Source organism: Hydra vulgaris, chromosome 13 (genome assembly GCF_038396675.1).
Source record: "Hydra vulgaris chromosome 13, alternate assembly HydraT2T_AEP".
Classification (NCBI taxonomy): domain Eukaryota; kingdom Metazoa; phylum Cnidaria; class Hydrozoa; order Anthoathecata; family Hydridae; genus Hydra; species Hydra vulgaris.
In genome coordinates, this window is record NC_088932.1 from 9,464,994 (window position 1) to 9,609,172 (window position 144,179).

The window sequence follows — 144,179 nt, forward strand, 5'->3', positions numbered from 1 at the left end:
CAGAACTCAATTGCATAGCTTAACTTTTGAGGATCTGTTTTAGGAATTATATTTTTTAACACAATAGTTTTTACTTTTTTTTTGTTTTGCATTAAGTTCTCTAGATTTAGTTCATTTCGATTGCATAAACCTATGACATCATCTAGAAAAGGGTGCTTAGCGGTTTGGTTTTTAAACTGCGAATTAATAATACCAAAGGTTGTTTTATTGCTCAATATGCAAATAAATAAGTTTAACTTGTTTTGCTGTACAATTGTTGATACATCTTGGATGTAAAACATAGAATGAATATAATTTTTGCTGTGTTTGGAAACATTGAAGAGTGACTTAAGTGCATTCCTTCCTACTATATCAAGCTTTTGCATTAATACGTCTTTATAATCGCGGGACCATACGTAAGTACCAGAACCGCCAATGTTTTATATAGCTGGTCAATAGACCTTGGATGAGCAAAGCGGATTCCAGACTGAATAAGAGTTTATATTATTGCCCTGAATTTTGATATTTTATTATCAATATTTGAACGTTTAAGTGAGGCAAAAGAAGAGCTTTTGGTATCCCATATAAAACCTAGATGATTAAGTTTATCTTCCAGTTTTATTTGGTGGTGGTCAACTGTTATCATGCAGTTTGCAATTTGTTAACAAGAACTCGGTCTTATTAGCATTCAACTATATACAATCTGCGTTAGTGTATATATTACAAGCTGCTATAAGCTTTTTAACTCCAGACAGAGTAGAACTAAGAAGTATGATGCCATCAGCGTATGCTACAACACCTGTGTAGTTTTCATAAATTGATGTCCCTACAATACTTTTATTTTGTATAGCTTCAAGTAGGCTTTGAGTATATATATTATACAAGTGAGGAGACAGAATCAATCCTTCTCTCACTCCTTGTGTTACATAAAATGAATATGATTTGCACCCTAGATAATTAACAGAAGCACTGCTTTTATGATACAATGACAATATAGTGTTAATAATATAAAGCGGTTATTTTTTATTATCGTATAGTTTCTCAAATAGAATGTCCCAGCTACAGCTGTCAAATGCTTTTTCAGCATCTAGGGAACAGAGATAGACAGGTGAGTTGTTGTTGTTGTAAATGTTTTATTGTTTCAATTGTAACAAATTTGGCATATAAGGTTGAGCTGTTTTTGTAAAACCGAATTAAAGAGGATGCGTTTTTTTTTTTTTTTTTTGACCGATTATTAAAATAGGATATTCTATTAGTTTTGTAAAGATTGGAATAATGCTAATACCACGGTAGTTATTTGGATTAGTTGATGATTTTTTATAAGATTTGGCAAGAGGTATAATAAATGATGTAGACATCGATTTTGAGGCCTGACCGTGGTTAATAATAAAAAAAAGAATTTTCTTAGCCACTCTGTTAGGGCTTTGCAGCGTGCATGTTTTAAATGTTTTGCAGAGATTTCAAACGCATCTTTAGTCTTGTTAAATTTTAGGCGAGAGACCCATTTTAATATTTTTATCTGATGTTATTACCATATCAAATTTGGTACAAGGTGGAAAATACGACCACTTGAAAATACGAAGCGGTATGCATCATTGCTTTGGTATTTAAACGTTTTTCGAAACTATTGACAAATCCTTTAGTCATTGATCCCTTGTCCTTTTTATTATTTATAGTAAATAGTTTTGAGTTTGTATCAGACTTAATTTAACTGAAGGTATTCCAGAAGCTTTTTGGGTTGGTACTTTTTAGCTTTTTGATTTTTGTGTACTGCTTAAAAAGGTTGTCCTACAGGACAATGAAGAACTATGGGTAAACCTAAGTAAAAAATAAAAAAATCAACTTAATTTTAGGTAAAGGTACAAGGTTTGGGTACAAAATACAATTTAATTTTAAGTAAAGCTACAGTTTAGCGCTCTAAAGCAAACTTTTTTTTCGCTTGTTGCGCTCTCATTAGTGAAGAGTTTTTAAACATTAGAAATTTTAATTGAAATAATAAAAGAAAAAAGATTGCTGTCTATGCCAAATCCTCAGTCAATGTAGCAGCACTTCTTCGTAGAATCAGGCTATAAGGCTCATTTTAAACACTAACAACTTTATGAATTTTTATTATCCCCAAAACATTTAAAACTATGTATAAAACTAACTTTGTTCCGAAACCAATGTAAACTCTAATAACTCTAAAAACTCTAAATAACTCAAAAACAACAGCAATAACAAAAATACAAAAACAGATAATAGACTTATTTATCAACACTTAAACGAATATATATTACCTTTTATACACGATTTAACAAATCGTGTACCTACTTATATTTATGTGTATTGAAATAAAATTAAAAAAGTTAAAAACTTTTTTTTGTCTGCATTCTTTGTTTTTTGGATTTTGGATTTTTATTTTCATTCTGCCGAAAACTGATAACATTTTTTTTTAAATACAAACTTATTTTAAATTGAAGTATGCAAAAATATTAGTAACGCATTACGGTTTTCATTTACGGTTATATACAAATATATAAATATATATATTATATATATATAAATATATATATATATATATATATATATATATATATATATATATATATATATATATATATATATATATATATATATATATATATATATATATATATATATATATATATAATGTAGCCACGATGCTGAGGTGCAGGCTTTCACTTTCAATCTTGAAGGTAAAAAGCTTCATAAATATAAATCTCGTTTCGGCCGGAATTTTTTCAACAATTTTAGCAAACCTGGTTCCGGCCGGAATTCAAAATTTCCAATCCGGTACACCCCTAATTAAAAGTGAGCGAGCTTAAATCTTTTTCAAAACCCATCTCACGCCATTTCTTAAAATGAAATGTAAGAACTTTTTCGCTCCTGCTTAACTCTGGAGTCTACTAAGATTTTGAATATAAAGATTGTTTTTTCAAGAGTAAGTGTTAGCAAAGAGCCTCAGATGCGACTATTTGTGTCACACTCGTAAAAAAGAGGCAAAACCATGGTTAAACTATGTGTCCGGAGATACCCTCCAATTTTGAAACATGCCTTTTTTCTAACATTTTTTCTTTTATGTTTTGTTTATTATTAAGGTACATTTTTATTAAGGTGTAATTATTTTTTGTTTCTAATTCGATAGATAAATGTTTATACTTTTAAAATAGACTTTTAACACTTTGTTTTCTGTTAGTACGTGTATACTATCTATTTTTTCCTCAAGTAACCAGGGCTACCCGACTTTTCCCTATATAACTTATCAAAAAAACCTGGGGACGAGTTAATATTACATTTGTACATTAAAATAAAGTATATTAAAATGTCGAGCTGATTTATATTAAGATTTTTTAAATAAAAAAAAGATATTTGATTAAAATAACAAACCAAAGTATTTTCAAATTTTGATCTGTTGGAAAATGAAGTAATTTATATTTTATATCATAGATGTTTAAAACAAAATAGATGTTTAAAACAAAATAGATGTTTAAAACAAAATGTTTTAAACTTGCTTATTTTACTGATCAAAGATATACATTTTATATCATAGATTATTTATAACAAAATAAAAATAATAAATTTACGAAGTTTTGATTTTTTGATGCATTTTCAAAAATTAATCTTAATCAATTTTCCATATCATTTCGTGGAGCGTATCTTTAAAATAAAATTGTTTCAAATAATTTTGATTTAAAATTATATTTAAAATTATTTACAAAGAAAAGGACTCAATTAATTTAGTTTTTCTTGTATATTGGGGATGTGATAGAGCCTGTGGTTTTTCCTAATTCGATCAAAAGTTTGATGATTTATCTGAAAGTTGTTCTTACAACTTGATTTTCTTTAGTACAATTGTACAAACCCAACTCCTAATTCAAAAATTTTGAGGACCTTAAAATATGCTAAAGAAAACAAGTTCTCGAATCTGCTTATTCTCGAACAAAATTTATTGTTAAACGGCAAATAAATAAACTTTCTGTTATTGTACCACAACTATTATATAGAAAAGTTCTTAATATCAAAAGCTTTTGATTTCTAACAGCCATCGATGGAATGCTTTTAGCTGAGATCACTAAAATGCTGTCTTATCAATCATGTCCGCTTTGTTATGCAACACCTGCTGAAATGAATCACATTCAAAATTACGCAAACAAATTTTGTAACACTGAGAAAATATTTTTTCTCTTTCGGTCAAAAGAAGAAGGGTCAAAGTTAAGCGATAAGTCACATAAACGTATGCTATTATTTTTTAATCGAAAAAGTTATTTTTATCCAAATTTTTACGGTGAGAAATGCAGCTTTATATAATATTCTACATTAAACTCTGAAAGCCTGAATAATATTCTTCCGATTGATATATAATATATGGAAGTTCACTGGTGTGTTGAGAGAAATAGAGTAAAAGTTTAAAATGATTGCTTTTTCACTAAAATATTTTTCTTCATAAACTAGAGCGCCAGGTGGTTTTTTAAAAGAAAATCCTTCCAGATTATAAAAATAAAACCGATTGCAGCAGTTTTGCACAACCAGGACATTTTATTTCTAACTTTAGCAAGTCCGGAATGAATGATGTAGATATGCAAAAAATATTTATCGATCGGATGTTTAATTAGCAACAATATATTTCACTTATTACACAAGTTCTCTTTTACTCATTTTTATTTTGTTTATTTCCAATTTGTATGGAAAATATTTTTTTATAATATAAATAATTGTTTCTTTTTATTAGATTAAAAATTATTAATCATGAAAAATATATAAGTAGATGGGAGAAAGCAAAATTTAAGAAAGAAGAAGAGAAGCATTAAAAGTTATGGCGGTAACTAAAAGGTTTACTTAATTCTGTCAACCCCACAATACTACCGAGCCTGAATAGAACATTGGGCTAGGTACAAGTAGAGCAACTACTACGGCAACTTGTCAAACTGATGATCATGATCAAGCAATTGGTATGGAGATATTAAATGAATCAACAACAAATAGAAATCATAAACTAGAACTTTACGAAGATCTCGCAGAAGGTCTCGCAGAAGGTCTAGTGGAAGAAGTTAAAATAAAAATGTAATGCGATAAAATTGCAGATATAGAATAGAATTTCCTGATGATGAAGGAATATGAAAAGTTACTGATGTTTTGCGCAATTACTTCTGTTTCAAAGAAATTGCTAGTTAACACATTGAGAACCATTTTAGCACGTCAGAAAATATATTTCCAGGTGATACATTTATGTGACGTGGTTCAAAATTTTTTTTTTCCGAGGGCAACAGTGAGAAAGTTCAGCGTGATTGGCTGAGTTATTCTCCAAAAATTGGTAAGATATTCTGTGCTAATTTTAAGTAGTTCACAAAAGCCGAAGAAACGTTACGGTTAGCAAAAAGTGGTTATTACCAGAGATCCCACAAATATTCAGTGACTATTCGGTATTCGGTGGATTGGCTACTTTTTTTACTATTCAGTACTCTGCCGGATATTGCAAACTGTTTAGCAAAATACTAAATACCAGAAAAACGTCAAGAAAAACGCATAAAAAAGAATTACATATAACTATTTTATTTTTTATTTTAACAAATAATTAGCATATTTGATACTTAAATTTTATAGGTGGAAAGTTATGATGAAAACCTTTTCATAGTTTGATAATGGCAAATGTTTTCACTTTTCCTCATAAACTATACATACATCCAAAAATAGCCTTGCACTATGTACACTGCCGCCAACAATTAATACAAAAATTTTACAAAGTTCACCACCTCTAAGGGTTTGCTGTTCAATTTAAGCAAGCAGTTTCGTATAAAAAAAATTATTAGCTTCAAATGGACTTTTCTTTTCCTATATTTATATATGTTTGCATACTTTCTGTAGAGACTGGTATAACTGTTTTCATTTACTTTTCTTTTCTTAAAAAGCCTATACGAATTATCACAGGTGTTTCTTGTGATGGTTCATCGGTGTCAAGCAGCCTTTTACTGTGAAGGATTAACCTTTCACTGACCTAAATTTTCACTAAAGAAGATGTGATGTGTATCACATATTACAATTTTTTTCAAAGCATTAAAAAATTTTTCGTTCGTTGCGTTTTAACTAAATCTAAGAAATTAGTTTTTAAACATCAAAAAAGACATAAAGTTGTCATTCTCGTTAAAGTTAAACCATGTTTTAAGTTTAGGATGTAGTAAAAATTACATCTTTAACAAGTTTGAAGTTATTTGTGATATATCAATATATAACTTTTTGCTATATCTATCCACCGCAACTATAGAAATTACCTCAAAATTGCAAAACATACCTGAGCTGGTTATTCTTGTAATCTTTTTGAATGGTTTGAAGAGTATGATATTATAGGCTTTTATGCATAGCTATCGTTAAAACAGTTTGATGTAACATTCAACAAATAATGCGTGCTGTAATACGACGTAGTCACAAATTTAACAAAAACGCCCATAACGTATTTAACATATGCATTTTAATGAAGCAGGTCGGAGCCCTCAGAGTAATTAAGTGTCCCATAATATTCGGTAGTTTAATATTTTTCTAAATCTTGTTGGTCTAAAGCTATCAACGGCTGTCCAGTTGCAGTTTATTTTTTTGAATTCGGTCATAAACGGTTTGTGTCTTTTTCTGCTTCAACACACCAATGAAATCTACTTTTTATTGGCTTTATTCTTTAAGGAATAATGATATTAAAACAAATTTCGGATACACGTTGGTGTGCTCACAACGTTGCAGTTGATGCACTGTAGATATAAAACAACTCAACAGATTCTTGTCAGTATGCTCGAATCAACAACTGAAAAAGCTGAGACGCGATTGGAAGCATAAAGAATTATTGCAAGTATGAACAAGTTAGAGCTGGACTAATGGTAAATGTACGGTCAATAGTTTTAGAAAGGTTTGATAAAAAAAATAAATGTCTTCAAGATTCGAAACTAGATTTGAATATGGCAAAAAAGTATTGCAACCCCTAAAAATGTTTGTTCCAGACCTTTGTTTTCAATTCAGTGAAAAAACATAAATGCCAAATTCTGTATTAAAACAGTGCGTATCAGCAAGAGCATAAAGACAAATTTGGCGTGACAGATTTTGAGACTATCATGATGCAGAGGCAGATCATGTTGACGCGGGATTGACGACTTCGGACAAGTTTAAAAAACATGTGTTTTTTGCAATTGTTAACAAGCTATTATCAGTCTTGTATAAGAGAATCTCTGCTTATAGTGTTATTCATAATAAATTTGGTTTTTTGTCTTATGTAAACACTTTAACATCTAATGATTTGCGAGCCGCTCATATTGTAGAAATTTGCCATAAAGGCCTTAAGCCTTAGCTATCAGATAAAATTGTTCAAATTTTTGCTTTATTCAAACAGCTTAACAACGAAACCATGTCAAATGAAAACAAAATTTCTATGCGCGAAAATAGAAAACTACAGATGTTCATATTTATTGGTAAGCATGAGATTGTGGCTGCTTTCCCTAATGTTTCAATTGCACTACGCATGTATCTTTGTTTAATAGTTAGCAATTGCAGTGGAGAACGTTTATTCTCTTAACTTAAGTTCATTAAAAACGATATAAGTTAAACCGTACGTCAAGAACGTTCAAATGCCCTTTCGTTGTTACGCATAGAAAACAAACTACTTCAGCCCAGCTGAAATTCTTCAATTACAGAATCTAAATCAAGTGGTTGAATCAGCAGCTTGATTTAGACTTTTTAATTGAAGAATTTGCTAGTAAAAAATCTCTAAAAGCTAACCTCTAATAAAAAAGATTTTATTATATAAACGAGCGCTTGAACTCACAAAAACTACAGTATCATTAAATAGTTATTTGCAATTTATTGAATAAATTTTTTAGTTTATTTAATTTTTACTATCATTTATTACATTAAATACTCATTACAATAAATATTTTGTAATTTACAAACTTAGTGATTTTGTTGTAATAGACCATAGGCATACTCTGCAGCCTGTTGAGAAGGATAACTACGTAATTATGTGATCTGAATAACGTAAGTCCGTTCATGTGGAACGCATTATAAACAACGTGCATAAAAATAGGAAATAGAGACAAACAGATTCGCGTTGCTTTAAAAGATGTATAAAACTATTTTTATTAACTGATCTTAAAATAATATATACAATCAAACATATAAAAGTGCTATATGCTTAGGTGGATCACAACAATTGGCGGCGAAGATAAAAACATGGCAAAAGCAATTAGTAATTTACCAGGTATAGAACAATTTATTGTAAACAAAAATGATACAAAAAGTTTAGATAAACGGTGGGAAATATGGAGTGTAGATTTTGAGCTATATCTAATGGCGACAGGAGTTACGCAAGAGGCGCAAAAAAAGGCATTATTGTTGCACTTAGCTGGAAAAGATATAAAAGAAATATACAAAACTCTAAAATGAAACGATATTGATCAATACAATGTAATGTGTGAAAAACTCGATCAATATTTTAAACCGAAAAAAAACATCACGTATGAACGATATATTTTTAAGAACATAAAACAAAATAAAGAGGAGAGTACTGTGAGCTTTGTTACTCGATTACGAAAACAAGCTGAATATTGTGCGTTTTCAGACATCGCTGAGGCAGTTGTCTGAAATTATCACAAAAAATCTCAAGGATAGAGAAATAAACATTGATAAATGTGTTGAAATTGGTCGCAACATGATATTAGCAAAACAACAAGCAAAAGAAATGTCAAATAAGAAAACAAATCAATGCACAGAGGAAATTGATGTGGTAGATCATTTAAAAAAACTAACTATTTCCAGAAGGCAAAAATAAGCAACAGATTTTAAATCAGGAAGTAACCAAAGTGAAAATATATGTAAAAGAGAAAATTACTTGTTATGTTTTCGATGTGGGGAAAAATATTTTGGACAATGCAGCAAGTTAAAGAGATAAGTAATAAAAACAAATGGGAAAGCAGCTCAGAAAATGAATTAGAGGAAGCGTTTGCTCTAACATTTAGTTCAAAACAAAGAGGACAATCCTATAAAACAAAATTAATAAATGTACTAGTGGAAAATGTTGTAATAAATATGATTGTTGACTCAGATTCAAGTGTGAATTTAATTGACAAAAACACTTTTGAAAGGATTAAAAACCACAGTCCTAACTTATTACTAAAAAAGTCATCAACAGTAATATTTCCTTATGCTTCAACGTCTCTAAAGTTGATAGGTTGTTTAAAGGCTGAAATTGAAACAAAAAACAAAATAACTACCAACAAAATCTATGTTGTAAATAAAAATAATGTCGGAAATATCATGGGAATTGAAACTGCAAAGGAGCTGAATATTTTAAAAATTGATGCAAATGAAAACTTTGTGCTCAACAAAGATAACGGTGTAAGTTCATTGGCTAAATCCAATAAAACCATGCAGCATTTTAACGTGTGTAAAAATATTGATGATGAAATTAAATCTCCACTAAATCAAAAAGTTAATAACTTGCAGTATTTTGATGCAAATTGTAAAGTGACTTTGAAATTCAAAAATGGTTTATTAAAATTGATTGCAGATTATGAAGATATATTCTAAGGACATGTTAAGCTAAAAAAATTTCAATGTAAACTGCATGTAGATAAAAGCATACAACCAATTGCACAAAATTTACGTCGCTACCCTTATCTCCTTCGAAAAGATATTCGAGCAAAACTAAGGCGTCTTGAAGAAGTTGACATTATTGAAAAGGTTGAAGGACCGCGAGAATAGGTTCGTAATTTTGTAATTGTACTAAAAGCAAATAAAACGGTACGATTATGTCTAGATGCTAGAACCATTAACAAAGCAATTAAACGCGAAAGATACCCAATACCTACATTGGATTCCGTAATTGATGAAATGTATGGTTCACAAATATTTGCAATGTTAAATATGAAAGAAGCTTATACTCAGTTAGAGTTAGATGTCAAGTCCAGAAAGATCACAAATTTTCAAACAGATGAGGGAGTTTATTGACACAAAAGATTAGTATATGGTATTAACAATTCATTCGAAATTTTAAAAAAAAGTATGGAACAAAGTTATGGTAAAATAGATGGAGTAAAGTTTATCAGTGATGATAATATAGGATACGCATCAAATGAACAAGATTTATTAAGGAAGTTAGAATTATTGTTTATGAAAACACGTACATTAGGTTTAAAACTAAATTTAAAAAAGTGTATTTTTGCTCAAGAGAAGATAACATTTCTTGGTATTGAAGTATCCAAATATGGTATTAATCCTGATCCAAACAAATTAGAGGCTATCAAGAATACAAGACTACCAACAACTTTAAGTGAGCTTCGTAGTTTCCTTGGTTTATGCACATAGATGTCAAGGTTTATTAAAGACTTCAGTGAAAAGAAAACAACATTACGTGAACTATTAAAAAAAAAATACAAAATTTAAGTGGGTCAAAAAACATAATAATGCTTTCAATATGCTTAAACATGAATTATCAAGTAAATCGGTTTAGGCTTTTTATGATTCGCACAAAGAAGAACAGTTAATTACTCATGCAAGTAATCATGCTAAAGGAGGAATACTTTTACAAAAAGAAGGTATTGGAATGAAACCAATCTGCTACATAAGTAGGTCACTGACAGCAGCTGAGTTAAAATATAGCATTACAGAAACGGAAGCTCTTGCTTCGGTATGGGCAATTGATAAATTACATTTGTACCTGTATGGAAAAAACTTTAAGGTTGTAGTGGACCACAAACCACTCAAGTTTTTTTTTTCATCCAGTTAAATGCACGCATTGCAAGATGGCAAATAAAATTGCAGGCATATGGTTTTGACATAATATATAAAGAGAGGGGAGAAGAGAACATTGCAGACTTTATATCCAGAAACTGTATCCCAAATGAGAAAACCAATGAGTCAGATGAAAATGAAGTGGCGGCTTACGTTAACATTTTAGTGACAAAAATGGTACCCAAATCAATATCACTTGAAGATATAAAAATCGAGACAGCAAGAGACATCAGTTTAGTTGCAGTAAAGAATGTATTATTGTCTGGTAAATAGTATGACAACCCAATACTGGAACCATATCGTAGATTTCAAAATAAGTTAACTGATTATGAGGGGATTATATTAAAACAAACAAGAATTGTTTTATTAAAGTCTCTTCAACAAAGAACTTTACATATTGCACATGAAGGACATTTAAGTGTTGAAAAATGCAAAGGATTATTGCGTCAAAAAGTGTATTGGGTCACTATGAATACTGATATTAAATCACATATTGGAAAATGTCTTGAATGCCAGGCTAATTCACACATGCCAGATCCTGAACCAAATCAAATATCTATTTTACCAGAACACGTTTGGGATGAATTAGCGATGGATTTTTTTGCATTACCATCAGGGGAGTATTTATTTGTTATAGAAGATATATATTCCAGATTTGTTGACATAATGAAAATCACAACAGCACCAAGTATCATGAATAAACTAGAAAGACTATTTGCTATACTTGGTTACCATAACAAAATAAGAAGTGACAACGTTCCACCATTCCAAAGTGAGGCTATAAAATTGAATTTTGAAAATGCTAATATAAAACATATTAAAATAACACCGCAATACCCGCAAGCAAACGGTATAGTAGAAAGATTCATGCAAGTAATAGCGAAAACAATAAAAGCAACTCATTTTATGGGCAGAAATTGGAGAGAGGAACTATAAATGTGCTCCTAATGCTATAACCGGAAAATCACTAGCCACATTGTTATAAACAGAAACATCAAAAATAAATTTCTTTCAATAATAGTTGAGAAACCACCATACGATGAGGAAGTGAGAGAAAGTCAAAATAAAAGGTATGCAAAAGTAAAAAAATACTTTGATGAGAAACATAACGCAAAGGAGAGACATGATATTAAGGTAGGAGACCAGATTCTCGTAAAACGTCATGAACGTGGAGGAAAATTAGATTCAAAAATCTAAACAAGAAATACATAGTTAAAGAAAGAAGGCAAAGTTTAGTCATTGCAGTAGATAAAGAAGAAAACGAGTTGGCACATAATATACAATTTGTAAAAAAGTTTTTAAAAACTGCTGAGTTTATACAAAAGTAAATATAAGTTAATGATAAGGAAAGAACAAAAGCTGATAAAAAATCATATCCCAAGCGAAGTTATAGACCTGTGAAATTTTATTATTAAGTATCAAGATCATTTAATCTGATAAGAAAAGTCTTTTTCAAACAGGGGGAACTGTTGAGAATGATAACTACGTAATTATGTAATTTTTTACATAATTATGTCGTTATCTACGTAAATTAATTATATATTTTTTTCAAAAAATCTCAATTTAGTTAACTTTCCTGTATTTTTAAGGTTTCCTAAGTAGAAAATCTGAATAAATTTCTAAATTTAAATTTTATTCAAACATTTTTAGTAATAAAGCAAGTTCACGAACAAAATTTTAAATAATTCTGGCACTCTTTGATTTTAACTAATACAGTGGTTCGAAGCGGGATGGCACAAAATTTTTTCAAAATATTCAAACCTCAAATAATTAAATATTTAAAAAACAAAATGTATAACAACATAGGAAAATAAGGTGGCAAATTTGTGGTTTTTTAAAATCCTAAAAACGGACTTAATTAACAGCCATGGCTGTTAGCCACAAAAATTTGCGTTCACTTTATATAGTGAAGACAAATTTTTGTAATGTTGTCATGGTTTTATTGGTTGAATTAAAATGTAATGCTTTGTTAAAATGTTTACCGCCGTTTTTTCACTTTGTATAATTGTTGTGTTGTCTAGAGGTTTTTTTAAAGCTGCTTTAGTTTTTGTGACTAATCAACTCTACTGATCTTATCTTTAAATTGTAAAAAGCAATTAGGGACCTTCCATAAAGGACGTCACCATTTAATAGGCATTTTATGACCCCTCCCCCAACCTTTGTCCCCGATTATCCTTTTTTCTTATACCCCCTCCCTTTAAAAAGGACGTCATAACATGAGCTCCCCCCCCCCCTCCCTATAAATATCATTCAGAATCTGATTAGGTGTTTCCACGTATGTTTTAGTTCTTTTGCCTGAAAAAAAAATTATTCAATATTACTTTAGTCTTATCCGACATATTAAATTTAATCAAAGTGTATCATAGGAACTTGCCTCATTCATCATCTATCCAAGGATTTTTTACGTGTTTGCCAATTGATATGATTGGAAAAGAGCTGCCCGGTTCGTCTAAAATAGTTGAATCATTCGGAATATGAAGACGCTCCGTTTCGATTTTGTCCTTATCGAACCATTCAGCAAAGGCCGCGTTCTCTTCTACTGCAACTACGGCCATTAACTCTCTTTTGCGCTTGGCGGCAATGCGAACAGGCCTGACTTGCAACAGAATAATAACCATTTGGTTAATAACATTAGAATGAGTAAAGTTGACATGATTTTTGAGCATAACTTGGGAGGCAAAGTATAAGTTGCAGTGCTTGCAGATTTTCAGAGACAAATTTGATTGCACAGAGGGACAAAACTGATGTAAGGAGGAGATTTGAATGACTTCAATGATCGAGGAATGGTGCTCTGAATATTGGAAGCGATAAGAAAAATATAGAAGGAATACGATTCTTGCTGGCGACGTCTGAAATAGACACAGCTTTCAAGCCATCTTCTGACTGGCTGATTGGAATAGGCGGAGGCAGAAATCGATTAGTAATAAAATGGAAGTAAGAGCTCCTTTTCAAAGCGCAACATCCGGGATCTTCACATTTCACAATTTGCGTGAAATATTGATTAGTGAGCACATAAGAGGCAAACCAGTCCTGATCCTTTGATAAGAGATGATGGACCTCGAGCTCCGTCTTTTTGTTTGGATCGATATAATCGGCCACCGTCGGAAACTGGTAAATCATCAGGCCTAAAAAGACCGAGGGAAAGCTCTTTCCAGCAAATTGAAATTTCTGTTTCTCTAAAAGAACATCCGCTGTCCTGCCTTAAATATAAGTCGCAATGCAGATAATTAACTCCTTAAGCCTTGTATATATATTATATTTTGATAAACAGTTGATATTAAAAATGAATTTGAATACCTTTATAGTCTAGATGAGGTCCATAATGATCATGAGGTTGGATCAATTCCGCCAACTCTTTACTTAGTGGAGCCATCCTTCTCTCGGCTCGATTGAAAGAACTCCGTCCTGGCGAATTTGTCATGATGAATAAGGTATCCAAATCATTTGTAAGGAAATGATAAACTGCTGTAAACAAAATAGATATTTAAATTAAAAGAAACATAACTGTATTGATGGATCGCCATCAATACAGTTATGTTTCGATGTTACCATACCAGTTTCGATGACTTTAGCGTATCGTGGATTTTCATCTGATCCACCATCAACACTGAAGACAACCACTGGCTTAACCAACTTGGATCTTTTGTGATAGAACCAAACTCTGGCAGAGTCAAAAGTCGTTCAAAGTCCAATCCGTGAGCATACGCTGCCGATGATGAATGCTTTCCAGATCGAATAGCAACATAAGTGGGATCGGAATAGGAAACTGCGTCAGATTTTTCAAGCCCATCTGGCTTGATTGCAATACCTGCGTAGACGGACGGGATGAGTTTGTACTTTGCAGCGATAACCCAATCATGATCAAGAAGAGAAACTCGATATTCCATATGCATCAATTTAGGAGCTTGTTTATTGGCACCGGTGATCCCAATAGGGATCCGAGCTTTATCGTCTTGACTTATAAAGCACACATCCTTGGGGCCCAAAAAAGAGCAAACTTCTCTCGCATTCTTTATAGTTGCTGTACAAAATGGACCATCCACGTGACTTGAATGGAGGTCATTTTGAGCCCGCATTAACTTGACTGGAATCGTGTGGACGTGTCTCTTTCCTTCAAGCGAATCGCTCCGTTTTGGCAGCAAACGAATATAAAGCACTTCTGCTAAGATTGTAACCTCTCTTTTCAAGCTCTGCACCAAGCTCATCCAACAATTTGAGGCTCTTTAAAAGTAATTAAAAAATGATCAGGGAATAAGTTCGGAGGCTAAAAAATTATATTGAGGCCTAATGTAGTTAGAACTATTTATTATCTAAAGTTGTACTCTCACCTTATACACTTCAGATTGTCTTTTCTCGTGGGCAGCAGATCTATGTTCAGCTAGTTGAATGATGACACGCAATATCTCAGATTGTTCTACCTCAATAGTAGGGCGACCGATTCCGTCACATACTTTAAGAGCTTTTTTCACTTCCAGGTGGTTAGCCAACACCTACAGTACCGAAAGAACTATACAAATAAGTTATTATTATTGTAACTTATTATCATATGATGCGATAAATATTACATGATTCATGGCAGTTTTCTTTTCAGCACTTAATTTTTGTTTTGACTTCATATTGCCAATCAACTTGTTTAGATTACTCGTAAGCTCCTGGACATTGGCCTTCTTCTTTTTAATGATTTCTTCTTCAGCATCGGTCCATAAGTCACTTCTTATTCTGCTCTTCATAGCAACTATTTCTTGATTCAAAACAACGATCTCTGCTTTGATTGTGTCTTGAGCATGTGTCTTGGCCTTCTTCGTCTCAATTTGAACTGTGCTCAGGATGTCGTGTCGAGAGGCATCAGACGTGGTATCAACGACATCTATTGGTTCAATAAATTAATCTGAAAAAAGTTGGAACTCTAAAGAGGAAGAACTGGAATGGGAAGGAACAGATTTCTTGGTTGTTTGATGGGCCCAAAATGACATTAAAAAACCTTTTTGTTTCAAGACCATTAAGGTATACTTTTGGATCAAAGTCTTTACTTGAACCTCCAAATCTTGCTTTTCCTTGATCTCATTCCATACTTTATGGACTTTTTTTTGACTATTGGCTTTTTTCTCGAACGGATGAGCATTATTGTAAGATTTTAGAAGTGAATTTAGAAGACTATTTACTCCCCCTTGTCCTTTTTTGTCTATTTAATCTGGACCCCCTCTCCCTCTCCCCTTTTTGCATGACGTCCTTTATGGATGGTCCCTTACTTAAAAAATGTGACCAGCACTTACAGCACTTATTTGTATTGCATACTTACTGCAAAATCCACTTTGTTTTAAAAAAACTTTGAATCTGTAATCCTTGTGAAATTGAATAAAAATGTAATCCTTGTAAAAAACTTTACCTTGTTACCTTATGGTAAGTTTTTGTCAAGGTAAGTCTTAATTGTTGTTGTTAATGACTCAGCATTTTTTATTTCATTTGGGATGGTCATAAATTACGCAACGAAAAACTTATTTAATAAATATAAGTAAGAGATCATTTTGCTCTTTTGCGCAGTGGTTTTTGCTAGGCTTGATAGGTTGTTTATGTACTTAGTTTAATTGAAGACTCTGCGAAGAAAAACTTTCAACCCTGTGTCTTTTTCTATAAGTTTATTTTGCATTACGTAATTTATGGACGATCCCTTGTTCCTAGTCGCCAAAATTCTAATCATTGTTATCTAAGTACAATTGCTTTAGTTAAATTTAATTCATATTAGCACAAATGCTTTGTTCAAAACAATTTTGTTTATTACCTAAATCGTAAACAAAAAAAAGCAAATTATCATCAAAATAAAAAGTTTTAATGCTTAATTTTTTTTTTTATAAACAAGATAAGATTGGTAGAAGATGTGAAAATAAACAAAAAACAGTATGGAAGGAGGCATGAACTTCCTAGTTAAATGCATTTCCACAGTGCTCTGTGACAAAACCGTCAGGTCTTCTAAGGGCACTTAAATATCAAAACAAAAAAAATTGAAAAAATTTAAAAAAAAAGTAAAAACAGGAGTTTTGAGTTAAAAAATGCAGTCATCACCCCAGCCGATATTTGCTTAAGAAAAGTTAAAGTTATGTGCACGTGTTTGTATGAAATGTTTATCAAAACTTAAAACAAAATTACTTAATCTGTTTATAATGCTAATATTAGAGTTGAATTAAAAAAATCTTTTTTTTAATCTTTTTTTTTTTCAAATTAGGGATTTTTTTTAAATTAAAAAAACTTTTTACATATTGTTTACGAACTTATTATACTGTTTACAATTAATACAAAGTTTTAAATAGTTGTCTAAAAAGTAATTTTAAATTATTTTTTAGACAGCAAGTTCTGCATGATTAGTAAGGTTGGTTCTGTAACTCCGGTAATCTATGTTTAGTAAGGTCGGTTCAGTAACTCCGTGCAGTAACATTGCCCAGATTAAATTCTTGGCTTAGACTTTGAGTCATGGATTATTCTGCATCGCTATTTTGATTTGTGAGTTCTATATTATGGAAATTAAAATTTTTTTTATACTTTGTTATTACTTAATCCGGGTCGGATTTACCCTGGTGGGATCTCTGTGTCATGTTAATATGGAAGTCCCTTTCCCCACCGAGCGTACGGGGCTGTAACTCCTAGAAAATTGTTTTTGGAAATCAAAATTGCTGTACGTGAGTTTTAGCGTCATTTTGGTGAAGGAAAAATGGTTTATAGAAAAAGAAAGTTTTTTTCCCCCGTTTAAAATTGTAGTTGAATTTTCTTTAAGAATAATTATTGATGTTTTTATTAAAAAAAATTTTTTTTTGAAATAACCTAATGAAGTTTATCTTTCAAAAAAAATTTGTTTAAGGTGGTACTAGCCCATAAAAATTAAAACAGTCAATTTATTTAATTTTGATGCAATTTTTTTTTTAAACTATGTGCATTAAAAAATTATTTAGAGTAAATATAATAAAAAGTATTAGTATACTCGAAAACATGCTGAGTCAGCAAAAAATATACAATTTTAACTACATTTTTAAACAAGGATTTCTCATGAAATAGTCAGTGTGTAAAGCTAAAATTTTGCAAAAAGGTTAACAACATGTTGATTGAGGGATTTGACCAGAATCACCATCAGAACTTTTACAGAATCAAAATGGCTGCACTTTAAAAAATAATTTTTTATTTTTATGTAAAATTTGTGCTGCTAATGTTAATATCTCGACAACAGCTAACTATAAAAGTCTCTTTTTGGTCAAATCCCTTCACAGTAACCTGATGAACAATCTGTGAAAATTTTAGCCATAATCTCCAAGTAGTTCAAAAGATATTCTTGTTCAAAGTTTAAAAATCTGTTAACAGAGAAAACGCAAGAAAACAAAACAAAACAACTTTAACAATATATATCTTTAAAAATTTCCAGACACATAGGAGTCATCCTTGCTAAATCCTTTTTTTATACCTCTCAATTTTTTCCTTCTTGATTTTGTCACTTCTTTTTCCTTCCTTTCCATATGAATGACGCGATTTTTGTCTTTTTTAATTGCACCGAGAAGGAAATATTTTCCACAATGAAATCCAAGTTGCTTAAATGTTTCTTTATGAGAAAAGGTAACCTCCATTAAAAGATATAACTGCAGAGAAAACAGCTAACTCTAAAACATTTTTTGAAACAAAATGTGTTTGGGGCATTTTTCCCAGATTATTTGATTAAAAGACTCATTAGGATTTTGGGTATAGCTGTGTAAACATTTTGACAAAAGATTGTCCGAACTAAGTTCCATAAATATTGGGTGTAATAGGTCTTTTATAGCAACTGGTAGGTTTAACTTGTTTTTATAAGTGCATTGTCCTGTAATCTTATCCCTTTGCCATTTGCACCAGCTAGTATTGGTTCTGGGACAAAATTGATGACGCGTAGCTGCATCACCTTCGCAGCAGTGCCATAAAACTGCAAGTACAGCTTTTTTCATAGGGTAGAGTTTATCATTCTGACGAATAGCCATACCAAAGTAATTCTGCATTAAGTTAATACTTGCATCAGTTAGTCTTCCTTTACCTGAGAGAGTTTTACTGTCATTCAACTTTTCTTTTTTTTTTATTGCACGTAAATTCCGAAGTCTTGTTCCAAGTCTCTTTTGAACATGACCGAGACACTCTAGTTTTTCTGGTATCAACATTTCTCCATAAGGTCTTGCTTCCCTTACTTTGCTGTATGCTTTAGTGTCCTCATCTCCTATGTAATGACTGTACCTTAAGTTAAACTTACTTAATGAAGAACAAAAAATTGAAATAGCACCAGCGGACTCCATAGCACCAGATGATTCGTGATGATTAATTGCACACTTATGCCTTGTTTTCCATAGTTCATAACCAGCTGATCCTTTTTTTTTGGACAAAATCTCACAAGATTTACAAAATTTTGACATAGTGTAATAGTCTAAGACCTTTTTATTATCCTTTGAAATTGCAGATACCACGCCATTCAGGGCGCCCTTTTTTGCCATGTTCCATCAATAGAAATATGACAGTCAACAATATCATTGCTACACGCATTGATGTTAATCATTTGACACACTTCATGAGCAGCTTTTTAGGTACTTTTTTCAGCAGATTTTTCATATGCACAATAAAGAGTCTTATTAATTTTTTTATAAGTAGTAAATGCAATAGAAAATGGCATATTCATCATTGTTGTAAATGTTTCAATTCCAGCATGACCTTTGCCTATCTTGCGAAAAGCCATAACTGTGCGATATTTAATTTCATGTGCTTTTTTTACAGTTTTACTTTTTTGTAAAGGTATATATTGAGGAGAAGTATAAGAAAATCTGCATGCTGAACAAACACTTCATTTTATACATAATTTAAGTGAAAACCCTTTGTTTTCATTTTTAAGCGTGTAAGCTTAACAGGTGAGCTACACTCAGAACAGCGTGAGAACTCCTCAAATAAATCTTTCATAATGCCAAAATGTATAAATATAAAAAAATTAAGGTCGTTAGATGTCTGTTTGTTTATAGCTGAACTGCCAATACAATTAACTGCTTTGTTCAACTTTTTAGCACTTGTACTATTAGTACTACTAAACATATTTGAATAAGAAGCACTTTCAGGTGAAATGTTTTGTTGATCAGACATTTTATGTTGATTTCCATGAAAATAATTTCTTTTTATTCTTTTGCTATTTTTTTTATTTCCCATCTAAGAATAAAGCAGTAAAATGTGAAAAATAAATGCAATAAATTCAATAAAATAATCATAAAAAGCTGTTTTTGATATACTGTTATAAATTCACTTCCTTCTCACTATACATTTCCATTTAATATTATTAATGGAATTAACGTATATGCAAAGTTGATATAAAGCAAAAGAGATATATATGAAATGTAGAATAATAATAGAAATTAATTGTTTGATGAAATTTAAGTTAGCCCAAAAGTAAGCATTGTTTATTGTTGCTATGCGGTTGCTAAGGGCTTCTTTTTGAGATCATATTACCAAATTAACATTTTCTGTCACTAAATTACTTAAAAACATAGTAAAACTATACATTTTTGAAATCTACAATGATTCTATTTTTCAAATTTAGAAAAAAAAAAAATCTGAAAATTTTGAAATTTGTCGGGCTAGTACCACCTTAAATAAGATTTTGATCTTGTTTATAGTGTCTGCTATAATCAAGTGGTCAATATAAAAAACAATTCATTTTTTTTATCTTTAGTAAGTAAGGCCCTCTTATTTCGCGGAAACCCCTCTGCTGTGGCACACCCTGCTCGTGTCTAATAGAAGACCTGCATTCAAAATCGAAATCTTTTCTGTTTTGATTGTGAATGAAAGATTGTCTACAAAATGTTTTTTTGACTGCCGTATTTGTTGGTGAAAGCAATAATAATTTGCTAGCATTATTTGACAGTATTAAAGCACATGAACAGCATAGCAATATGAATAACATTATAACAAGATCAAAAATAACTATAACAGATTAACAAAATTGAATCTTTAAAATTAACCTAGGGGCTGTCCATTAATTATGAAAACAATTTTTTGGCAATTTTACCTCATTCTCCTTCCCTCCCCTCCCCCCCCCCCTTCCCCCCATCGCCATTGTCAGTAATTTGTCAAACTTTCAGAGGTACCTTTCCGATAAATTACGTCAACACTAAGTGTTGACGTAATTTATAGGAAAGGTACCTCTGAAAGTTTGACTACCCTCTCACCAAAAAAAAATCCGAATAGTAACATTTCTTTTTTTTTTCTTCCTTTTTTAAGTAATTAAATTTATTTTAAAAAGTAACATTGTTGACGTTAACTTTTTTTAATCTTTCCTTGTCAATAGTTGTCAAAAATATTCAGACTCCATCCATTTCCCCTATTTTGTTGGCATAATTTATGAATAGTCTCTTAACTTTGTTCATAATTCAATTCATTATTATTATAAAATAGTAAATATACTTGAACAATTACTTTAATAAACATAGTTTTGCTTATATTTCGCAAAGTTTTTTTTAACATTGATATCTAAATATATTAGCTAATATACATTATTATATAAAGTAAAATACATTATACTAGATAAAAAACATGTATAATTGAAGTTTAATGGAACTGTTACTGTTTCAAGGTTCATTGATATCTAAAATTTAAAAAACACAAAAAAAGCCCTAAAAAAAACATTTTTAGGAAAGCTTTTTAAGCTACTACTTTGTTTTTAATACTCTTGTTGTTATTAAAGATTTTTTTTTGAGGCTGGCTAGTAAAATTTTTTATATTAATCTTTTAAATAAGCCGATTCGGCAAAAAAGCAGATAAAGGAACATTATTGTTTTTTTTTTAATTTCTAAATAGATCAATTCTTTTTTAATAATACCATACAAGTTTTTACAAAATTTAAAAATTTCAAAACTTTTGTATTTGTTTTTAAAGTCCTGCAAAAAATTTAAATTATAGATCGTTATACGAATTCTACGTTGCATATAGTCAACTAACTAGCTCAAACAATGAAGAACTTTAATATCTACTACGACCATTAATATCTACTACGACCATTAAGGACGATTCTTTACAAGCAATTATTCGGAGCAGGCATCGTTTTTTGTTAACTCTAGTATTTCATCTGTCCAAGTAATGCTTTCTTTATTTTTTTATTATATTTTTTTAATTCTGATTTTTGTAAAAAAATAAGTAATCAAATAGAAAATTAAATTATAGTATTTAAAAAAAAAAAAGTTATAGTATTTGTGTGGAATGCATTAAAATGCATTATACGCAAAATTTTTTATTTTATTTTATAACAAATTTTCAATTTGCCGCTCAATGCAAATAAAAAAATAAATAAAATCGAGGTAAGTGATTCGAATTTTGTTTTTGTTATTTTTTTTACAAATAAATAACAAAAACAAAATCTCTTTTTTAAATTTTTAAATCAATGTTTGTAAATTTTTTAAAATAGAATACTATGAATTTTCATAACAGGAATATTGGCATTGTTGTAACAAGTTAGCATATTAACTTAAAACAGAACAGGAGTGTTGGCATTGATGTAACAAAATAGCATATTAACTTAAAACAGAACAGGAATGCCGGCATTGATGTAACAAGTTAGTTATTTTTATTTCAATTAACTTAAGTTAGAAACTAGCTTGTTATTTTCAATAATCCTAAAAGATGATTAAGTTTTACTTACAGATATTTTAACAACTGTAAGTAAAGCGTTTTTAATTTTTAATTTATCTGATAATTATGGTGCTCCAAGAAGTCTATCCCAAGCAGCACAACACGTTTGTCCAGCGATTCTGACGTTGTTTTAATATGACATAACTTAGTTTGCTGCTCGGGTATGGCCTTGTCACAGAGCGCCGTGGAAAAGCATTTAACTAGAAAGTTCACGTCTCTTTTCACACTGATGTCACAAATATGGCCAGAGCTAGCATTGAGCCTCGCAACTCTCCATTCTAAATCAAGCGCTTCAACATCTACACCGCAGCTAATCAAATTTCATTAACATTATTTTTTTGGTTAACAAAACTTCTCAATTTCATTAACATTAATTTCCTGCTTTTATTTTTTTACTGAGTTTATTCTCATATAAACAGCAAATGCTGATAATGAAACTTTTTAAGTTGGGTTACAATTGCTACACGATGGAACCTTTCAAGATTGAGAACAATTTGAGTTCATTAAGAAAATGAAAGTTTTAATTAAGATATTGTAATATATAATTGAGAAAAACAACCTGTAATTAAGAAATATGTAATACTTAAGAAATAAAATATGTCAATAAAAAATCATAATATGTAATTTTGTTTTTAATATGTGGTAGAGAATTTTTTGATCTTGAAATACTAAAGATGATACCACCAACTTTAGTTGAGAGTATCAAATTTAGTATTTTGTGAGTACCTGCAATAGTTATGGAATAGTGTAGAATTGCGTAAATATATATATATATATATATATATATATATATATATATATATATATATTTATTTATTTATTATTTTATGTAGCGCAAGTAATTGTGCGATCTATATGCGAACAGTCACTTGTGTAAATTCCTTATGTTAAGTAAGGATGCTTTGCAAACCTCTGTGGTTGGCAGGGCCGCCGTGAGGGGGGGGGTCTACTGGGTTGTTTTGTCCCGGGCGCCAGGTCGACAGGGGCGCACGAAGCCGAATATAAATAATTTTTTTTTTCATGTTTATTTAAAAAAAAGATGAAGTATTGGGAAGCAGCGTGGAAAATAAGAAATCAAAAGCAGCCGGTCAATTTGACCAGCTAAAACATATAGACGGTCAATTGCTTTTTTTGGCCGGTCAATTTTTTTTAGTTTAAATTTTCAACTTTGTAATGAAGTGCTTCATAATTGGACTTTTTAAATAAAAAAAGTAATTAATGCTTTAAAACTAAGAAATTAGCATTACTTTCAATTTGAAAGTAATGCTAATTTCTTAGTTTTAAAGCATTAATTACTTTTTTTATTGTATTTAAAACTATTGTTTTGAAAGTTTCAAAACATTAGTTTTAAATAAAGCGATTCTTTTTATATAGCGGAAACTCGCAAATGAAGTGAATACTAATGATTAATTTAACAACCCGCTGAAGTAAATGTTTAAAATAACTTTAGTGCACGGAGATTTTCATTCAATTAAAAATGGAGATTTTTTACTTTATGAAAAAAAGAGATTAGATTAAATCCAAGTAGTTTGATATTGATATAAAATATTAAAACAATTTTATTAAATTTATTTCTCTAATTTTTAAAATCTCTCAAATTTGAAACAATTTTGAAACACGTGATATCGATGTGATAGTCTGATAGACCCAATCAAGAAGAAATTCAAACAGTTCTTTGCTTATGAGCGGATGCTGTTTCAAAAAGAATTAAAACATGTCTGGTTTTAAAAAGAAAGATTCTGGTTGTCAAGTAAGAAAGAATGCTGCTCAAAGAACTGCGAATGAGGAAAAGAACAAACGCACTCTTCAAGACTGTGGTATTACAGTTACAAAAAAAGGAGAAGATGAAAGTCCTACTGCTTCAAACTCTTTCCTGCCAAGTCAATCGATTCAAGTAGTAAATAGTTTTCCCCGTGAAAGGATATTTTCCCATTTGATTAATTCAATGTTATATAAATTTTTAACTTATTTTTATAGGTTGGAACTGAAAACGATGTCACTGACATTTCTGAAAGCTCGGGAGAGCCCCTATCAAAAATCGGAATGGTAGCTGTGAATGAAGAGAATATTTTGGTAAGTTCTACCTCTTTAAAAGAAATGATGTTAATAAACTTTTAAGCTAATAAAATAAGATTTTTTAAAATTTATTCTCAGGTGTTGCCAACAGAAGAACCCATCGCTACCATTCCTTCCAATGATCCTGCTTTGTGGGCAGCACATCTTTCCAAAGTGGAAAGTGATTCTGGGCTTCTACAGGGGCTTCCTCGAAATCCTTCAGCTTTCCCGAAAGATTCTAATAAGAAAAAGGTTCCTGAATCAATTTTCTACGAAACTTCTCTCAACGGGGAGAAGACATGCCGAGATTGGCTGGTCTGGAGTGTATCTAAGAAATCATTTATTTGCTTTCCGTGTTCTCTGTTTGGAAGCAAACAATCTTTTGGGATCGGACACCAGTCGCACCTTCTAAGATGGAATGATGGAATAAGCTGCAACTGGCACAAGCTACCTGAGAAAGTCAAAAGTCACCAGAATAACGCCCAGCATCGAAACTTTTACATAGAATGGAAAACGGCGCTAGAAAGCTTAGAAAATCAAAGCGGAATAGATACAGCTCTTGAAAACTCGATAAGAAATGAAGCAGCCAGGTGGCGTGAAATTCTACGATGCATCTTAGATGTTACTCTTTTTTTAGCGTCACGAAACCTTAGTTTCAGAGGTAAATCTATTTACAATTATTCTATTGTGATACCGACTATCTTTAAATCTATTTAGCTTATATTTATAAGATTAACTAGATATTTTGGAAATCATTAAATAAAACAAATCTTTCTTTATTCTTTTAAATAAATATGTTATAATATTCATAAATCATAATATAAAATCATCATAGAATCATCATAAAATAAAACAATGGCAACTTTCTAGCTACCCTAGAGCTCTTGGCCAAGCACAACAAGACTCTCCAACTACACTTAGAAGAAGTTTCCCGCTGCCAACAAGAAGGTAACAAAATGAATGCCCATTACTTGGGCTGGAGCACTCAAAATGAATTCATCAAAGAGTGCGGAGGAATCGTTCACGGTGCCACCATCAACGAAGCTTATATGACCATCTACTATTCCATTCTTGTGGACGGGACTCCGGACGTCTCTCACACCGAGCAAATCACCTTTGTTCTCCGCTTTGTATACTTTGGTACTAACAAAAGATGGACCGTGAAGGAGCGCTTTCTGAGGGTCGAGAATCTTGAAAAAAAGATAGGTGCTGACATTGCCAAGCTTATTATGGACGTCTTAGAACAAAATGGAATCGATCTCAAAAACTGCAGAGGTCAAGGATATGACAATGGAGCGAACATGTCCGGTATATACAAAGGAGTACAGGCGATTATACTGCAAAAAAATCCTCAAGCTCTCTATATGCCATGCAGTGCTCATAGTCTCAACCTTGCTGGTGTTCATTCTGCTGAATCTTAGGTTGAAGTCAAGAACTACTTTGGCCGAGTCCAGTCACTTTACAATCTTTTCAGTGGAAGCCCTAGTCGGTGGAAAGTCTTGATTGAAACCACTGGTTTGTCCCTTCATCAAACGTTGCAAACCAGATGGAGTGCGTGAATCGAAGCCGTGAAGCCGTTAGTCAAGCGATCCAGGGAAATCCTCGAATCTTTGAAAAAGCTCCGCGATTTTGATCTAACAGCTGATCAATTAAATGAAGTAAAATCTCTGGAGAAGTGGGTTCATTCATTCGAGTTTATCGTAATGACAACCTTTTGGTATAAAACTCTTCAATCAATCAACTACGTGAGCCTTGCACTCCAATCAGAAAATATCTTCTTGGACGACGAGATGAAACTCATTAAGACTCTTATTGAAGATCTAAATCGACTGAGATCATCTTGGACCAGCATCCTTAATGAGGCACGTTTGATAGCATCTGGTCTTGCTTCTTTTGGTTTTCAATCAGAATTTGTGAAAAAGAGGACAAAAAAAAGGAAGACCTTTCACGAAGAGGTGAGGAACACCGCTCATTTCCATGAAGACGAAGCAAAAGAGTTTGAGGTGAGCGTATTCAATACCGCTCTTGATACTCTTATTCAGCAGGTCAGCGATAGATTCCAAGCTGCTAAGAAGACGACGAATATGTTTTCGTTCTTGTGGTCATTAAAATCTCTTGTTATGTCAAATGAAGAAGAATCAGAAGAAAGTGTTGAAGCACCTATCCAATTGGAGGAGAAATGCAAGGTCTTGGCACAAATCTACGCGACCGATGTTGAGGAAGAGAAACTTATTGAAGAGGTCCGCCACCTCGATGCTCTGAAGGGATCCAATCTTTTTGGTCCAAAAGAATCTCTCACTTCCATGACGTTATTGAATGGAATATACCAGAAAGGTCTTCAGCCGCTCTTCGAATCAGTCTGCATTTTGCTGCGCATCTTCAACACCATCCCTGTTTATGTTGCGGAAGGCGAGAGATCTTTTAGTAAGCTTGCTCTAGTTAAGACAGCTTTAAGGTCTACAATGAGCCAAGAACGACTCACGAATCTTCTGGTTATTTCCATTGAGCATAATCTTGCCAAAAAGTTATGCTACGGTGAAGTGATTTCCAAATTCGCCATGAGTAAAGCTCAAAAGATCAATTTCCTCTGAAGTTGAAACAACAATAGCTGTTGTATTCTAGACAAATTTTTGCTCTTAACATCCAATAGTGTTTAATAATTGTTTTTGGTCTGTTTCTACCATGTTCTAGTGTCGACTTTATCATTTTATGTATGAGTGTATAACCAAGTCAAAAGACCATTGCAATTATCTAGAAATAAACTGTTCAAATGTTCATTAATTAAAATTAAAAAATTCTACATTCTTTTATCCTCTTTGATTTGTTATCAAATGGCTTATTATATGTATTGAATTATGGATCATTAGATCAGCTTTCACTTTCAGTAGGGCGCTTGGGAAATTTTGACCCTGGGCGCCGCAAAGGCTCACGGCGGGCCTGGTGGTTGGGGCCTGACAACAAAAATACTTTAAAAGCATCGAGAAAAAAAAACTCATTAACCAATTTTTTAGCACAATGAGTCTGTTTATTGATAACTTTATAATCATTGATCATTTTATAATTCATTGATAATTTCATCATTTTTATATCAATTTTATTATAAATACAAATCATTTTATAATTCATTGATAGTGTAACAATCTTGTAATGTTTGAAAGTGTTGAAGTAACAGTATTGTACTGTTTACGTTTTTTCAGTTTTTCATTAAGGTGTTTACTTAAAATTAGTATTTGTACTATATGTAAATATTCCATGAAATGTAAAATCTATTTCAAAATACATTTAATTTGATTCGATTTGAATGTATTAAATTACAGGCATCATCATGGTTGGTTCAGAAATATTACATGAATGACATCCCAGTAAAAACACCAGCTTTCAAATCGGCATCACTGTTGCATTAAGACTTTACGTAATTTCCATTGTTTTAAATGTTATCCTAGAAAATTACAGTATTTTTTTCATCATCATAGGTTGTTTAAAAACATTACATGAATGACATCCCAGTAAAAATACTAGTTAGCAAATCAGCATCACTGTTACATAAGAATATACATAATTTCTATTGTTTTAAATGTTATTTTAGAAACTTAAAGTATTCACAAGCATAAATTAAGTATTGTATCATTTAGAACATCAAATACAATAAGCTATATTTGATGATGTCATATTTGATTGACCCACGATGTTATGTAATGATTCGCAATTTTGATTTACAGAAGAATTTAAATATTGGTTTCATGATAAGCAACTTTTAACTTACTGGTTAGTTGCCATAATAAATTAAAATCACTAAGATGAACTGATTTCGCTAGTTTCCACCGATCTTAAAATATATATTTCAAAATATTTGAGATCAGTGCTTGTTTCATTCTTGATCCAAGTCGAGTTGAGTCGATAGAGATCGAAGTCGAGTCGATTATTTGTTGTTGTTATTCTTTCTTGATCGAATTCGCGTGACGTCGCGATATTGCGATAGAACATCAAATACAATAAGTTATCTTTACAGACGTTATTACTTGCGCATTATCATTGCTTTAATTACTTGCTTTATTTTGTCCGACCCGATTACTTGCTTTATTTCGTCCTTGTTATCCTGATTAGTGACTTAAAAATATAAATAGTTTAGATTTTCATTTACTTGTTTTGATATAACGTCGTTTTAATTTTAAATATAATGGCTTATATACCGCAAATAGTAGTAGAGCCTAAAAATTCACTTGTTATTAATCCAGTAAGAATATTTGGAAATAACTTCAAACCCGAATCAACAGTTACAATAGTTGCATCAGTATTCAGCAAGCCAGAGAATATTTCCTTTAATTCTTTTGCTCATATAATTATCTCATGTGATGGTTCTTTTGACTTAAGCAAGACAGAATCATTAGGAGGAACATATACAGGTGTTCATCAAATGGGATTGTTTTGGTCAATGATAAACGAACCAAATAGTTTTAATAGACTGCAATGTGCTGATCCAAGTATTCCTTTAGAATATGAGTTTAAGGTTTACAATTCTCATGTTAATACATTTGTTGACAAAAACTTGGTTTGTACGACTAATGCAACTCGACATATGTTAACTAAAGATGTTTCTAGGAAATTCATTAAATACGGTAGAATTCGTGGCATTTTATTCTGTCCTCCCGGAAATGGTCCATTTCCAGCTGTCATTACATTATATGGTGGAACTAAAAAGCAGCTGCCAATTCAAGATGTGTCTGCAATTCTTGTAAATAATGGTTATGTATCATTGGCATTAGCTTATTTTAACGTAGATGATCTTCCAAAAGTTTATGGCAACCTAGATATAGAATATTTTGAAGAGGCTGTTGTATTTCTTCAAAATCTTCCAGTTGTGAATAAAAGTTCAATTGGAGTGTATGGGATATCTAAAGGGGGAAGTGTGGCTTTAGCAATGGCTTCATTTTTACCACAAATTAAATCTGTTGTTAGTATGAATGGAAGTCTTCATAGTATTGGCGGATATACAAAATATAATGGAGTCACTATTCCTAAACTTGTGTACAAAGATGAAACTTATTTTAAAGTTAGTAAATATGACACAATTGTAGGCAGTTTTTTACATGCCAATATACCATTAAATGATCCATCCCTAATTCCTTTTGAAAGATCAAAAAGTCATATATTATTTGTTGTGAGTCTTGATGATAGTTCTGTAAATGTTGAACATTATCTAAAAATTCTAAATATCAAAATTAGTTCAGCTAAAACAAATAACTTAAAAGTTATTACTTGTGACGGTATGGGTCATTTAGTTGATGCTCCATATATGCCAGTTTGTGTTTGTGCACCTTCTGTTGAGTATCCAGAAATTTTCGTTGAATATGGTGGGAGAAATATTCAAGCACATGCTTTGGCACAAATAAATGTTTGGAAATATGTTATAGATTTTTTTGATAGTAGTTTAAAGATTCCTTTAAGTTCTTTGTAGTTGCAATATTATTATTTAAAGTTTATAATCTAATAAATAAAAGTTTATAATTATTTTTTAAATATAATTTTTTTTTTTTTAATTGGTATTTTTTGTTCATTAATGTTTTCAATTTTATTGGTTATAAAAATTTTTATAAATAAATATTTTTGCAGCAAATGTTTTTATAATATAAGGTTTTTTACAAGTTTATTTTTTATTTGAAAAAATTTTTTATTTTCAATTTTAAATTTGTTATTCTTATTGTCATGTCAAATCCTTAGTAGATGTGTGTGTCAATATATATATATATATATATATATATATATATATATATATATATATATATATATATATATATATATATATATATATATGTACATAAATATATATATATATATATTTATATATATATATATATATATATATATAATATATATATATATATATATATATATATATATATATATATATATATATATACAGTGGCGGCGTTAGGGTAGGGCCTGCTTGGGCGATGGCCCGAATATAAAGGGGCGAAACTAATTGGTTATTTTACCCTTTGCCTTTTTTTTGAATGGGGTTGAATTAAGCTAGGAGCGCCGTAAAAATCTCGCCCAGGGCGCTGGTAGTGCTAACACTGGCACTGTATATAAATATATATATATATGTGTGTGTGTGTGTGTGTATATATGTATATATATATATATATATATATGTATGTATATATATATGTATATGTGTGTGTGTGTCTGTGTATATATGTGTGTGTGTGTGTATATATATATATATATATATATATATACATATATATACATATATATACATATATATATATATATATATATATATATATATATATATATATATATATATATATATATATATATATATATATATATATATATATATATATACAACTCTCGGAATTAGGAAAAATGAGGTCGGCAATTATTTGCTGACCTCAATCTTTTTGTGGTCGGCATCATGTCGGCAAAAATTATTTGATACGAAGGTCTGACCATAAAACATAGAAAGAGGTTGGCAATTTTTTGCCAACCACAAACACTTTTAGATCGGCAGTTAGGGTCAGCATTCGGCAATTAGGTCATTCATTGCCGAATGCTGACCCTAATTCTGAGGGTTGTATATATATATACTTAAAACTTAATTAGTTTCCACAATTAAATGTAATGGTTTTTACATTAAGTGTACTTCATTTTTTTTCATTTTTAAGGACAAAGAGTCGTTAAGAGCCTTTTTTTAACACAATCTGTAAATTTAAAGGTCAAGCTATAGGAATATATATTTACAACATTTAACTGTTAAAAAAAATTGTTCTAATATACATATGTATATTCATGTTTCATATATACGAATACATATATTATTTATATACTACTCCCTCCATCTGGAAATATGGTATACATTTCAACAAAAATTGTAGATTATCATGATTATAAAAGTAAATTGGCAACTGTCATTACATTGTTATAGTAAATACTCATGACAATATAACCTGAAATATTTGACGTAAGCAATATCATTCTTAATTATAAACTTAACGCTCAAACATCAGTGTTTCTTGAGACAAATAAAATTAATACCGCTGCAAGAGGAGTATGGAAAATTCTGAAGGAAATTTGTTAAACTGTTAAAGAAGGGATTCCAAATATAAACAATTAACTAAAGAACAACGTCAAGGTATATTAGAAAAATTATTACAGCAGATGAAGGAGAATAAGCTAAAACACAGTGCAATCAATGAAATTGCTATTGCGTAGCACTTTCCTTGCCAAATCAAATTTAGAGTGAAAAAAATCATTCTCATTTAATTAAAATGTTTCAAATAAAGTTAATACAATATACTTGTCATGTACATTTTTTGATTTATTTTATTTTTTCGCAAATGTATACCATATTTCCGGAAAACAAAAATCGCTAAAATGTATACTATATTTCCGGACAGAGGGAGTGTATAAATATATAAACATACATGTATATATATATTCTTATAAGTATATGTATATACCTATATGTATCCATATGTATATGCATATGCATTAAATTATATAGTATATAAATTATTATTTATATACTATATAAATAAATATATATGTATATATATACACACATATGGATATATATTTATATAATATATAAATGATATATATATATATGTATATATATATATATATACGTATATGTGTATGTATATACATGTATATATACACATATGTATATATATGTACATATATAATATATGTATATATGTTATATATACATATACATTTATATATATATATATATATATATACACATAAATATATATATATATATATATATATGTATATATATAACTATATATATATATATATATATATATATATATATATATATATATATATATATATATATATATATATATATGTATATCCATATGTATAAGCATATGCATTATACATTATATATGTTATATAGTATAATATATTATATTATAAGCATGTATTATATATATTATATAGTATATAAATTATTTATATACTATATAAATGTATATACATATACATATATATATATATGTATATATATATATATATATTTATATATATATATATATATATATATATATATATATATATATATATATATATATATATATACTATATAAATGTATGTACATATATATGTATATGTGTGTATATATATATATATATATATATATATATATATATATATATATATATATATATATATATATATATATATATATATATATATATATATATATATATATACTATATATATATACTATATAAATGTATATACATATATATATATATATATATATATATATATATATAACACCTGTTCCATAAAATTTGAGACTAACTTGAATTAGCGATATTTAATTAGTAAGCTTGAAAGCTCCATCTTTCCCAACCCCCCCAGTCCCTGGCGCCGCACTGGGGCACTCCCTGCTGTAGCTAATGCAGGGGGTCCCGCGCCGCACCAACCCAATGAAAGCTCTATCTTTCCTCTTTCAATTAGCATATAAATTCTCTGATTATTTTTTGTTTAGATAACAATTTAAGATGCCAAATCAACAAGCCCTAAAAAGTTGTGTGTATAATTTTTATTAAAAAAAACATGAAGATGGAAAACACGTTGTTTGGAACCATTTCAAGATGGAGGGCTACTTAAAAGCTACAATTTATAGATATATGAACAGTTACGATCAAAATAAATCATTGGGTTGCAAAGCTGGAAGTGGAAGAAGGCCTACTCTTAATACACAAAACAACCGCATCAAATTAAGGAAAATGTTTAACAATCGAAGAGGTGTGTCACTTTCAAAGACTTCAAGAAGACTTGGTTGTAGCAAAAGCACCATCGGACGAATCTTAAAATGCTTTAAAAAGCCTATTCTTTGTTATAAAAGAAAAAAAAGACCTAGCAGAACTCCTGAACAGAGGCTTTGGGGTTGCCGAAAATGTGGTCGACTATTCAAAATATCGCAACCATGAATTTATTATTGATAATGAGTCATACTTTACTTTGTCGAATAGCACACTGGCTGGTAATAATACATACTATTCAAATGATCAAAAATTGACACCAGACATTGTTAAGTATTATGATATTGCAAAATTTAAAAAAATTACTTGTATGGATGGCAATCTCCCCTCGAGGGGTCGCATTTATTTACATTGTTTTTTCTGGCCATGTGGTAAACCAAGAGATCTATTTAAAAGAGTGTTTACAAAAACGCATGCATCCATTTATTAATAAATATTATTGAGACACCAAGTATATCTTTTGGCCCGAATTAGCAACATCTCACTATGCTAATTCGGTAACAAAATGGTTAAAAACCCAGAAGATACCACTTGTTCAAAAAAAAGACAATCCAGCAAACTTACCAGAAGCTCGTGCTATAGAGGATTTTTGGGCAATGCTTAAGCAGGATGTGTACAAGAATGGATGGTCTACAAATAATATATCAAACTTTGAGCGTTGGATTCGTTATTGTGCCAGTAGACTTGACCTAAATGCTGTACAAAAGCTGGTACAAGGTACTAATACCAGACTTGATCAAAATCGAAGATATGGAGTCTTGTGATAAATTTATTTTTATTTTCCTATTCTACATATTTAATTCTAAGAACATACCAAAAAAAAATTTTTATCGTGTTTTTTTAAGTTTGTATTCAAGTTTAAAGCCAGTCTCAAATTTTATGGAACAAGTGTTATGTATATATATATATACATATAAATATATATTTATATATATATATATATATATATATATATATATATATATATATATATATATATATATATATATATATATATATATATATATATATATGTATGTATGTATAATGAGAGCAACAAGTTGATAAAATATTTTTTTATTATTCTTAACTAAATTAATTTTCATCTAGAAACTTTAAGTGTCATGCAATATTTCTTCTAATGTTTAAAAATTATGACCATTTAAAGTTTAAATCCCGCTCCCCCTCCTTTCTCTCTCAAATTTAGGGACTTAAAATTTTTTTGTGGTCGTGATTTTTAATGCTAAAAGAAATGTTTTGTCAACTTTTTGCACATCAGCTTTGCTTAACATTCATTCATGTTTAAAAGTTCAGGGTTGAGACAAGGGCGTGTTTGAGGAGGGAGGGGGGGGGGAGGCAAAGTAGGCATTTTTCTTCTCCCCCCTCCACCCTGATAGGTCGTATTTTTTTCTAAATTAATTTATTTAAAAAATTGTCCGTTTGATAAAGATCGTAAATCGTAATGATATCATACATAATAAGTATTTTATGCCTGCACTGTGGTTACACTGATTTTGTCGTGGTGATAATTATTACTACAGAACCGTATTACTGTGGTTTTTGTTTACATCCCGAGTGAACAGAGCTAGTATCATATAATCTGTGGTATTACCAAATTAACTTATTCTAAGTATTTTGCCATGATATAAAGTAGGTAGTGATAATGACTAAATGTAAATTGTACTATTATTTATTACAAAACTTTATTGTTTTTGCATTTTGTTTTGAGTTTATATGTATTTAATATTAAGAAAAGCTTAACTATTAATGTTAAAATGAGTAAACGCAATGCTACACAAAGTTTATTATCAAAATGGCTGGACAAACGCCCGAAAAATGGAATTACTAATGATGTTTCTCCGAATTCGAGTAAATCAAATGTCGATACTAAAAAATTCTCCAGATCTACCTGAGTGTCTACAAGCAATTAAAGATCAGAATTGTCAACCACCAATTGTAAGTACATCAATGAATGTGTGTAATGAATTTACTGCCGACGTCGATTACTTTGTACTAAAATAAGAAACTATTAAAATCAAATAAAATTACTGATACTATGAAATTTAAATTGGTCTAAAACATATATTTGTAGATAGAAAACATGGTTAAGATCGAGATTAGGCCAAAATCGATTAATGGGTTTGGCTTTGCTGCATGTTCACAGGCATATTTTTATATCCATTGATGATATTATGGGCAAATTTTCTAAAATGAAATAGAGAAAAATAGACTTTGTTATTTAAGTATTTGACTATCAACCTTATGTTAGTATATATTTGTATATATATATAATGTTAAATAAATATTTAATTCAATTCAATTTGATACTTTTATTTTTATTTATTTACGCGAAACGCGAATGAGTAACAGGAACAAAGCTATAGGTAATCGACTGTAAATTTTTTTTAGTTAGTATATATGCTAACTAATTTTTCTTCTATAGAAGAAAAATTAGTTTTGTCCCCCTCCTCCCTCCCCCCCCCCCTCCCCACACACACACATGGTCTTAACTCAAATACGCCCTTGGGTTGAGAGAGTTGTAAATAAAATTAAAAAAAAACAAACGAGCAGCTTCATTGACTTTGTGACCCCTCTAGAGTCCTAATGTATGTATATATACAAGAGCGGATGCAGCTTTATTTTATGTTTGAGATAGCTTACTTCCAAACATGGAGTTAACTTCAACATTTATGGGTTTATACTTAAGTCAAATAAGGATGATTTGCGAAAAATTGAGATTATTGTGCCCCAAACGTTAGAGCAACAAGTTGACTTTTTTTTTTACTTTAATTATCAAAATTTATATTCATTGATAAATTTTAAATTTCTTTAAGGGTTCAAAAATTTTGATTTTGATTTGTAACCCCTTTAAAATTAAAGATCTCTTAAAAGAGTTTTTAAAAATAAAGGTCAGAATTTATGCCGTTGGATAAAAAAAAGAACTAAAAAGACCCAGTGAAGTTAAATAAACAAACAAAATTTAAAATAAAATAAAATTTCTTTACCAAGGATTTATATATCTTCTAAACTTTTGTAATTTGTTGTTTAACACAAAGTATACAATATATACAGTTTAATTTTTTTAACCCAATAATGAAACCTATACGCACCTAAACTGACTGGCGGTGTCCTGTAAACGTTTACAGGACACTGCCAAACAGTGTAGCTGCGTCCATTAATTTGACAAGAATTTTCCAGTGAATATTTTGTACAACTAATGGACGCACGGGTTCCAAAAATCTAAAACGTTACTAATTAATTAAATGACAATTAAATATAGCATTGTTTAAATATAGATATATATATATACATACATATAGATATATATATGTATATATATATATATATATATATATATATATATATATATATATATATATATATATATATATATATATTGATATATATATATATATATATATATATATATCTATATATATATATATATATACATATATATATATATATATATATATATATATATAACGCTATTTGATCGCAAAGCAGACAGTATTAAAAAGTTGACCTAAAGCAGACACTTGAAATCTTGGTCCTAAAAACAAAATATTAATAAAGTTTCTAGTAAAAACATATTATTTTTGCTTTAGAAAACAAATTCCGTTATTAAACTTACTTAAAATACAAAAAAAGTAAATAAAAAATTTAATGTCTGCTTTACGTAATATGAACGATAATTTTCATACTACAGGTCTGCTTTACGTAAAATTTTACGCTATCTTAACGTAAAACGTACTTTTATTCAGTGTAGCGTTTTCTTATATTTTAGATCTCATTAATGGTATCTCGCTTGTGATTTTAATGCATTTGTAAAATTGTTTAATCAAATCACGAAGTTTTAAAGCTGCATATAAATAAAATAGTTAAAAATAAGTCACTAATTTTTCCTTTACAGTTCGTGCAAAAATTTATTTAAAAGTTTTGTAACTATTATGTAAATGCTACAAATTAAAAAGGTTTTATTTCTATATTTTAATAATATTCGAATTTACAAAAGCCATTTAAAACAAAGATTCTTTTAAATAGTTTGATATTTAATAACATAAAATACAGCTACTAACTAATTAAAAATAATCACCGTCCTAGGGAGTTTTAAATTTAATCATGTAATATTTCAATATAATTAGGTCAGACCGTCATCAGACATAATACAAGTATTAAAAAGAAGATTTTGTAATTAAGAAATGTACCCGTAAGAACTCGTTCCTATTTTAATGAGAAATCGTTCCTGTTTCTAGAAAATAGTTCCTGATGAAATAGTTCCAGTTTTTGAGAAAACGGTCCAATTTTTCAAGTGGATAATTAGTAGAGCCCTAATAGGAACGACTTTATTTTGGTACCAATATATATTTCGGTACTATTGTGTATATTTTGGTATATTGTGGTATATTTCAAATTTTACGCAAACAGCTAAGCCGGTTTAGCTATTTGTTTACAACTTACGTTAATAAATAGCAAAGCTTGAAAATATGATATTTAATTTCAAAACATCATAAGTGTAGTTTTTATGTACTGGAACTATTTTAAAACGAATGTCTATTAATAACTTTATTTTATATTGATCAATATTTATTTGGAAAAGTTAAATTTTAATTTATTCAAAATGAAAATGTAGGTTTATTTAATAGAGAATTTCCAACATGCAAAACTGTCGAGAATGATGTTGTTAGTTCTTTGAAATAATTATAACGTTTTTATGATCATAAAAGTTTCATATGATACTTGTAAAGGAAAAACACTAGTTTGCATATCAATAAAATACAGGGGCGGACTGGGGCCTTGACGAGGCAAGGGAAAAATTTGAATAAGAAGGGCATAATTTAGAAGATAGGGCTCGTCGGGAGAAGCAGTTGTTGTCAACTATCTTGCAGGACAAGGCAAGGGCTAAGAATTTCCCGTTTCTCTCAAGTGTTCAGCCGGCTTATGATTAAAAAAATGATGTTTTAATGAACATTTGGAAACTCAAACCAATCGCTTAGTATCATAAACTTAATATATTTATAAAACAATAAAAAAAATTGTTACAAATGATTTAACTTTTTATTTGAACTCTTAATGTTTAACCTGATTTTATGAGCTTATAAAAATGATGTTAATCAAAGTAAAGTAAATTCAGGAATTCAGTTCAAATAAAGGAAATACTGTTTACTGAATGCTATTTTTGTAAATATTACTTTTTTAATAGTACAATTGCCATAAATTACTGATGTACAATACTTTTCAAATGTTTATTCCATATATAACTAATGTATTCCATATATCACTATATATCACTAATGTATAATAACATATTATTTTGATGTAAATACAATTACACTGTAAGCATAAAATGATAACATCGTGTAGAGATAAAATGCTGGAGGATGGTTTTAAAAAAACTTATAAACAGCATATAAATATTAATTTAACTTTTGTCTATCTATCAATTAATTGTAATTGTATCAAAGTAATTGTAGTTAATGTAACAATTTTAAAACAATTTGTTTGAACACTAAATCTCAATTAAGTTTCAGTCTAGTAAATAATAAATTGCTAAGGTATTAATTTTTTGGTTCATCAGTTTCTCAACTAAGAAAATAAGCTCCATATGATGTAAATAAACAAGAATTCAGTATAATAGAAATAGTTCTATTTTTCTCAGAGCAGGCTGTGTGCTGTCATATCATTACTTTTACCTCGTATTTTTTTTACCTCAAATTAAAACTTAATTTTTGGGATTTCGGAAAGTTGACAATACACAGCCACAATATTTTTAAATAAATTTTTACATTAAAAGATCCTTTGTTTATCGTTGTCATTAGTTGGGCAGAATTTGTGACGACTTTTCGATTTAAGAAAAAATCTCCTTCATTGCTAATAAAATAAAAAAGGCTCTGGAGAAAAAAGTGAGGGCATGAGCCTTTATAGTGACCTTCTTCAAAATTTCAGTTTTTTAACATGTTGTTATTATTCATACTAGAATCAATATTCCAAACTTTTTTCAAAACTTTCTCTTTGGTTCTCAAGATACTGAGGTTTGACTAAATTTAAAAAAAAATTAAATAAATAATCGAGTCTCAAAATCTAACTCAAAAACGGAGTTTCAGACAATTAGCGCCATCTGTGTGACGTCATAAAACTGTCCCTGCCCTGGGTTTACGGTAAAAATTTATTTTTTCAAATGGGTATCGATCTTTCATTTACTATATTTATAAAAAATACCAGAGGGAATTTTAATACCATAAAAAAAAACCACATATATTTAAAATATATGATTTCAAAATTGTTTAAGAGCTGCCTTTTAAGAAGAGCTCTCCTGTAAGAATCAAGCAGAGCTCGATAATAACTAATTTTAGGTTTAAAAATTAGAGAAACCATTTTTGCATAGTTATTTCATTTTATTATTTTATATTAGCTATTTGAGACTTAATAAACAAAAAAACGTATATGGTAGACATAAGGCTTGTCTAAATGGCATATTTCAAAGTACTCAAAAACTGATTTTTCTTTTCTTTTAATATTCAATTTTATCGAAAAACTTTAGTAGTTTATACTTTTTTTAAATTATAAATCTTAATTTGGTAAAATACCTCAAAATATAAAATTAATTACATTATTTACGCAAAATAGATACATCTTCAACCTCACTCGACAACACAATCTAATTTATAAATAGCCTTTTCTTTCCATTGGGTATTTTTATATTTTAAGATAGTTGAACAAATGAAGATTATATATTAAAAAGTAATAGACTAACAAAGTCTTTTTTTTGATGAAAATTAAGTTTAAAAATCATTTTTTTGCGTACGTTTGAATCATGACGTTTAGACAAGCTATATGTCTACCATATATGTTTTATCGCCTATTAAGTCTTAACTAGCTAATATAAAGAAATAAAAAGAAATAACTATGCAAAGTTGGTTCTGCTGTTCTAATTTCTAATTTAACATTACTGAGTAAGTTTTCTTAAGTCACTATTTCAAACTTTTAAAGTCCAATATTTAGAGAATGTATAATTTTTTTTTTTGATAATTATTTCTGAATCGACTTTCTAAAATAAATAGCAAAACCATAATAAGTAAATAACAGTTGTAAAGAGTTACTATCGAAATCTGAAACATAAGTTGTTTTTTTTATAATATTTAAATAGTATATAAACTTTACAATATATCAAAAAAACCCATAGTTATTTTTTATAAATATGCCGATTTTCAAGAATAAAATTTTACTGTAAACCCAGGTCTTTAGCCATATTTTTATAAGATTAAAAATTAGTCATCAACAAAAAGATTAAAACGTTTCATTTCCAGAAAATTTAAAAAAAGTAAAAAAACTACCCCATGGTCATGCCATGAGGAACTCTGAAAGTTTATGTTGATATTGTTATTTCTGCTGTTTGATTTTATATGCACTGCTTTCTGCTCGATAAATTATCTCTAAACTACTTCAAGTTAATGTTTTTTACTACATACAGAAGGAGTTTTCTTTGTATTATTTAAATGTAATAATTTATGATTTTAAAAGCCTTAAAAAACTAATCATAACTCCTTCAAAGGTTTTATGGATAAAATACGTTTCCAAACAAGATTTCTTCAACATTTCAGTTTCTTATATATTAAAACTGTGTCCTTATGCCTTCTACTCTAAAGAAATTGTTTATTTATTTTCATAAAAGCAATGATTTGCTTTACTTCTAACCTAGTAAGGTAGCGATATCACTACAGCACCACAATGCTTTGATAAGTGATGGAGAAGGCGGGGGGGGAGGGAAGGGGAGAGGATAACGTTGGGTTGCCTTATCCACTTTTGAAATCGCTCCGACCCCGCTGAAATATGCTATCTTTTAATTTTTCATTAAATACAAAAATAGAGGTAGCTTTTAAATAAAAAAAACTTCTTATTTTTCAAACAAAAAATCCAATCGCGGAAAATGTGTCATTTTTCACTGTTAAAATACTATTTTCGAAACAATATTCCGTAATAAAACAAAAACAAAAAATTGTAATAGTATATTATACTCCGGGTTTGAGAGATAGAATTTGCATAAATCATTTAACTCTAATAGCTAATACAGTTTTTCCACTATCATTGTATTTTACAATAAATTTTGATTTAATTAGCACTTTAACTGGATTTCTGCAGATATTAAAATTTCTCATGTAAAATCTATCGGTCGTCCAAAGTAAGAAACACCACAAGTCAGTGACTTAAGGTGTTTTAATACAACGCACGCTGTAAGGCCAGTTTTTTTTTTTTTTTCTGGCTGCAAGCAACCACTAATAAGTTGGGAGTTACTAGAAAAAAGAAAGGAGTTTTAGACCAAGAAAACGGTTGACAGAAGACTTAAAATGTTGAAGGTTGTATAGGAAAACATAAAGGTGGGAGTTAGTTCCAAAGGGGTAAGGTGCGCGGTAAAAAACTAGACGAATAAAAGTTTTTAGACCAGTCAAACAACAATGAATTTTAGCTAATAGAATTAGGGATAATAGCTCCTTTGAGTATCAACCATGATAGTATTTGTTGAAAAGAGATACAACTTTAAAACAATGGAAAAAAAGTTCAAGCTTAGTGGATAGGGCTGTTCCAACTACGTTTACAATGCGTTTTTGGACCTTGCCTAGAATAATATAGGAATGTTAACAGTACTACGATAGTTGTTTGCAGTAAAAAACTGAGTTTTTTTGGAGTTAAAATTTACAAGTCACTATAAGCTTAAATCTGTTACAGAAGTGAAATTAGATTCAAGATCGGGTGCCTGTTCTATACGATTGAAAAGAAAAGACTTTTTGTCAGTATAGGAGTATAAAGTTGAGTCATTAGCAAAAATTTGTTTGATTTATTAAAAGAACTTTTATCTAACCAAAAAAAATAATCGGTGCTTGACTTATTTTAGTAACAAAGTGGCTTAAGGTTTTTCTAAAATGACCTGTTTATTTGTTTTATCGCTACGCCGCTTAAGCCGAACGTGCTTCTTGATTGTAACTAAATTAGCTCAATATTGTTTCTAGTTTTGATTTAAATATGATTCTATTTAAATAATTGCCTAATGAAACAAGATAATTTTTTGTAGCGCTCTTTATTCAGTTATAAACTTATGTTTACTTCAAGGTGGTGGTAGTGTAATAATTTTCAAAGCAGTTGCCCCTCATGTTTAAATTGGGTGAGTCGTTCGTAAAGTTAACGAGGCATTACATAAGAAGTACAGAGTAAGTCCGGTAAATTATTTTTACGGATTATATATTATTATGTAAATTATACGTACGGATTAAATTATCTTAACAAAGTTTGCCACCAGACCAGTCCGGTATAATATTAAAAAAAAATACTTTTCAAGATGCTTTGTCAAATTTGTATTTTTAATGCTTTTAATAATTTTTTTTAAATTAAAGGCTAATTTTCAAAAATAATAATATACAAAAATAACAAAAGAAAAAGGTCAGGTTTATTTTCACAAATTAAATTTTACTTAATAGAAATAATATAACCAGACTAAATTATATATAATAAAATAATACGGGTTGCAATATTAAGTTGATTTCTAGATTTACAATAACACAATCGAAAAAAAGAAAGTTTAAAAAAAAGGTAAAAATCAGAGCAACAACTTGCTATTTAAAACGAAACTAATTAAGTATAAGCATTATAATTGTCTGTTTCTTAAGTACCTTCAACCATAGCATGAAGAAGACAAACAGATGCTGATTGCGACTGTCGAGGTGGTAAATGAACTGCAAAAATTTAAAAATAAAATCACATTTTTCAAAATAATTTGTAAAATTTAAATATATTAGTTGAAACACTTAAAGGCTTTAAATAAACGTTACATACCCTCTTCAATTGATGACCCAGACCAATAAGGACTTCTAAGCAGCAATTTTACCAAGAAAACATTACAACTAATATTACCTTGTATAAAAACTATGAGAACGGTTTCAAGAAATTTTCTGCAGCATTAATCAAAAATTTTTTTTAAACTAACGTTCAGTAGTAGTTAAATAAGAGTTCATGGCATGTAATAACTTTAAAATCCATCGCATTGCTCTAAAAATATGAGCTAGCTAAAATAAACATAAACTAGTTATGCACTACTACATTTGAAACAAAAACGATTTTATTATTTTCAAAAAAACACAAAAAAGCAAGACACTTTTTGTGTTTTTTTTTTTGGTGCCCATATCAGGCCAAGGTTATCAAAACAGCTCATGTATGTTTAAAATTTATAATCTAATTCATAATTATACAAATAAAAGTATTAGTAATACAAATAAAATTTCGTGTTGAAATAGGAATATAAAAAACACCCTAAAATCCTTACTAAATGGTCTTTAGTCATGAAAAGTGGACAATTTAAAAGTTAAAAGTCATCAACAGCACAAAGAATCGTAGTAGTTCAATAAATACTTAGTTAAAATTGTAGCAAAAATCAACAAATTTTATACAATGTTGTAAGAGTCTGTGAATGCAGAAGACAGGTTCTTGCATTGTAAGTCTAAGCGCAAGGCAAAACAAGATGTATACAAAAGGGTTAGATGTATACAAAGTTCAATCAAACAAACAAGATGGTATAAAATGAATGGAGAATTCAGAGTTGTGAAGCAAATAGTTACAAAATATATAGATTTTGTTAAAGGGTGACAAGATGTATACAAAGTTCTGACAAGATGTATACAAAGATGATAAGATGTATACTAGGGTGTTTCATATTTTATCAATTTTTGAAATTAAACTCGCGAATCGATTTATAAATTGACCATTTATATGAAAATAAGTTTGAACAAAAAAAAGTATGTTTGCACAATTTTTAGGGTCCCCGCCAGTTCGATTTTATAAACTGTTTTCGATGATATAAACTGTTTAATTTAAAAACTTTTTCTTACTAAACTTCAACTGCTAAATATAAGCAAAAAATAATATTTATAATGTGTTTATGATATTATTAGAAACACATTATAAATATTATTTTTTATTTATTATTATTATTGCTTAACATTAATAAGCAATACTAACAATAAACATTAATAATGTTGTAGAATGGAAACAGTTAGATTTTCTCCAGATTTATTATTGAAGATTGTTTGGGTTATTTAAATTAAAGGCAGTTGCATGAAAAAAAAATTATTTATAATAGGGACAATCGAACAAAAATATATATAATATAGCAATAAACATCATAAAACAGTCAAAATATTATTAAAAATTAACGCAAAACTTTTAAGAATATCTTGATCCAAATTCATCTGAATCTATAACAATTAAATAAATATACAAACACATGTATCTTGCTGAAATTCCAAGAAAATAACTTTTATTTTAAGCGATTAAACTTATTCAAATAAATAAAAAAATAAAAAACGTGTAACAAATAAAAAAAAGGTTTTTGATTTTCTTTTAAGAATTCTTCAAAATAATTAAATAATAATTACCTTTAGCCGGTAGCGAAAACGGTAAATATTAGGTAGAGAAAGCACTAAATTGTAGTAAAAGCACAAAGCGGTAGAAATAGCACAAACGTTAAATGTAGTGAAAGCACAATACGGTAGAAAAAAAACATTGCGTAGAAAAAGCACAAAAAAAAAGCGTAGAGAAAGCACAAATCTGTAGCGAAAGCACATATCGCGTAGAAAAAGCACAAACTACGCGTAGAGAAAGCACAATTGAGATTATTATTGCTATTATCACTATTATTATTGTTATTATTATTATTTTTATTATTATTAATAGTATATTGTAAAAATGATTTACGGAAAATAAATATTTTGTTGTTATTGTTATTGCAATTGTTGTTAAAAAAGGTTCGAAAAAGTTTTTTTGGAGTTGTTCCCAATGCTTTTATTAACTCTTCGTCTCTGTCTTTTAATTTTTCTGTTAACATCAAATCTTGCAATCATTTTTTGAGTCACTTGATAGATTTAATTTAAATTTTCATGGAAAATAAATTTAACCGCAATGGCTTAATAAAATAAAATAGTAATATCAGAAAAAATTAATTGCAAAACTTGTGTTTTAATAACATATAAAAGCATTAGGTTTTAAAAATTCGTTTTTAATTTTACTTGTTTTTTTATACGTCGCATTTGTAGTAAACTTTTTTGTAATCTGTGGTTCCGTCCAATGTTTCGTATACTTGAATGACAGAGTAAATTTATCTCTTTTGCTTTAATATGTATTCATCTCTTTTATTTATAATAACTTATCTCTTTTGCTTTAATTTCTGATGTAAGAATTTTTAAATACTGTTTTCATTTCAAGAGAATGGTGCTTAGAATTGGTTTTTACCTATTATTAATTACTTTTTTGATTATTGACTTGACTATATCATAATTGTTTTACTATATTTTATGTTATAATTCAATGCATTTTAAAAGTTTGGCTATAAATTGTGTATAATAATCTTAAAAATGGGTATTATTGCCTATAAAGTCAATCAAAAAATCTAGAAATGAGGACAAACTTTTGATAAAATTAAATTCTCATCTGCATTGTATGTGGTTTCTTCATTTGAGTGAAAAACACCTCCATGTTTGTGAACCCATCGAGTTTGACATGAAATGAATAATTTTGCTTGATTGGAAAAAATAAACTAATCTTGATATCTCCACATTTTTAACAATTTAAACATGATTTGCCAACAACTAAATCAAGTTTATGGCACGCACAGTGAAAAAATATCAAATGAAGTGCGAATTCCTACGACTTACCTTCTCGTTAATGTATTTCATTAAGTGAGTTAGACGAGTATTAAATGTCTAATTTACGAACAGAAAAGACGAGTACATAATTCAATTATGAACAGAAAAATATTCTTTTTAATAAGTTTATTTTAGATTTGTAACTCAAGCCAATAAGTATTGGGGGGTTAATGCAATTTCCCCAATTAGCGAGATTGCATTAACCCCCACACCCACCCCTCAATTTCCTTTCCCCTATCCGCCTTTTTACTTCCCTCTACTGGCTAGAGGAGGTTGCATTAAAAAATCAAATCACCCATAAAAAGTTTTGTATCCCCCCTTGGAGGGCAAACTTGCGATAGTGTTACTAAAAATTTTGTTTATTTGTTGCCAGGTGCGTTTTAAGTTTAATTTGTATTTTTCAAGTAAATCAGTGCAGTGTTTTTTTTTTTCATGAATTTTTCCGACGTTCAAATAATCTTACGTGATTTTTTAAAAATTACTTGACTCTCAGTTGTTTGCGATTTTAAATGGTTATCCAAAGTTTTGTTTTATTTTCAGAAGATTTTATAACACCCTTAGTAATCCAAGGTGATTTAATTTTTTATGCTTGTAATTTACTTCTACTTTGGAGAAACCGATATCGATATTTCATACCAATTTTTCATAAAAAATAACGAAAAAGGATTTGTATATTAAATAATGTCTTTAGAAAAGTCATTATTGTCCAAATTAATTAGAGAGTTTTTGTTATGGAAAATTCGTTCTTAAAAAGGTTTTTTTCGCTAAACAATATTTTCGCATAAATATCTATTGATAAGAAAAATGATCAGATATCTGATCATTATAACATATCTAGATATGTCACTTTTAACAATGTCTTTTTAAAGCGAATTATTAAAAATATCATTGGCTATAATGTTATCAATTAAGGAAGTTGTGGTTCTAATTCTAGTTCGTTTGTTTATAAAAAGAACGGCTCCATTTCAAAATAGCGCATTATAAAACCGATTAATATCTTTTTTGATGTGATACTCAAAGTAATTTAAATTTAGATCAATTTATATGTTAAGTATTTATTTTCATGGTCGCTGTTATTTATAACGTCATCATGTAAAAATATACGACAATTTTTAATTTTGCCAGTAAGTGGGCGATAACAACAGCTAATCAACTTTAAATAGATTAGAGAGCTACCAAGTAACTCCAGCCGAAGGCAGTGCAAAGCTGATGTCGAGTGTAAAAAGCAAAGTCCGCAACTTCACAAACATATTTAAATGAAATTTAAGAATATCATATGAACTTTCAAAATATCTTTAAAAGTTCATATGATATTCTTAAACTTCATTTAAATATTTTTCAACGGCTAATTGAGATTAAAAAGCATGGATTGTTTATCACAATTAGTGAACGGAAACTTTCGGCTTCGGCCGAATCCGAAAACGAAATTTCTGCTTCAATAATTTTTTTACTTTTCCTGTTTCGGCCGAAATTTCGGTTCAAACCGCAACCGAAATGAGCCGAAACTTTTATAAGATTTTTTTTTAAGTTTTAATTTAGAGTGGGATTATGATGGTTGATGGTTAGATGGGACTATGATGGTTAGATGGGACTATGATGGTCCTAATTGTAATCGTTTGTTAGTAAATCAATTTTTAATTATAACAATTGTAGAAATTTTAATTGAAATCACGTTACATAATAGTTTTAAATTACTATTCTCAAAATCATTCTTAAAATGAATTAAGATTTAAGTAAAGCAACCCAAACCAATAGTTTCATCAAAAGTTTCTCAGTACTAAATTTTACAATGGAAAATAATCGATAAAAAACTGGTTTATGGAATCATTTTACCGTGACAGGTAGTGATTTCAAACAATTTCTGCAATTTGAAAGTATCTCGTGAATCGCACAATCCAAAACTTCAATCACTTAGCGGACTTTTATCACATTTAAGAAGTGGTTTACTCTAAAAAATCTCTTAACTGAAAAAGCAATACAACTACCGGCAGTCCTATAAATCTCAAAAATTGATTCAAACTTCAAAAAAGGTCTGAAGTTTCTTGTGCGACCGTGGCGCAGTGGTTAGAGCGCTTGCCTTTTAAGCAGGAGATCGAGGCTCAAAACGAGCTTCGCATATATTTTTGCGTCACGGTAATGAAGGAGGCGTGAACTTCCTGGTTAAATGCACTTCCGCGGTGCTCTGTGACAAGACCTATAGGTCTTCTTGGGGCACCTAAATAACAACAAAAAAAAAAGTTTTATAGATTTATATTAGAAAACAACATTAAAAGCAAAGTTTGGTTTGGCAAAAGTAGCAAAGAGATTCCTTAGACCTCCACCAACATCTACCGAAGTTAAAAGATTGTTTTTAACTGCTGGAGAAATTCTTTCAAATGAAAGAAACAGACTTTTGCCAGAAAACATGAAAAAATATGTATTTCGCAGAGAAAATACTTCAATTATTACCTTTAATTATGGAAATGTCTTGACATATTAGAGTTTTTATCAAACTATGTTACATGGTGATTGGCTAGATATATGTAAAATAGTTTTTTTTTTGCTTTAATTCGGTGATCATAAAAGGTTCAGGGATTTTAAACATTCATTTTCAAATTTCGGCCGAAATTTCGGTTTCGGTTTCGGCCGAAATTTCGGTTTCGGTTTCGGCTACGGCTTCACTGAACCGAAATTTCGGTACTTTCGGTTTTGGCTCAAATTTCGGTTTCGGTCGATCACTAATCACAATTGTTTTTTGTTGTTGTTGTTGTTGTTTTTTACAAAAGATCTTCTTGCAAGATCTTTCGTAAAAAAACAACAACAACAAAAAAAAGAGTTGTGGTAAACAATCCATGCTTTTTAACCTCAATTAGCCGTTGCTGTGAGCATTGCGCGTTATACTTTTACAAATTCCTTTAGTAGTCTACCATTTAATAAAATTACATCATTATTTAACATTCTAATAAAAGCAGCATTTTTGCATTCTTTGATAGTTGTAGTTTTAACTTAATGTTGATCTGTTTTAGTACTATATGGGCAGTTCTGCGAGAAAGAGGAAAAAAAAAAAAGTTATAAAAACACATGCTAAACTCCATAACTCTCTTATTAACTATTTAAAAGTACTTTTAAGCAAAGAGTTATCAAAAAAAATTATTTTATCGTACCAAAACATGGTTTTAAAGTTGTTTAGGTTGTATAAACGTGTTTTGACGCTTATTTACAGTCCTGTTATGTAGTGTAAAAATCGTATCCAAAATTGAAAACTTTGATAACGTTATAGTGCATTTTTTTTTACATAATATACATGGTTGTTAATAATTGTTTATACTTTTTTTATTATATCTTTGATTGCGTCGTTTTATTTGTTGTTTTTAAGCATTGAATTTTTCGTTACGATCTTCGACTCGTTACGATCGATTACGACTTAAAAATACATAAAAAATGCTTGTAAAACTTAAGTGAAAACTATGAAACTCAGCATCTAATAACAACAATATGTGCTAAACACACACCAAATGATTTTTTTAACCATGCCGTTCTCTCCATTAAGTCTGACAAAGTTGTTTTGTTCAGAAGTGGTAAAAAGTAGGCGTTACGACCGTCGCGCTACCTAGAGCTTATTGTTTAGTTGAATACTTTAATGCTGTAACTTTTACATACTAAATTAAGAGTATTTAAAAAATAAGAGTATTTCACATTTCTGGAAAGTTTCAAGTCATTTACATTTTCGGTTCATTTTTAATAGCTTAAAAAATGCCAAATGCTACGAATTGCGGAATTGCCCATATATAGTTCAAATTATTTCTTGGTGTAACAGCTAAGTTCAAGTGTAGTAACTACTTTTTAAAATTGTCTTTCAATACATTTTACTAGTTAAGTAAATCCTGATTTGATTTTGGCTAAACCGGACCAGACATGATGCTTGTCTTGCCGTGGAGCATTGGAAACAACATTTAGAAAGCGTAACATTGGAAAAATTGACATAAAGATTAGCAAGAAGAATTAAATGATATCAAAAAGATAAGATGATATAAAAGAAATAAAAGTAAGGAAAGGAAAGACAGAAAAGCAAATATTTAATTTTTTAAACAGGTAACTTTGCAAACATTTTTCGAAAATAATTTAGATATTTTCTATGATATTCTGCAAGATTTTATTTTAAGGGCATTTTTAAAGTTTTGTTGTTGATGATGAGAACATGCTACGAATCAAATATATTGGCACCAAAGTTTCTAAAAGTACTGTAATCTTTTAAAAGGACAAAACTAATTTAAATTAAAAAAGGTTTACAAAAGCACTGATAAAATAAATAAATATATCTTTTGTACGCTGCCAGTACCATACTATCTATTTCATTAATTTTGTAGATCGGCTTTTACATTCAATATTCCATAGAAATAAGACCACTCAAATTTATACAAAGCTTTTAATATTTTATGTTTTATTTGATACTATGGTATTAAAAATAGATTGAGTTTGCAAAGATTTGAAAAAAATAACTTCACTGCGTAAATAATAATAAAAACTTAAATTCAGAACCTCCATTAAACTTTATCGATACAAAAAAGTTCAGATTTAAAAGATAAATTACAAATCAAATAAAAAATGTACAAAACATAAATATTAAAATATCAGTTTTCAAATCTTAATAAAAATTTATAAAACCTTAATGTAAATTTATAAACATCAAATTCTTAGATAATTATAAAAATACAAAAAATTAAATAAAAAGTTCATATATTTCTAATTTTGTGTCAAAAATTTTCATACTTCAAATTTCATTAAAGTACTGCAATAACAGCATAGTTGATCAAAGTATATATGCAATAACAGTATCATACACTATTTCATCGTAGCAAAGTACCGTAATATTACCTTGCAATGCGCTGTCATTAAAATCTTTCACATTTAACATAAACAAACGGCTCAACGCAAGTTTCAAATTTGATAAATGTTTTTATCGCTTATTTTTTAAATTTAGAATTGTAGTCTTCTGGCTTTTTATCTGAAAATTATGAAATCATATGAATACACATTATATGAATCACTTTCTGCTTATTGTAATAACACAAAAACATTTTAAAAAGACTCACCATTGCAATCGTAATGAAGATCCGAAAAGACTATTTCCTTCTGAGAAAATACCAAAGCGCCTAAACGACCACCTTTAAAAGAATGATCAACAATGTAACCAGAATCATTGACAACTGTCATGCCATTTTTAATAATGATTCTAAAAAAAAAGTAATTAACGTTTGTCATAAAACTATATAAAATATAAATTTAACTGTGTTGAAGTTAAAAAAGGAAAGCAAAAGATAAAATATCATAATTTGGCTAAAATACTGTTTTTTATAAAATTAAGAAAAAGGGGCGTTTACCTTTTGCAAGCGCGGTATACAGTGGCAACCTTAGTAGATACTAATTTTTTAATAGATTGGGTCTAAAATCTACACTAATTTTCAGAAAGTTATTATACTCAAGATGAGATAGTTTGCTTAAAAACTTGCTAACAATAGTAAGAAGATTAATGGACGATTAGATTTAATAGATGACACAGAGGAGCAAATATTTCTTCTTGGGAAAGGTGTAAGATCAAACCCATGCATATGAAAATTTGACGTCGTTAATGACTATATTAAAGATTTTCTAAAAGTCTATAAAAACTACAAAGATAAAACACAAGATTTTGTTATCTGAAAAAAAATGGACTTTTTTGCATTACTTGCAATGATAGAAATACATTACTTGCAATGATAGAAATGCATTACTTGCAATGATAGAAATCCATTAGCTCTTAAGAGACTTTTCTAATAAGAAAAGATCAAAGAAATGAATTCCATTAGAAATAACAACTGCACAGGAAGTAAACCATAAGGTAGAAAGAGGCTCGACCTGAAACCAACAAAAAGAAATAAAAGCTTCTATGATTAACTATGCCTAAATCTAGAAACTGTAGGAGACAGTTTTTATAGAAAGTACAATTTTCAGCAGAGAGAAGAAAAACATAAGCCCAAAAAACATTACAAAAAAAATCTATTCAGCCTTAAGCACCCAAGAACTTTTATTGGATGCCTAATGAAAAGCTTACAGTTCTTTTTTTGAAAAGTCTCAGTTCTTTCTGTCACTGGTTATAACTCTGTTTTACATTTTCAAATTTTTTAACAATGGGATACATTCCGATTTCTAAATTACCTGAATCTTTATTTCACAATGGTTTGGATATGTAAGTATATTGGAAAGAGGAGTTTTTGTAATTGACGGTATTTCTGATGCCAACTGCAATGACCCATATTATTATTTTTATTTGTATTATCAATTGCAAAGATTAAAAACAAAATACATCAGTTATTCCACCATAATGATGAAATAACTGATGATTTACGTTTGTATTACATGATGTATTACAATGATTCGTTGTAACTTTTTTTCAAACCCATAAAAATTTCTTATTTTCTATAGAAGAAAGATAGCTAAATTTTGCATAACTATGTTTGCAAAAATAATACAATCACCCAAGTTTTTTGATGCGTATATACAAACTGCTTCTGTGACTAATGAGTAGTCAATCATACCTAATGAAAATTTCTAAAAGATAATTTATTGTTGACTTCATTAAAGACAAGTACAAAAACATCCCTGAGTAAAAGCAACTTTGTGTGATAAAAATCAACTACTGGGAGTTCTTTCTAAAAATATTTTTTAATTTTGATTTATTTCTTTACTAGTTTATTATTTATCTATTAACTAGTTTTTTACTTTTTGTTGCAATATTTTTAATTTTATTCTTTATCTAAATTTAGTTTACAAAATTAATAGCAATTAGTATATAGCAAATAGTATTTTCAAGCGAAGTAAATCAAAAGCAATTTTTAACACTAGAGATAAGATTTTACACTCGAGATAAGATTTTACACTCGAGATAAGACTTTACACTTGAGATAAGATTTTTCCTTTATTCGCTTTAATTCAAAGTTATACAATCAAAATTTAAATTGCATAAGTTTTGACATAAAGTTGCGTAACTTTACACGTAAAGAATACATAGCAAAGATTTCTAATTTTTTAACATCTTCAAAATGTTAGAAATAGAAGTAGAAGACCAACTACAAAAAAATAGTAAAAACTGAATTGTTTTTTGAACTTTAAAAAAAAAAGGAATTAAGAATATGCCTTTCCTACAAAAAAAAATCCAACATTGTCTTTAAGAGCTCTAGGGGCCACAAGCATTGCATGTGCCATAATTTTTAACAAACACAATGTTGAAACGTTTTTCAATAATCTCCAGGTGTGTCTTGAACATCACCTATTCACACCAGCAGATATTTGGAATATGGATGAAACAGGGGAAACTACAGTTCAAAAGCCTGATAAAGTGATCTCAAGAAAGAGCCAAAAGCAAGTTGGGGCAATAACCTCAGCAGAAAGAGGTGCTTTAGTTACCTTGGCATGTGCTGCCTCTGCTATTGGTAACAGTATACCTGCTATATATCTGCTATTGGTAACAGTATACTTCATATTTCTGAGAGTCAATTTTAGGGACCATTATTTAACTTCTGCACCACCTGGCAGTAATGGGAACGTGAATCCATCTGGTTGGATGAAGGAAGATTTCGTAAATTTCTTACTCATTTTGCAAAGAATGCACGGCCTTCTAAGGAGCATCCAGTTTTTGTACTGGTTGACAATCACTTTTCACACTTATCATTGAATGCACTAGACTATACAACAACAAATGGAATTATCATGTTAAGTTTTCTACCCCATTGCACCCACAAGTTGCAGCCACTAGATAGAACTGTCTTTGATCCTTTTAAAAAGACTGTAAATACAGCCATCAACAGTTAAATGGTCAGTAACCCTGGAAAAGGTATGACAATTTATAATATACCAGAAATAGTGAAGGTTGCCTTTTCATTGAGCATGACACCAAATAACATACTGAGCGGCTTTTCTTTATGTGGCATCCACCCATTTAACTCTCAAATATTTAAAGATTTGGACTTTTTCTCTGAGTTCAGTAACAGAAATACCTATGCCACTCAAAACCAGTTTTTAATTAACAATGCCTTAAACTTCAAAGGTTGCAACCTTTGAAGTTTAAGGCTCCCCAGTCTCCCCAGAACAACCCACTTTTATTTCGAGTTCGACTTTGTCATCACAGGAACCTTCAACATCTCAAGTGAAATCAATTTCTGAATGCTCTGTGCTTGCAACTCCAGATAAAGTAAGGCCATTACCAAAGGCACTAGAAAGAAAGCCTTCAAAAAACACACGCAAGTAGAGAACTTCATCTATATTGACAGATTTCCCTTTCAAAAATTCTGCGAGATCATTACAGCCACTGCCGAAAAAATCCAAAAGTTCTGCTAAGGGAAAGAGAAAAGGTAAAGCAACAAAAAAAACATACACAAGACTTATCATCAGAAGATGAAAACTACTGTATCATTTGGATGGATACTTGGGCTAATAGCAGAGATGCTAAAAAATGGATCAAATGTTGTGAGTGCTCAAGCTGGACACATGAAGAATGTACAGCAGGAGGGTCCAGCTACATTTGTCATAATTGTGACTCTGATGATGATTTTTATTGTCATTTTTAAAGTGTTTTAGTGTTATAAAATTATATATGTTATTTTTAATAAACTAAAAATGATTAATATAATACTTGTTTTCTTTTTGAAAATATTTTTTACCTTTAAGACCTACACTTGTGATAAAATATAATTATAACAACTTGCCCCTCTTATCATGACCTCTTATTATAACTTGCCCTGAAGGTGGGGCAAGTTGTCATACCATGGAGCCTTCTTTAGAAATGCAGGCATGTTATACTCAAATAGTCTGAAGCTTTCCAAAGTTGTTTTTTAAATAACTATAAAGATAAACTACCATATAAAATAGCTTATATGAAAATTGACCAATTAGTTTTTGTAATACCTAGAAAAATAAAAAAAATATGACAACGTGCCCCGTTCTTCCCTATGAATTGTCTGGAAAACGAGTCAAAAAGTTGACTATCTGTTATAAGATTAAGCGCGACAACAGTTTTGAACTGTCAGCATTGCCAGTGGCACTAGAGCCATTACATAAAACAACCTTGAAATAAATTCTTAGAACAAAAGAAAACAAGATAGAAAAATATAGAAAATTGATTGAATGAAGTGGTTTCAAACAAAAGCACATAAAAGACTATATTAATATCTAGATTATATTAATATTAAGATTCTAAACAAATTTTATGTAAAATTGGTATATTGGTGCATAACTTGGAGAATTGGAGGATAAGTATATGTAAAGGACAAACAATGACTATTAAAATCTTTGTCAAATCAAATCAAAAGATAATTCATATCACCACTAAGATCTTTACATCACCACTAAGATCTTTACATCACCACTAAGATCTTTACATCACCACTAAAATCTTCACATCACCACTATGATCTTTACATCACCACTAAGATCTTTACATCACCACTAAGATCTTTACATCACCACTAAGATCTTTACATCACCACTAAAATCTTCACATCACCACTATGATCTTTACATCACCACTAAGATCTTCACATCACAACTAAGATAACGAAACAGTCAAACTAATCTCTAAATGAGGTAAGGTGAATTTGGTGAATTTTGAAAGAGGTAAGCACAGATGAAAAGAACCATGAACAATTATAAAAGTTGAAACAACTTTGTAGTAACAATGCATCAGACATTAATACTCATACTAAAATATGTTTTATAAGTAAATTTAATTTATATTTGTTAATAAGTTAATTTGTTAAGCATTAACATTTGAAATAATTGAAAAAATAATTTTTTTTGAAACCTTGCCATTGCACAGCTGTGCAATGGTAAGGATTTTAACCCACTGTACAGTGGCTCAAAAGTGACATTTTCTAGCCAAAACCCTCAAAACAAAAATTTTAATAACTTTTTTTATTAGAAACAGTTTATTACAGTTTAACTTAAAGTATATTACAGTTTAAATTAAAACAGTATATTACAGTATTAAATTAGTATAGTACAGTATATTACAGTATAGTATTACAGCATATATATTATATACAGTATATATATTATATATATATTATATACAATATATACAGTATATACAGTATATACAATATATATATATATATATTATATAATATATATACAGTATATATATATTATATAATATATATACAGTATATATATATATATATATATATATATATATATATATATATATATATATATATATATATATATATATATATATATATACATACATATACATATATATACATACATATATATATATATATATATATATATATATATATATATATATATATATATATATATATATATATATATTACAGTATATTACATTAAAATAGTATATTACATATTAAATTAAAACAGTATATTACAGTTTAAATTGAAAAACACAATCAGGGAAAAAATTTGTTTTGAAAATAACTTTAACTTTATGCACCACACACTAAACAGCATTGGTAAGTGTTAGTAGCTATGGAAATAATAGTTTGAATTTTTCCATCTATCATTGTTGTATTTGCAATGTTGTACTACAAATTCCTTCATTGTACTGTCCTCTAATAAAACAGATACATTGGATAATGTTATATATATAATAGCAGCCATAATTGACTCATATTCTGCAAGAACTACTTCTTTTATTCTTTTCTATATTTAAATCTGAGAGGTCTACAATAACTAGTTGACGATAGTTTCGTATTTTTAAAAGTTGAAACAACTTTGTAGTAACAATGCATCAGACATTAATACTCATACTAAAATATGTTTTATAAGTAAATTTAATTTATATTTGTTAATAAGTTAATTTGTTAAGCATTAACATTTGAAATAATTGAAAAAATAATTTTTTTTGAAATCCTTGCCATTGCACAGCTGTGCAATGGTAAGGATTTTAACCCACTGTACAGTGGCTCAAAAGTGACATTTTCTAGCCAAAACCCTCAAAACAAAAATTTTAATAACTTTTTTTATTAGAAACAGTTTATTACAGTTTAACTTAAAGTATATTACAGTTTAAATTAAAACAGTATATTACAGTATTAAATTAGTATAGTACAGTATATTACAGTATAGTATTACAGTATATATATTATATACAGTATATATATTATATATATATTATATACAATATATACAGTATATACAGTATATACAATATATATATATATATTATATAATATATATACAGTATATATATATTATATAATATATATACAGTATATATATATATATATATATATATATATATATATATATATATATATATATATATATATATATATACATATACATACATATATATATATACATACATATATATATATATATATATATATATATATATATATATATATATATATATATATATATATATATATATATATATATATATATATATATATATATATTACAGTATATTACATTAAAATAGTATATTACATATTAAATTAAAACAGTATATTACAGTTTAAATTGAAAAACACAATCAGGGAAAAAATTTGTTTTGAAAATAACTTTAACTTTATGCACCACACACTAAACAGCATTGGTAAGTGTTAGTAGCTATGGAAATAATAGTTTGAATTTTTCCATCTATCATTGTTGTATTTGCAATGTTGTACTACAAATTCCTTCATTGTACTGTCCTCTAATAAAACAGATACATTGGATAATGTTATATATATAATAGCAGCCATAATTGACTCATATTCTGCAAGAACTACTTCTTTTATTCTTTTCTATATTTAAATCTGAGAGGTCTACAATAACTAGTTGACGATAGTTTCGTATTTCTCCAAACAATCTGTTTTTTCTCATCTTTGAAACAGTATAGTTCTAAAGAAACAAAACAAATTATGAAAAGCAATTTTCCAGTATTGTATTACTGGACAAAAGCTCTTTCCAATGATATGTATAAGTTCACTCATATCATCTGACTGTTGCTTATATATTGCTCTGTTGCAAAATCAAAGCCACCTTTGTTTATCAGAATTAGTCTTGTACAATCTTTAAGCATAGGCAAATTTAACACAACACTATAAGCTGAACATAATCTTGATGCAGTATGAAAAAGAATATCTTGTAATGGTACCTCTACAGAATAGTCACTGACCTGAATGTTTTCAGGGTAGCATTTATTTTTAACCTCTTTTACTATATGATATGATGGGTATAGAGAGTTAAATTAAAGAGCATTATTTCTTAAATACTGATAAGTTTCTTTGGATAAATTAGCATCTAAGACTAACGCTAAGGACTGCACTGACGTAAATAATCTTGTTTTTTATTGAGTACGTATAATTTGATTGTTTTTCGGAAATTTTAAAATAAATAATATTGGTAATGTCTCAAACTTGTACAAGATACAAGCTAATAATTTTTCATTTTATTTAGTTTTTTATTACTTTAATATGATAGCATAAAAATAAAAAATAATGGGATCTAAATGTTTATTGAGCAAATACTATTCAGTTACTAGAAGTCAATAAAATAAAAATATATAAGTTGTTTATATGGTAAAAAAATAAACTTACAGTTCTTTAAAATAAAAAATGAAAGTTTTAAAAAATGTAAAAAAAGTAAATTTTCGCACTTTTTGTTTTTTTGATGAAAAGTTTTGAAGGCGATATTTAAATCACAAATATGATATTTTATCAGAAAATTTTTTATTTAAATCACAAATATGATATTTTATCAGAAAATTTTTTTTAAATAAAATATAATTTCTGGCTTAATAATATGTTGAACGTTTCTTACCATTTTTTAAATTTTAAAGTTTTTGGTTTTTGCCACACTTTGTATTGATAAATATTTTTTTAAAAGTAACAACCTTTTAAAAACATATACCTTATTAAACCTAAATCTGGTCTATGAATTAAAGACCATCGATATGATGTTTTTGGTTTCCATCCTTGTTTCAGAGGATCAGTCCATAGTACAATTGTCTAAACAAAATTTAACTTGCAAACTAAATTGATAACAAGATTTTTTTTGCAATTTGTTAAAACTTGTTGTTTTTAATTATTTTTTAAAATAACATTAAAAAATATGACATACCTGTCCTGCAACACTTGAAGAACTCCACAGCGCATTGCGCAAGTGCTCACCAGGTCCAGTTTTTGATTTTACTACCTTGAATACAAAATAACTTGAAAATTGCACTTATAGAAAAACTATACATCCAAAATAATAACTTTGGAAAAAAAATTGACCTTCAGTTGAATACCCGACTCCCCATTCGCTTTAAAGGGAGTTTCAATCCAATAAGTTTGCTCTTCTTTTTTCCACATTAAAGCATAAAAATTACTACTGTCTTGAAAAGCAAATACGAAACCTGCAAAATCATCATCCTTCTCATCATGAATGTAAAATGTGCCATAAAAATCAACACCACCAAACCTTTCAACTCCTGAAATTTCATAAAAACACTATTATCTGAGAAAACAAAATCACAAAATTGTAATTGAAAAAATAAAATAAAAAAATAATTTTTTTTAGATTAACAAATAACTAATCTGGAAAATACAGCAAAGATATTAACAAAAATAACAACATAAACAACAACACAAAAAGTTTCTACACGGTTTTTCATGGTTATTTACAAATAGTAAAAATACTAATCTAGTTACCAATTAAATAATAATAGCAATCATATAATAATATTAAAATTAATGGAAAAATTATAATAATAACAATACTATTAGATATAATGACATAAATAATGATTATATTAGTAATAATTATAACAATATTAACAACAACAATAAATAACAAAGATAAATATTAAACAGTATTAGTAATAAAAATCTAAATAAAATCTAAATAATATTTACATCACATATAATAATAATAATAATAATAATAATAATAATAATAATAATAATAATAATAATAATCCCCAATAAGCCTAATATTTTACATAAAGTATTCTTCTAAAAAGTTGGCAAAAAGTCTGTTTTCAAATGGTGAAATAGAGTTGAGTGATTGAAGATGAAGAGGTAAACTATTCTTTTTATGTTTGTATCACTGTATATTATGTTTGTATCACTGTATATTATGTTTTATCACTGTATTTTATGTTTTATCACTGTATTTTGTGTTTGTATCACTGTATTTTATGTTTTATCACTGTATTTTATGTTTTATCACTGTATTTTATGTTTGTATCACTGTATTTTATGTTTCATCACTGTATTTTATGTTTTATCACGGTATTTTATGTTTTATCACTGTATTTTATGTTTTATCACTGTATTTTATGTTTTATCACTGTATTTTATGTTTTATCACTGTATTTTATGTTTTATCACTGTATTTTATGTTTGTATCACTGTATTTTATGTTTGTATCACTGTATTTTATGTTTTATCACTGTATTTTATGTTTTATCACTGTATTTTATGTTTTATCACTGTATTTTATGTTTTATCACTGTATTTTATGTTTTATCACTGTATTTTATGTTTTATCACTGTATTTTATGTTTTATCACTGTATTTTATGTTTTATCACTGTATTTTATGTTTGTATCACTGTATTTTATGTTTCATCACTGTATTTTATGTTTTATCACTGTATTTTATGTTTTATCACTGTATTTTATGTTTGTATCACTGTATTTTATGTTTGTATCACTGTATTTTATGTTTGTATCACTGTATTTTATGTTTTATCACTGTATTTTATGTTTTATCACTGTATTTTATGTTTGTATTACTGTATTTTATGTTTTATCACTGTATTTTATGTTTTATCACTGTATTTTATGTTTTATCACAGTATGTTATGTTTTATCACTGTATTTTATGTTTTATCACTGTATTTTATGTTTTATCAATGTATTTTACCAGACAATGATTCGGATTTAAAGTTACTAAAAGATAATAACAAGAAGTTTTTTTAATGGTGAAAAATTAGAGAATTTAGGGAAGCAGGTTTACTTGTTTATGATTCAAGACAAATAAACAATTTAATAGATGAAAGATCATTGCCTAATTTAAGTATTTTGGATAGAAAGAAAAAGGATGTCAGTTTAGAATGATATTGTTAAAAGTATATTATTTTTAAAGCTTTGTTTTGTAGGTTAGACAACCTTAAATGAGACTGGCTTGTTCCCAAACCTGACAAGCATATGTGAGATGTGATCCAAAATTGCATAGTATATATTGAATAAATTTTTCATAACTGACATAATAAAGAACTTTGACTAGCGTCCCATTTGATTGAATTTCACTGCTGAGTCTTGAATATAAAAAGATTTGAGTCAATTTTGTATCTAAGATATTTTAAAGAAAATTATGGAAAGATTTTTTGACCGCTGATAAATGACTGCTGACCGTCTAAAGTTTAGCTATTTAAAGATATTAAACTTGATTTGAAATGATGAGTTCAGTTTTGCTGGTATTAAGACTTAATTTGTTTGAGCTCAGCCATCGATTGAAGTAGATTGGATAAATCATAATTAATGTTTTTTTTTTTTTAATGATTTGTTTGTTATGAGAGAATTGGTGTTGTCAGCAAAATCTTAGAGAGATATTAAGTTCATTTACAAAAATAAGGAAAAGCAATGGCCCTAATACAGAACCTTGGGGTACACCTGTGGAGCATTTTATTGGAAAAGATTTGGCATCATCTATGGCAACATATTGTGATCTATAAAGAAAATACGATGAAAACCTAAACTTTTACCTTTTCGCTATCTTTATTAAATCATATAACACATTTTCAGTAACTGGATTAAGAAAGAAAGAAATAAAATGATAATTTTTTAAATACTTAGAGAAATAAAGGACAAAATCATTTTACTTACCAGCGGACATTGTATTGTTTTATAGTAGTAGTTGAATATGTTAGCAACAGTCACACTGTCAGAGATGTTACCATTTTTGAGAATGTAAGATTTAATTGGTGTGGAGGGTCTAATGTTAATAATTTCTTTTATTCTGTTCCATTATTTTTTGTATTATTGAAATTTTTGTTAAAGAAAGAGATGCAGTATGACCTTATGGTAATGTTTATTAAGTTGCTTGTTTTATTGCTGTACAATTTAAGTTCATTGAATAGTTAACTTTGGTTGACAAAATTCCTTTAGATATCCAAGGTTGAGATTTAAGTTTAAATTAGTTTGGTCAAATTGGTTTTATTGTATGGAAAAAAAAATGTTATCAATAATTGTTTTAGATTTACAGGTTATATGCATTGTTTGAATTATTTTAGAGAAAAAAAGAGTAAGAACATAATGTATCAGGGTAATATAAGATAATGTTGGATTTATTGTAATTTAGTAAGCCCAAATTAAAATCCCCCAGTAGCATAACCTGTTTATTTTTAAAACTAAGTTTTTCAAGTTAAGGATTAAAATAATGAGAAATAAATTTCGTTGTTCATTGATGATTCTAATAAAGATAGATTCTGAATATTTTGGGGTATATACAATAAGATCTCTTCGAACATTGTAGTTTAGATTGGATTGCAAGTATAGAAAAGTATAGAAAAGGTCCTTTTTTACCTTCAGTTGAGTATTGTTTGATAATATAAGCATTTTATGTCGTTTATATTGGGATTATTAACGTATAACTTAGATTTCAAAAATCCAAACACTTTAGGGAGAGTGGTAAGTGAACTTATAAGACTGCAAGAATTAATGTTCAGATGAAGGTACAATTCAGAATTTAATTTTATAAGTTTTATTACAATCAAGAATATCATATTACTTGTAGTTAGAGATTGTGTTACAGATATTTCTTTTTTTTTTTTGGAATACAGATTTGTATTCCAAAAAAAAAACTTTTAAAGAAAAAAAAAAGCTTTTAAATTGTCTATTGGTTATTAGAGTTAATTAGAGATGGGCTTTCCAAAGAACATAAGATATTAGTTGGTCGAGTCTAACATGGTAAAGTTAAAAAAAAGTCTGAAATGTGCTAATGGGCATATTCTTACTTATGCAGTAACTACATTACCAGTCAAAAGAGTCTTCGACAAAAAGATTATAGGAGAATTGGTTGATTTCATTTAGCATGAACTCGAGAGCAACAATCACATAAAATGCTTCTATGATTATTGGCTACTGCTTTTTTGCAGAATATGAAATATACTACTTGTTGGCATGTAAAAATATACTTAAAAGGTAAAATAATAATATAAAAAAGTAAATTATTAAGAAAAATAATTATCTTTATCATCATGATATTTCAGCTTATGGCAAACTCGAAAATAAAAAAAGTTTTCTGGTTGTTAGCAAACACTTATTTGTAAAAATCTAACTACTTTGTAACAGGAGAGAAAAAATTAAAAAATTAAAAGAAATTATTTTTAATATTTATTGTATAAAGAGATTTTTAAAAAGTCCAAGTTGATAAAAAGGATGAAATTCATCAAAGATTTTGAAGTTAAATAAAAACAGTAAAATTTTCTTAAGTTATGTTAAATAAAAACACTGTTATTTAAAAATTTGTTATGCATTTAATATATTAAATGCATAACAAATACTTGATTATTTTAAATAACATTTTTATAAAAGACATTTTCATAATTTTCTATTACATCATTTTTTATTGACAAAAATGTATTTTGCATAAATTAAATCATTGTCATAAAATGCTTCAACGAATCCTTATAATTCAATTTTTTTATTACAGTCAATTTTAATAAAGTATATTTTATTTAAAGTATAAAAAATATAAAAATAGTAAAGTATATTTATATTATATATAGTATAAGTATATTTACTTATAAAAAAAGAATATATGTTTTAAAGTATAAACTATTACAAGAATAGAAGCCATCAAATTTTACAAATTAATTAGATAAGTACCAGAATTGAAGTAATCAACCTTTTGGAATTTAATTATTAGTCAATCACAAAATAGCTTACATACTTCATTTAAAAAATGATCAACCTACCAACTGCTAGACCCGGATCACTGTTTCTCCATTGTTTAATTTCAGCACCCTAAATGAGAAGTTATTTGCATACAAAAAAAATTTATAAAAAAGCCGAAAATTGGTAATAAGGGTATTGAATGAGAGTCATGGAAATGAGGGCAAATAATGAGAGACATGGGAGTGGGGGTTTTTGATGGTTATTAAAAAGAGGTGAACTATAAATATTAGATTATTCAGAAATTCATAAAATGAACCATACATGATTTAAAATTTCCCACTCTGGATCCACTTGAGAAGTTCCATTAGGATCCAGCTTAATCATTTGGTAATGAGTGAAATTTGTGTTGTATATAGAAGGATTGAGTGGACAATTATCTTTCACGTTTTGTATGTCATCTCCATCATAGTTACCATCACATGCATCACCAATTCCATTACCTTTAAAAAAATCTGATTAAGTAAAAAAATAATTACTAACTCAAAAAAATTGATTGTAAAATTTTTACTTATTTTTTAACTTGGGTAAGGATTAAAGGAAGTCAAGAATCAAAAAATATTTTTACAAAACTGCAATACAGAAAATTAGTGTTTCTAACTCTTTAATTTGCCAGAAGACAAAAAAGCTTATACCTTAAAACCTTTAAACTTGGAAACGAGAACCATGATTTTGGTTATGAAGCTTGATTTATCATCATTAAAGCAGACTAATGAACTAGCTTCATTACCTAAAAAACTAGTCTGCTTCAATGGAAGTATTTGAATGGTAACTATGGCAACTGAAATTGTATAGAAAAACTCTTGTCTAAAAACACTTGACAAATACTTTGAACTTATTTCTAGCCAAAAAAATAAAAAAGATTCATATTATCAAGAAAGAAATTTTATAAAATAAAACAGAAGTTTTAAGAATTTTATAGGAAATTTTTTTTTACACGATTTGTAGTTTTACAATGTACAATATATAAAATATAGCTATAACCTAAAAATGTAATAAGCAAAAAAAAGTCATTCATTGGTTTGTAGTCAAACCTTAAAAACATTAAAGAAATGATAACAAAAATAATAATAGAATAAAATAGTAATATAATATTTTAAAACAATGCAGGTCATTCAGTTCAGGTTAATGCAGGTGGTATGTTTAATTATTTTATTTACATATTTACTAAGTTTGTTTGCGGTGTGATAAAAAGATCCAAAGATAATGTCATACCTGGCTGTTAAAATAATATAATAAAATATAATTTAATCTTCCTTTTAAAAGGCATTTTATTTAAACTGCAATATTTAAAATTTAAATATTTGCAAAGGCTTTAACCATTGGTTTATGTAAGACTCCAATCATTGGTTTATGAAAGGCTCCAACCAGTGGTTTATGAAAGGCTCCATCCAGTGGTTTATGAAAGGCTCCAATCATTGGTTTATGAAAGGCTCCAATCATTGGTTTATGTAAGGCTTGTTTTAGCTCTTTTTAATGTGACTTTAATAAACATATATTTTACATAAAGATTCGCCATAATAGGATTAAGAAAAAAATTGCATTTTTAGGTTAAAATCTTTTTGATGCATCTAAAGATTTCTTAAACTTTTTTGTATTGACCAGTGCAACCTGAAAATTACTCATTTTCTAGGTGTGGTAGCATGGTTGGGGAGGGGGGGGAGGGAGGGGAGGGGAATCTTTTTACCAAGTGTTAGTTAAAGTATTAATGTAACATAACATAACTTAACATAACTTTAAGTTGCTTTTGTTACTACCATGTTACTAGAAACATTGAAATCCAGTCCTGCAAAGACTTTTTTACATGAAAAATTGTAAAATTTGTGTGTTAAAAATGCAAAAAACCTGCAAAATCCTACTAAAAACCTACTAGTGAGTGAAATTTTTTTTCAAATAATCATTAGAATAAAGGTAAATATAAATAAAAATTTTGAAATTCCATAAAGATAAATTAATTCTGCAATTCACAGGTGTATTGCCAATATTTTCAATTTTTTCAAGTTTTCTACATATACTAAAACAACTTTACCTTTGAGGTACCTAAAGAAGATCAAAAATTGATCACTTGCATTATAAAATGACCATTCTTTGCCATATGGTATGCATGTTGATTTCAAATGACTGAAAATTTCAATATATAAACTTTAGTTTTGACCTTTTTGCTAACCCCTGCCTCCTGTGTATTGATGAAATCAATACACAGGAGGCAGGGGTTGTAATTGATGAAATAACTTTGTAGTTTTATGTATATAAAATATTGTTTTTCTTTAGGTTTTTCAAGATTTGTTATGAGAACTTCACAATTTATTTATACTAAATGATCAGGTACAAATAAGTCAGGTGCCCAAATTTCCTTAGGTCAATCTATATCTTGAGATTTTAATTGTGCAAAATTACAATAAATAAGATTATTGAAAATGGTTAAAAATGTTTGATAATTTTAAAAGTTCGAAAAGTTGACAAGGAATTACTAAAGATTAAGTTAATTTCAATTTTTATATGATTAAATTTCAAGTAGTTTATTTTAACAAAATTTTAAGGACAAGAGAAAATAAATAATATAAAAATTCCTACGACATAACTTGATCAGAGAGATAACATTTAACAACATCTAAAATTAGAGAATGCACCAAAAACCATACCTCCTGATGCATTTTGATATTAAGGAAAAGGTCTTAAATTTTTGGGGATCTCTTGCAAACTTCATAAAATCGATCATACTGACTTTTAAGGGAGTGTTCAAGCAGAAATAATATTTCACCAGAAAAAAAATTGGTGGTTCATTGTTCTATTTCTTTATCAATTTGCTCTTAACATGTTCAAGCTTATTTCTGTTAGTCAGAAAAGCAGGAAATTGTTTTTTATAAGCTTTTATCCCTAAATTTGTTTTAATCAAACTTCTGATGGTTTTAGGATCGGTTTCAAATTCTTTTGCAACCTTCCTGAGCAAGATAAATTGCATCTAATTTGTTCGCAAATGGTCTTAATAACCTCACTTTTTCTCTCTGGTTATTTTGGTGGAATTTCTTCTCCAGTTTCCTTAAAACCTTTTATGTTATGATATAAAATTGCGGACTCATCAATGATACTTTAAATGAATAATGATTTCAGTTGTACATTCTTTTTTAAATAGAGACCAAAGATCTTTTTTCTCGCTATTTCCAATTCTAATTTTTTTATCACTTTAAATATTTTGAAAAAAATTATGTGCCTTTGACAGATGATAGATACAATTATTAAATGTGCAAAAAGAAGTTTCATTGGAATAGAGGTTTATAAATAACAGTTTTCTAAAATCAGGGAAAATTATAACTCTCCATGTTGTAAACTAAAAAACTCAAGCACAGTTAATTTTAAAAGATCAACCAAAAACCAATAAAATGTTTAAATAAATTAAAAGAACAAAAAAATAAAGATAAGTAAAATAAAAATAAGTAATAAAAAAAAAATGATAAAAATTTAATATAACTACAAGTTACAATACTGTTGTAATAAGTTATATAAATTCTACCATCAGTATCTTTTTGCAAAGGATTAGCTACCATTTGACAATTGTCACGAGTATCTTCAATTCCATCGTTATCATCATCAAGGTCGCAAAGATCTCCTAAATACAAGCATGTTAGATATACATTGCAACTGTTTTGTGGGTTTAGTTAATAAAATACTTTAAAAATTGGCAACCTTTTCCATCTTTATCAATATCGAGCTGATTAGAATTTGGAACATAAGGACAGTTGTCTTGATCATCTTGTATACCATCTCTATCACTAAAAAATCAATACAAAGTTTTTTTTAAATATTGCAGTATTTAAGTATGATTTTTGCATAGAATTTTTTTATTAAAAGTTACATGTCATTGTTAGAGTCACATTCATCACCAACATTATCACTATCTGCATCTACCTAAATTAAAAGTTAAATATCAATGTTTAAGTCATTTTTAGGGTCCCACTCACTGTTAACATTATCACTATAGTACCCACCTAGTAAGATCAATACTATTATCTCCAAAACAACATCAACATTGTTATTATCTACAAACATCTAACAACAGCAACGTTTTTAATGTGCATTGATAGAAGTCCTTCTACTAATGCATATAAAAAACGTAATAACCTTTAAACAAAGTTTTTACCTGAGTTGGATTATAAACATTTGGACAGTTATCACATTCATTTCCTACCCCATCACCATCATGATCAAGTTGATCTGGATTTGATATAACTAAACAGTTATCAGCTTTATCTTTTACACCTAATAAAAGAATTTCATGCATCAAAACCTTATTAAAACTTCACAGATAAAACAAGCCACAAAAAAAAACACTCTCTATACTGTTTCTATCATGAACATAATGTTTCATATATATGATATAGAAGCAAACTCTTTACTCAAGTAGCACAGTTCAGTTATCTTGATGGATTTCTTATTGTGAAGTCAACAAGAAACTATAGCTACATGTTTATTGGCAAGTTAAAAAGGATTTGTTTTGAGTGCAGCAAATGCAATGATCACAATAAAAAAAAATCAAAAATGATCACATTAAAAAAAAAATCATTCCCACATAAAACATTAAAAGGTTCTTTTGATCTTTACAACATTAAAAGATTCTTTTGATCTTTAAAAGTTAAATGAAAACATATATAACAATATTTATTCTATATTTATATTATTATAGTTATATTATTTAGTTATTTATTATTTTATTTTTTTCTAAACATAATACTTTAAATATAGGTAATGCAAAAAAAAAAGTTATTTTTCAAATTGGTCAGGTCAGGTTATCCTGCTACTGGTAACATGTGACCCAGTACAATCTGCTTCATGTCCTGCTGCCTTGTAGGATACGCTTTTTTAGGCAAAGGCTAGATATGCCTTTTTAGGCTTACTCCAACTTAAAACACCCCCTGCCTTGGGGCTCTTGGTTGAGTAAAGGCTAGAGTTGGTGTCTCAATAAAAATACTCATCTTGGGCAAATGTTAAATGCATCCAGCTACTGTCTTGTAGACGGCCTCCTAGGCAAAGTCTTAAGGGGTAATCAGATTCTATCTGTTGACCAGCCTCGCACCCCTTCTTCATCTATTAGGCTGGCACAGATGTATTTTTAATACATTGTTTCCAGTTTAGATTTTGTTGAATGCTGGATCTTCTTGACTCAATGATTGGGTTTTACTTGTGTCTCTGTTTTTATGACTAGGTAACTCTTTCTATTATCTCCTAATGAGGGTACAGCTCTAAAACTCAGTTTTATGGTTCTGAGGCCGGCTGGTAGTCAGGTTTCCTGAGCTCTGTGGTAGCTCTCAGAGAGACTGATTCCATCAACAGCTGAAAAATATCAAAGTATTAACAGTGCCGTGTTGTGCATGGATGGTGTCCCTGTTTGTACTTTTGGTGTGCATTGCGGAGGCCACATTTGGAGCCCTTTGTTACAGCTAAGGGTTTATTAATAGTAATGAGGCAATTGCTTAGGCTATTAAGTCAAGTTCTTCAATCAAATTTAAAAATGAATAAAGTACCAATAACTATAAAACATAAAAAACCATCATCATCACCAAGTTCTCTAAACCTATCATTCAATAATATTCATGGTCTTCGAAGTAACTTTTTTTCTGTTGAGTCTTATATCTAGCAAAGTTCACCAAACCTATTTGCTCTTTGTGAGACTAATTTGAGTTCGGCTGTATGATCTTGCGATCTTAGTGTTGATGGTTATCTTCCTTTAATTCGTAAAGACTCCAATAGTCACATGCTTGGCCTGGGCATTTACATTTGTAAGAATTCACCCATTAGTCATGAAACTAGGTTTGAATCCACAGACTATTCTTTTATGTGCTTTCATTTAGCACCACTTCACTCTATCGCATTTCTCTTTGTTCTATATCGCTCTCCTTCATCTCAAGACTGCACTCTTTTTGATGTTATTTCTGATCATATTGACCAAGCCCTCTCTCTTTATCCATCAGCTAATATAGTTGTTGTTGGTGACTTTAATGCTCACCGCTCTGAATGGCTTGGCTCTAGTGTCAGTGATTCGGTAGGCATTAAAGCCCACAACTTTTGCCTTTCTCAATCCCTAACTCAAATAGTCAACTTTCCAACTCGCTTTCCAGACAACCCGAATCATTTACCTTCTCTACTCGACTTATGTCTTGTTTCTGATCCTAGTCACTGCTCAGTTTCTCCACATAAATCCTTAGGTGCTTCTGATCACAGTTTGACCTCTCTAAAACTAATATCTCATTCTTCTTCATCACCTGAATCCCCCTATTATTGTACCTCTTACATCTACAGAAAAGCCGACAGGGATTCTTTCTGTGATTTTCTTCATGATGGCCCTTGGGTGTACTTTTGTCGACAAATGTGCCATTTGTCGACAGGAAGACAAAAGAAATCTTTTGTCTTCCTGTCGACAAATGTGCTTCTTACATAACTTCTTGGATTCAAGCTGGCATGGAATCTTTTGTTCCCTCTCAATGATTCCAGGTCATGCCTTACTCTCCTCCATAGTTTCCTCACACTGTGCTGCTGCGATTGCCAATCGAAACCGTTACTTCCATATTTATCAGCAAAACAACTCTCCAGAAAACAGACGCCTGTTTATTACTGCTAGAAACCATTGTAAAAAGGTTTTGTCTAACGCCAAAGCCCGCTATTCTCAGGCCATGAAATCTCGTATCTCATCTCAAAAATTAGGCTCTCGTGACTTCTGGAGAATCTTTAATAATATCAATAATAAGGGCAAATCTATAATTCCACCTCTCTTGTATGGTTCAGACTTTGTCACCTCACCTAAAGACAAAGCTGAATTGTTTGCTAAAAACTTTTCATCAATATCATCTCTTGATTCCACTAGTTGCTTTTTACCTGATATTGCCAACAAACAGGTTGATCCATTGCTTGACATTTATATCACTCCAGCATCTGTATCTAAAATGATTTCCTGCCTAGACTCTTCTACAGCTTGTGGCCCGGACAACATACCTGTTATTGTCTTGCAGAAGTGTTCTCCGCAGCTGTCATCTATACTCTCAAAACTATTCAACAAGTGGTTATCAGAGTCTTGTTTTCCAGCCTGCTGGAAAGCGGCATCTGCTATCCCTATCTTCAAAAATTCTGGAGAGCGATCTGATTCGTCTAGCTACTGTCCGATTAGTCTTCTTCCTGTCATAAGCAAGGTTTTTGAATCTTTAATTAACAAACACTTAATTTCTCATCTTGAATCTAATAACTTACTTTCTGACCATCAATATGGATTTTGAACATCTTTAAGATTATTGAATCCTTCCTTTCCAATCATAGTATAAAAGTAGTCCTCGATGGACAGCATTCTTCTTCTTATTCTGTAACTTCAGGGGTTCCTCAAGGTTCTACCCTTGGCCCTATACTCTTTTTAATTTACTTTAACGATCTTCCAGATATTCTCACATCTAAGGAGGCCTTGTTTGCTGATGATACTACCATTTATTCTTGATGTGATAAGAAACCAACACTCTCTGATTGGTTGGAGGGGGCATTTGAGCTTGAAAAGGATCTCACTTCTGCTACCGCATGGGGTTCACAGTGGCTGGTGAACTTCAATACAGATAAAACTCAATTTTTTTCAGCCAATCGTTATTGCAATAATTTAGATCTTCCTATATTTATGAACAGTGATGTACTCGATGAGTCATCTACTCTTTATCTTCTAGGATTAACTCTTACTTTTAATCTTTCTTGAAAACCATATATCAAATCAGTTGCAAAATTAGCATCTGCAAAGGTTGCATCTTTTAATCGAGCTCGCCACTTTCTTACTTCGGATTCTATTCTCTATCTCTATAAATCTCAAATCCGGCCTTGCATGGAATACTGTTGCCATATCTGGGGCGGATCTTCTAATGATGTCCTTGCTCTTTTAGACAAGGTGCAAAAACACATTGTAAACATAGTTGGACCTGCTCTTGCAGCCAACCTCCAACCATTATCACATCGTCGTAATATTGCTTCTCTTTCTCTTTTCTACAAATACTATAATGGGCACTGCTCTAAAGAACTAGTGTCTCTTGTGCCATCTACTAAAATTCATTATCGTGTTACTCGTCATTCAATTAAGTCTCATCCTTTTTCTGTGACTGTTCCTAAGTGCTCCAAAAACGCTTATTCATCTAGTTTTTTTCCTTAAACATCAGCTCTTTGGAATTCGCTTCCTTTATCTTGCTTTCCTGATTCATATAATTTGCAATCCTTTAAGTCGTCCGTCAATCGTTATCTTGCTCTACAATCTTCATCTTTTCTCTTCCAGTAACTTCCAACGTTAATTAGTGGTTGCTTACAGCCTTGTTGGAAGTGAAGATGATTAAAAAATAAAAATAAAATTAAAAAAAAAAAGTTATTATGGTAACCACTAAAAAATCAGTTTAAAAACTTTATATGGATAAAATATAATAACACCCTATAAATAAAATTTCGAACAAATTTTAATTGCATTTATTATGTAATTTATTTCATGCACGCAAAAAACCTTTATACTTATTTGAAAGAGGATTTTATAATCTATTTAAATTTAATTTAATTAAGTTAAAAAAATTATTTAAATATTGAAAATAAAATGATCAAAGGACCTCAAAAAAATTATGGAAATTTTTTTCCAAAAAAATTGAAAAAAAGGTAAAGCGTTTGTTGCTAAGCAGTTTATGGAATGGGGTTTACCCAGATCAACTGCTTACGATAAAATCGTAAAATTGGAGAATGGATCTCTAAAAAGAAAAGTTGAAGTGGTCGAATCGCTAAGGTAGCTACTAAAGAAAATATTCCAAAGATTGCTGCATTTTTTGAAAATAAGTCAGGGTGCTTCCAAAAGAAAGTAGCTCAAGTTTTTAACTGTAGTCAAACTGGAATTTCCCAAGCATTAAAAACAATAACTAACATTCGAACTTTCAAAAAAACAAATCGCCTTTCTTCTGCTGATCGTAGCCATCAGCAGAAGAAAGCTATGTGTCCTAAATGTTGTAAATTGTACAAAAATTATAAAAACTTGGATTTTGTTATGGATGATGAAAGCTATTTTACCTTAAACAATAGCACATTAGATGGTAATGATAGGTTTTATGCCGCTGATCCTTCTCAATGTTCTGACCAAGTAAGATACAATTTGCATAAAAAGTACGAGGACAAGCTCTTAGTTTCTTGTTGCATCAGCCCTCGTGGAATAAGCCCTCTTTATATTCATCACAGTAAGCAGGCAATCAACTAGTACACTTATAAAGAGATACTAGAAAAAACTTTACTTCCTCTAGTATCAGAATATTATAAAAAAGACAATGAGTTTATCTTCTGGCTTGATCTAGCTCGATCACATTACGCAAAGTCGGTCATCAACTTTTAAAATTGAAAAAATCAAAGTTGTACCCAAAGATATAAACCCAGCTAAAGTTCCAGAAGCAAGACCAATTGAAAACTTTGGTGTGATTTAAAACGGCTAGTGTATGAAAATAATTGGAGAGCTGAGAATTTGGAAGAGCTTGAAGCAAGAATTAGATATTGTTATTCAAAGATGAATAAAGAAATTTTCCTTACTCAAATAAAACATTTTTATAATATTGCTAAATATGGTATTTGAAATAATTATTTTAATATGTTTATTAACTACATACTCTAACATATTAACCGTTGAAATATTAAATAATAAAACTTATTAGTTCTTAAAATATTAGTTTTGTCCAAAATTTTATTTATGAGGTGTTATAACATAGATATGTTAAGGTAATGAAAACTGTTTGTTTATTATGTAAAATATAAAGTAAATTTATATACAATTTATTTTTATTCAACAGTTTTTTTACAATGTTAATAGCGAAAATATGAATTTTTTAATAAAATGCTTGGAAAAGTATATCATACCAAAAACATAATCTATTTATTTAAATTCAACTAAAGTCTAACAAGATTTTTTTTTGTCTAAAATTCTATTGAATCTATAGCACATGGTCACAGATGTAATAAAATCACATATTTAAAACTTTAACTTATTTTTTACTTTAAAGACTATTAAATTATAAACAAATGAAATATTTGTAATAATACCATCTCCATCTCGATCTTTCACACAGGCATCACCAGTGCCATCTTTGTTTGCATCTTTTTGATCAGGATTTTTATCAAAAGGACAGTTATCACATTTATCACCAATTCTATAAAAGTATTTTATTAATATAGATTTTTTTATATAAGTTCACCACGACAAACCGGACCGCTACAGGACAAACCGGACCGCTACAGCTAAGTATTCACCAGGACAAACTAAACCGCTACAGCTACGTATACTATTATCATTTTTTAATGCTGTTATTGTTGCTACAACCCTTTCTAGACCCTATGATTCCAAAAAACAAACATTGACAAACAAGGTAGCTCTATGCATTGACTGAAGATACAATCTAGTTATTACAGATAAAGACTTTAATTATGGCAAACTACATGATTTTTGTTTTGTTTTTTTAATCATGTTTTTTCTTAAAAAACTGCTTAGATTTAGGTTGGTATTTTAAAACTATAGATGAGCAAAATAAATTTTAGAAATATAGACAAAATATATTTTAAAACTGTAGATGAGCAAAATATATTAGGACAGTGCAAATCTAAATACTTTAGGATAACTGGTACACTCATAATCCTCGAAATAAGTTGAAATGTCAGAAGTTTTTTATTTCAGAAATGTTTTAAAAAACTGATCTAACTCTTCCATGTCATATTTAAACAGAAATATTGAAACCTGAACACACAGGTGTATGATCATAGAGTTCCTCATGCAAGGGTACACACACAGATATATACATACATATGTGTGTGTATATATATATATATATATATATATATATATATATATATATATATGTATACACACACAGTTATATATATGATATATGTATATATAAATATATAAATGTATAAATGTATATATATATATATATATATATATATATATATATATATATATATATATATATATATATATATATATATATATATATATATGCTGATCTCCGAAATATGACACAAAGGGGTTATCATAAAACATAGAAACGAGGCTGGCAATATTTTGCCAAACTCAAACACTTTCAGATCAGTAGTTAGGTCAGCATTGCCGAATGCCGACCCTAAGTCTGAGGAATGATATATATATATATATATATATATATATATATATATATATATATATATATATATATAAATATATTTATACAACTTTAAAATGTATTCTACAAAATAGAGTGCTCAATGTTCTTAAATAAACAGAGCAATAATAAATTACCAGAAATATATATATACACACACACACACACATATATATATATATATATATATATATATATATATATATATATATATATATATATATATATATATATATATATATATAAATTAGTAGAAAATCACTTAACAAAAATTTTTCTTATTTTACACTGTGTTTCATCAATAAAGACTCATCAGAAATCATTTATTGATGAAACAGTGTAAAATGAGAAAAATTTTTGTTAAGTGATTTTCTACTAACTTTTCTACTATATTTTTTACTACTGCTCAGTTCTTTAAGAACCTTGAACACTCTATTGCTACATCAAAATAGGGTTTGGGTTGGAAAAGCAATATTTTTTTTTTATTATGCTTTTTTTTTTCTTCTAAAAATAAAACAGTATGGAAAAAGGTAAGCAAAAAGGTAAGCTTTATACCCTACAGATAACATTACAAACATCAGACAGACCAACTTTAAAAAAACACAAGAATACACAACTTAAAAAACAACTATGCTGACCCAGATCATTTTTAAGCAAAATGATACATACTTGTATAAATAAAACATTTTAGATATATACAAAGTAAAGAAATTAATATTATTAGTTATGGTGCAATTAGTCATTATCTAGTAGATAGTATAAGTGCATAAATTAAAAAAGTACTATCATACAACTAAAGTAACTTATCAACATTGACAAAAAAACTTTCATATAAATTTTGCATTTTATCAACAAGTTTCAGCATAATAACTGTTAAACATAACTTGATTTTAAAAATCTTACATAATTAGCATAATTAAATAATCTTACCCATCACCGTCCATATCAACTTGATTTACATTTGAAACTTTTGGGCAATTGTCCTTTAAAAATTTATAAAAAACTTAATTTTTCAGAAAAATTATCATCATTATTACATCAAGATATTTACTAATTTTTTTTTTTACTTCTTCATCAAGTATGTCATCATTATCATCATCTATATCACAAGCATCTCCTTGACCATCGAGGTCAGCATCTTCTTGACCGGTGTTAGGAAAATCAACACAATTATCCTAGTAACAGAAACAAAAAATTTGTTAAGGTTTTAATTTTTAAAAATTAATGTTTAAAATAGCTTGATGTTTTATACTAATAAATATGACATGAAACACGCAAAATGTATAGAAATATGACATAAATAAACAGTACACAAATATACACAAAATTTAAAATACTAAAAATATGAATAACTACATAAAATAATAATATCTACATGATATATCATAACAATTTAATAGCTTACAGATCTACATGACATATCGCCACAATTTAACTTTTTGTCAGGTATTCCATCAGAATCAGAATCTTTTCCACAATGCATACCGTTTCCAGCAGTTCCATCTTTACACTAAAAAAAAAAAAAAAAAATACTTTAACATTTAAAATTCAAAAATTATTCAAAATTAAAATCAAATATTGCACAAAATGTGAATATTAGATAACTATTAAAACATTGAATAATTTATGTACACGAAGAAAAAAGAAATTCTTGTTAAATATAATCAATCAACATATACTCTAGGTATTTAACATCACTTAAGACATTAAAAAAAATCAATTTTCATATCAATAAAACGAATTTAACAGTTTTTTTTTAACAAATAAAACAAAAATATATTTTTAAAAAAGTTTTTTTTTTTAAAGCTTTATTTACAAATAAATTAAATTTATGAGATTTTTAATTATGATTTTGTAATTTTTAAACAAAATTATACATACATTAATTTTTTTCTTTTTTTTTTTGTGAATAATCAAAAGGTACAACTAGTGTATTAAACAACTACATCAACTAGCAGCGTAATGGATTTTATTAAAATGGTGTATAACACTATGTAACAAAATTTTTGTTGTTTCTAAGTGTTGAATTTCAATTGCTTGTGTCTAAAGTATGTGAAAAAATGACTTCATTAAACACAAACTTTGCTTACACAACAACAGCACAAAGTAAACTCGTTTTTTTGTGAAAACAGAATAATTTTTTTTCATTTATGTCATTATGATCAGGTAAAAACAAAAATTGCACAAGGAATAGACAAACAGCTGGAAACCACTCAACAAGGTTCAGAAATGTTTAGATTTTCTAGATTTACTATTGCACTGTAAATCACTCTCTTTAAGTAGCCCCCAAATGTAGTTCCCCATCATGTTTTCGTTATACTGCCTATGGTAACAAAGTTCAAATTTCAATATATCTTGATGAAAGTGCTTGCCATGCTCCTTGGAGAAAGTGCCCATATCCTCCTTGAATTTGTCAAGATGTGAATCAAGGATATGGACTTTAAAAGTTCCTTCAGACTTTTGTTTTGCCCATTTTGGCAAATTCTTTATGAGAGTCTGCACCAACTCCACATAGTTTTCAGTTTTGTGATTACCTAGGAAGTCCTGAACAACTGCAACATAAATGCTCCAAGCCGCTCCCTCCGTCCTGTTCAACAGCTTTGCAAAATTCTCACATTCTATGATCTTTCTGATCTGTTATCCGATGAATATACCAGCCCTGAACTTAGCCTCAGACAGCTTGGGAAAAAGATCTTTGAAGTATTGAAATGCTGCTGACTTCTTATCAAAAGCAGTGAAAAATTGCTTAATGAGGCCTAAATTGATGTGCAGCTGTTGCATAAGCACTTTATGAGGTTCTATCAGCGGCTCCCACTTCACATTGCTCTTCCCAACAGAAAAATCAGTTCTATATGGTCAGTCCTTTGTGAGATAATGCGCCTCAGTGTTGTGACACTGATAGAGAGAACCAGAGGGAACAAGGAAATTTTATGAAACCTCCTTGAAGACACATGAGGAATGATGCCATTTTGAAGTCACCATTGACCTTTGATCCATAGTTGTCATACTTTAATGCACTCAGCAACATATTGACACTGGTGAAGTCCTCTTTGAGATGCACAGAGTGGGCGATTGGAAGAGACTAGCAGTTGTTTCCATTTTGAAGCAGCACAGCTTGGAGGCTCCGGGATAAATTGTATATGAATAGGCGCCATTCAATAGGATACATATTTTCCCTTATTTTCTTCTTAATTTTGCTTTTAACATAATCACGCTTGATGAAAACATATTCTAATTTTACGAGTGCGATATAACACGCTTGATGATTTTCTTCATCACAAGCCCTGAGCCTGGATACTAGAAACTCAGCATTCCATTTCGTAAGCCCAAGGTCCCTGATTAAATCGTTCACCGTTTAGGGAAGTATGGCTTTCTATTCCCAACTTCATCTGCAGAATCGTAGTCCATATCTCCAGGATCTGCCTTGCTATCTGATTTGCTGCCGTCTCCTGACAATGACCAATGCTGTTTAGGAAGAGTCAGAACAGGCAGATCGGGGCTGTGTGGTACTGGGGTGATGAAAGAAGGTATGTTTGGATGAACAATCTGAAGGGCATTTTTGCCCCTCAGATCATTTATCTTAATTATTATCATTAATTAAAACACTTCTAAGCGAGAAGCAACTGTTTAGTTTACATTTAAGTGTTTTCTTGCAATATTCGCATGTTAAATGCCCAAGATATGTATTGGTCCCCAACTGGCATGCCCAAGTATGCCTTGTAGGTCTTGCACATTATACGACTTCCATGGAATAATTTTTCACTCTTGTCTATGAATTGTCCACACACATAGCAGAAGGAATCAGCTGGATGCAAACAACCTCTTGATACAATATTAAAAAAATTACTTCTCTTCAACTACAAATCGTTATCCTTTCAGTCTTCAATAAAAGGAATAAGAATCTTGGTTCGAGATACTTGTGCTTTTTACTTGTACAGCAACTTTTGGAATGTTCAAAAATGTTCTCAAAAGTTCTGGTCTTGAACATTCTAGAGTGTTTAGGAGAATGGTAGAAACATCTGAACAACTCTAGCAATTCAGGAGTATTATAGGAGAAAGCTTGGCATTGAAAGCAAATTAAGAAACTTCTTGAAAAAACAAAAATTTTCAAATTTCATAGTCTCGGTCACAGAAACAAAGTTTTTCTGAAATAACAGCAATTTCCTTTCTGTTCTAGACCTAACAGGTTAGGAAAACACACTTTCAACCCAGGAACAGAAGAAAAGTGAAAATTTGTTACATAGTGTAATCAAACTTTATTTTTTCACAAAAAATGTTACAGAAACAACTTGCCCTTTTTTACTATTCACTTTTTATGACTTTGCTCTTCAAAAAACCACATTAAAAAATTAATTAAACAATGCAATAAGATCTCTTTTTAAACAAATTACAAACAACAGCACAACTATAAATGATGACATAAAATTACTAGAAAAACATGACAAATATTAAATGTTGAAATGCAAATAAAAATGAATGTTAAATGATGAAACATGTGTTTAATGATAAAATGTGTGCTTAAATTTTTTGTAAAAAATATTTTTCATTGTCAAAAATTTTTTATTATTTTATCATTGATTGTTTGTAGTTTTTATGAAAAGAAATATAATTAAAATATAATGTATAGGTTGCAAGAATGATTTAAATAAAGTTAAATAACAACAATAAACTTTTTTTCAACCTGCTGAAGTATATTTAACAACATTTTTGAATGAGCTAGTTTGCTATATGATTTGACTAACAATTGAAAATTCAAAAGAATATACTAATAAATAAACTAAAAAATCTCAATAAAGAAAGAATTAAAATAACCTTGCATTCATAAGTGAATCCCTCATGGCTGATGCAGTCAGCTTCTGCTATACACGGATTTCCAGAACACATGCTTATATTACCAGGGGATTCAGGTCCTTCAATAGAGCATTTGGAGCAAGTTTTCATCCAGTTTAAAATGAAACTAGTTTCTTTTGCCTATTATTTAAAACACATTTATCACATTAAAAGATAAACACATTAAACACATTGTAATAATTTACAAATATCATCAATATACTACACATATTAGTTTTATCTTTATTAAAAATTTCATAATTTGTTTGTATTTTTGATATGTTTTACAAACAAAATAAAAGCCTCGACTGTTTCTTAAAAATGTTTTATCTGTTTCTAATACATCATGTTTCCTTCACTTTTATCTTCATCTATACTATATAAAATTATATTTATTTTTTGTTTACTGAGTTATGTGTCTTTGATGAGATTAGTGTTTTATTTATGACTGTTTAGTGTTCTTTTGATGAGATATTAGTATTTTTATTATCATTGTTTAGTGTTCATCAAATAGTTATTATACCCATTATTATAATTAACTTTTAATGTTAAAGAAAAAATTTAGTTAAATTTCAAAATTTAGCTAGGATAAAACACCACAAAAAGTGGTTCCATGAGTAGTAGGGTACATCATACTTTCAAAGTTTTTGATTTTCAATTAAGCAGATTATTTTTATGGTATCACTATATGTGATAAAATTTTTTTTTTTTTACCTATGCAAGATCACACTTTTTTGGAAAATAAAATTGTTGATTAAGGCATAAACAGAAAGAGGTTCATACTTTTTAAATTATTAAAATCTAAAACAGTATAAATTTTTTATTATATGTATTACCATATTTTATGAATTGTGAACATTAATTTTTTCTAGAAAAAAAGTTATTCACGTTTCAGTCAGATAAAGCGATAAAAAAAAGTGTTCAAATATACTACGACAAAAAAATATAAAATAATTGTCATATTTTTATTGTTTAAATGTCTTTTTATGTCCAAACAAAATGACTATAAATGAAAATATATTTTATAATAATGATGACATAATTATAGTTTGGGGTGAAGTTTAATTTAGTTTAAGACATTAGGTGTTTGTAATTATGGCTTTGTGACTTTTTTTTGGTTTGCAAATTATATAAATAAAATTTTTTTATTTGAAGTCAATAGTAAAATTTAAAGATAAATAATAATAAAGATAATAAATTAATGATGACTTTTCAAAATCACAAGACTCTCTATGGAAACAAAGTTATCAACTTATTCAGGCAGAAGTAAGGATCTTTTTCCATCAGAAGTACTTTCTTCTATCAAAAGACTTAAAGAGATATCTTGAGAAAAGGTCTCCTAATCCAAAAACTTTACTCCACAAAAAAGATGTTAACAAGTAATATCTCGAATCACTTAAAATTTATTATGAAATAAAATATACATTGAAAAAGTGTCTTGCTTATTTTTTAATGATATATTTCCTCTAAAAAAAACCTAATATCATGCAAAAGTCATAATTATACATTATTTTTGCATGATATTAGTTAATTTTGATCTTAGAAGGAATATATCAGTAAGAGATCTCTCTCAATTACTAGTTGACTTTAATCTTCAGCAGTGGATGAATGCAAATACACTTTTTAAACCTCCAGTAGTTGTTAAAAATAAAACTTTAAAGGAGAAAATTGTATTATCCTGAAACACAATCAGAGTTATAGCACATGGGAAAACGTCTAAGATGGTTAGATTTCTGGCCAAGAAAGAACCAAGAGGTTTGACGCTGTCAACACTGGCTCTAGCCCATTAAGTAACATTGGTTAGAAAGGAGGTGTGAACTTCCTAGATAAATGCTCTTTCACAGTGCTCTCTGATAAGATTGTAAGTACTTTTGGGAGCACCTTAATAACCACAAAAAAAAGGTAAATTTCCACATGTGGTATAAAATCACAGTACTGTAGATGGCCCAGGTCACATAGCAACACTTTTGCAACTGCTAAAAGGACAAGATAATGATGTTTAAAATGATGAAGAATCGAGAACATTTGATATAAATGATTATATTATATTTAATTATCATTATATTTGATATAAATTATTATATTTCGATAAACTTGATACAAAGATATAATAAAAATCTTGCAGTTTAGAGTCACAGCTGTAAAGCCATGAAAAAAAATTTTTCATGGCTTTACAGTCTTTATCTATCAAAGAGCTCTTAGATTGGGAGAAGGAAATTATTTCAGAACCAATGTTTACATGCCAAACCTCTACATATGGTCTTGAAAAATATCAGGTTACTTGTTTTGAAGCTCCATACTTTCTTCACACTCAGTCTTGTAAAAGAGTTGTAAAATAGGTTACTATAGCAGCAGTTTTTGTTTGTGGCTTTGAAAAAAGAGACTAAAGTTTTAAAAAGTTTTATGAAAGCAAAATAAATAATAGAAAAACTTTACCTGAGCTTACTTAACTGAGCTTACTTATTCAAGCTTAATTCAAAAAAAGATTATAGTTAGCTTTTTTTTAACAAAATTGTAAACAAACAAAAAAATTATAGATAAATACATTTCAAATAACAAATTGACTTTTTTTAAAAGTATATTATTTACCCCATTAGATTGCACTCTAGATAATTTTTTTTCAAGTTTTTTTTTAAAAAACTATTTACGTTTCATAATATGGTAACATAAAAAAAAATCTACAGTTTCAGATTTCATAAATTTTTAAAGTATGGCATGCTTTGCATATATGCCTAAAAACAACAATTCTATCTTCCCAAATAGTAGATCCCGCATGGGTAAAAATTATTATTTTTCAATTTTTTTTCCTCCAAGTTATTATTTACGTACCATAAAAATGATTGGCTGAAGTGAAAACCAAAAATTTTGAAAGTATGATGTATCTTAATGAGTAGAAACATCTTTGTGTTTTTGAATTTAGTTATTATTACAATGCAATCTTAACTAAGCTTATTCTTAAAATCCACAAGGACTTTCTTTAACTTACAACAAACAATGAGTGACATTGTTATATCTTATCTTTTGAATTACTCGCATCTTGTTTGTTTTAAGTCATTTTGATTCTTTGTTACACTTTTTTATGTAGTTTTGGTTTTATGTATTTTTTTTTACATCCGTTTTTTGCTTTTTTAACTCTTCTGTTTGCTTTACTGATATTGGTGCTTAAAAAAAAGCCTGAAGATATTTTTTTAGTTTTTTGTTTTTAAACTTTTATTTTGAATTTATTTTTATTTATTTTTAAATACAAAATTGAGTGCAGTAAAGCTGACAGCTTGTCTGACATGTTTGTAGATTTTTTAGATGCTTTTTAAGTTTTTACAGGTTTGTCAGTTTTTAGATATTTTTTAAGTTTAAACACATTTGTAAGTTTTCACACATTTCACAAGTTTTTAGATGTTTGTAAGTTTTTTAGATGTTTTTTAATTTTTTTAATGTTTGTAAGTTTTTTTAGATGTTTTTTTTTCACATGTTTATACATTTTTACATGCTTGCAAGTTTTTTATTTATTTAAATAACTTATATTTAATTGACGATTGTGATTGATATTTTATTTGTATTATATTTTATACCATATCATATGGTATAAAATAAAAACATAGTGTAACATATGATATGTTACACTATGTTTTTATTTTTCTGTTTAGTTGATGATAATGATTACAAAGATAATAATTAATATGAAAGATAATAATTATGAAGAAAATAATGAATAGCTAGCAAGTTACATTTCAATTGCATTTTAATTTTCTTGAAAAATAATAAACATTTTTATGAATAAACATTCAAAATTTAACACTAGGGTTGCCAACATTAAGACATTGGTGACCCGGAGAAAAAAAAATTGTGTTAGCATCATCAGTTCTGAAAGCAAAATAGTGCTTATGTGCAACTCTATGGTTAAACCACAGTCATATAGCAATATAATAGTCATATAGTGAGTCGCCATATAACCAAAGAGTTGTATTGGAGTTGCACACTGTCCACCATTTTGCTTTTAAACTGATGATAATACAAAATTGATATAAAAAATTAACTTTATTAAATCAAAATGTTGTACACTTGAACAATTGTAATAAAAAAAATCACATAGATTTAAAGAAAAATTAACATAAAATAAAATAATTCTGGCTTAATTAAAAAGTAGATATCTAACTAAATTTTAAAGAATGATGAACATGTTTTATATTATTTTCTAAAATTAGACTTTTTATCACTTTGTGCACTTTGCACCAAAGGCTTTGCGCTGGAGCTTTTAAATATAAGAAAAATTATTTGCAGGTCATGTTGAAATTAATTCTAATGGCAAGTTCGGCTTTTACAAGATTCAATTGCATTCTGTTCCTATCAACTCTCCTAACAGATTCCATAATAAAAAAATATCCACAAATGCATTACTAATTGTAATGGACATTGTCTTGGAGACCATTTTTCTTACTTCATTTAGATTGTCGACCCCATTTAAAATAGCAACCCAGATTGTTCCGTAATTCAGTAACATATTTATTACTCTTAAGATAATGCCAAATTGTATTCTAACAGAAAATAGTTTTGAAATTTAATTGAAAACCTGGAGCCCGGAGAAACCTTGCCAAACCCGGATTCTCATGGTCAAAATACCTATGTTGGCAACCCTAGGTTACACTATGACAAACCCTATTTAAAAAGAATGATTTAAATATATTACATGCAGGTAAGTGATGGAGTTATTTTGTATCATTAATGGACCCCCTTTAATTTTTTAATAGGTTATTAGAGATATTTTAAATCCTAAAAAATAATTACCCATTTATAATAAGCATTATTATTGTTAATGGAAGTAGCATAACAACAACTGTTGTTATTCTTGTTTGGTTGCTGTTGCTTTTTCAATTAATTAAATAACAAGTCACAAATTCTTACCTGCTCAGCCATATATAATTGAATACTTTTAATACCAGCAGTAAGTTTAGCAACTTCTTTTTCCAGCACAAATGGATCAGGAGCCTGGTGTGCTTTGAAATCTGAAAAATAAATTTTGTAAATATATTATAATAAACACAATAAATAGTAAAAACCCTTTAAATCAAAAATAATTAAAATGCTTAACAATAAAAAAATAATAAAACCAATTGAATAAATCTTTTAAATTTAAAATTATTATTTATTATGATACCTAGAATTATTATTTTATGAGTCAATAACGACAATGTGCATAAAAAAAATTTTAAAAATAAAAACTGGTGGCTCCATTTTGATGAAAAATATTTTAACTATAATAAACACCAAGTAGTAGTTCTAAAAAATGGTACAAAAGAAGTAAAATTATCTGTTCTTGTCTTAGAAGATGGTAAAGCAAAAACGATTTTTAATGAATTGGTTGAAATTCTTGACTCTTTTGATTTATGGATTCGTATAAAAATGATTATAACAGATGCAACTGCTGCTAACGACAAAACAATTAAGTACAGTTTTTAATGAGCCATAAAACTAATTAACCTACAATATATTGAAAAGGGTCTCAACCTTCAGTCGTGTATTTTAAAATGTATATGTTCACTTGTTTTTTTACATGGATTAATAAATTGGAACTACACTTAATTAATACTTATTTTTTTCATGTTTTATTCATTAAAAGTTTTCTTTTATGACAAAAAATTAAATTTAAAAAAATATAAGAATTAAAAGTATTAGTTGACATTAAAATTATGTTATGTACAAAAATATAAAAAAACAATTACCCAATTTTTGTTCATAGATTTTAAACAAGGGAATGTATCCTAGGTATATTAAAATTTAAAAAAAAAAAGATTTTACCTTTTTACTGATAATACTTGGCCTATTGTCCATCTTAAAGGAATTACCTTTTCCCTTGATTACTTGAGCTTAACCCAAAAATGTGACTTTTATTAAAAGATACTTTCTCAAAGTTTTTAAACATACAAATTATTTAAACACGATCAGATTAAAAACAAAACTTACTATTAATATGAATATCCATTGACAAACACTTCTTAGGATTGTTATACCACTCAACCCCTCTATTAAATACAAAGTTGAAATCTTGCAAAGCACCCTGCAATTATATTAAACACAAATTTATAGTCTTGCACATTGTATGTGGTACACTTGTGCACCCTGCAAATTAATAAAAAATGCATTTTTTATTTTTGTTTTTTTTAAAAGTTGTCATCTTGCACTTATATTTACATAGAAACTAAAAATAAAAATATATGCTTGTGCAAACAAACTTTAAGAATGATGAAATTTTGTCAAAAACGTTTCACTAATTAAATTATTTTTAGCAGGCAACATGCCTGCAACATATGCAACTGAAACTTGGTACGAAAGTTCAAGCTAATCAAACTATTGATTTCATGCACAGATAAGCTGTTTAACATGTTTGAGATTTAAGATTAATTCATCATTTATTTGTACAAAAATACCATGGGGTTGCTACATGGGGTTTGAGCTTAATATTTTACTCGTTATAATTGAAACAATATTAAACAAAATTCTTTCACAGAACAGGAAAATTTAAAAAAGATGGAAAATCATATAAAAAAATATGAGACAAAAAATAAAATAGAATGATGTCAAAAAATCTGAAAACTGTTTTTTTCAATATTATTGCTTTTTAATTTTTTTCTGGTTTTTTTTTCTCATTTTAAAGTTTTTTCTAGCTCTAGTTTATTAACACATTGAGATTACTGCTTTAGTTTTTTTCGTAATGACATTGTTTTCATGTCTTCATCATTGTCTAATTTATGAAAATCACTGTACTTAGGTAAAATTCATACAGATATATTCATTTTTTATTTATTCACCTCCTCAAGGCTGTGCTAGTCATGGAGGCTAGTTTTTTTTAATATTTTTAACTCTTAACTCTTAAATTTATTCTTTAATATTCAATGCTGATTTTGATTTTATAACTGAACAACAATTTGTATTTTTTATCAACAAATTGTAAAGTTTTACATAAAAGTTCATCAATATTGTAAAGCAATATTTAGAGAAATACAAAAGTCTGCTTTTAAATTAAGCATTTTATTGAAACTTCTAAACTAAACATTTTACAAAATTAACTATAGCAAACTTTTAGTTTATTTTATGCGAACCTTTTTTTAATCAAGTCTTTTTTCAAAACTATTGACTCAACATTTACTCCAAATTGATAGAAGAAATTATGTTTATCTACCAAATTATTAAAAAAAGCTGAAAAAGTTCCAGCTGGAAATGTTGCTCACAAAATAAGTTTTAGCATTAGTGCAAATATTTACAGTGCCAGAAGTGCTAACAACCATTCTAGCCTAAAGAATCAATAATTTAGATGAATCAGAGGAAGTGATAACTATTTCAGAAAATGAGTTACTAGAAAAATTATCTGAAATCTCCAGTCTTTTACCCTGAATAAAAAACATGTTTGTTATCAAATGTTAAACTCAAAATTGAAAAATTTTGAAAAGAACAAACCTGTTTTCAAGAGAATTAATTTCAATTATCTTTTTGTTTTTAATAAAATAATAAAATAGATTTATTTTAAAAATTAAAATAAAACTATTTCTAAACCCTGCTCTTACATTGCAAAGAATCAAATGTGTTACAAATTTACCAAAAAATCCTCCTTGCAACCGAGGAGGAGCAGGATCTAGAAATTGTTTAATATTAATTTTTTCTTGGATTAGATACTTTTGGGCCATATTGCTTCACAAGAAATCAATAAAGTTGTATGTTTTTATTCAAATATTTTTAATATTTTAAACATAAATTTTTATATTATAAAAAAAAAATAGGGGAAAGTTCCCATATCAAATATAATAAATAGAGCAAAGTGCACATAACAGATATAATAAATGGGACAGCAATACAAGAAGATATACAAAAATATTGTTGGTCGAATAGCTTTTAGAATATTTTGAAACTCTGATAATTGACAAAGTACCCCATGGACTAAATTTATTTTAAAATAATAACTGGCTTTAGAGTTTTTTTAATAGTTCCAAGTTTAAAAAAAATAAATACGTGAAAAAATCATACAAAAAAAAACTAATAGAAATAATTTGTAAACCATTGCATTTTAGTTAACAAGACTGTATTGAAAAAAAGCAGACCTTCAGAAAGAGAAAATATGCTCTATGTCTACAGGAAAAGCCTACGGAGTAGAAGCAACATTAAACTGACATAAGGCAACATGAGCATGAATGATTGCTCAAATCTGAAATCTATATAAACATAGTGTTCAATTAAAATTTAATAAGACTCTTGTTAAATAAAATATATGTTTAATAATTTTTAATAACTCATTTACAAAGTAGTAGAAGTCACTCCTGTCATGAGTGTCATTCAATAGCTACTTTTAAGGGATTACAAGTCTGTTAATAATAATTCTAATCAGAGCCTGTCAACATAAATCATATCCTCTGAATTGAGAAACAATGTTGAAAAAAGATTTAGACAGTAAAGAGTTTTTAATTACATAATAAATGTATTTACTTACAATAAACTTTTGTGGATCATTGCCATGAGTATGTTTTTGCTGTCCAAGTCTTATTTCAGTATCCATACTATCTTCCATTAAAGAATATCGTAAATTAAGAGGAAAATCTTTTTTTCCTACATACTGACAGTCCACATATAACTGAACAATAGGAGAATCAGTATCTAATTCTTTAAAACTTATAAGTAATCTGTGCCATGACCCTTGTTGTATTGGAATGTGCTTAAAAACAATACCGTTTTTTCCATTTTTAATAGAATGAGACTTAAGCCCAACTTTTCTCTCAAAGGAGTCTATCCACAGCACTAGTTTTGATTTTCCCGAACTAGTTTGTAGAGCTAAAACTGTACTTGGAGTTCTTTTATCATGTCGAATATTTATTGATACAAAAAATTCTTTGCTTTTTATCAGCTTAAAAATAAGTTCTTTTGAAATTGATGAAGTAGCAATCAATTCCTTACTAAACATATAAAACTGATAGGCACCATATCTTTCCAAAATACTTTCAATACCAGGTGTGTCTTCACTAACATCAAATGATGATAAAATATCTATCTCTAAAATTCAAAAATAAACACTTATAAATATCTAATTAACCTTTTAAATATATTTACTATATAAATACAAGTTTTATATATTTTTTAATTTACACTATTTTTTTTAATCTAAATATGGTTAAGTGTCTTTTTTATGTTTTATTGTTATAGTTTTTAATTTTTTTTGTTTTCAGTTTTCACTAGTGTATTACATGTATTTATCATTTTAGATTTTATAACTTCCATGATTAGTTGACATGTTATTGGTTTCTTTTTTTCTTTTTCTATGGCTTTATAGTGTTTCAAATTATTCTAAGGCTTGGAATAAATGTTCTCAGAGTTATTACCAAAAACTTTTAGAAACTTTTTAAAAAATTTTTAGCTCTACCGAAAATGCATAAATAATATGAAGTAATACTGATAGGTAAAAACCTATAAAAAAAAAAAAGGAAAATTTTTGTGTGTGTAATACACAAAGTAATTTCTAATTATTCTCAGTTTTATGAACACGATATTAATATAACAGTATTGCTGATAGTGTTTTGTCAAAAAGGAACTATATCAAATACCTTATATATAGCATATATATACCAAATACCTTATATATAGTATATAGCAGATATTACATATATGTATATAGCAGATATATGTACATAATAATATTATATACATATATGTATATGTATATTATATATGCATATATAAGTATAGTGCACAAATGCGTATATACAAAATATGTATAATGCAAATGCATGTATACAAAATATGTATAATACACAAAAACTGCTATATACATATATGTATAATGCACAAATGCGAACTGGCATAAATGTGAACTTGCATAATAAGCCACTACCAAAATATACTTTTTTTCTCAGATCTTATGGTTTACTTTGGGATTTGTTGTACATACTAATCTAAGACAATCCTGAAAACTTCAGACCGATTGGGGTAAGGGCAATTTTGGGAAATGGTTTTAAAGTTTATTAGTAATTTTTTGTTTTTCATGAATTATTCATTTTTATGGCATTTTCAATACTTATATACTTTAGGACAAACTTTGATACAAATATTCTTTCCATTAGAATATTTGAATATTATGGAATGAATATTTACCACATAATCTTTAACACTGGCATAAGAACAGGGGGCAGAGAGGCAATCCCCTCCCCATAACTTTTTCAAAACCTGTTTTTTCCATTCAAACTTTGATTCTGCCTGCCTTAGCCCCTGTTTATATTTGGAATTACCGTGTTCAATATGTTTCTCTGCGCAAGTTTGATTTCGGAGTTAAGGGACTTGTCATTTAAAAAAAATAATTAGGTATGTGAACCAAATTCAAATTGAAAAAAAAACATTTTCTCAAGAAAAAGGTATAAAGTATTAGTTTTAGATGAATTACATTTGTTTTCTGCTCTGCTTTGGTTTTTAATTAGAATAAAGTTGTGTCTCTTTACTTGACCATAAACTATCTTTGATGCCTCTGATACAAGCTTCACGGACCTTTTCACTGATTGCGAATTGTTGGGTAAATCTGTAAGAAAAAGTTTTTTAGAAGTTTGCAAAAATTTGCATTCTCTAACTCAAATGACGAAATTATGATAGAAGTTGGATGTTCAACCTCAATAAATGAAACATTAACTAAACCACTCCATGTATCAGCATGAAAGTTAATAGGTATAATTAATTTTGCTTTAATTTTTGGTTTGACTTTAGGATTTACTTCTCTTGATTGCCTTATGTGCAAAACTTGCTTAATAGCTTGAGCCCTTATATCTTTTTCATCATCTTGCAACATAGAATATAAAAAGTTTTTTTGAAGACAGCAATAAGAGTTTCCTTGAAGATTTTGAAAACAAATTTGTTGTATTTTGTCTGTCTGATTTTTAACAAGCTCTATTGTATAGAAGTCTATGAGCATCTTTGTAAAGACCATACTATGTAATTGTGCACAACAAATTAGATATTCCAATACAGTATTTGTAAAGTTTATGTTGATCTGTACTAAGATCAGATAAAATATTAGAGCTTGCGTGGGAGTTTATCTCTGAATGAACATAATTAACAATTGCTAAATCATGCAAATCACCTGCATAAGCTGTTTGACCAATAAGGCCCTTATATTTCTTTGGATCATTACTTTTACCATCTACTTCAGCTAGAACATGGCGAAGTGGTAACTCAATTTAGCAAAGTACACATCCTATTAAATGGATTCGTAGGGTTAAAAGCCTTTCTAATGTCACAACTAAGCCATTATCTGCACCAGTATTAACAGAAGTACTATTAAGAACAATGGCTTTTAAACTACTAATGCTGTGGTATTTTTCAATAATTTTTAGTGTCTCGGTTGCTACTGTAACTCCTGTTTCATTTTTTATTTCAATATGAGTTAAATATTTCTTAGAAAAAGGTTCACTTTCTGCAATAAAAGTTAAGTGATGTTCATCCTTTACTGTTCTATTAATAGATTCAGCATAATGATCATTTCCTAATATATGCGCTGAACTGTGTTTTTCACTAATCATGGTTGAAACACACTTTTTGTGTCAAATTTATTCTTTCAGTGAAATTTGTGATCTGCCATTCTGAGTTATAATTTGAAAGTCTATTAAGGTAGCTATCAAGGTAAGAAGGTCTACCAAGGTAGCATAACTTAAAGGTCTATCACGCAGTTGCTATGGCAGATGTTGCAGCATCACTTCAAACCTTATAGCAGCTTGGCCCTTGCCTATCTTTCTGATCCTTTAAATACTCTTGTTCTAGAACTGGAACCTTAAAGAAAGTATTTTTAAAAAAATAACAAGCATAAAAAAAAATAATGCAAAAAAAAATTCAATGACTCCTGTTTGCTTTCTTCACAGAGACATACATAGTGCTTGTCAGAGCAACCCTAGCATCGAACATTTCTAAAGGGTAATATGTATAATAAAATATAGGCCATAATTTGGAGAAGACATAAAAAACTGTACAAGTGTAAAATTTGTCGGCAGTTTAGTCACAATTTTGTTTGAACAAACATATTGTTAAATATTGCGGCTTTTTGTAAATGTATCATTAACTTTAAACCTGTAATCACAATTTAAAAGAGGAAGTTCTCTTCTGCAAGCTGTTATATCAAATAACTTTTAAAGGTTATTTTTCCAACCAACACTGTTTTTATGCTTTGAAGCTTTAGATCGTTCAGCTGCAATTACTTTTTGAAATGTTCTTTGTACCTTATTTCTTAAAGGTTTCTCCTTTATTAGAGGAATATTTGGATTCACGTTTTTCCAAATATTTCAAATTTCTTCACTCACTTTTAAAACTATGGTAGAAGAATCGATTTTTTCAGTTGTAATCATTTCTTTTTCAACCTTATTGCATATTGAATAATCTGTTTATGTTGGTAGGCCACTAACAGTTAGTTCATTTGGTTGCCCAGCATATTTTTCACTTTGTCATGTCAGCATATTTGTCTAGTTATAATATTATGTGTTTTTTTTCTTGCTGGTCGCCCAGATCCACATTTTGCATTCATTTTTAATATTTAAATTCATTCTGAAAAAGATTTTTTATAACCTTATTATATAAAATAATATCATGTGAAAATACCATAAAATACAGAAGCTAAATATATGGCTAATATAAATACTTTATCCATATTAGATTTTATATAATATTTTATATCTTAAAAAATTGCAAAAAGTAATCTTTTCTGATTTTTCGAACTTGTTGTTATTATATAAATTTATGCGACGTTCTATCTTTATTTTGCAATACTTAAATGAAGCCATAAAAATGTTATTTGTTTTGTTTTTCCCAAAAAAAATGACAAAATTAAGAAATTTTTTTAATTGAAAATAATTTTATTAAATCTAAGTAGAACATTTCCCAAAGTGAGCCGAATGTTGACTATAACTTGTTAGTGGCATATTGCATAAGTGCGCTAAAAGAATTGTCTAACATTGGCGTAAGTGCAAATTAGCATAAGTTCGCCGAAGTAATTTCTTTTGGCACAGTTATGCCGATCAGGGACGTGGTGTGTACGAGGCCCAGTACGAGGGTACGAGGACTTGTACTGGGCCCTTAATCTGGCTCAGGAAACTGGGCCCCCAATCCTCAAACAGAAAAAATTTATTTCAGTTCTATAAGTTTCTATCAGGGCATTTTTTACAACATGTAATTTAACTTGCTTTCATGTCGGTTTGTTTGTTTGTTTGTTCGGTGTCCGCTCAAAACAAATACTAGGTCAGTGGTAATAATAAAAGAAATACGCTAAAGTTTAGTTGAGCGTAAATAAAAGAAATCGTTAAGAAAAGTAACTAAAAGAAACAAAAAACAACAAACTTTGTTTAGCGTGAATAAAATAAACTCATGATGAATAGTAATAACAAAAAACGTCGTTGACCTGAAATTGATAGATTTTATACTGTAAAAAAGTTAGTAACGTTTTAATACTTTACTTATAAATAGTAATTAAAAATAATAGTTAATGTTTCTAAAGTAAATAAATAAAAAAAATATCTTATAAACGTAGAAATATAAAGAAGAAAGCTAAATATAAAAAAGAATCTGGAAACTGAATATGATCGATTGTCTTGCTCGAGAAAGAGAACGGAAATTTCGAGCTAGAGCAAATGAATCAGCTGAACAACGAACATCTAGGCTAAAAAAAAGAAGAGAACGATATGTTAAGGCAATGGCGGCTGAAACAAAAGAAGGTAGAGGCAGATGTATTGTTAAACTAAAAGAATACCGAAAACAACCATTTTAGTGAGGAACAATGAAACAATGTCTCCTCTTTATCTGAAATTAACCATCCCATCAATAAAAAAAAGAGAAAATTGTTATTGAAAAGTTTAAGACAATAAATATATAAAATCCATGAATTCATTTGCTTTACATTGATAAATATGGTTAATTTATGTTTGATAAATAATATTGTGTGTTTAATGAGTTTTTGATATTACTTTCATTCACTACTACTCAATATGCTCCAGTCGACTCCCTATTGGTCCATGGAATTTATAAATAGTACAACTATGTATAAATTCCATGGACCGATAGTAGTTATATCTTAAACGAAAGAAACCAATGCTGTGGTGTCTATCAACGGACTAGTTTTAATTTTATATTTATTTATATTTCAGGTGAAATGTAGGAAGAAAAAAAAGAAAGAATCAACATTGAAGTACACATCTGGTGCTGAAAAAAATGCTCAAAAACGACAATATGAATTGAAAGCAGCTAGTAATGATCCAAAACGGTTAAAGTTAACGGCAGGTCTCGCGTCAGTGCAGATGCCACAAATACAGAGAAAAGCTGGGACATCATTTACAGTAACAGAGAATATAGAACTAACATTAACATCCATTGTGAATATCACAAGTAAGCATTATTGAAACAGAGCCAATAACAGAGATTAGTGACCAACCATTTGTACAAGAAACAGACAATAATCAAGATGTCATAATTGCAGCAGATAAAGGAGCAGAACTAGAATATTCAGACACATTCTGAAACCAAAAAATTACTGAAACTGAGAGAGTGCCTCTAGAAATGGATTACTATGAAACGCCTGTAACTGCAGCGGCGGACCAATAAAGATTATTTAGCGGCTCAACAACGGCTTAAAGATTATATAGCGGCTCAAGTGCCTGTAACTGCAGCGGCGGACCAATAAAGATTATTTAGCGGCTCAACAACGGCTTAAAGATTATATAGCGGCTCAAGTGCCTGTAACTGCAGCGGCGGACCAATAAAGATTATTTAGCGGCTCAACAACGGCTTAAAGATTATATAGCGGCTCAAGTGCCTGTAACGGCAGCGGCGGACCAATAAAGATTATTTAGCGGCTCAACAACGGCTTAAAGATTATATAGCGGCTCAAGTGCCTGTAACGGCAGCGGCGGACCAATAAAGATTATTTAGCGGCGGACCAATAAAGATTGTTCAGCGGCTCTACCAATAAAGATTATTTAGAAGTAACCAGACAACGTTGTAAATGTCACTGAAAATGATCCAGCAAAATTTCTAGAGCTGAAAAATGCAAAGACGACTGATAAAAAGCAATTTAATGTATTAGGGCCAAATCAGCCAACAAAACATTCAAAGTTATCTAAGTATCACACTGAATCAGTTAAAATTAATGACATTTAAGTGTGCAGAAAAAGTCATGGCTAACTTACTCTCTACTATTGCTTGTTTATGCTTTGGATCAAGAGAGGACAGAAATTTTTTACGTGATGGGCTTGATAATTGGTCAAACTTACGTCACATCATAAAAAAGTATTGCACCCAGAAAAACCATCGAAATGCTGCTGAAGCTATGGTCTAGGCATTATCAGACTCCACAATTGATAAAATATTAAATATTGAAACCACGAGATATCTGAACAAGAAACGTAAAGAAGCGGAGAAACTACATCAATACCTAATACGAGTTATTGAGGCTATTCGGTATTTGATTGCAGAGAGTATTTCTTTACGTGAAAATGAGGAAGCCAACTTTGACAATGACTCTGAAAAAAGTGAAATCTTTCAATGTGGCGCGGTTAAATTTCTAAAGTTGTTAAATTTACTCAGTCAGTATAATGAGGTGCTGAATGAAAAACTTTCAAATGTTCACAGTACTCAAAAACAATCTGCTGGAAGGGGTGCTAGAATTACGCCTCTTTCTAATATACACAAAGCAAGCTAATCATGGGCCTCGGAACCGGGGGGCCCGGGTGAGCCAGAGCCCCCCGAGAAAAAAATGATGGAGCTCTTTTTAGTTGTGCCTGTAAAAAATTATTGCCACTGAAAAAAATTTTTTTTTTAAATTGTTAAAAAAAAAATGTTTAAAATATATCTATTTAAAAAAATATATATATATATTTTTGTATTAACTTTTTTTTTGGTCTTCTTGTCTTGGTTAAATTTTTTAACAATTGATTAACAAGATATTTACCGATAAGTAACATTGTTTTCATAGCGCCAAAAAGCCGATTATCTGAAAAAACCACACACGCACACAAAAGTAAAAATTATTCGATTCGAAATACGTTTATTTTCGAATACGGAAATAATCTATTTAAAAATTGCGCTGTTTCGAATTTGAACTAAAACGAGAAGTTTTTAAACGTAAGTTTTTGAAACGCTTTACTTTATTATTTTAGAGATTATAATCGATATATTGGACAAGGTTAATTTCCATTCCATTCGGTCTCTTGTTTTGGCAACATAACTATAACGATATATTCCAAAATTGGTACATATGTTAATATGCCCGGAAGTAATTTATATTTCAAAAGATTATGTTGTTCTATTTTTTTATCAGAGTCCTTCCAAAATTGGCTAAAAATAAGAAATTTCTTAATGATGGAAATTATTATTTATAAATCAAGATTGTCTTGTTAAATTGAATAATCAAATTTTATTTAATTGTTCTTAGGTAATATAAAATTCCTATATATATATAAATATTAAAGCAAAAAATTTCTAATAATGATTTTATTCTTTATATATATTATAATTATATAATTGAAGTATTTATTATATTATATATTGACTAACTTTTATTTTTTAAATGTCACTATTAAAAAAAAGGTAACTACTATATGCTATCATGCCTAGCATTTAGACTATATAATGGTAGCCAAAGGCCAAGCTATCTATATTAAAAAAACATATATTTTGATAGATTATTTATATATCTATTTATATAATCAAAATATTAAATATTATTTATATGATTTATTTTTTTATGATTACTGATTCGTTTTTATGATTACGTATTTTTATGATTACTGATAACTTATCTAAAACCCTTTAACAGACACGTATGTCTGCTTCTGAAGGAAGGGACATTGCAATGTTGACTGTCAAAACACTCATGGATATGCGAAATGAGGAGTGGTTTAATTTGTGGTGGCAAAAAATTCAGAAGCATGCTAATGATTTCCCGGACCTCGAGGAACCCAAGCTTCCGAGAAAAAGGAAGATACCAGCACGACATGAGGAGGGTTGTAGTACCACATATCATTATGTTGAGACAGCCATTCAGTACTATCGTGCCACATACTACAATGTAATTGATTCTTCTGTTGACACTATCAAATATCGTTTTGATCAAGCAGGACAGAAACAACTTGAAAAGCTGAAGAAACTTTTGCTTTCTGAAGATGTCACAGATACCATAGCATGGATAAAGTAGACATACTCAGATATTGACACGGACTTACTAGATGTGCAACTTGGGCTATACAGAACAATGTTTGATGAAATTCCAAGGTATGTCAGTGATGTTGTCTCACATCTCACACAGTTTTCCTCTTCTCGATTATCTTCTATTTCTGAAGTTGTCAAATTGCTCAAGCTGATTCTAGTTACTCCAGCAACAAATGCTGTTAGTGAACGAGCATTTTCAACAATGAGAAGACTTAAAACTTTTCTGAGAACGACGATGAAACAGCAGAGGCTGAATAATTTGGCAATGTTTCACATCTATTCAAACTGTGCAAACCAACATAATCCAGAAAAAGTGATATCAGAATTCTGTATGGATCATCCATATAGAACAAATTTATTCGGATTTTAGTGTCTTTGTTTTGAACTTGAACTATAGTACTACATGTGTATACAGTTTTATGTACCTACAACCTAAACTATTTATACTATTATAAATTATTTCTGGTTATTATCAGCTTTTTGTATTCTCATTTTATAAAGAATCTAATATGTACTATAGTACCCATATCTTCTCTATTCAACAAATACAAAATAATAATATGTAACTTTAATATGTATAACTTCAAAGAAACATATAAAACAACATTTATTTTTAAGGGTACATCAAAGGAATGCGCCCTTTTTTGTGTGGCCCTCCCCCGCCCCCCCCCCCCCCCCAGTTTATAAAAGCTTCCCAGGTCCCTGTAATTCATACTATGACACAGATAGTCAAAAAGGGTATTTCAGAAGAGGTAAATAACTCAGTATTCTTTTCACCATCAGCTGATGGCAACAATGATATTACACTCTACGAGCAAACTTCTATTGTATTACGTAATGTTACGCTTGCTGCAGAAGAGGCCGTTTTAAAGGAGCATCTGATATCAACTGGAACAACTACTGGTGAAGGAAAAAGTGAAAAAATCAAAGATGAAATCAAATCAGTTAACGTAGATATTTAAAAGTGTATATGTCTTTTGATGGTGCAAACAATATGCAAGGAATAAACAAAGGAGTTGTAACACATTTGAAGCAGTGTTCTTCCATGGCAACAAATATTTATTGTGGATCTCATGGAACAAATCTGGTTATGAAAGTTTGTGAAAAATCTTCTGTTGTTTCTGTTCACTTTTTTGGAACAGAAAACAAGCCTGGTAATGTGCAGAAACTAAAGACTTTTCTATACGGAATCTCAAGGAAACGAAATAATATTTTTGAGAAGAGCAAATCTCTTCTTAAGGATGTGAATCAATCTATTGAACTGGTTGCTACCCAAAGCGTTCGTTTCAGTGCCTTAAAAAATGCGACCGACCAACTGCTGACACTATACCAGGCAGTAATCGATTGCCTTGAACAAATTTCAAATGACATGGAACTTAAAATGTATATTCGAAGTGAAGCACAAGGTCTTTTATCCCAATTTCAGTCATATGAAACAATTGTGACTTTATGTCTCTTCAAAGAAATTTTTACTATCTTGGGTCCCCTAAATAAAATTCTTCAAGGAGAAACACTTGATTTTTTGTTTGTTATAATGTCTGTTGATGTATCACTGGAAAAGCTTCAATTATCAAGGGACAGTGCTGACCAAAATGCTATTTTATCTGCTGTTAAAGTTGCAACTGAAGCTCAGCTTGAACAGCAAATATTTGTTGAGAATAGGACTCGCAGAAAGAAACGACCTGACTTTGATGAAACAGAAGTTGAGCGACTTACTCAGGCTAAAGATCGGTGGCTGGCAGAAGTGTTTTATATTCTAGTGGATTCAGCAACTGCAATTCTTGTTGACAAATTTTCTTTACAGCGAAAATTTTTAGAAAGCATAGACATCTTTTATTGAAGAATATGAGTGAAGATATTAGTCATAATTTTCGTAACTCAAATTTACAAGAAAATTCAATTAGTGCTTGAAAAATTCAAAATTGGTATCAGTTTAAATGAATTCACTACTGAAATGGTTGATTTTGTGGAGATCTACAGAAAGGCTGCCGAGAAGGATAACATAACTTTGCCTTCTTTCCTCACCACTTACAATTTTATGCTGTACACTATGTTAGATGCTGTATTCCATTCTGTTGCAGTTCTATAAAAGATATTTAGTTCAATTCCAACAAATTTAGCATGAGAGAGTTTTCAGCAAACTGAAACTTGTCAAAACTCGTCTAGAAAATCGGTTGACATCATAGCATGTTGGGGATCGTGTTCTCTTGTCAGTGGAACATAAGAAAATGTGGAAATTGACCCAATTTCCACATTTTCTTTCTTTATTTATTACAATTTTTTTTAGTATAAATATAATTTTCTTTGATCAGTTATTTTTCTCATGTTAAAAGTACTTCACCGGGCCCCTCTTCTGGAAATTCGTACCTGCTTTTTAGGTGCCATCACGTCTCTGATGCCGATTCGCACTTATGCCAATGTTTGTAAATTCTTTCGGCAAACTTATGCCAATTCGCACTTATACAATACTGCTCAAAAATTTAGCACACATTAGATTTAAGTTGCGTTTTTTTCTTTAAAAATGAAATAAAAGTAAAAAATAAGAAATTCAGGGTTTTTTAAAAAACGAAACATTTATTTGACTTTTTTAATTACATTAAGAGAAAAACAACTAAAAAAAACAAATGTCTGCCACTAAATATCTTTAATCAAAGTTAGAAAAAAAGTAAAAAATCAAAGTTAAAAAAAAAGTGAAAGAATCGCACTTATAAGCGCTGAAAGAATTGTCAAACATAGGCATAAATGCCTATGTTTGACAATTCTTTCAGCGCACTTATGGAAGTTCACACTTATGCGAGCTCGCATTTGTGCAACTGATTCGCACATATTACAGTTCGCACTTATGCCAATTTGCACTTATGCCAATTCTTTTTGAGCACTTATGCCAGTTTGCACTTGTACCAGTTCGCACTTGTGCCAGTTTTTACAACTGCATGGCACTTATGGTAGTTTGCACTTATGCAAGTTTACGCTAGTTCGGACTAATTTCATTTGCTCTTATGCTAGATCGCACTTATGAAATCCGCACTTATTCAGTTGCCCCCTTCGGTGATAATAACTCCTACTCAAATTATTTTAAAGACAAAATGTTAGTAAAAATTAATCAGTTTCTGAACCTTCGCAATTTCTTAGATAAAATAAAAAAACTTTTTCAAACTTTAATATCAATACTGGAAGTTTGAATAAATACTTTGAAATTTAATAAAATTGTTAAATGAATTTAAAAACAATATTAAAGTTGTATGTCTGACGGAAGCTAGGTGTAAATGCAGTGAAACAAATTATGAATTTGAACCAATTAATTAGACATCAATTCACCGATACAGTCGGGGGTGTTAGTATTTTTATCCACAATTCACTTAATTATAATTTACATAACAATCTCTGTGTTAATGAAACGGATTGTGAATCATTATGCATTGAATTAGTAAATAAAACTGAAAAAAATATAATTATAAATAGTATTTATAGACCACCATCTGGTAATATGAAAAAGTTTAAAACTTATCTTAAAACGTTTCTAAACACAATTACAAATTCGAGAAAACATTTATTTGGTCCGGGTTTTTAAAACCAACTTAATCATCTATGCTTTAAGTAATTAAGCTAAGAAATTTATAAATACTCTTCTAGAAAATAACTTTATCCCAACAATAAACAAATCAAAGAGAGTTACAAATAAGACTCAGTGACGGATCTAGTATTTTTTTGTGTGTGAGATTTTCCAGACATGGGATGAAATTTTAGGGCTTTTTTGAACCCAGCCTCCAATCATCGCAATTTTTTTGCAAAGCATCATTATTTGACATAAGTATAAACATACAGATGTTTGTAGTTAGCTATCAAACACTAAAAAAATACTTGATAACATCTTAACTATTAATTTTTATAATCCTCCTTACACAGATATAATTTAGACTGAGATCATTTTCCAACATTCTTAGTTACCAATAACATTTTAAATAACAATATTGCCACAAAATCCATAATATTTTGGCAACAGTAAAGTACTGGTAAAAAGAAAAAGAAAATTAAAATGACAAAAATTACAATAACGCTGTTTAAGGAGCCTATTCATTTAGATGAGAATATAATATCAAAGATGTTTAACCACAAAGTAGAATAACTGTATATCAAAATGTATAATATATAAGAAGAAAAAGAAAATTAAAACTTGAAAATAGAAGCGCACTAACTGTAAAAAAGTGATAAGATTTATTTTCAAAAAAATTTTTTTGCTTGAAGATAAATATCAAATTAATAAAAAATAAAGAATTAAAAAAACATCAAATAAACAAAAAAAAAAGAATTAAAAGAAAGATCAATGAAAACTCCTTAAAATATTTTAAAAACTTTCAAAAAAATTGTACTGATTAGAATCTGGTTTTACAATCAAATAAGGTTAACAATGCTTATAACTTGTTTCTCGGTCAATTTTGCAAGCAATACGAAATTGTTTATTTTAGCTTATCTTTAAGCTTTTAAACAAATGTCAGGTCAGGTTAATCTGCTACTGGTAAGATGTAACCTAGTACAACCTGTTTTATGTCCTGCTGCCTTGTAGGATACGCCTTTATAGGCAAAGGCTAGGAGATGCCAACTCTGACTTAATACACCCTCTGCTTTGAGACTCTTGGTTAAATAAAGACTAGAGATAGAGTCTCGATAAAAATAATCATCTTGTGTAGACATTAAATACATCGGGCTATTGTCTTATAGAAGGCCTCCTACGCAAAGACTTAACGAGTAAACAGATTCTATCTGTTGACCAGCTTTGCACCCCTTCCTCATCTATTAGGTTGGCGTAAATCTATTTATAATATATTTTTTCCAGTTTAGGATGTTGAATGCTGGATCTTCTCGAATTATTGCATAGGTTTTGCTTGTGTCTCTGTTTTTATGACTAGGCAACTCATTCTACATGTCTCATATGCGATCTTAGTGTTAGTATTAAGCCCACTGTTCTCAGGTCAAAAAATCTTGTATTTCATATCAAAAAATAGGCTCTATAGACTTCTGGAGAAATTTTAACAGTGTCTATAATAAGGGCAAATCTGTTACTCCTTCTCTCATGCATGGTTCAGATTTTATTACCTCACCTATAGACAAAGCTGAAAAATACTTTGGATAAAGTTTGGCATGTTGGTCTTCTCCATTTGTTCTCGTCTTACGGTTTATCAGGTAACATCTATAAAATTATTGAATCATACCTTACCAATCGTAGTATAAATGTTGTCCATGATGGACAGCACTTTTCTTTATTTCTATTGCCCAAGGATTGAACTTCAGGGATCCTTTGAAGTCCTATCTTTGAGCATATACTTTTTTTAAATAACATTAACGATCTCCCAGATATTTTCACATCTAAGGTAGTATTTTTTGCTGATGGTGCTACCATTTATTCTTGTCTTGATAATAAACCAACGTTCTCTGACTGGTTGGAGGGGGTATATGATCTTAAAAAGGATTTCACTTCTGCTACAGCATGCGGCACTAAGTGGTTGGTGAACTTTAACTCAATTAAAAATCATTTTTTTCAACTAATCCTTATCTCAAAAATCTAGATCTTCCAAAATTTATGAAAGGCAATGTACTCAATGAGTCATCTATCAATCGTCTTCTAGAATTAACTTTTACTTCCGATATTTCTTGGAAATCATATATCAAACCCATTGCAAAATTAGCATCTGCTATGGTTGCATCTCTTTATCGTCCTTGCCACTTTCTTTTTCGGATCTTTTTATTTATCTCTATAAATCTCTGATCCGTTCTTGTATGGAATACTGTTGCCATATCTAAACATAGTTGTAAACATAGTTAGACCTGCTCTTGCAGCCAACCTTCAATCATTGTCACAGTGTCGTAATGTTGCTTTTCTTTCCTTTTTCTATAAATACTATATTGGCGCTACTTTAAAGAGTTAGCGCCTTTTGTGCCATCTACTAAAATTCATTATCGTGTAACTCGTCATTTATTTAAATCTCATTCTTTTACTGTGACTGTTCTTAAGTGCTCCAAAAATTCTTATTTGACGAGTTTTTTCCTTCAAACATCAGTCCTTTATTATTCGCTCCCTTTCTTTGCTCACTTCTTATTTTCTTGATTCATTTTATTTTTACTTTTTTTAAGTTATCTGTTAATCGTTATCTTTTCTTATAAACATTATCTTCCAGTTACTTCCAACTATAATAGTGGTTGGTTGCAGCCTTATTAGAAGTGAATGTGTTTTTTAAAAAAGTAACGTTTTTCATCGTAAAAAAAATCTTTTAAAAATGAATAAACTAAATAAAAGTTACAAAAATATATTTGAAAAAACGAAAACTTAAAAACAAAGTTCACTTAAAAAAGTTCCTTAATAAAGCTATATTATGCTCAGTTATTAAAAAAGGCAAACGGAAACACTAAAAAGGAATGTAATTAAGGAATTAATTGGAAAAAATAGTTATAAAAAAAAAAAAAACGCCAAAAATCTTTTAAATAATGGAAAATTATTTTATGATAAATCAATTGTAGCTGAAAAATTAAACAACTACTTTGTATTGGTCCAAATTTCTGAAATTCCTTCTTACTCCGCTCACTACTTCCATACTCCATAACTTCCTTAGTTCCTCAGGGCTCTATTTTAGGACCATTTTTATTTCTTTTGTACATAAACAACTTTTACTTGGCATCAAATCTTTTAGACCTAATTTTGTCTGCTGATGATTCTAATCACTTTTGTTCTCACAGAAATTTTAAAGCACTTTTAAAATAGTTAATGAACAGTTATGTAAGGTTAATAAATGGCTTGAAAGTAACAAGCTTTCACTAAATGTGAATGAAACAAAATATACACTATTTCATATTAGAAAACATTCTTCTTCAATTACCAAATCTTATAATTAATATTAAAAGGGAAACATGCGTAAACTTTTTAGGAGTAAAACTGGATGTAAATTTACTGTGGTATTAACATGTAAATAGTATTGAAATAACACTCATAAAGTATCGCAATGATGTTTAAAACTAAAATTTTTCTAAATATAACATCCCTGAAAAAATTATAATTCGTTTTTATTCACCAATATTTGTTTTACTGTAATATTACTATTCCACTAATATACTGCATATGCTGTTTTGTATGGCTTGTACTAGCTATACAAAACTATAAAAAATCTACAACAAACAAAAACATGTGTGCCGAATAGTGTTTTGTATGGCTAGTACTAGCTATACAAAACTATAAAAAATCTACAACAAACAAAAACATGTGTGCCGAATAGTGTTTGGAGTCTATAGAAATGCTCCTTGCTAACCAATTTTACGCTTGTCTGGTGCTTTAAATGTGTATAAACCGAATTTACACCAAGTTTTATTGTTTATGTTTAAAACAAAAATGGATTGTCCCCAAAAATCTTTCGAACTTATTTTATTAAAATTAATCAGTATTAAGCGTTCAGTAATGTTTTCAGATAACAACTTAGTTCTTTTCACATTTAATTTAAAATTAACTTCCTATTCAATTAAATACCGTGGAATATATCGGTGGAAAAAATGTCCAGATATTGTCAACAAAAACAAGAGTATATTAGAGCAATTTAAGAATGAATCAAAACGTATATTACTGTTCATTGATCTTAAATTATCCGACTTCAAATGTTTCTTTTAAATAAAATTTAAAAGAAACATTTTTTTAATTAAAAGTAAATTTGATCAAAAAAACCCAGATTTATATCAATGAAATTCAAGTGATGATGGTAAAAATTCATCTAGTGATTATGTTTATTATGAAATTTTTTAATTTTAAAATTTTTTTTTTTATTTAAGAATTTTTGTTTATATATTTCTATAATTGTAAGCATTTTAACACTTCTGTTATTACTATTTAGAATGAAGAAATTAAAAATAACACTATTTGTTATTTTGAATTTCTTTATTCTCTTAGTTACTTTCTATTTAATTTCTAATTTATATTTTTATATATATATTTAAATAGAAATAATGCAATAGCCGTTTGCTGTAGATAATTGAGTTTTGTTTGAACTAAAATTCACAAACCACTGTTTACTCAATAATTTTAGTCATCTATTTAAATAAAAATATTCTCACTGTGGACTAGCGTGGTGAGCAATAATTGAACTGAAAAATTTAAACAAGATTTTGGATAATACTTTTTATGCTGCCAAGGTTGTTTTAAAAATTTAGCCTAATCCTACTCTAGCCTTTAACCCTTTCCTTTACGCAGTCTTGGCGCAGTGGGTAAAGTTTTGACTCAGAACCTAGAAGTCCGAATATAACTTTGTCAAGCAGGTTATCAGGTTGCTATTGTTATGCAAGTTAAAGATTTAAGTTGTTGTAATATGCAACAGCTATATGACTGCGCGTAAAATAACGAACTAGGATCATAATGAATTAAAAGAGAATAAAATAAAAAGTACTAGTCAGAATTTTACAAATAAAAAATGTATTTTTTTTATCATAGAATTTGCTTTCAGAATATTAAATAACTTTAAAAAATTTTATATTTCTATAGTAACGTGATCAAAATATATTATGTTGAAATTAACAAAAAATATAGTTTCTTTATGTAACCTTAAACAAATAAAGAAGAAATACATAAACATATCGTTTTCGATATTAAATAAATGAGGCATTTAAAACTGGTGATCAAACAAACAAAATCTGCACCATTATCATTGAAAAAAAAAAAAAAATCAAGGATCTTGTTTATTTTTATAGTAAATGCAATTAACAAATGGTTTGAAGCATTAACTTAAGAAACTATTTACATTTCAAAGATAAGTTTAAATTTTTCTATCAATTGCTATAAATATTTTGAAATATTTAAAATTGCTTACGAACCGCCATGCGGGTCACTTTATTTAGAAACAAATTTGATGAGTGGGCTTCTCTTAAAAGAACCGGTGATACTTAAACGTGAATCTTCACTCAGAGTCAAAGTTTTGGAATTTAGGACTTCTCTGTATTAATGGAAGTTTACCAGCAGAAAAATGTGTCACAGTTTCAAGTGAAAAATTGAATCAGTATGGTTTTTCATTAGAAAAGAGTAATGTTTGTTTAACAAATGATGGTGCAGCAGTTGTGCAGAGTAACGGTAAATTAGTACCGGCTGCTCAGCAGTTGTGTTTAGATCATGCAATTCAACTCGCAGTTATAGATGTTCTATATAAAAAAAAAACAATCGAAAAAAGAACCATCTGCTTGAATGAATCAATAGACATCTATTCATATTCCGAAGAACACAAAAACTATGAAGCCTTTGAAAGTATTGTAAATGCATAAAGTCAAGTTGGTCCCCTTATACAAAAAGTAAAAAATATTGCGCAAATATTCAAACGTTCAAAGTTAAAAAATGAGGTACTACAGAACAATGTAAATCTCGAATTTGGTAAAGAATACTTCTTAATCGCAGATTCAAAAACTAGATGGAATAGCCTATTACCAATGCTTGAACGTTTTTACAAATTAAAATTGTGCAAAAATTAGATATAGATTTAAAACTTAATATTACAAAAATTGATTATGTCGGGTCACTTGTCACGACAGGGTTAACAATTCAAATAATATTATAACCCACGCTAAACAGGCAAAGGACTTAATCAAACAAAAATGTGAGAAAAACCCTTGAAAGTTGCTATAAAATTATGTAGTTGGTCATTTTTCATTGACTTATTGGATTACTTACTTGCATTCTTAAAATGTTTACAAAGGTATAATAAAATATCTACTTTGTTATAATAAAATATCTGCTTTGATATAGTAATGTAGATTTATTGGTGTTCTGTGCAGAAAGTTCGCAGATATTCACTTAAATACGATAACACTATGTAAGATTATTCAATTTTGGTCTTTTGAAACTCAAGACCTTCACCTGGTTTGTTTTATTACTCTATCAAAAGAACCAAACCGGTGGAACATACATTTTTAACTCAAAAAAAGTTAAATATGCCAATCAAGTAATAAAGCTGTATATAAGTTATTTTTTGAACCCGAAAGTAACGGTTGCGATCAAAATAAAATTAATATTACCTACAGTATCAATCTTTAAAACAAATGATTCTCATAATCTGATCCAACCCAATAAACACTAGACGTGTTTTAAATAAAGTTTAAAATTTTAAAATTTTAAAGTTGTGTAAACTTCTTTTAAACGTGTTCTAGACGTATAAAACATTAGACATTGTTTTCTGGAAAACAAAGCTTTGATACATTTACGTAATAAGTATCATGTTTGCAGATGATACGAAAATATTTCTTTCAACAGTATTTATGAACTCATTGCAACTATAAACAAAAGACTCAAACATAAATATTACTGGTTTGAATATAATAAATTGACTTTAATTCTTATAAAACAAATTGGAATTATTTCTTTTGAACGCATAAACACGGTTATATAACATAAGTGGTTTTATAAATTTATTCTTTGTAATCTTTTTCTTTCTTACCTTTATTGTGCCTTATATTTTTATAAATAAAAATTGAAACAAAAAATTTAAAATGTGGTTTTTTAATTTTATATTGATGAGTGCAAAATATGGTCCCAAGATTAAAAACGTTAACCAAAAAAGCGTCATCGAGTTTACGAAGTTTGTACTTGATTGGGCATTCGTTGTTAGACAATAACAAGCAATGCATGAGCATTTTTTATTTTTTTCTAGTTTTAAATAAGTAAAGACTTAATATATATATATATATATATATATATATATATATATATATATATATGAATAAATTTATATATATATATATAAATTTATTTATATATTTATATATACATATATATATATATATATATATATATATATATATATATATATATATATATATATATATATATATATATAATATATATATATATATTATATATATATATATATATATATATATATATATAATATATATATATATATATATATATATATATATATATATATATATATATATATATATATATATAATATATATATATTATATATATATATATATATATATATATATATATATAAATATATAATGTCAATAATATACGAGGGGGCCAAGGAAACATGCATATCATTTTTTGTTATGGCATATTTTATATCAAAACTTTATCTATATATTATAATATTTTATCATTATAGCATATTGTTTTACTGCGGCTTTGCTCCCTCCCCTCTCCCCCCCCCCCCCCTCACCACACACATTCCAATAATGTGACGTGAGAGATCAACGTATTATCTCGAATATGAAATTTCAAAGACGGTTGAATACTTTGAAAAACAAAACCCTCTTTAAATCCAATTAGCTTAAAACCTTTACATATATTTTTTATAAATATTTATCTTATTACACAAACATTGCTTGGTGCAGTACAAACATAAATAAAGTAATAAAAAATCTTTAATAAATAAAAAACATGCAATCTGAATCTTATCCAATGTGGGCCGTTTTACAAATTCCTAAGCATTGTTTACAAAGCCAAGTATAGTGAATGCCTACCAAATCAATATCTACCAATTGCTAATATTTATATTTAAAATCAATATAGATATTTACTAAGAATAGTATGTCTTAAATTTTTTAACTTGCTGTTTAAATAAATCAGAACGGGTACTTAACAGAACAGACACATAACTTACATAAGTAACAGTAATAACATAAGCAACAATAATTACATAAGTAACATTCAGCAAAGCTATTTTGCGATTTTTCAATTTCTATTAAAGAACCAATAGTACAAAATAAAATGATCTTAAAATAAACATGGCAAACTTTAGAGAGATCATGTCGTTTGTTCTTTCTTCAATTTTTTTTGTTTGTTTGTTTGTTTGTTATGTGCTTCAGATATTTCATAGTATATACTGATTTTTATTATTATTAATTATATACTTTTTAATTTATTATTATTAATTATATATGGTACTCTATGAAGACCTAATGGTTCACACCTTCTTTATTACTCATATTGCTTATCTGGCCAGAGCCGGTATCAAACCTTTTGTATCTGAGCCAGAACTCTCACTGCATCATGGTTGCTTAAAAGGAAAGCTTCAGAACAAAACGTATTTGCCCGCATGCTTTTTAATATATAGATTTTTGTTATACTAAATATATATTTTTTTAATTTTAAAATTTTTCCCTTTATTAACCATAACTTAAAAGCAAAAAAGTTATAAAACTGTTTAAGAAAACAAAAAAGTTATAAAACTGTTGAAGAAAGTTAAAAGCTATAATTTTTTGTTAAAAAGTTTTACAGTAAACAGTATACAATATTTTTTATATATACATTTACGGTATAGATTAGAGAGCTTGGATAAGAAGTTGGCAATAAAACAAAATGTGTCCTTTTTTGCCTTTGCTAATTACATTATGTTTTACGGTTTTTACCGTTACTATTTGTATTTATATTATGTTTTACGGTTTTTACGGTTGGTATTTGTATTTACATTATATTTTACGGTTTGAATAAATTTAACAACGAAAGAAAAAACCTTTTTTGAAAGTCGTATAGCTGTTCTTCTTGTTTGCTTTCCTATTTAGATATTTTTCAAATTTGAAAATGTTTTCTTGGATAAATATTTTATAATATTCGGGGCGTAGTGGTATGGAAAATATTGTCTTCTTTTAGCCCCGGTCATGTAAATTTTTTTATATAAAACGACATTGTATTCTTTTTTTAAAGACGAAATAAAATAATAAAATAATACTAAAGTTACTTAACCGTTTGAACAAACTTAACTAACCGAATAAAAAAGTCTAATTCGAGCAAAAAAAGATTGCGTTATTTAACTAAGACATATCATTTGAAGGTGGTTTTTTTATTATAAAGAAATGAAATCTAAAAGATTTTCAATCTTTTTTTACGTGTATCTTAATTGTTGTTAAAATAACATAAAGAAACTTATTCAAATTTAAAAAAACTGTTTTTACTGATTAACGATTTGTGGTTTTGTTTATATTTGTAAATGAATCACTTATTTAAAAAACCCAACTTGTCCACACAACCTTGTTTTGAAATAATCAATAAAAATTGATTATCTTCACAATTTTTAGTGCTAACAAAAAAGTAATTTTAAAAAAATCAAGAGATAAAGTTTCTTAAAGATAATGTAGTAGTGGTCATTTTGTGCTTAAGTCTATCTACTCTGAACAATACACCATTCATAACTCAATACCGATAAATGGTCGACAAATGGGGTTTTTCAAATAAGTGGTTCAAATAGTAAGCTAAGAAAGAACTTTATTTAATCATTAAAACTTTTTTTTCTATTTTGAACATACTTTTCATAATTCAAAAGTTAGAAATGATCATAATAACAAATCCTACCCTCTGCTGATGCCAAAACAAATACCATAAAAAGATTTAGTTTGATTGACAGAAGCATCCCTTGCTATCAGGTTAGCCTCAATTTCACAAAAAACAATATTTTTAACTCTTTTATTTCACCTATAAATAAAAATTGTGATAAATAAAAAAAAAAACTAAACAAATGAAATATAATAAAGAAAATGATAAACGTTTTTTTAATTATTCGTTCTTAAGATTGTTTATATCATTTCATTTTTTCTTTGTTTTTGTCTTTTATTTTATATCTAGTTTATTAGCAAAATTTTTACTTGTTTAATGATTTAACCTAAAATGATATTTCAATTTAACCCATGCGTATACCTACATTATCATTATTTTATATTAAATCACATAAAAACTGTCCATGCATTACATTACTGAAATACTTTATAGAAATCGGTAAATTTACAACTTCCGACATGAAACTTCCTACATGAAATTCCTATTTATTATGCAGTTTCAACCCGGATTTGTTAAATTACATACAAAACAATTTTTCAATTCACTACATCATTTAAAAAAAATTTTTGTTTTAAATTTTACAGAAAACAAAGTCAAAAATGACAAGTCGCTTGAAAGAAACCCGAAATGCATTACGCTATAGGTATAAACTTTAACCTTTAAGACGCAACACTAATAAGAATTTAAAACCATTATTCAAAACTTTTTGTAGGTAAACTCAAAGCACTATAATTGGATTATACCAATGGTATAAACGACATATATCTGTCATATCGACCATCAAATTTAGAATGGATATAATAGTTAATTTATAAGAAAATCAAACAAATTTATAATTAAATTACTTTTTTTTGTCTTTATATCCACTTTAAATTCTTGATTACCAGTTATACCCTTTAAATGCCTTTCTTATGACAGTAACAGTTTTTTGCTATTCTAAGTAAACAACGACGTAAAAGAAACTCTCCGTAACTTAGCATCAAACTATGAACAAAAGTTATTACTAATGAAATTGACACCAAACAGTTATTTACATTTCTCTTTAACCTGAAATGTAACTAATTCTTTCTTTGCCCAAAAGTAAAGTTCTGTGTAAACTTACTTTTATTCTTTGTTTGGACATACTTAAAATTCTTCGATCAAAAATTTACCTTTATTATTGTAGAAATTATGATTGGATCAATGAGTTGATTTTACTTAGGATTTCTTTCAAACAAGTTGTTAAATGCCTTCAAAATGCCTTTTTTTAACATCACAAAAGAACTTTAAAAATATTTTTTTTACAAAGGCGATTAAATAGAAACGGAAAAGTTAAAGGAAAAACAAATAAAATATTATTATAATTGTAAATACATACACTTAGTAAATATGGGTTTAGATTGGAGGGGTTATTGAAAATATAAAGAATCACAAATTATAAGGCTTATAATAAGATGTTTCAAAATCGCGTTTGAAGTGGATTTTCATTTTTTTTTTTAAACTGAGTTTTTTTTAGCTGTTTTGGTTTTCTTAGCTTCAATACAAATATTATTACAATAAAACATAAACAACACAATGTTAAACTTAAATGCTAAATTTTTATTAAATGGATTTAATTACAAATCTTTTTCTTTTTCTCCTTCTTTCCCTCCTCCAATGAAACATAAAAAAGAGTTGTATTTTCTATAAGTTCAAGTAATTTTAAAGAAATATATACATACATATATATATATATATATATATATATATATATATATATATATATATATATATATATATATATATATATATATATATATATATATATATATATATATATATATATATATATATACATATATACATATACACACATACATGTGTATGTATATATACACATATATATGTATGTATATATACATATATATATATATATATATATATATATATATATATATATATATATATATATATATATATATATATATATATATATATATATGTATATATATACAGATATATATGTATATATATGCACATTTTAATAAATATCAAAAAATACGAACTAGGACCTAAATATTAGTGTTCTTACGACTATTTCACGACTAAATCGACTAGTAAATTCTCTAAAGTCGACTAAAATTGACTAATACAATCTTGAAATCGACTAAATCAACTAAAAGTCAATTTAGTCAAAGAGAGGGAATAATTTATTTTTTGAAATAAATAGAGAGAAGGGCTGCTTCAACAACGGAACAATCTATTCCCAGACCCCAGTGATATAGAGACTGCCTTAAATACTTTCTATATATCACAAAGTCATTACAATTTGATTTTATAGATTAGTTTTATGACATTTAGATTTTTTAGCTTTACAATTTAGTTTTGCCCCAAGGCCCCGAGCTAGGTTGCAGCGGCCCTGTATTGAAGTATTTATAAAAATCATAAGCATCGAGTAAACAAAAAAGTATATATTTTATGAAATAACGTAATCGAAAGTTTAATTAGGTATAAATAATCCTAACATGCTATGAATTAGAGATAAAGCTTAAGAGAGTAAACAAAAAACTAGGTAATAGCTATAATAGAACATACTATTGTTATTAAATAAAAAAAAATTAAGTATTGAATAATAAAAGATAAATTAAATGAAAAGATATAACGATATTAAGATTTTTATTCGACTAAATCGACTTTAAGTCGATTTTATTTGCAGAAATAGTAGTACTGGAAATACATTTGCAATAATTACATTTGTGTTTTTTGCCTCGGTTTACCTATAGTTCTTCATTGCTCTGTAGAACAATGATTTTTTGATTTATTTATACAGCTGAGTCACATGTCATAAAACTTTTTTTTTAAATTCCAGCCAGAAGCGAACTGATTCAAAAGATACAAATTCCAGCTGGAATTCCTGTACATCCCTAATATATACTCTTTTAATAAAGAAGCAGGCTTTGTTAGAATAGAACACAACAAAGCCATCGACACAATTTGCCAAAAAATTGGCAAAATATAGATAATTAAAAAAGACCCGACCAAATTAGAACTTATTTATAAAATTGAATAAAAAGGTGCAATCTACCAAAAAAGATTATGAAAATCTATACCCAAGCGACCCAATAATCACGTATGTATGGTGTAAATAAGTGCACAAACAAGAAAAATCATACTCTATGCAATTAGCAGTTTTAAGAGTCAGGACACCATGTTATGGAATATCAAATTATTTATTAAATACATTTCAAACAATTTTTAATAAAAATATAACAAAATTAAAGAATTCGTCAACTTTTTTAAAAAGAGCTAAATTATGGAGTATATCAAACGATGAATTACAGATGTATTACGATGTTGTCATTTATATCCATCAATCCTTCTGGGAGAGACCACAAAGATTTTTCTTTATATGTCAGAGCTCTTCCCAAATTCAAATAAACTAACAAAACTAAGCATTTTAGAATTAAATTGCTAATAGAACTGTTATATAACTGTTATAACTGTTTTATAACTGTGTTATAAATTATAACTGTTTTATAAATGTAATTTTTTATGTAATGAAGAAATTCACGAGCTTGTGGATTCAGGTCCAATAGGACTTTCCCTAATGATAATACTTGAGGACACTTTCCAGCAATTTTTCGATAATAAAGCAATTGACATGGCGCTTTATTCTAATTCACCGCTAGAAATAAATTTTTCTTTGAGGTACGTTAATGATTTACCAATAAAGATAATGCCATTCGTTTTCAACAAATATTAAACAGTCAACATCAATCTATTAAATACACAGTCGAATTGGAAGAATAAAACAAAAGATTAAACTTTTTAGATATGTAAATAACCAATAATTAAAAAAGCAGTTATGATTTTAACATATATCTAAAAAAAGCAATAATAAATATTCAGGTTAAGCCCAATTTAAACCATAATCAAAAAATCTTGGAAGGAATATTTGAGGGATTTAGCCATAGAGCTCTATCAATATGCTCTGAAAAATTTTTAAATAAAGAAATCGATTTCCTAATAGATATATTTGCTGAAAATGGATACGAAAAGAACAAATTACAAAACTTTGCAAATATTTTTATAAAAAAAACAGCACTTAAATAATGAAATAGTCTCTTCTAACTACGAAGCAACCATGCTAACTATACTACTACCGTGGATCCCAATATTATTACCAAAACTTTAAAAAACTTTAAAAAGAAAGCAGGTTATGCGACAGCTTTTAAATCTAGTACATATCTTAAATTTTTACTAACCTTGCGAAACAAAACCACCATCAACTAGTTATCCCGGAGTATATCTAATAGAATGGGAGTGTAAACGAAAATACAATGGCGAAACAAAGATTTAAATCGCAACAAGAACAAAACAACACTAAAAAAATTGTATTAGATCATAAAAATCATTAAAAAAAGGTTCAAGCAATATAAAATGGGAGCAAGTTAAAACGTTAAAAATAAAACCTAAGCAATTGGAAATAAAAGTTCGAGAACCAATAGACGCATTCCAATGACGTAATGTTTTAAAATGATATAATGTATTCAGTCAATGATAAAATGTAATTTTTTATTTTTTTAACATCTTTACTTCCAACAAGGCTGCAAGCAACCGCTTTTAGAGTTAGAAGTTACTGAAAGAAAAAAGATGAACTTTATAAAGCAAGATAATGATCAACAGACAACTTGAAATATTGCAAGTTATATTAATCAAAAAAACAAGATAAAGGGTGTGAGTTCCAAAGAACTGATGCTTAATGAAAAAAAATAGACAAATAATAATTTTTTGGAGCACTTGAGAACTGTCACAGTAAAATAATAAGACTTGATTGAATGACGAGTAATATGAGAATAAATTTTAGTAGATGGCACAAGAGACGCTAGCTTTTTAGAGTAGTTGCCATTATAGTATTTATAGAAAAGAGAAAAAGAATCAACATTTCAATGATGTGACAATGGTTTAGAACTGACTGCAAAAGCAGGTACAACCTTATTAATGAGATTAAGTGTTTGCAAATTTGAAACTCAAAAGTCTTGCTTATGATTGGAAGAAGACTAATTAGACGGTAGTTAGACGAGTCAGATCGCTCTCCAGAATTTTTGAAAACAGGAATAACAGCAGGCTGGAAAATAAGACTGATAAGCACTTGTTAAACAGTTTTGAAAGTATAGACCACAGCTCCAGAGAACACTTTTGAAAGACTATAAAAAGTATGTTGTCCGGACCACAAGCTGTAGAAGAGTTTAAGCGAAAATCACTTTTGATACAGAAGCTCAACTAATACGAATGTTAAGCAATGGATCAACCTGTTTATTGGCTATATCAAAAAAGGTGTGATTAGTGGAACCATAGTAAGATTGATGAAAAGTTCTTAGCAAACAGTTCAGCTTTGTCGTTAGGTGAGGTTTGTCGTTAGGTGAGGTTTGTCGTTAGGTGAGGTAACAAATTATGAACCATACAAAAGATGTAGAATAACAGATTATCCCTTATTATAGACACTGTTAAAAATTCTCCAGAAGTCTCTGGAGCCTAATTTTTTGAGATAAAATACGAGATTATTTGACACATAGTGGGCTTCGACATTAGACAAAACCTTTTTACAATGGTTTCTAGCAATTGTAAACAGATGTCTGTTTTCTGGAGATTTTTGTTTGCGATAGATATAGAAGTAATGGTTACAAATGTAAATTGCAACAGCACAATGAAAGGAAAACCATAGAGGAGAGTGAGGCTTGAATTAGAATTGTTGAAAAGGAACAAAAGATTTAAAAATAATCAAAAGCACCTAAGCGTGAATGTGAACTAACTTGGATCAGAAAGAAGACATAAATTAAGTAGAAAAGGTAAATGATTTGCATTGTCTGGAAAGCGATAGTTAACTATTTCTGTTAGAAATTGAGAAAGGATTCACTGACACTAGAACCAAGTCATTCAGTGAGATAAAATCAACAACAGCAATATTGGCTGAAGGATAAAGAGAAAGGGCTTGATTATTTTGCTTAAAAATAACATCAAAAAGAGTGCTGTTTTGAGATGAAGAAAAGCAATATAGAACAACAAAAAAGGCAATAGAGTGAAGTAGTCCAAAATAAAAGCACATAAAAGGATAGTCTGTGGTTTCAAAACTAGTTTCCCAACAAATGGGTGAACTTTTACGAATGTAAATGCACAAGCTAAACATGTGACTATTGGAACCTTTAAGAACTAAAGGAAGATAACCATTAACACTAGGATCACAAGATAAGACAGCTGAAGACAAATTAGTCTCACGAAGAGCAAGTAGGTTGGATGAACTTTGCAAGAAATAAGACTCAACAGAAAATAATTCTTGAAGATTGCAAATATTAGTAAGATAAATTTAGAGAACTTGGTGATGAAGATTGATTTTTGTGTTTTAGATTAGAGAATAGAGAATTTAATCATTTTTGAATTGGTTAAAGAACTTGAATCAAAGCACAGATAATACTCAGTACACTAACTAAAAGGCTACCACAGAGTTCGAGAAACATGACTATTAGCCGGTTTTAGTACCATAAAGCTGAATTTTAGAGATTTATCTTCATTAGGAAATAATAGTATGAGCTGCCTAGTCATAAAAACAGTGACACAAACAAAACCCTTGCATTGAGTAAAGAAGATCTAGCATTCAACATCCTAAACTGGAAACAATGTATTATAAATACATCTACACCAGACTAATAGATGTATAACATTTAGTTTAAAATATAAAGTAATGAAATAATAAATAGTTTAAAATATGAATACTTAAGTAAATGAAACTATGGAAGATTTACGAAATTATGAAACATCACATTTTTTAGAAACTGATACAAATATCAACACTTTAGTTGATTTGAAATCTACTGATAAAACTTGATATGGGTAAAAGTTTAAAATACTTACCACATTTCGCTATTAAAGATATAGAAAACCACAGAAATATAGTGTTAAAATCAAAAGCATGGACATAAAAAAAACTTTTGAAAGATGTAAAAGATTTGAAACTGAACGATATATTAAAGATATGAATTGCTAATGGTCTTTATATTTCGTATACTCTTACTTATAAAGTTGTAAAAGCAAAATTCAAAGCAAGTATAAAAAATGAAGTTTGTGATTTAAAGATTTATATTAGCAGATTTTCAAACCCTATTTGAAAAGCATATTGATCATGCTCTGCAGGTAATAGTGGGTATTGTAATCACGTGATGGCATTACTATTTGAAGTTGCAGGTTATTTTTTAAATTTACTTGAATATCATTCAATGATCATTCATTCCATCATTCGGAAGTTTCCCAACTGGTTCTCATTTATCTTATCAACCTCAGGTAAATAAAACCTTTAAAGTTTTTGCCAATATTAAAAAACTTCCAGCAATTTCATTCAACGTATGAAACATCCTTCCTATTTTATCTCTTTGCTTTCATAATACAAATGCGCCACCTAGGTAACCTCCTGGACTCAGACAGAAATTGAAGCTTTTATTCCCTTTCGTCAAGTCTCATTCTTCTCCATGGTTTTCATCTTCTTGTGCAGCAGCTATATCTAATCATAACCATAGTTTTCATCTTTTTTAAAAGAATAACTCTCTTGAGAACAAACGGCTATTTATTCTTGCAAGAAATTAATGTAAAAAGGTGCTGTCAGATGCTATGCTTCATTATTCTTAGTTCACTAAACCTCGTATCTTATCTAAGAAGTTAGGTTCTAGAGACTTATGGAAAATCTTCAACAGCGTCATTAACAAGAGTGTGTCTGACATTCCGTCTCTAATTCATGTGACTGACCTTATTACCTCTCCCAAGGATAAGGCAGAACTATTTGCAAAGAACTTTTATTCAAATTTAACTCTTGAGTCTTGTGGCTATTTTCTTCCTTCCATTCTAATTAAATAAGTTAACTTATTGTTTGACATTCAAATCACTACAGCTTCCGTTGCTAAAGTCTTACCTCAATTAAACTCAACAATTAAACTACGGCTTGTGGTTTAGAAAATATTCCTGTCATAGTCTTACTAAATTGATCTTCAGAATTCTCTTCAATTCTCTCAAGTTGTTTAAAAATCTTATTTTTCTCCTTTATTCGTTCCTATCTTAATTACGCCAACATTGTTTGGTGTAGTACCAATAAAAATAAATTGAAAAAACTCTTTAATATGCTCCCAACCTTTATTTACTAAGTTAAATATACTAAATATCTACCAAATAAAAATTTATCATCTTTTAATTTTTATGTTCAAAATTAATAAAAGTATTATTCCAAAAACTTTTAATCCGTTATTTAAAACAAATCAGATTATATACTTAACTAGATATTCAAATAACACTAATGGTATAGTGTTATTTGAATATATACGTCTTAAGTATATATATCTTATATACAACCTAAAAGTTTTTTTGCGGCAACGGAGTTTTAAATTTCAATTAAAGGACCAAAGGCATGGAATAAAAACTGAAATTAAAATTCTAACAATACAATTGTTAGAATTTTAAACAGTAAAATTGTGTTCGTAATTTTGTATTCGTAGTTTTACATTTGTTTCTTGTTGAAAATCAATAAAATATTTGAACAAATTAACACATTAAAATTAAAAATAAATGACTTAATACGCTGAAAAGATTGTGAGCTCGTCGTTCATGAAAATACAATATTACAATTTAAAAGTAACAAGTTTAGAATATTGTTAATTAGAAGTTCTTCTTTCTCGCTTTTGCGATTGCAAAATCATTGACAAGATATGTATAATCTAGTTTTGCTGCCTCTTAATGTTTAATAGCTAGTATTGCAAGATTCCGTAACCTGCTTTAGCCAATAGAATTTCTTTTGTAACCCTTTATAATTTTCAATTTGCTAAATGACCGTTCAACAGTGGCTACTGTAACTGGAAGTGTATAGAACAACATGAAAGCAGTAAAGATTTCAGAAAATTCACTTTTAAAGCAGTTGTACTTTGTCAGAAACAATTCTGAAAAAGTTTTTATAAACATTTTTTTATTTGATTCTTTTTTTATTAGAGAAATTGCGTGTAGAAACTGAATTTGAAACTCAGAGGATATCACTTCTGGGTATTTGCTTTTGAGGTTGGCGCATAACTTTAAAAGCTCTGCTTCTGGTAAACTAACAATGTTTTTGGGTTCAAGAAATCCAAAACAGTTTGTAATTGTTTGCATCCCTATAAAACGCTGCTTATTCTGAGCATTTATTTTGTCCAAAACAAAATAAAACACTTCAACTTTGAATAATTGTTCCTTGTCGTCAATGCGATAGCCTGAGGCCAACTCATCAAAATGTTTTTTTTTTTTTTGCGTGGTTGTCTTTTTGCCTGAAAATTAATGTTGATTACCCACTTTTTAGCTTGTTCTTTAGCTTCTAATTTCAGTTGTTCATACAATTGTCTAAAGTCTTGAATATTTTTACTGATACAATTTAATACAAGAGCACCTTTATCTAAGTCAATGTCTTTCTTCTGAAGTGTTTTGAATGCATAATTAGTTTCGCACATCACCTTAAATAAAAATACACTGATAAAAACAAATACAAATATCGCCATCTTTTTTTGTATTTACATAGCCTCATCTCTCTTATCCTTTTTTGTTAGATTTCAGATTGATTTCAGTCAAAGCTTTTAATATATCAATATAGCGAACTTTAACAGCTATTAAAGAGTGTTATCTACCGGACCAGCGAGTCGGATGCAGCTTTTATTAGGTAATCTCTGACTCGCCAGTGAATGAAGATAAAAGATCCCACCTCTTTAAGCTGTTTCCAAAAAAATATATATTCTGAAGAGTGGCAAAGTATGACAATACTTCACGGCAGCCATAACGCAGTCATTAACTACCAAATTGAGATTGTGACTGGCACAATGCACATACTCTGCATTTGGTTGAATCCTTTTAATTCTTTTTTGTACACCATGTACACACCACTCATGATATTAGCCCCATTGTAACCCAGCCCATAATATTTTTCTATGGAAATATTCATTTCCTTCAGAACCTTTACCTGACCAGTCATACCGTCTGCTGAATGGTCCTTTAATTTATAAAATCCTATAAAGATTTCGCTATTTTCGAAATTTGTTAGTAGTTCATTATTGTTCTGAATAATGTGGACATGTCGTATAGTAATACTTAACTAATTGACTTTTGTAATATCTTGTGTTGTGTCCAGCATCAGAGTATAAAATGGTGTTGCATTAATCTTAGATCTCAATTCCTTTAACATTTTTTCTTCCAAACATTCTATTAGTTCATTCTAAATTGTTTGACTTAAATATCTAATAGAACCGGATGGCATATCTACTATCTGCTGCATAACATCATCATAATTGGCAAGTAATTGAACTTGTGATAGAAAATTTCTATTATAGTCGTCCGAAAATCCTTCTCGATGGCCACGAAATGCTAGAGAATTTTTAGCGAGCATATGTGTTATACGTATGAAACGTTCCAAAATCATTTTCCAAAAAAAGGAATTATTATTGATATTTGATATTGATATTTGAGAACAGCCAGCAAGGTTCACAATATGCAGCGTCATGCAGCGTCACATGCGTGGTATTGGACCGTATTTTGCCATTGAATAATAATAAGTTTCACTAAAATATCTATTTTGTCGGGCAGGATCTTCAGGAAATAGCCCTTTCGGTCCACGGGGCGAACGATTTATCATCGATCTCTTTTTTTCATCAGAAATGTTTTGATTTTGATATTGCCCAAAATCAGTTGTAATAATTACATCATCTGTTTCTGTTTGAATTATATCAACACTTTGCACTTCCGTTAATACTTTCCAATTTGTCTCTTGACTCCCTTCTAAGACATCTGCTAATTCGATGTCATCATAATGCCCCCGCTCGACCGTTCCATCGTTGCTGTCTGCCGTTGACATATTTTCAACACTGTCTTCTCTTTTTTTACAAAAAAAAAATCAAGTTTTGGTAATTTTTTTAGTTCTTCTTCTTTTTGTTTTTTAAGCTTTCTTTTATAAGTTCCACTCAACGTTTTTGATTTTTTTAAACCATCCATATTTAAGTAGGGGTTAGACAATTATTTTTTTAAATTTTACAAAATCTGTTGTCAAATTATCAAACAAGACGCAAAAACTATTAAAATGTAAGTGCAAAAGGTTAATTCTAATTAAAACCTATTAACAAGATACAGTGGCTACGGTTACGGATGTCAATAACTTATCTAATTTTAGCAAGATGCAGTGGCAACAGTTAGGGACGTTAATCACTAAAATCCAATATTTACATTATTTTTGAAAAAAATTTAAGTAACTTAGGGAAAAGGGCCTCTGGCAAATGGCCCCCTGTCTGTGTGGGCCCCTAAGCATTGCCTACTCTTGCTATATGGTAGCTACGCCACTGTCTTGTTTTTAACTTAAAAAAACTTGCAAACAGAAAGACCAAGTGCACGACATTCATTATTATTTGATATTCATATCACGGTATCAAATATTGCGATCAAACCCCCTACCTCACATTTGTTTCCATACAAGATACAGTTAACTCAAAGGCTTATACTGCATGACCATCGAAGTACTGCATGACTATCAAAAACATTTGGAGTACTCTCAAGCGGTATTAACTTTGCATAATGCGAAATTCGAGGTTCTGCTTTAAAACTGGTAATCTCAGACAAAGTTTTTATTGAGGTGACAACAAACCTGTAAGCAATGGAAAATCTTATTTACTTATTTACATTTAAAAAAGTTTATTTATTACTTATTTTGTTGATTTTTATACTTTTTGCTTAAATTTTATTTTATTTTGGTATGTATACGTTTATACAAAATATTGAAAAGTAGATCCACGTGATCTCTCTTTTTATTATATTCCACATACACAGAAAATTTTTAGAAGTTTAATATTATTGTTGTTACCTTAGTTAAAGGCTTGTTTGAACTTATTTAAGGTTCTGACGACAAGATCCTTTGATATTATTTCAGATACCTCGTTTTATATTTACTATATCGTTTATCAAAAGTTTGTGAAAGTTTATTATTTTAATTTTTGGCAATATATAATTGTAATACGACCAACATATGACAACAACAACAAAAAACAAAAAAACAAAAATTATCTCAAACTCAAGACCAACAAACTCAGTATATAAACATTATTAAAAAAACTTTAACACAAAATAAAGTAAAAGAAAACGGAACAAGCAATCAAATAAAATGAATAGGGTAGGGTGGGGTAATATTACTTATGGAAGTTTAATGATGTATATTTATTAGTTGGACCATGATGTAACAATATGTAAAATTTAATTTATAAGTTCTCTAACCCATATTGATAAATAAACAAAAATCTAAAATGGGGTAAAATGGATATACAAGTAAAATAATAGTGGGGTAAAATGGATATATATAAAATCCTACTTACGTTATAGTATTTTATAACAAAAACACAAGCTACACGAAATTTAAATATACATTTGTGCTCACTTTTGCTTTTTAATATAGTATTATACATTTTTCAGTGACATATAATAGTTTTATATAATGCTTCTGAACTATTTACATTAAGATCATAGTTCAAATTTATTTTCCCTGAATGGCTTGGGTAAAATTTAAACGCCCATCTAAATGTTTTATATTTTACTTTTGTATTCCTCTTTACTTTATAATTAAATTATAGACTTTATATAACTAAAGTTTGTTTTAAAATATTTTAGATAAAATAATAAAACTGAAATAAATTATTATGTCTCGTGAATACCAACGCAAGACTATTGGTACATATGATCACAGCAAACTAATGACTGCCATACAGCTTGTTAAGGAAGGAGAGTCAGTATACAGTGTATCAAAGTCTTCTGAAATTCCTTATGGGAAATTATACAGACGATCCCATGATCAAATCCAAAGGAATGACAAAAGAATCGGAAGCGGTCGTGGGTTTGTTTTGAATAATACTAAGGAAAATCTTCTAGTAGAAGCCTTGATGTACTTAGCTGATAAGGGTTTTCCACAAGATAGAGAAGATATCAAATTGATGGTTAAATCCTATATAATATTTATTGGCAAAAAAAACTCTATTCAAAGATGACAAGCCAGGGAAAGACTGGTGCATGTCTTTTGAAAAAAGATGGAATGTAGTCCTTGGAAAAAGAAAACCTGAACTTTTGACAAAAGCAAGAGCTAATGATCTTTCTCTAAAAACATTGACAGATTTTTTTGAGTTATATGAGAAGACATTAAACAATAATAATTTATTTGATAGACCACATTGCATATTTAATTTAGATGAAACAGGTTTACGTACAGATCCTATAGCAGGAAAAATCTTTGTTCGTAAAACATCAAAAACAGCCTATTATGTGGTAAATCAATGCTCCATCATGTGGTAAACCAATGTATACTTTACTGTTTTGTGGGTCAGCAAATGGACAGTGTCTACCTCCCTTTGTCGTCTACAAAGCCATCTACCTTTATGATGCATGGTGTCAAATGGACCAGAAAATGCAATGTATGGTGTAACAAAATCCGGTTGGATCGAGGACTATATTTTTGAAAGTTCGATTGACAGGTTTATTATACATGTAAAGGATTATGAAAAGCCTTTGTTGCTGCTATGTGATGGACACAACCGCCATATAACATATTCTACTGTTAAAAAGGCTCTGGACAATCATATAATTTTACTTTGCTTACCTCCTAACACAAGTCATGCATTACAACCTCTTGATGTTGGTTTTCTTGCTCCATTGAAATCCTATTGGAAGAAAATCTTTAAAGACTGGTTAAGAGAAAGCAGACATAAAAATGTTGACAAGTCTGTATTTCCAACTTTACTAAAAGCTCTTATCAGTAAGATAGATAACAAACTCCTGAAAAGTGGTTTTAATGGTAGTGGTCTTTACTCTGTTGACAAATCAAAACCTATGAAAAAGATAGTGAATATACAACCAAAGCATGAGGAAGTAGATAAGTTTAATAAAAAAGAAAATGTTGTAAAAAACCTGCAGAGCGCAATCGATTCTGTACTTACACCTAGCCCAAGTCAACCTACACTGACAGCACTTACAAATTCAAAAAAACGCAGAGCACGTGTCCAGGCCAAAAAGGGAGAGATTTTAACAGCACAAGATGTTGTCGCAAGGTTACAAGAAGAAGAAAAGAATAAAGCTGAAAAGAAGACTGTATCAGTAAGTAAAAGAAAACTGCTTGACATAACCAATACAGTTTGACTTTTTAAATACGTGAAAAGCAATAAGTGTGATATCAAATCAAATATAATGAGTATCCTTATATCAAATATAATGAGTATCCGCATTACCCCACCAGTGGGGTAATTTGGATATATGAAAGGTGTTATTAAAAGAGGATTAGTATGTTAGTTATTTAAAATATATTTATGTTTTACTCATTGTGATTTTATTGTATACACCCTGAATGTAAAAAAAAAATAACAAAAGTTTTTATGGTGGTTTTTAACTAAAAAAAAAAATTATGTTAGAAAAAAATATATCTAAAATTCTATCCGTATTACCCCTCCCCACCCTACATATCATCTGTATATTGGAAATATTTTTTGTATTTATATTTTTATATGGCAAAAAAAAAAAAAAAAAAAAAAAAAAAAAATATATATATATATATATATATGTATATATATAAATTTTTATTCTATTTTGTGTATTTTGAAACTATTTTTTTGTTAAAAGTTTTGATTACATGCTTTTTTTCACATTTCATTTATAATTAATTGTTTATCGTTAATTATGTCTTTTGATGCTACTTAATATCGTTTTGTTTTTATTATTATCCTGTGTCACTAAATTTCCTTATTTAGTTGCTTTTATTTTATTAAGTTGTGCTATTTTAGTTCATATAATATTTATTATATTTATTGATATTAATGTTATAATTACTTTTATGATATCTTTTCCATGTTTTCATGCATCATGAACACTTTTTATGAAATGATTCGTATTTTTATTCATTATTAATACTTTTCTTACGGCTATTTTTTTATAATGTGGGTTTGAGTGTATATATTTTTTAAAAGTTTTTTTTATTTAACAATTTTATCATACTTTTTAATAATTGTTTTTATCTCATGGTAGGTTGTTACGTTTTGTCAGTTTATAATTATAAACTGTCAGTGTAAATGTACACAATTGTTGTTTGAAAATTTATATTGATTTGTTATTATTGAATAACTAGTTTATATGTGATTTAAAAATTTTATTAACTTTTTACTAATTCTTTCATTAAAACTATTTGATGACATATACTTAGACATATAAAAGGTCTTTAACAAGTAGTAGAACTACTTGCTAAAGACCTTGTCGATAAGAAAAAAAAAACGCAACAAACCTTGTAATACGGTAAAAATATCACAAGGGTTGATGCGGTTTAATGCGTTCTTGTTAAATACCAACATAATATTTTTATAACCATATCTAATAAAAAAAATCATATCAAAACTGCATATCCCAAATGTTTAGAACAGGATCGTATAGATATCTCGCACAACTAAATCTATCGGATATTCTTAAATCTAGTTTCTTATTAAAAGATCACTTAAAAAAATGTAAAAAAATACAAACCAATTTATGTATGTCTTAATTTCTTGGATTTTCTTATATCGTTATATACTAGTATATATATGGTTTTGAAACAAGAGTAGAATTTCGTATTCTAAAAGAGATGAATATAAGATGAGTTCAATAAAATTGTTTTATAAAAAATCATGTTGAAGTATTTTATAAAGTTGTCATAAACTTCTTTCGAATTATACCTTATCGATCTCTTTCTTTATATACAATTTATTAACTCAATAGAGTACAGAGTTTTTTCACACAGCTGTAAATACTTTCATTGACGCTTCCAGATTAAAAAGTTTAACAAGAAACTTCAGTTTATTATTAAAATTACCAAAAAGTTGTATAGTACCTGTCAAAAAATGACACAAATTCGTAAAACTTATTTGTAATCTGTTTTATCAACTACCTACCAATTTTAAAAACATTTTTACAAAAATTTTTTTACAAAAACTTTTTTACAAAATTTTTCCCCAATGTAATTTTTTTATTATTAGTTGTTTAATATTTCTTTTTCTCTGCTAATTCCAAAATGAAAAACCTTTTTACTGTATCATTGACAATTTTTAAATTTTTTGGCGTTAACAGGACATGTCTTGACAAAACATTTCATGGGGGAGGCTCTTGTTATGCTTCTCTCGCAGCCTAAGCTTGGACAAGGAAAGACTAGTAGTGAGTTACAAGACATTTAATAATACGTATGCTGTAGACACAAAAAAAGTCATTAATAGTTACTGTAAAAATGAGGTTTTCCGTTTCCGCCTTTTCAACAAAGTCTTATCACCCCCAATTCATATCAAACACGGATCGGTAAAACAGTTTATTAAAACAGTAAAAACCTTTGATTATTTAGGCGAAACCTTAAAAAAAATTCGTCTCATGTTTCCCAAGCTTAGGCAAAGATCAAAAGAGATTGGACCCAAATAAAAGCAAAGTTAAAGTCATAGAAACAAGAAAGAGCATTCAAAAAGTTGAAAAAGAAGCTTTTGCAATTCATGTTGTAGTTCGTGGATTCCAAGGAAGTTGCAAGGACCCTAATTACAAACAACTGATTGCAAAGCTTATTGTAAAAGTCAAGAAAGTGTGTTGCCACATTTTCCCCCCAAAAACATGGATGATGTCAGTAAGGAACATTGTGAGAGATTTTATCAGGACACTGAAAAAATGGAAAGTAGATATCAAGGATTGCTATTGTGGGAGATTATGTATGGTCTTTAGTTAGAAAAGATGAAAGTATGTATAGATAAAATTTTACATGAAAAAATCACATTAAAAACTTATCAAGTAAAATTTCAAAAAGTATAGGAATATTGTTCAACGCAAGAAATGTTTTAAATAAACATACTTAGTACAATTATATTACTCATTTATTCATTGTAACATAAACTATGCAAACATTGCTTGGAGTAGTACAAATAAAAATAAACTTAAACCTCTTTATTATCAGCAGAAGAATGTAGCACGTCTTATATATTTTAAAGACTGCTATACTTTTGCCGAGCCTCTATTCTTTGAAACGAAAGTTTTTAATATATATAAGCTTAATATTTCTAATATTCTTTGTTTTATGTTTAAATGTAAGACCAATTCATCCCCCTATTTCTTTCCATAATTTGTATTCATCAAAAGATAAAAATAAATACATTTTACGCAATGATAATTTTATTAAGCAGCCCATTTTTTAAATAAATCGCGGGCCATTCTTATTAAATCGCGGACCATTCTTACGGAATAAAATAGTTTTATTAATTTTACTGAGGATTTTATTCATCAAAGTAACTACTTTTCCGAAGATTTAACAATATACTTCTAATATTTATTAGTGATCTTCCTTTTTACCCTCTATTAAACATGAGTTTATAAAAATTATATATGTATCATTAACAACTGTAATCTACATATATAATAGATATAACGCATCTTGTATTTATAACGAAATATTTCTTACGTTTCTTACTTTATCACTTATTTTTTATCTTGTAAATATTTTATATGATTAGAATTAGACTGTATGGTCTTCTACGAGTCACCGCGTTCTTTTATTTTTTTAATGACGATCTTTGTATATATATTTTTATTATTATATATTTGTATTTTAAATATTGTAACGAAATGCTTATTTAAAATGTAATAAAAAGAACAAAAAAAAAAAGAAAAAAAGAAAGTATTTCTTTTGATAAAGATAAAATATGCAGAAGCAAAAGTGATATCATCAAAAGTGATACCATCAGTTTATGTCTTCTCTGGTTTATACGTTTGAGTAAAACCTCTCGAAAATATAAGCTTAGCTCAGAATGTCCTCCTGTCAAACTGTTCCTTTAAAATTTGATAATGTTTTGACGTTTGTATTGTGACATTTTTTTCGCTTAACACAAAAATCCAATTTCTCATTTTTCTTATAGAAAGTATCGATCTTAGCCAGATGAATAGCGCGATTCGTGCTTTGCACATGGTGAACATGACTTTCACGTCAATTATAACATTTTGAATTGTCAGTTTTCTATACAACAATGTTTATCAAAAGTGATTTTTTACTCTTTTAAGATGGTACCCAAAAAATAAAAATCAGTTTTGAAAAAAAAAAATTAAATTAAATTTGGCTCATTGTTTACAGAATACAAAAACTTTTAATATAATATATATATATCTCTTGTTTACAGAATACAAAAACTTTTAATATAATATTTGAACATTAAGTATTAATAATTTGGCTTTATGTCTATAAAGTTAATAGTTTTTTCCGTAACAATGCCTTAACAACCAATATATAAATAAAAATATTTATAAAAAATTTGCAAAACGACTACTTATGAAGCAACTATGCAAAAGAGCTGAAATTTTGACATTTTGTTCTTCATAGTGATAAAATTTATTTTTGTACAAAATTTTTGTTCAACACATTTTAGTTCTTGAAATTTTATCTTGTTAATCTTATTTGGCTTGCCTAATTTTTAGAGTTTGTTTAATTTTAATGCACCATTTCTAAAATCTCTTTTATTCTTATTTATTATCTCTTGCATGAATTTTGTTACTATGTTCAAAATATGATCTAATTTTTATGTTAAAATGACTGGTATATTTTGAGTAACTACTTTACAAAAGTTTGCTTATCTTTACTTTTTAATTAGATTGTCGAGGCAAAGATTTTTAGTTAAGAAAATATTGAAAACAAAAATTATTAAGATATTTATGTTTTAAAAATGAAATTTTGCTATACCTTTAATAAAAATTTTTTATACTTCTTAGGGTACCATCCCAGGTTGGTTGACAATTTTTTGAGTCTCTGTGTCATCACAACTCCTAACTATTTCTCTGTGCCATCACAACTTTTTATTATTCCTTTGTGCCATCACAACTCCTAACTATACCTCTATGTCATTGCAACTTCTAACTATCCTTCTGTATCTTCTGTGCCATCACAACTCCTAACTATTCCTTTGTGCCACGACAAATCCTAACTATTTCTCTGTGCCATCACAACTTCTAACTATTCCTCTGTGCTATTACAACTCCTAACTATTCCTTTGTGCCATCACAACTCCTAACTATTTGTAGTAGTTGTCTAATATTGAAAAAAACGTATTCATTAAAATGGTTATTAACATTGAAATATTGTTGTTAGCAAGATCTGGCAGCTCTATGAAAGTTAAGCCTAATCTTTAACACTGTTTAGGTTTTTACTTATGATTTGAATTGTTATCGTTTTTGATTCCTTAAAACAAGAAATTACAAATTCCATAACTTTTGAGGGATTTAGGAAAGGTTATATCTTGTATCAGAAATAAATTGTTCTAAAAAATAACTTTTCTTTAACCTTATGTTTGTAAAATATTAGGTTATATTTATGCATAAAAAAAATTTAATTAAAAAAATGAATCAATAAAAATTCAAAAATTCAAACTAATATACTGGTGTAAATATTACCACTTTTTACGAAAAATAACTTGAATACAAACTATTTACATAAGTAAGCGACTCTTTTTTATAATTAGCAACGTCTTAAAAAAATAAATTTTTATTTATACGGAGCCGCATTAACCATTGACGGAGCCCGGGTCAAAATTTGGTATGAGCCGTTTGCCATTCAGGATAACAGATAACGCATTACCCGACCTAGTAATCTGATTAATGATATAAGTTTACTACCTTTAAAATCATATAAATAAATTAAACATGAAATAGTGTACATTAATCAATACTGATGACATCATCAATGATTTTGCTAACTGCAGTTAGCAAAATCATTGATGATGTCATCAAAGTTCATTTTATTCTTGATGCCACTTTCAATACTCATAAACGGTTTGTGAATTGTTCTTGAAGAGGTTTTCTCGGTTCTCGGTGAATTGTTCTTGAAGAAGTTTTTTAAGAGGTTTTCTCGGTTCTCGGTGAATTGTTCATGAAGCATTGAGGTGCACAGTCAGTTTATTAATTTCATTTTACGAAACGATCTTTTTCACTTGGCAGTTTTTTATCATCAGCACAAAGTAAATACGGAGAGCAATCTCAACATTAGGGAACTTATCCTGCATAATCATCCTGCATAATCATCCTGCATAATCATCCTGCGCATCTTTCTTGTCTATCAGTGAATACATGAAACTGTCGATACTTACAATTGCTGCTCTTTATCAAGAAATATTTTCACAAACTATTTAACTTGCACTAACACATTTTCAAAGTAGGATAAATCCAAGCTTTTCTTGTAAAAAAATATTAATTCATGTTTTTTCCGGCTGACTTAAGATTCTCAAAATCAAGTTCCACCAATTAAGAAAAGAAATCAAAGAGAGATTATATATCATCATAGACATTCTTCTGTTATGAGTAGATGCATAGTAATCAATCCCTGAAATAAAGTTTTTAACACCAAATCTCTGGGAAGGTGAACTTTGAGCAGAAGATGCATATCTACAGTCTAAAGGAGTTTGGCGCACATTTTGAATTCCACCAAATATTTCTGTGTGCCGGCTTTCTGTACTCCCTTTCGCTCATATTATTCAAAAAATTCATGATAAGCTCCTTTAGTAATCAGATGCCGGCCACAATAGTATTTATGGTATTTTTCAGAGGGAAAATTTAGGGGAAATTTAGGGAAAGTGATGGTAGAACAGGCACTGTAACGTTTAGATTAATAAAATAGGAAAATAAAAATTACACATGTTTTTAAAAAGTTTAATTCAATAACCATATTAATAAGCTTTGAATTGCTACAATTAAGCAAAAAATAAAATGATTTTCAAAAATGTTATTACATGAAAGTAAACTTAGTGAAAAAACAGTTGTGTCCCCATTGTGTGACACAACCTCACCCTTACTAAAATGATTGGGGTACGCTTTTCGTGAAACTTTTTTACAATTATCAGAGCTCTGTCAGTCTGCAGATTTTTTAGCACGTTTGCATACTGTGCAAGTATTCTTATGTATTAGGCATATTCTTCATGTATCTACAGTCTGAGCTTTCTTATTCAAATTACTTACAATTTCTGTAGGTGCAGCATTCTTTGTTTCTGCAGTATCAGCAACTGTTTGAGCATTTTTTTTTTTCTTTTAGTTTTTAGAATTGTGTTTTTTTCCAGTTCCGCTTTATATGGTGAAATGGTAGATACAATTGCTGTTCCTTTTCGGCATCGTTTTATTTTCAAAATTCTCGGATATGTGATATGCAAAACCCAATCCAACCACCATGCGTACGTAACACATTATATGTTACAAAATCAACCCCCTCCTTAAAGCTTTTTTAAACTTAAAAAAAGAGTTTTTTAAACTTGAAAAAATTTTTTTTTTAGTTTATTTGACATATCTATGTTACATAATATAATATTGGTTTTTTAAACTTGTGAAATTTTGTTTTTGAAAAATAAAAAAAAATTAAGTTTAAGAAGAGATAGAGGACGATAGAGAGACATCGTCAAACCGCCTACGTACTCGTTTTCTTTAACATCTCCCTCCCCCCTCCATTGTCCTCTTTTTGAGTAACCCTTTCCTCCTATACTTACGCACGTACTTTATGGAAGACCCCAAATCTGATTTCCAACTTCTCAAAACAAAACTATTTCTATTCAAGTTTTTACACAAACCCGTTCAAATGTGAAAATTGTAATTATTATCGTTCATAATTATCTAAACATAAAAAATATCAAAAGTATGGGTTTATGCTTCTTGTGCGTTTCGTCTCCCTTTCGTTTTACCTTTAATTAATAATAAATTCTTTATGCAAATTTTTTTTTTTAATATTTTAAAGTGGATTATTGTTTAAATAAATAATAAGATGATACATTTTCATTATTTATGATTCTAAGCTTAAAACTTTTTTTCATATTTTATGCGGGCCCCCTTAAATGGGGGCCACGTGCTTTAGCCCAAAAAGCTATATATTAAATTCGGCACTGATTTTATAGAACTAAAAGATTTTTTTAAAGCTTTTTGAATCAATGCATGGGTTTTGCTTGTATCTCTGTTTTTATGACTGTTTTATGACTAATTATATTATCTCCTAATAAGGATCCAGCTCTTTAACTCAACTTTTGCCCTTCTCAACCATTAACACAAATAGTCAACTTTCCAATATGCTTTCCAAACAATTTGAATTGTTTACCTTCTCTACTCTATGTTTTATTTCTAATTTAAGTCAGTGCTCAGTTTCTCCACATTCTTTCGATCACTGTTTGATCACTCTAAAACTATTATCTCATTCTTCTTCATTATCAAAATCCCCCTATCATCGTACCTCTTACAGCTACCTTAAAGCTGACTGGAACTCTTCCCGTGATTTTCTTTGTGGCAGCCCTTGGGTAAAAATCTTTTGTTTTCTTGCTGAAAAATGTGCTTCTTACATAACTTCTTGGATTCAGGCTGGCATGAATCTTTTATTCCCTCTCGATGAATCTAAGTCAAGACTCATCTTCTCCATGGTTTTCTTCTCATTGTGCTGCTGCGATTTCTAATCATAACCATTACTTTCATATCTTTCAGCAAAATGATTCTCTAGAAAACAGATGTCTGTTTACTATTGTTAGAAATCATTGTAAAAAACTTTTGTCTAACGCTGAAGCCCGCTGTTTTCAGGACACAAAATCTTGTTTTCATCTCAAAAATTAGACTCTCGTTACTTATAGAGAATCTTTAACAGTATCTATAATAAGGCCAAATCTGTTGTTCCACCTCTCTTGTATGGTTGTTTGCTAAGAAATTTTCATCAATATCATTTCTTTATTCCACTAGTTGCGCTCTATCTGATCATGCAGAAAATCAGGTTGATCTATTGTTTAACATTCGTATCAGCCAAGATTCTGTATCTAAAGTGATTTCCTACTTAAACTCTTCTACAACTTGAGGTCCGGACAACATACCTATAATAGTCTTGCAGAAGTGTTCTTTGGAGCTGTTGTCTATACTTTTAAAACTATTTAACAAGTGCTTATCATTCTTGTTTTTTAGCTTGCTGGAAAGCAACATCTGATATTCCTGTTTTCAAACACTCTAGATAACAATCCGAATTGTCTAACTACCTCCCCATTAGTCTTCTTCCTACCATAAGCAAGGTTTTTAAGTCTTTAATTAACAAATACTTTATCTCTCATCTTGATTCTAATAACTTACTTTCTGATCATTAATATTGATTTTAATCTTCTCGTTCTACAGCCGATTTGCTAACAGTAATAACGGATAGATTCTATTGTGCATTAGATAGATATGGAGAGGTTAAGGCTATTGCTCTCGACATATCTAAAGCTTTTGATAAAGTTTGGCATGCTGGTCTTCTCCATAAGCTTTAATCTTACGTGTATCAGGTAACATCTTTAAGATTATTGAATCCCTCCTTATCAATCGTAGTATAATAGTTGTTCTCGATGGATAGAACTTTTCTTCATACCATAAAACTTCAAAGGTTCCTCAAGGTTCTAACCTTAGCCCTATACTCTTTTTAATTTACATTGACGATCTTCCAGATATTCTCACATCTAAGGTGGAATAGTTCGATGGTTTAACTAACATTTATTCTTGTCTTAATAAGACGCCAACACTCTATAACTGCTTGGAGGGAGCATTTGGGCTTGAAAAAGGTCTCACTTCAGCTGCAGCACGAGGCTCGTAGTGGCTGATGAACTTTATCTCAGATAAAACTCTTTTTTTTAACTAATAGTTATCGCAATGTACTTTATGAGTCATCTATCCTTTTTCTTCTAGGATTAACTCTTACTTCCGATCTTTCTCGGAAACCATATATCAAATTAACTGGAAAGTTAGCATCTGCTAAGTTTGCATCGCTTTATCGTGCTCTCCACTTTCTTACTCCGGATTCTATCCTTTATCTCTATGAATCTTAAATCCGTCCTTGTATGGAATACTGTTGTCATATCTTCCAATGATGCCCTTCTCATTTAGACAAGGTGCAAAAACGCATTGTAAACATAGTTGGACCTGCTTATGCAGCCAACCTCCAACCATTATTACATCGTCGTTGTTTTGCTTCTCTTTCTCTTTTCTATAATTACTATAATGGGCACTGCTATACAGAGCTAGCGTCTCTCCATCGAATACAATTCATTCTTGTGTTTCTCGTCATTCATTTAAGTTTCATCCTTTTCCTAAGTGTTCCATAAACTCATATTAGCCTAGTTTTTTTCCTCCAATATCAGTTTTTTGGAATTCGCTTACTTCATCTTGTTTTCCTGATTCATATAATTTACGATCTTTTAAGTCGTCTGTCAATCGTTATCTTGATCTTTAAAATTTATATTTTCTTTTTCAGTAACTTCCAACTCTAGTTGTGGTTGCTTTCTGGTTTGTTGGAAGTGAAGATGTTGAAAAAAACTAAATTATGTATTAACATTAAAAGTTAAATATGAGTTAATGTGAATTAGTAGTTGAAGAAATAAACATTAAACGTTTGAAGAATAATGAAAAGAATTGAATATCGAACACTAAATATTTGCTCACTTATTTGAATAGTATTTAACAAATATATTCTGGGGTACCCCTAATAATTTTAATTTAATTTATTTACCATCAATGAAACTTACAAATTGTTAATGAAGACCGGCATGCTAGGTCGCCATGTGATGAAAAAGCTTTTAAATGAAAATAGTCATTAGCTTTCAAGTTACAGTTAAGTATTATAATAAAGATAGTTTATGTTATTTATACTTGTTAAGTTCATACCCAGGACAAAAAGTTTTATAGAATTTCTATAAACTTTTGGAACATATGGTCTATAGAAATTCTATAGAATTCTATAGAATTTCTATAGAACCTCTGTTAATTTCTATAGAAATTCCACTAGAACTTTTTTTCTACTTTTTATTTTATAGAAAAAAAAGTTTTATAGCAATTTCTATAGAAATTAATAGACATTCTATAGAAATTCTATAGAATTCTATAGAAATTCTATAGACTATATGTTCCAAAAGTTTATAGAAATTCTATAGAACTTTTTTTCCTGGGTACGCTTTGGGTTAAAGTCCTTCATGGTTTGACCACACTGTTGGTAAAGAAATTTGTTTCATTGCGCAGAGTTTTAAATAAGCTTTGCTTTGAATTGTTTACTGTGTATGCGAGCTCGAAAACTTTGATGATACTTTAATGATGTTGAGTTTGGTTGACGCTTTTTGTCAATTTATCTTTTGATTTTGATTTTTTCAGTAAGATCTCCTCTTGCTCGATGTTTGTTTAGCGTTATCAAATTTAATCTTAATAGTCGTTGAGTGTAGTGGAAGTGGTTAATGATAGAGATATATTTTATGCCTTGATGTTGAACATGTTCAAATTCTGCTATATAGGGTTACTATATCTAGCTCAAGATAAAAACTTTGAATTCGCTCGTACTGCAAATTCCAAGCGTGGGCTAACAGAAATACACAGTATATATTTAATGCTGTCTACAAAAAGCACTCTTAAGCATGTCAAGCATACAGTTGCCTGTTAATGCGGTGTGAATACTTGTTTTCGTTCAGAAAACAAGTATTCACACCGCATTAACAGGCATTAGTCACTACAGTTTCCAGATTACGTGATGTTGTGCACGATAGTTGGTGCAGTTGACCAACATTGTCTTTCATTGTGTAGATTACATGTGATTTTCCGTTTTGTTGCGACCGGTGTGCATGACTTTGCACATATCTTTATTAAAAAACATAAGCTATGTGTGTAACCACTTCACTTCTTTGTTGATATCGACTTGGAGTTTTATGGTGTCTCAGTTTGATTTAATAACCTCAATTATTTTACAGACGTCTGCCTATATTTTGAAAAAGTATAGTATTTTGTCTGGTAGATCATTAATCGAGATGAGAAATATGCGTAGTCCATTAACAGATCCTGTGGCAAACCGCTAAAGAAATTGTAACTCATGTTAATAACAAATCTGAATGTTTTCCAATCAGGTTTGTTATTACCAAAAATTAAAAGTTATAGACAGTTGGTAAACCAGCTCTAGACCCATTAGTGCTAGGTGTCAGTCATCTCGTACGATTTTAGGTTGTGCAGTTAAAGATGGTGCGGAACTTTTGTTGAATGCTTTTTTGTAAATTCTGTGAATATTATATCAGCAGGGTGACTTTTGTAGGCAGTTTACTGTTAAGATGTCACAAGTTTTGAGTACGTTAGTTGGGAAACTTATTCCATTTTAGTATCCGTTTTGAGCAGAGCTGATGAGTTTAGTTGTAGTTGGGTAATCAGTAATGTTTCCGAGTACATGACTTTCCATTACCTTGCTAGAGACAAAAGTGCATATATTAGGTTAGTAGTTTAAAGAGTTAAACTTGGAGCCTTTTTAAAACACAGTAATTAAGAATGCGTGCGTGAACGCCATTGAATTCCATTGATTTGATTTTGATCAAATACAAGATTAAGTCTTTTCTTTGACAGATTTGTATGATGTGAAGGTGTATTTAACCTTTGCTCCACTAGCACACGCTAGTGGAGCAAAGGTTAAATACACCTTCACATCATACAAATCTGTTTTTACTATTTCACTTGCATTTTTGCATTGTTCGCGTGAAATTAGCTTGTTTGTGCTATGAGCTATGTATTTGCTCTAGAGTTTTTCTTTAATACGTTGCAAATTATACGTTTGCTACGTATTTGCTTCCCACATTTTGTGCATCATAGTATAAGGGATGGTCGTTGAAGAGTAGAGTGATTTTGCTTCGCTATACTTTTCAATAAATAGTTAGTATTTTTCGGAAATTTTTGACCTATCAAGCACCAAATTCCATTTGTGAATTCGTTGTAATGTGCGTAGATATTGAGTCGTATTCTGCTTTGCTCCATGTTAAATGTGTCATATTGGGGTTAGAAGAACAGTTGATTTTTGTTTCACTAGTTTCTTGGTCGAGAAGAACTATATTTCTCTCAATGAAACATTGTTCATGCCCTTTGGTTGTTTACCCGAAAAAACTGGCTTCTTTTCTGTCAAGTCAAGTGTAATTTTTTTAGGATCCTCACAAGTACTGCAGTAGAATGTAAATGTCATAAGTTTGGTCAAAAAATTCTTTTTGAGACTTGAAATTTGCTGTTTGTTGACAAGTCTTAAGTCAAAGTCGCTATACTCAATTAAGGTAAATTGATTCAGGTTTGTACAATGATGGTGCAATTGGTTGGTCAATATAGGTGTAAGAAAAATTAAGGTTTTTGTTTGAGTAGATGACCACTCATCATGTACTGGTTCTGTTTTTGTCAATAGTCGAGTGACCTCTACTTTTGTGTCGTTTGTGTTGGTAAACTAAGTTTCAGTTATCAAAATTATGTGTGTTTGAAGTAAGATGATGAGGTAAACTTAGCTCTTAGTTTGTTAGTTGTTTGATCATTAAGTGAAAGTATTATATTTTGAGTAGATAAGTTTCGACTTTGCTGTTCATAGTATTGGTTGCTATAGTTTTGGTTTATGGAGAGTTGGGCATAGTTGATTTGGGTGGCTATTCGATGTTGAATTCGTTAGGCATTTTTAAGCCATTATGTTCAGTACAGGAGTGTGTTAGGTAGAAAAATACAATTGACTTTTAAACTCTTGGTTGGTTTGTGATGATGTTTGTTTAGGATGTATATTGACTAGTGGCTGTTTGTTTTTGGTATTATCTGTAATTTTATTGCTTCGTATTGCGAATACTGTAGCTGATGCGGCAGCTATGCTCTTTTTGACTGCCGTCAGGTCAGGGTAAATAAAGAGTTTGGTGAAATTGACTCTGTTTTCTGAGGCATTTTCAGAGAAGAACATATTGGACAAATTCAGTACTTAGTTGCAGTTGCTTTTATTAAAAAGTATGATAAATATTGGTCCTGCTTTGTTGGGGCAACCAGCAGAGTTGCAAAGAGTGAGTCGGAAGTAGGTCAGGTACTTTGTCAGCTCCGATAAGATCGATTACTTTATTGATTTCCGTTTGATCGTGTCGCTTTTGGCAGTTGACTGAAGACAATTTGCTTATGTTTTAGATAACGATGTTTTTGATTGGCTTTTATGTTTTTTAGATTATTTGGCTATGGTGATCATGTTGATTTGCTGTTGATGGTTTTTTGGGAGTTTTAGAGTTCTTGCTGACAATCTGGTTACACAAAGAGGTTGTTGCTAGTCATTTAGCGTATATTAAAGTTGTTGCAGTTAAAAAGCTCGTAGTTGGATTTTGGAGCGGGCCCGTCGGTTCAACCTCAAGAAGAGCTACTGGTGGGTCTGTTCTTCTTCGCAAAGAATGCAGATGCACTTTTCTTGTCGGATTTGTGACGTTTAATTTGAAAAAATTAGAGTGTTGTTCGGCCGTGGCGCAGTGGTTAGAGTGCTTGTTTAAGAAGCAGGAGATCCAGGTTCGAAACGAACTCTGGACATATATTGGCACTAGTCAAAATAAGTAACACATTTACACTGTTCCTTATATAGGCCAGTTTGACCATAGTCATGACCCAAGAAAGAACTTACATAGAGTAAAAATGCATATATTTCATATACCAAAAATGATAGAACTTAAGTCACACTATTACGTCTAAGAAAAAAAATCCAAATTTTTGTTTCTTTTTTAACAAAGAATCGAAATGAAGATACTTCAAAACCTTTACGTCATTATTTAAAAAAATATTATATTTTTTAATAAAAACATAACTTACTCAGAAAATAATATTTTTCTAGATTATATCTAGTGGGCACGGGTTGTCCAGAGGACGTCTAGACGTCCATAAGACGTTTGACGTTTATCCTCCGGACAACACATACCCATTGGGTAATCAATAAACTATAAAAATAATATTCTAAATTGCCTACAAAAGTTTTTTAAAGTCAACAAGTTGGTTCCAAGCCTTTGAGCATGCTTTGGGTGATCAATACTTTGTTTAAATTTTTGCCAGTAAGTACTAAAGTAATGATGAACTGATTCAATATTCTTTTCACTGTAGAGAACAAATGGAGCTTTTTTCTGTTCAATAAAATGTTTTTTGTGATGAAAAACGTCATGAATTTAGGGTCATGCGGCAGTTTAAAAATGAAAAATAGGAGTTCTTAATTTTCAATATTTTTCTGCAGAATTTTTCTCCAGTATCATGCTAGAGTGAGAGGTTACAACAGAATGAAATCTACTTAATATGTCAGTTAAACCAAATTATTTGAAGGATTGAACCTCGTTTTCCTATTCGCTGAAGAAAACCCATATTGTTTAGAAATCTATGATAATGATTGCCAGCAAATATACCTCTAGGATATATATATATATATATATATTCTTTTAAACACCCAATAATTACATAAATTGTAGGTAAAAAAACAAATAAAGAAAATGCTATGTGTATTCTTGTACTGTTCTTGGAATATTTTCTTCCATCAAAGTTCTAAATATAAGTCTTTGTTCCTTTAAATTCCATAATTGGACAGATTGTTTTAAAATTGCGGTGATATTGGCATCTAACACTTCCTTAGGGCGTGCAGTTTTAATTTTATTGCCCTCGATCATACATTGCAGCATATTAATACCAAATTGCTTGCATATTAGCCATATCTCACCAACAAATAAACTTTGGTTATTTATACACGGCAACTGAGTCATTATAATGGAGTAACATATGGGGTCATTAAGTAGCCTGATAAATAAGTTTAATTTGTTATAAATAAGAATGTTCGATACAGAGTCTACTTTGAAAAAAGAATGGAGGTAATTTTTACTATGCTTAGAAATATTAAAAAATGATTTTAAGACAGATCGTCCAACTTTATCAATATTCTGTAGAAACTTATTGTTGCAACCACCCAGTTCTAGTCCGTATAATAGCGTTGGAATAGCTAGGGAATTAAATAAATAAATAATCGTAGCAGGCTGGCAGAAGCGAATTCCGTTTCTTATAAGTGCTTTTGCAACAGATAAAAATTGCGTTATCCTTTCATTTATATTCGTTTTTTGGAGTGTTGCCGTCATATTTTTGTTCTTATTATCCCAAAGGAAACCAAGATGTTTTAAATTGCTTTGAAACTTAATAGGAGCATCGTTAACATAAATCACGTTATTGATGATCGAGCTTACTCCAGATATTAAAAATTCAGTTTTTTCTGCATTTAGTTTGATAAAGTTTGATATTACATACTTTTGGACGATGTTAATAAGATTTTGAAGACCAGATATAGTTGAACTTTGCAAAATTATATCATCTGCATACGCAATGACACCAGTGTATACTCCGTTTATTGAAGTTCCTACTTTGGATTCTGAGACAATTTTCTCTAAAAGATTTTCAGTATAAATATTGTAAAGATGAGGCGAAAGTATGGACCCTTGTCGAACTCCCTGAGACAACCTAAACTCTTCTGATGTGTATCCAAGATATGATACATTAGCAGTACCTGACCGATATAACGATGAAATGGTATGAACTACCGATAGTGGGATTTTTTTCTGATAATATAGTTTCTCAAATAGTAAATCCCAGTTACAACTATCAAAAGCTTTGTTAGCATCTAAACTGCATATATATACAGGTGAATTGTTATGATTATAGTGTTTTATTGTTTCACTCAGAAGAAATTCTGCGTGAAGGGTAGAGCTATTTTTTTTAAACCCAAATTGATGTGAATGACTCTCTGTGATATCTGGACATATGTGTACAATAAGATATTCGAGAAGTTTCGTAAAAATAGGTAGAATGCTGATTCCTCTGTAGTTATTTGGATTTTCCAGTGATGTTTTATAAGACTTAACTAATGGAATAATTGTGGCTGTTGATAAACATTTGGGAACCTTTCCGTTTGTTAACATGCTGTTGTAAAAAGAAGCGAGTAACATTAGAAGATTGTTACTGCGAGAGTTTTTAAGATGTTCAGCACTTATTCCAAAACAATCGTAGGATTTATTATTTTTAAGATTTAAAATACATTTTTCAATATCAGCTGTTGAAATAAACTTTGAAATAGGCTCTTTACTTATATGTGGAATTTGTTGAGGATTAAATTCTTTATTTGTACATTGCGGCGTATTAAGTATTTTTTGAAAGTGATGGCTAAATTCTTCAACGATTTCATTTTTGTTTTGCAATTTATTAATTGTAAAGAGTCGAGTATTCTTTTTGTTTTTTATTTTGCGAATATTGTCCCAAAACTTTTGAGGATTAGTATTGCGTAGATATTCGATATTTTTAGTTTTTTCGTAGATTTTTTTGTTATGTGCTGCTTTAACAGCTTTACGGAAGTTTTTTCGGGAATAGATATATCTTTTGTAGACTACGCATTCTACTGACTTGTTATAATCGGATTTTTGCCATTGTTTATAGTGAAAGGATAGGTTATCTTTACATCTTTTAAGCTCTGATGTCCACCAAGATTTTGAAATACTTACATGTCACTTGTTGTCCAAAACACTGTTTAACTGCCAAGAGAGCTGCATTTTTGATTTTGGAACATGTGATTTTAATTTCTGCTTCTATTTTTTCATCTATAAATGTGTAATTGCTAAAAGCTATAGATAGATTATGATTATAAAAATCAATAAACTTTTCATTCTTCCATGCATGTTTTGGAACTGAATCATACTTTTTCATTGTATTATTTATTTCGTTAGATAAGCTGCTACCTCTAAGGTTGATACTTGTGGATATCGGAAGGTGATCACTATTATTAAACGGTGAAGGGGGAATAACTTGACAATTTGTAAAACATAGTTCTGTATTTTTTGAAGATGCTATATGGTCAATGTAAGAAGAATTTAAAAGAGTTTTATGTTGATAGGTGTAGGTAGGACCAGCACCATTGACTATATCGACAAAAACCAACTCATTTGATTTAATAAAGTTTGTGAGATGTTTTGAAAGATTGTTTCGTGTTTTGTTGTTACGAAATTCTAAATCATATATTTTATAAGGAAATGACTGAAAATCTCCAGATATAATACATTCTGCTTCATCCTCATAGTTGTTCATGATTGAAGTAATTGTATGTAGTTGAGAAGAATATTTATCGTACGATTCATTATTGTTACGACAGCATGAAAGGTAAACCCCAATAAAAATTAAATGACGCTTGTTTATTGTGCCTTTTATTGCAAGAATGTTTTCATCCTCATGTATTATATGAAAAGACGACATACCTTTTTTAATAAAGAATGCGTTTCCTCCATACGGTCTACCGTGTGTATTTTTTTCTGCCGCATGAAAGATAACATTATGTGTTAGTAATGCAACATTATCTAACAGAAAACTCTCGATGTTTAGCAGCCAGTGCTCCGAAATAAAAATAATATCGAAATACTTTATTAATTTAGAGATATAATACGAGTTCGATTTAAAACTTTGACAGTTAAACGCACAAAGTGTTAATATTGTATTAGTTAAATTTAATTCTTTTTCTCCCATTATGATTTATAATTTGATTGTTGCATGAATGATGTAGAGTGATTTAAGAATTGTGGCAATTGTTTTTCAATATTTTGATGTGTTTTTTTGATTGATAGTGTTTCACGGTGCATTCTAAACGGTTTGACAATAATGTTATTATCCCAAACATCGGGTTTAAGTACCATTCCTTTTTCGCTACTTTTAATTTTCACTTTGAAGGATCGGTTGTACATGTTTTCTCTGTTAAGCTTAATGTCTAATGGCGTAATACCAATTTCTTTATTCATGTAGTTTGAAAGATCTTCTTCAGATAAGGAATTACAAACACCGCCTACAAATATATAAGACTCTCGAATAATACGTTGCCCTGCAATCGAGTTTCTGTTGTTAACGACTTTATTACCAAAGACGGGTTTTATCCTCTGCTTATCTATTTGGCTATTTATGACTCTATTATTTTTTCCTATCACTTTGAAATCTTGATAGTCTGCTATAAATTCGTTTTCTTTTTGCGGTTCAGGCTTAAGCAATTTAACCACGGTTGCGTAGGAATCTCTACTTTTATTTCTACAATCAACTTTCAAACTAGAATCCTCTGCAATGGAGCATACAGGAACATCTTGCAGTGTATTTATTTGGTTTGCGGAATGATAATTTATTGAATTTGAAACAATAGATTTTAAAACTTCTTCTTATGGTTCTTTCTGAACGTAATATGGTTCTTTCTGAACGTAAAGTGCTTCTTCCCATTGTTGTGCTTTTGGCCAAATATTTGGCTCTGAACATATGATTAACAACGCCAAACTACAAATTTGTTTCCAAATTTTTTGTTCTATTTAACAATACTTCAAGAGGAGAGCCAATTGTAAAAGGAGATTTACAGTTGAGATATGAAGAGCTTATTTTCAAAACGCGGTAAGCGCAAATTTCGAAAAAACTGCGTTAAGTGGATAATTTTGAAGAGAAAGTTAGATACTTTTAAGTCATGTTTGTAACTAATTAATTAGGTTTAATTTTTATATTTTTATAATATAAAAATTCTGTATATTTTTTTGACCAATCCGTGCTTATATAAAGTTAACTCCACGCTAACGCAATAGTATATTATTTTTATATATTTAAATAATAATAATAAAGATGGCTGATTTGGATGGTTTAGATGAAAGTGTTGTGTCAACGTTAAAATCACGAAAAAAAAAAAAAACAATGCTCTGCAGGAGAGAAAAATAAGTTATTTAGACATTCAAGCGGAGGAAAAATTCCTACTATATCATGTAATCATGTTTCAGGTTACTGCAAAGTGAGTTTTTTTAATTTAATGATCTTCGTATGTTGAAACTATAATTTAGTTATGAGTTTAAAGTTTTATGATACACAATGTAAGATTACTTGGTATAATTTGTGTTTATGGCAAAATAATTATTTATTGATTGACTTATTTCAGGCTCGAGATATAACAAAGGATAATTTGCTAAAACATCATACAGAATTCTATAGTATTGCAAATAAAGTATCACAAGATGCTACTATACTGTCAATGCTTAATATAATCAGTGTTAAAAGAG

The 144,179-nt window shown here is 29.0% G+C and overlaps 5 protein-coding genes across 7 annotated transcripts in view; 4 read left to right on the forward strand and 1 right to left on the reverse strand.

Annotated features, from left to right (window-relative positions):
• The first annotated feature begins 8,877 nt into the window (after nucleotides 1-8,877).
• On the forward strand, nucleotides 8,878-9,711 carry LOC136089614 (uncharacterized). The gene is made up of 2 exons (XM_065815666.1): nucleotides 8,878-9,469; nucleotides 9,581-9,711. The coding sequence occupies exons 1-2, from the start codon at nucleotides 8,878-8,880 to the stop codon at nucleotides 9,709-9,711; spliced, it is 723 nt and encodes a 240-aa protein (XP_065671738.1).
• Nucleotides 9,712-23,916: 14,205 nt separating this feature from the next.
• On the forward strand, nucleotides 23,917-25,170 carry LOC136090358 (zinc finger MYM-type protein 5-like). The gene is made up of 3 exons (XM_065816949.1): nucleotides 23,917-24,295; nucleotides 24,376-24,471; nucleotides 24,553-25,170. The coding sequence occupies exons 1-3, from the start codon at nucleotides 24,113-24,115 to the stop codon at nucleotides 25,168-25,170; spliced, it is 897 nt and encodes a 298-aa protein (XP_065673021.1). The 5' UTR covers nucleotides 23,917-24,112.
• A 2,985-nt stretch (nucleotides 25,171-28,155) lies between these two features.
• LOC136089283 (acyl-coenzyme A thioesterase 3-like) lies at nucleotides 28,156-29,990 on the forward strand. Its single transcript, XM_065815189.1, has one exon. It carries the CDS (start codon nucleotides 28,631-28,633, stop codon nucleotides 29,906-29,908), a length of 1,278 nt encoding a protein of 425 aa, XP_065671261.1. The 5' UTR covers nucleotides 28,156-28,630; the 3' UTR covers nucleotides 29,909-29,990.
• A 20,129-nt stretch (nucleotides 29,991-50,119) lies between these two features.
• On the reverse strand, nucleotides 50,120-111,377 carry LOC100214250 (cartilage oligomeric matrix protein). Of its 3 annotated transcripts, XM_065816905.1 has the most exons (21): nucleotides 111,141-111,377; nucleotides 110,314-110,433; nucleotides 88,279-88,835; nucleotides 85,764-85,857; nucleotides 84,705-84,805; nucleotides 79,788-79,946; nucleotides 76,381-76,485; nucleotides 76,043-76,150; nucleotides 75,906-75,958; nucleotides 73,885-73,991; nucleotides 67,958-68,076; nucleotides 67,673-67,725; nucleotides 67,504-67,589; nucleotides 67,331-67,426; nucleotides 64,084-64,262; nucleotides 63,843-63,891; nucleotides 59,153-59,349; nucleotides 58,998-59,072; nucleotides 58,788-58,885; nucleotides 50,984-51,123; nucleotides 50,120-50,895 (listed from the first exon to the last, which is right to left on the reverse strand). In XM_065816905.1, exons 2-21 carry the CDS (start codon nucleotides 110,369-110,371, stop codon nucleotides 50,855-50,857), a joined length of 2,475 nt encoding a protein of 824 aa, XP_065672977.1. In that variant the 5' UTR covers nucleotides 110,372-110,433; nucleotides 111,141-111,377; the 3' UTR covers nucleotides 50,120-50,854. The 3 variants fall into 3 exon arrangements, with proteins under 3 accessions (XP_065672977.1, XP_065672978.1, XP_065672979.1); XM_065816906.1 differs by lacking the exons at nucleotides 110,314-110,433; nucleotides 111,141-111,377 and adding an exon at nucleotides 107,034-107,254; XM_065816907.1 differs by lacking the exons at nucleotides 110,314-110,433; nucleotides 111,141-111,377 and adding an exon at nucleotides 107,038-107,133.
• A 32,588-nt stretch (nucleotides 111,378-143,965) lies between these two features.
• The window catches only part of LOC136090359 (uncharacterized), a 1,700-nt gene continuing 1,486 nt past the window's right edge, over nucleotides 143,966-144,179 (forward strand). Inside the window, exon 1 of the mRNA XM_065816950.1 lies at nucleotides 143,966-144,179. This exon is cut by the window's right edge and continues 114 nt beyond it. Coding sequence (XP_065673022.1) covers nucleotides 143,966-144,179 — 214 coding nt within the window.

Excerpts from the sequence above, each read along its gene's own strand:
- LOC136089614 (XM_065815666.1), top strand. The coding sequence starts at position 8,878 with ATGCAGCAAGTTAAAGAGATAAGTAATAAAAACAAATGGGAAAGCAGC. Across the intron at positions 9,470-9,580 it reads GCAGTATTTTGATGCAAATT|ATAAAAGCATACAACCAATT; the intron begins GTAAAGTGACTT and ends AACTGCATGTAG.
- LOC100214250 (XM_065816905.1), bottom strand. The coding sequence starts at position 110,371 with ATGCTTCTGTCAATCAAACTAAATCTTTTTATGGTATTTGTTTTGGCA. Across the intron at positions 76,486-79,787 it reads GATTCACTTATGAATGCAAG|TGTAAAGATGGAACTGCTGG; the intron begins GTTATTTTAATT and ends TTTTTTTTTTAG. Across the intron at positions 67,590-67,672 it reads TGTGACTCTAACAATGACAT|TGATAGAGATGGTATACAAG; the intron begins GTAACTTTTAAT and ends TTGATTTTTTAG.
- LOC136089283 (XM_065815189.1), top strand. The coding sequence starts at position 28,631 with ATGGCTTATATACCGCAAATAGTAGTAGAGCCTAAAAATTCACTTGTT.
- LOC136090358 (XM_065816949.1), top strand. The coding sequence starts at position 24,113 with ATGTCTGGTTTTAAAAAGAAAGATTCTGGTTGTCAAGTAAGAAAGAAT. Across the intron at positions 24,296-24,375 it reads CAAGTCAATCGATTCAAGTA|GTTGGAACTGAAAACGATGT; the intron begins GTAAATAGTTTT and ends TTATTTTTATAG. Across the intron at positions 24,472-24,552 it reads TGAATGAAGAGAATATTTTG|GTGTTGCCAACAGAAGAACC; the intron begins GTAAGTTCTACC and ends ATTTATTCTCAG.